The sequence below is a fragment of the Cavia porcellus genome, unplaced genomic scaffold (assembly GCF_034190915.1).
Source record: "Cavia porcellus strain 051 isolate PalLab524CR breed Dunkin Hartley unplaced genomic scaffold, mCavPor4.1 scaffold_23, whole genome shotgun sequence".
Classification (NCBI taxonomy): domain Eukaryota; kingdom Metazoa; phylum Chordata; class Mammalia; order Rodentia; family Caviidae; genus Cavia; species Cavia porcellus.
In genome coordinates this window covers 28743144-28887322 of record NW_026947506.1, presented here as the reverse complement: position 1 = coordinate 28887322, position 144179 = coordinate 28743144, and the positions used below count along the sequence as shown (strand labels likewise).

At 39.0% G+C, this 144179-nt stretch overlaps 1 protein-coding gene across 3 annotated transcripts; it reads left to right on the top strand.

Moving 5' to 3' along the window:
• The first annotated feature begins 52286 nt into the window (after window positions 1-52286).
• Window positions 52287-115922, top strand: Septin7 (septin 7). 3 transcript variants are annotated; one of them, XM_013152658.3, is made up of 13 exons: window positions 52287-52305; window positions 53915-54017; window positions 80591-80697; window positions 90179-90279; window positions 91240-91374; window positions 96592-96709; window positions 99299-99391; window positions 100944-101040; window positions 102720-102771; window positions 104051-104176; window positions 110319-110454; window positions 113665-113804; window positions 114850-115922. In XM_013152658.3, exons 2-13 carry the CDS (start codon window positions 54008-54010, stop codon window positions 114887-114889), a joined length of 1155 nt encoding a protein of 384 aa, XP_013008112.1. In that variant the 5' UTR covers window positions 52287-52305; window positions 53915-54007; the 3' UTR covers window positions 114890-115922. The 3 variants fall into 3 exon arrangements, with proteins under 3 accessions (XP_013008112.1, XP_063090038.1, XP_063090037.1); XM_063233968.1 differs by lacking the exon at window positions 52287-52305 and adding an exon at window positions 53493-53540; XM_063233967.1 differs by lacking the exon at window positions 52287-52305 and adding an exon at window positions 53493-53555.
• The last annotated feature ends 28257 nt before the right edge of the window (window positions 115923-144179 follow it).

Below are 144179 nucleotides of genomic sequence, written 5' to 3'. Positions count from 1 at the left end.
AAATTTGTTCTGTGGCTTACTGACCTTATCTGTGTCCATTTATAGTGGAAGTGAAAAAATTCCTGGCAAATCGCACTATTAATAACCAAAGTCCAAGTGTCTTTTCTAGGCCTGACTTCAATCTCCTCTTGCCCCCTTTTTAATCGCTCTGTCTCTAAATTGAATTATGAAACTAGGAAGAAGAGTCATCAGAACATTATTTACCCCAAATCTTTTACTTATGAAAATGTAATATAAGGGCCAGGGGTTTAGCTCAGCGGCACAAGTGCCTGTCTGGCAAGCACAAGATCATGAGTTCAATCTCCAGTACCACCACCAAAAAAAACCCAAAAAGAAAACGTAATGTAATAACTTCATACATGTATGTTATATTTCATATGAAACATTGCATACATGCACACATTTTTTCATATATATGTATCCACACAACTCAGAATTATCAAACCAGTTAATAGCTGTAAGCAGCCAAGCCACATATTGTAAACAAACAAAAACCAACCTACTGAATCTCACCACTAATAAAAAAGCAAGTCATTTCTCAAGCTACTCCCCACAACCCTAGATTAGGTCATAGATACATGTCGAACTTCTGCTTTTCTTGGTTACAAAAGGTGTATCTTTTAATGCAAAAAAAAGATTATTATATTTTTGTTAATTTTTCAGGTTAGCTTCCCCCCTCTCTCTCCATTGAACAATGAATGTACACCAGGCGCGCGGCATGCACCTATAACCTTGGCGTTCTGGAAGGCTGAAGCAGGAGGGTTACAAGTTCCAGCTCAGTCTGGGCAACTTAGTGACCGAGCAAGACCCTATCTCAAAATCAAAAATTTTTAAAAATTAAGAAATGGACTGGGAATATAGTTCAGTGTGACACCCCTGATTTCAATCTCCAGTACCACAAAGAACAAAATGTAATTTACACTGTCCCATAGCTTTTTCTCGGCATCCACAGAAACTTGTGGCATACTTCACTTACTAAATAAACTTCCCAGCAAGATTGGAAGGTTTATTTGTCTCCAGAAGGGTGTTAGCTTAAAGATTTTTGTGTGTGTTAGCCACACAAATAGTGTAAAATAGCACCTTTGAAGAGAAAGCGGGAGTACAGTCACGGTTCTAACAGGCAGCCAGACTGCGGCTGCATTTTAAAAATAGCCCAGCAGCTATGATTATAATTTAGCTCCCCAGCACGTAAGCTTGAGATGAACAGGAAATAGGAGTACATCTCCCAGGCCTGATAAGAGACTCTAATGCAAGACATATGTGCCGTTGCTTAACGGACAAGCAAGGCCTGGCCAGAAAGGAAAAAAAAACCATATTTATCTTTAACCTAAAGATCAAACTTAGAACTCTTATAGGAATTTTTTTTGAGTTTCTATTGAGTCAAGTGATGAAGTTGAGAATGTGCGGCATAGATTCAATTGCTAAAAAATATTCTTTCGAAAAATAAAGATTTGAAATAACTTCCAGAGGAAAATGTGTGAAGTTGGCTCTGTGTCCCATCTCTGGGTTTTCTCAGGCAGTGGTACTTGGGCAGCACCGGACCTTAGAGAAGTCCGGTGAGCAAGGGGACATTCCCAGGAGAAGGATCCCCTTTGTCTATAAAAGGCCCTGCTAGAGCTTACTAAGGACATTGTTTTAAGAAAATTTTTCCAGTATCAATAATTATTTGTAGAGAAATATGACAGAATGCCCTGAGACTAATCTTCAATTCTAGGAAGGAACTGATGGCTTATATGTTTTCAGATACATATTTTAGGCAAGGCGCTAGATAGAGTAACACAGTTTAGCATGGATATGTGACAGCATATTGATGTACAGACAGACAGCCCCAATTAAAAGACAGTAAGATAGAGCTGACACCCAGGCTTGACATTAAATTACAGGGTGGAGTTAATAGCTTGTTAATAGACCATGGTAAGGAAGACATGAACCACCTGGAAAACAAAAACATAACAAGTTTTTTTTTTAAATTTGTAACTTCTATTCCTTTACAGACAGAGATCTAGGAAAATTCCTGGTTATTCAGAATAAGAATAAGAAGAAATTTGTTCACAGTGATGCATGCCCATAATTTCAGCTATTGGAGGGGCTGAGGCAAAGTTTGCAAATTCAGCCTGAGCAGTTTAATGAGATTCCATCTCAAAACAATAAGGGTTGGAGTTGTAGCTCAGTGTGAAGGCCCTGAGTTCAATTCTTAGTATCACAAAAACTGACCAACCAAACAACAATAATACTACACCCCGAAGAAACAAAATATACCCATTGGGCCGGGGGATGTAGCTCAAGGGTAGAATGCTTATCTAGCATGTAGGAAGTCCTAGTTTTAATCCCCAGTATCATAAAAAAAATTTTTCCATTCAGCAGATATTTGTTGTGTCCTATCCATACAGTGCTCTTGTAATTGCAGGAGATGCAGCAATAGGATAGATTGGTAGGGTGCTTACATTCTAGGAGGAGTCAGAAATAAGTGAGCAAGGTTATTTCAAAGGAAATCGTCCCTATGTATACAGAGAGAGAGATGAGGTGGTGTATCAGTCAGCTTTTCATTGGTGGGCCTGAATATCTGACATATACAGTTTAAAAGAGGAAAGGATTGTTTTGGCTGACAGTTTCGGATTTTTTAGTCCACGGTCATCAGCTGGCTCCAAGGTAGAAATAGCCCCCATTAAATGAAAGGGGAAGAACCTTATAGCAGCCAGCAAATAGAGAGAAAGAGGAAGAACCCAAGGAGAGGCATACCCCTCCAAGGTGCACCTCCAGGGACTTCCCTTCTCCAACCAGGGCCCACCTTCCTCCACCAGCCCACTCTCACTCCACTAGTGAGCTCATCAGTGGGTTATCTGTGCCCAAGGTCAGCATCCTCATGATCCCAACACCTGTCAAACTCCCACCTCTGACTGTTTCTGCATGGACGATTGAACTCTCAATTCATGACTCTTAGAGGGACATTCTTTAGTTGAACCATAATAGGTGAGGCTATTTTAAATAGAGTAGTCAAGGAATGCTTTGTTTGAGGTGACTAACAAGAGGCCAGATGAATGAACCTAGAGGAATATTCAAACAGTAGAGGCCAAGCACTAGTGCAAAGGTCCTGAGACTGAAGCAACCTTGATTCCTTCAAAGAACAGAAAAAAAGTCAGCTAAAGTTATAACATAGTAATTGATGGGGAGAAAGGAAAAAATGAAGTAGGAGGGGAAGGCAGGGGCAACGTTATTCAGGAGCCATTTTTCCTCTTGCTATGGCTTGCATAACTATGCTCCCCACAAGGACCACGAGTTAAAGGCTTGGTCCCCAGCACATGGCACCAGGGGGAGAAGGTGGAACTTTAAAGAGTTGGGGCCCAGCAGAGGCTGAGTCACTGGGGGTGTGCTCTTGGACTGGATCCCAGGCCTTGTCATGATTGCTTTTACGTCCAGGTGTCACAAAGCAAGCAGCTTCCTTGGCACATGTACTCATGTGAGGTGCTGCCTCACCACAGGCCAGAAAGCAGCAAATCCATTTGTCTGATTGTGGACAGAAACCTCCAAACGGTGAAGCAAGATAAACCTGTCTTCCTCAGACACGCTCAGGTGTCCCCAAGATGAAGCGCTGACTCATACAGGAAGGTCCTGTTCTTTGGGAAAGATGACCTTGTTCCAAAGGGACTAAAATGAGTCAGGACTCACATGAGAATAGAGTTTGGCTCTCACCATCTCCCTCCCTCCCCCTCCAGTACCATCATCTTTAACCTCCTACATCTTTTCTACTCTCTGTTCCTTCCACTGGCCTCTGGAAGAATCCTTTGTTGTCCCTTGGACACTCACTTGTGTATATCTCTTTAATAGCACTTAAAACATAAATTCATGAGTATTTTTTCCAAGTCGGCCTCCTCCACTTAAATTATAATTACACAGGCCATCCAGAAGAGTGTCGTAACACATTTGTATCCAAGCGCATCCCACATTGAACGCAACAAGGGCCCACAATCAACTATTGGATCATTAAAGAAATTAGAGACAAAGAAAGAACTGTGCATGTTTTTTTGTCAACCTTGAAGCCATGGGTTCCTTGTGGCCTACATTTGAAAAGCTTATCCTTGAGTTCATTCATAAAATCTTCCCTAATACACAAGAGGTTTCTCCATGAAAATAAAAAGGAAGAGTGTGATGTTTCCCTGCAAAATATTGTAGGTTAATTTGCTTCTTAGAGCAGTTGAGATATGTATCCTTTGGTAGGATAAACATCCATACCCAATGGGTCCCTCTGTTGTAGAGGCACCTGCTGCCTTTCGGTGACTTGCTGTTAGGATGGGATGGGACACCTGGATCTCTGCTCTTCTATGGAAAGAAGATAAAGATACAGCTCCTAGCTGATGATGGGTAAGAAAAGTACAGGAGGCAAAGGAAATGCACCACAGGACGTTCTTCATACAAACCAGAAGTATAACCTTCCTTGGGAGTCACCTGAGCTGGTCAACAATAGCTCTTCAAGAGGATGTAACTGTGTCTAGGTAAAAATCAACCTTTTCATACACCCTGCATTTGAAATCAGAGTTCAGGAAATGAGCAGAAGCCCCAGTGTTGAGATGTATGGCAAGCATCCCAAAGGTACTGAGCTGAAATAATCTCTACCATATGGAATTATTACACAGAAATCAATAACTTTCATATACACAAAATGGATTAGAAAACATAATGGCAGAAAAAATTATAATAACCAATAATAAAACACATCCTCTTTTATTCTAAGCAAAATGTCAGTAAAACTTTGAAACCACACAGATGTTGCTTTTATCAGATAGGCAAATACCTAAAAGTTTTAAAAGACACTGTCCTGGAAATAGTGTAGACGGACACCATCTTTATGAAAGGCCATGGGACAATTGTGTCAAAATTATAATACATTTACATTTTAACCTGCCAGTGTCATTTCTGGGAATTTGTCCTTTGTTGCCTGCATTATGGGAAATGACCAACACACACTGTTATTCATTGTCACATGATACGTAACAGCAAATGAGAAGGGCAGGGGACAAACATCCATCAGAAGGCGTTTTAATATAAAATAATGTGCTAAAATAAATCATATAGGGCCTGGGGTGAAGTTCAGAGGTAAAGCATTGTGCTTAGCATGCAGGAAGTCCTGGGGTCCATCGCTGGCACCAAATGAATGAACAATGCAAGTCTTAACTAAGGGGTATTTAAAAAAAATACCTGATAAGTATTCCTCAAAAGTGTCAAGGTCACCAAAAACAAAGTCTAAGAAACTATCTCAGCTAAGAGGAACCTCGAGGGACGTGAAGCCTAAACATGGTGTGATAATGTCTTGGAACAGGAAAACAACATCCAAATAAAGTATTAACTCTAGTTAATAACCATGTGTCAATATTGCGTCAATCGTCACAGCAACCATAGGAATCCAAACGGAGGTGTTCACAATAGGGGAGACGAGAGACTGACATATGAGAATTTTCTATAATATTTCCACATTTTTCAAAAATATTGTTATTCTTTAAAAATGAAGACTATTAATACAAATAAATAAATTGTAAGTGAGCCATAAAGCAGAATCATTCTATAAAATGCTTAAGAAGGGACAAGGAAGCTGTCTCAGAACTGATAAGGAAAGAGCCTCAATGTTATTAACTTTAAAAAGTAATTGTACAAGAACTTGTATTTGCCTAGAGAAACCCTGAATGCATATCCAAGTAAGTAGTAAAAGCGGCCATCTATCTAGGGTACAGTGGGGAGATCAGAATGCATGAAAAACTGCGTGAGAACTCACGCATGCATCCACACACACAAAAAGTCCATGAACGAAATACCTATTTAACAAAGTAGGTCAGTACCTCCCTATAGGACTCTTAATAAGTAAGCAGTAAAATGAACCCCTGGGTAAACCAAGGCCATAGTTGAAAAGCAATTTCCTTTCTCAGGAATCTTCTACCTCTGGGATCTCTATCAGTGAATTTAAAAAATAAGTAGAAAATGAAATGGCAACTGATTTGAGCCTACCAAAACTATAGGCTACGGCCACAATTCCTGAATGACTTGGCCTAAAAGACCACCCTATCTTTCCATAACATTGTTTCCTTCTCTGTCAAGTGAGGGTTGGCCTAAATAAAATTTACTGTTCTAAAGAACTCTTATTGTCAACTGAAAGAGATAATTTGTGGGTAAAAAAAAAAAAAAGAGCACAGGATGGCAGATCCATAAAACATTATTTGAAATGAAAGGCAAGCTATGAAAATTTGTTATTTTCAAGAAAGAGTAGGGCCGGGGATATAGCTGAGTGGCACAGAGCCTGCCTGGCAAGGGCAATGTATTTATCATAATAAAATACACTGAGTTTGATTCCAGGTACCAAAAAAATAAAAATAAATAAATAAATAACAAGATCAAGCTTTGTCTAGCTCTAGAATGAAGTCCTTTCACCAAATATTTCCACAGTACCTGTATAAAAGGGATGGAATCTGACATCAGAAATCAACTCATTAATAAAAGACTATATAGTGATTTAAATAGGTTCAGTTTGCCTGTATCCCAAAGAGCTAGAAGAAGTAGAAACACAATTCAGATGGAAAGACATTTATTTATTCATATGAGTTTCACAGGGATATTATCATCAAATCAGATCTACGCCCTAACATTTGGGAGACCTGGATCCAAAGTCACCATTCCATGTGTATAAATATATTAACGTTATGAATTAAGCAAAAAATTATTAAATGCATATTTATATCCTTCTGCCTTGACACCTTCAAAATGACCTGAAAACTCAGGTTTGAATTTAGATTTTTCTGACTCCTTACAGTTCATATCCATCATAGTAGGGGTGAGGGGGAGAGCTGGCCTTCTGTCCCGAGCCTGAGGCCTTGGGAGGGCAGAGGAGGAGAAGGCATGAAGGTTGCCTGAGTGACAGGAACTGAAAACTTCTCTGTCCTGGCTGCCCTATGTGTGGCCTGATGGGGACACACAGTGTGAGCGGCACATCCGCTTGGCAACACAGTCACCTCACACCATGAGGAGGAGCAGCACCAAAAGGAGGTTGGAGTGTGGGCCTCAAATCTTCAGGACTCAGAGTGGGGACCTTTCTTGCCCTCTTCTAAGGGTGAAATTGCTTCAGAGGCTTCTCAGTGATTAATCCTCAATAAAGGAATAGGGAGTAAAGCTTTCTGGATTCTTTGGAATATTGCTTTGGATTTCTGTTCTGTTTTTGAGTTGCTGGGGGTTGAACTCAGAGCCTTGTGCATGGTAAGCAAGCACAGTGCCACTGAGTCTTTCTCTTCAAGTCCTGGAATATTGCTTTGAAATGAAAAATTGATTTAAATTTTAATTGAAAATGGTACAAATTATAAAGTGTAGTGAGTTGCCTTTTGACTATATTGGGATTTTCTGAAATTCTATCGCCTATGAAAAATGGAGTTAAATGGAGTTGTTGATGATGATTATTATTTTATATAGGTTTTACGAAGTGTATGATTCAAAAGATCATCTCTAACGAAGGGGAATGAAGGCAGGAAAAATAGAAAAAGAAGCTCACTCATCAGTTGACACCACTCTGAACTTTGGATTGGATTTTTTTTTACTGTATACATATTGCATTTATATTAATATACACATTCAAAATTAAAGACCTTATAATAAACCTTAAGCTAACAGAGAAGTTTAAAAGCTGAATTAAAATTATTGGGCATAGTCTTCTGGTCCCCAGAGGAAACACTGCCAACACGACATACTAGGTAATGTGATAAATACAGAAACTATTTTTCCTTAATGGCAACATTCACATTTGAAGCAAGCTGTCAGTAGCAAACAGCTTTGCTTGAGTTGCCTGGCTTAGCAGATGTCTTTGTCAGGAATGTGACAATTATCACCATTATTTATTTTGCTGAATATCAAGTGGTACAGAGGGAGGCCAAGTCCTCATCAATAGTGTACGTGGTTCATTACATCATGCTGGCTCCTCACATGCCTTTCTCTTTGTTGCTTGCTCTTGAGATTATCACAGAAAGACATGTACCACTCAAAGAGAGAACGCAGTCCCAAGTTAATATCACCTGCCGCTCAAAACTATGTAGACTACGTGGAAAAAAGTGGAAATATTTTTCCTAGCTGTGTTACTTGTTATATGGTAATATAAAGTGCCTTATTCTGTAGCAGGTAATGAGTAAGCACTTTGCATACATTGTCTTTTAATTATCAGAAATTCTCGGGGGCTGGGGATTTAGCTCAGCGGCATAAGTACCAGCTTTGCAAGCAGGCAGTCGTGAGTTCGATCCCCGGTACCGGTAAAAATGAAAAAAAGACAAAAAAAATTAAAAAAAAAAAAAAAAGAAATTCTCCTGGTAACTACATATATTCTTCCATTTTTACTCTGTCTTCCTTTTACTGTATTATTATTTGTTATATTAGACAATGGCTTGTTTTGGTATGATATGATGAATCTTGTAAATTTTTTCCCCACAAAATAATTCCTATTATAGGAATTCTATTTGGAGTAAAACATTAATGACAGAGACTGAATTACTGACAAAAATGATAAAAATCTTGCTGCCCCAAATAAATTAAAGTTGACTCTTAGTTCTACAGATAAGGGAAGGAAACCTTTTATGTAGAATTCAATAGTTCTATAAGCAATGAAGAAATCACCATGGGGGTCCTCCACATCCGTTGGGCTATGGATTAGACTCTGACCTTCCATTCTAAGTCTGCATGCTCTGGTGGAGAAGATAAACAGACATTTGTGTACAGAGAGAGAGTGGAGTATCACTGGTATTCAGGATGGTATTGATTATGCTTCTGATAATGTAGGGAGGCTCATGATCTGACTATGATGATGGGAAGGGAACATCGTGGGGAAGAATGATTTGAATATGATTTCGAAGATTCTCGGTGCTGAAGACTGAAAGCTAAGGGCTCCTTTTTGTTTTAATCTTTGGGCCCTATAAACACTAATCTGGGAGGAAGGCCACAGAGAGGCAGGAGTTTGAGAAAAGATAACTGAGTATGGTAGAGGGTTCTGTTTGGGAAATTTGTCCCAGGCTAGGATATGAGAATGGAATGAAAGGATAATACTAGAGAGATGGACTGGGCTCAAAGGACTTTGAGGACTTTGAAAGACTTTGACTAACAAGGACAAATGGGTAGAAAATGAGAATCTTTGAGCTGGATGTATGACATGGTCCTATCTAAACCTCAGCAAGAAGATTCAGTAGTAGTGTTTTTAAAAGCAGCATAGAGGACACTAGTGGAGAAAGACAACTAAATAAACTAAAATTGGGAATGTGTTTTTTAAAATGCAAAATCACTTAACATGAGGTGTTTTATAAACTAGAAGAAAGACAAGCTGAAAACAGGTGAGAAAGGCTATTGCAATCATCTATGAAAGAGTTTAACAATTTTGGGAGAGCAGTGAACAGAGGAGCATTGATTTGAAACATAATGGGACAAGGGTACTGTTGGGTTGATAAACTAATATAGAAAAAACACAGCAGTGAAAAGTGACACACTGAATTTAGATATAAATCAGTATGAGTTGTTCAACATTTAGTTAGAAATAAAGGTCAGATTAGGGAAAAATAGATGAGGACTAAAAGAAGACCTGGGAGTCATTCTAAACAAAAGCATTAAGTAGATAGATTGAACCCTGGATAGGATGAGATTATTGGGGAACTGTTGATAATTACGGTGAGGATGGTGTATCAAATGTTCAGGAAGCTTTTGAAGGACTTTTGTTAAACTGATGGTAGAGGGTATAGAAAGTGGGGTGGTATCCCAGAAGATGACTAAACAAGAAGCAGCTCCCAAAGCAGGAGAGCCAGAATGTAACACAGGTGCAATGGAGATAAGGGTTCTAGCAAGCAGCAGTCACTGTTCCCAAATTCTACTGAGGACAGAATTTGAGCAGGTTGAAGAAGTTATTGGCTTTAGAACTTTCCATAGGTCAATGATGCTGAGGATCAAAGGGGGAAAGATACAAAAGTAAAGGGAATTATGAATGAAGAAGACAGGAAAACTGTGAATGGAAACTAAAGTCAAAGAAGTGTCTCCTTAGGGCACTACAGAAAAGGGCTGTAAGTGTTAAGGAAGGGTTTGAGGGGATAAAGGCCCAGAAAATATATGAGGAGGAGACTGATGGACCAAAGTCAGTGTCATGAGAAAAAACAAGAATAAAAAATAGAGAGAAACTGGTTTTAGGAGGAAATCACGAAAATTCTTCAAACACTAGGAAGATAAAGAAGATGGCTGATACTTTGGACAAAATGAAATTTGTTAAATGTTCACATCAAATGACCTTGAGCTTCTCTTAAAATATGTCAAAAGAGGGCAGAAGTAGGTGTAAGAATTAATGAGAGAACAAAGAACTGAAATAATCAGTAAAAGTAGTTTAAATAAGATACAGATGGATGCCTTAACCAAGGCCAGAAATGGGCACAACATGGAAGACAGGACAGTGAGTTGAGCCATCAGGATGCAGGTGTGAACACACTGGGACGATTGTTCTGGAGAGTTGGGAGAGACATTGCGAATGTCCTTGGTGGCTGGAGATTTGGTGGGTAGAAAAACAGCAGAAGGTCTGGATTTAAGAGCATGCAGGCTGGATAAGGAGTAATTGCTAGAAATGGAAAACGAGGAAGTGGCCAGGGGAAACTTAAACACACAATGAATTCATACAAAACAAAATAGTATTAAACTGATCAGAACAGAATGATGAAGGCATTTTAGGTCTTCAAGACCAGACAATATGGGGCTGGAGATTTAGCTCAGCAGCATAAGCGTCTGCCTTGCAAGCAGCCAGTCATGAGTTCAATCCTTGGTACCGATAAAAATGAAAAAGACCAAAAAAAAAAAAAAAAAAAAAAAAAAAGACCAGACAATAGGGAAGTCAACAGTGGCTATCATAGTGTCTCTCGTTGTCTTCAAAATAGCTATCCACACCTTCATATATGTTGAAATTAAACAATACAAAATAGACTAAATTTAATCACTCTAAACAAAGAATAATAGTATTGCTGGATTTTACAGCACTGGGAAATCATGCTATGGAATCAGCACTGGGTACCTTAGTGTGTCTTTTTCTTCAAAGTAGCTATTTATTTCATCATGCATTATATGATCGATTCTCATAAACTGTTTAGGAGAAATTCTATCCATGACATGAATTTTGAATCCCCAAAAGAATATTCTGGTTATAGTTGACCTTTTTCAACCTGGCAGAAAGCACATTAAATTAAGTATCACAACGTGCTTAAATTGAGTAGTACTACAACGTGCTTAGTGTGAAACTACTACATTTGCTAATCATGATATGATGGGTTTCTTTTTAAGTGGTAGTTTGATTAATATGAACATTTAGCTCCTACTATCAGAGTACAAATTAGCACTTGAAGGATGACCTTGCACTGGAAGTAGAAAATTGTAACCTGTTAACTCTACTTTGAAGAAAGAAAAAGATAGGAATGCTAAACCCAGTAATTATGAAACATCACTCTATATTGAAATGTATGGCTGAATCAAGTAAATAATAGTGATTCCCTGGAAATTACTCATATTCCTTGTGGAACTGCTAATTATTCCCTAATGATTTGCCCTAAAGTAAAAACTTCCAAACCCAGAGACTTTCTACAGTCAATGAAGCCAGAAATGTGGCCTGCTTCTCACCAGGACTCCCTCTCAGCTGTCATAAGACCAGTGTGCTATTGGCACATCTGGAACCATTGAATGCAGGGACCACAACAAACTGGTTTCACTGGTTCTTTGTCCCCAGATGGGGACACAGTCACAGTTTTCTAAAGTTTGCATAAGTTGTTTTTTTTTTAGGGACAAGTACAGTGACTCTATTATATACACTCATTAGGAGATTGTGCAGAGTTTGGGATGTTGTAATCATCCAACTCAAAGAGGAATTGTTAGCCAGATGTTGAAAAATATATGTAAATAGGCTCTGGGAGTACATGCTATCTCTAAATCTTCCCAAAGAATGTTGACCTAGTCCTGACGCTTCTATTTACACATTCTTTTCAAATGGGCCTTTAAAGTAAACGTAAGAAGCCCTATTTTGCATGGTCATCTCATATAGTCAAGACGTTGAGCATTGCTGAAGTCATGTGACAGGTGTGAAGGTTTATTATACTTCTCTCTCTTCCTTGTGTATATTTGAAATTTTCTATAATAAAAAATTTTTTTAAAAAAAGGAAATAGTCTTTTTTGTGCTTGTAGCTGGAAGCATCATTTGAGAATTTGCTCATCCTGACTCCTTTCTTCCAGAACAAATTAGAATGCAAGATTTGGATGGCATAGCATCATGCTTATACCTCAGGCTTCATAAAGCTCTTCCATGTGGAACTACTGCACTCAGGGATATTCTCCCAAAAAACTGCTCTCCCAGCATCAACCCTGGGTGAAAGAGGTTTTAACTTTTCATGAACTAGTCTTTTTTGAGTGCTTAGTATATGCCAACATGTTAATGTTATGTTATAGATGTCATGGTTACGTGTCTGTGCCAGGAAAAAAGCACATTCAACAGTACACTTTTAATCACTCAACACACAACCACGAAGCACCTACTATCTGCAAAGGTCTCGGTTATACAGCTGGGGACTTCTTCAAGGAAGCAAGACTGAGAGAAAAGCAGTGAGGCAGAACTTCTAAGTGGAAAAGAGGTTTAAAAATGCAAGTTTCAAGGCCCTGCCCACAGGGGGGTTTCTGTCTGAGATGGCTCAGGGCAGGTGAGAAGTGCTCGCTCCAAGCTGACCTCAGCGGGCGCAGACTTCAACTGGAGTGTAGCTGGCAGGTGAAAGGCAGGATGTGTTTGAAACTGCATCCTGGTGCCAGAAAGGAATGAAAACAGGGTCAAAGTCTAGAGATGGGAGTCAGCAGGATGTGGGCAAGGTATCAGGACTTAGAGCTGACAGGGCTTTAGTTCAAGCCTGGACTCTGATGCTGGTGGAGCAAAGAGGGGAAATGATCAGCTTCCTGTCTTGTCCCTCTTGTGTAGCAGGCACTGTTCGAGCTCTTTACTCACAGAAACACATTTTACCTTCATGACCTTCATCAGGCCAGACCTGCTGCTATCAACGTCAGATAGCCTGGAAGTGAAGTGCTGGGATGGGAGCTTGACTCCATTCTAACCTGGAAGTCCTTTCTCTGTGTGCCTCTCTGTGGTGCCCATGAAGCATGGGGCAAAGGCTCAGCAGGCTCACCCAGGGTAACACTCAGGGAGACCATTCAAGCCTAATTGCTCTTCTTGAAGAAGGCATGGAGCAGCTGGCTGTCTCCACATTCCACTTGCTGGAAATTAAAAAAACAAAAAAACTCCCAGTGGCTCCAGACTGTCAGGATTTTGTCACCTCCAGCACTATGTTCCAGACAATAGAGGGGAAATGGGCAAGTTTGTCTTTTGAGTCCACAGCCTCTGAAATTTTACCGTGTCTTCTCCCAGCGTTGAGGAGGGGCCCACTGTCCTAGGAATATGTATCTGATGACAGACAGAAGCACCACGCTTGAAGGGACCTACTGCTTTTGAATAAAGATCAGGTGCTTAGAAGAATGAGGTGCTATCAGAAGCAGGGGACAGGAGGATTCGGTAGATGTGCTGAATTCCCTGAATTCACACTTGCTGACAAGCAGGAGCCCATTCCAAAACAGATCTCAGACTCTTTGGAGGGAAGTGATAAAGTTTCAGGAGATGGGGTGGCCAAGAGTTCTGCTGCTTCAGAGATTCTCTCGAAGTACTTTTCATACCGCTGTATAAGCCCATTTGGACAAAGTCCTCTTTTTGCACAGGGAACAATAAGTATGTGTATGCATCTCACAAAGATGGTCATCAGTGGTTGTAAGCCATCAAAGACCCTTTCTTCTGATAACTGAAGTTATGGACCTGAACACTGATTTATTAATATTCCAAGCACCAGTGCTACCCTATCCTTCAATAAACGGAGTAAACAAGAGTGACTCTCCTGGTACCCCCCACTTGCCTACTACCATGTCCAAGGAGAGCTTAAGACATAGAATTTTCTCTGCTGACCAATACGACTTGTGAGTTCCACATTGTTCATAGATACTTTGGACTTACGGCAATGGGAATCAAATATATGTTGCCTATTTTTCTTTTTAGATGGAGGTAGTAGTTTGCTTGGTAAGGGAATACCGTACATCCCTGAATGACAAAAGCCAGACAATGATTTTCTGTACCCCATATATACAGTAGGAGAAAGTAATTTTACAGAACAGCATGATAAAGCAGACCAAAGACAGGGTTTTGTTGCTGATTAACTGTAACATTTGCAAATTACGTGACTTCTCTGAGACTTGATCTTTCCCATAAGTCAAAAATATAAATAATTGTCTTGAGATTGTTCTTGTGAGAATTGAATATAATATACATGAAGAGGCTCAAGAATAATCGTTGAATAAATGTTCTGAATAAAGGTGGCTTTAATTATTTATTCTAGAATTTGTCATACTCATGTTCCTCAGGGAATAATTTAAGAATTGTCGGTTTCATTTTGAATCAATAGACATAAGTGTTACAAAAATTCAAATTATGTAAGTGGAAAATGAAAGGCCCCACTCCACAGGCCATATTTTGATACATTTCAATTCAGACCTTTTCCTAGCCAGGTATGAATATATACTTTTTAAATGAGTTTGGACTATACACACTGTTCTGTCTGCAACTTGAGATTTTGATTTAACACCTGAACTCTTTTTTTTTTTTTCTTTCAGTCCTGGGGATTGAATCCTCATCCTTCTCACTGAGCTACATACCCAGCCCATTTTTCATTTTGAGACAAGGTTTCACTAAGTTGCCCAGCCTGGGCTCAAACTTACTATCCTCCTGCTTCATTCTCCCAAAGCTCTGTGATTATGGGTGTGCATTACGACCCCTGGCTGGAACCTGAGGTCTTGACTTAACACTGTAACATAGTTGGGCCTAGTATTCTATTTACATATTTGCATAGTTGGACTCTAATTTATAACAAAAATTTCCCATTTATGGACAATTAGTAGTTGAGTATTTTTATATATATATCTTTTGTCTCATGGATTAGTTTTTCTAGACTACATTTCCCAAGGAGGCAAAGAGTATAACTATTACCCAATCCTCGCCAATTTACAGGGAAAATATAATAGGGTGGATTGTGCCCTTCAAAACTCTATATGGTGAAGCCCTTAACCCCAATGTCCCAGGATGGGGCTGTATTTTAAAATAAGGCCTTCAAAAGGATGATCTGGAGTGGACCCTAATATAGTTGGATTGGTAGTTTAATAACAAGAGGAAATTGGATGCACAAAGACACAGCAAAATTGTACATACACAGAAGAGGTCATGGGAACACATGTGAGAAGATGATATCTACCAGCCAAGCAGGGAGGCCCCAGAGAAACCATACTAACGTCTTGCTTTTGGACCTTTGGCCTCTAGAACTAGAAAGTGGATATCTATGGGTTTAAGTTGGTGCCACTTAGCAATGGCGGCCCTGGAAGACAAGTACAGCAATCACTGTTCCAGCCCTGGTGGCCTTCCTGTTGTGATGCAAAGCCCCTGTGGCATGAGCCAGCTGCTCTAGTTGTCTTTTCTCCCTTCTCTTATGTCCTTTGCTTGTTGAGTTTATTATTGTGATCCGTGGAAAATGTCAAATATTTTTGGAAATTCATGAACAACTCACTGTTCACTGCACTTCAGCCACACATTAGATTACAAGAAGGCACTGTTAACACATTTTCCCTATTAACTCAACCCCCTTTTTTAATATATAACTACAAAACAGATGAAAATCTCTCCCACACAATTTCTTCCATATTTCTTCCTCTGATGGGCACAAGTAAAAATCTCACCTGTATTAGATCATTCTTAGTTCATTAGGTAAGTCTTTTGATTTACATAATTAAATCATCCTAGATCAATCTAGTTCAGATAAAATTAATGCGTTCTTTAAAACTGAATTTGACTCTGGCATGGTAGTGCACACTTATAATCCCAGCACTGTGCAAGGCTGATGCAGGAAGATCACAAATTTGAGCCTAGTCTGGGCAATTTAGTGAGACACTGTCTGAAAATAAAAACTACTGGAAAAATATTGGGGTTGTAGCTCAGTGTGAAAGTTTAGGTTCAATTTCCAGTACAAAAAACAAAAAACAAATAACCCCCACTCCAAGTTGGAACATATTTACTCCCTTTGGCCACCTCTCTTCCCTCACCCTCATTAAATCTGGTGTGTGTACTTCCTCAAGAGGTAAGAAGGAAACTTGAAATTATTAGAGGATCTACATTCTGCTCTACAACCATCCCCAGTAACCGCTACATATTTGACATTCTTTTGATTTCCTGAAGAAGTGACTCACCCAGAATTACATAGCCACACCAGCTGGAATAATTGGTCTCACGGTCTCCTAATTTTTTTTCCTTCAGCGATTCATTTTACTCATAAAGTTAAAGATTGGTTTGCTGGAGATTGTTCCATATTGGTGACAAAAGGAGAGAAAGATGGAGAGGACCTGCCAGTAGTTAAAAAGAGGGTTTTACTTATGTGACCTATCTTAACATTTCTGTTCAGAGTTCATTTTGGCTGCTAAGCACCCTGGGACTGGGAAGGTTTGTGCTTATTCATGCCTACTTTTCACTAATGGTTTAGTATATTGTTATGGCTGGTGTCTAGATGTCTCCCCAAAGCCTCATAGAGTTATAGGTGTGGCTTTTTTAGAGGTGGTTGGATCTAGAATGTGTGATGCTAGAATTGATTCATGGTGTAATGCTAGGATCAAGAAGGCTACGATTCAGAGTGCTACCCACACTAAAGAGCCGGGGTACAATATAAGGGATACAAAAAGCTATGGTCGTCCCTTGCTTGCTTTGCTACCTTCTGCCTGCCATGAGCTGTTTCTCCTCTGCAGTACCCATCTGCCTTTGAGCTAGTTAATTATAGACTAAAACCTCTACAAAGTATGAGTTAAATAAACCTTTCCTCTTTTAATTCTAGGTGTCAAGTATTTCATCTCAGCACTGACAGAAAAGTAACTATGACATGTATCTTGGGAAGTTGAGCCAGGCCTGTCTTACTGAGAACCTAGCATGAAAGAACAAGAGTAGAAACCACTAGGTTGAAAGAAAGAGAAGCGGGGCTGGGGATTTAGCTCAGCGGCATAAGTGCCTGCCTTGCAAGCAGGCAGTCTTGAGTTCGATCCCTGGTACCGATAAAAATGAAAAAGACAAAAAAAAAAAAAAGAAAGAGAAGCAAGGATGGACACGATCTTTTGGCCAGGGTTGCAAATACGGAGTGTGCAAAGTCTTTCATTGGACTGCCATGAAAATACCAAAAAAAGGGAGAAGTCTCTGCCATCTGAAATCTGGGGGAGATTACTTATGAAAATTTTGGGGTTTTTTTTCCTTTGACGTCAATGTGCTTGCAGGTGCATGCAGTGGAAGCTGCAGAAAGATAAAAGAGCAAATACAAAGATAGTATAATAATCTCTCCCTGTTTATAATCTTCAAGTTCTTCTCCGTCTCTCTCTCCCTTCTTCTCCGCCATCGCCCAGTGGTGTTTTCTCTATTCAGTTTCCTAAGCTGCACATGAACCTCCTGCAAATTTTTCCAATACACATGAGTGCCTACAACATCCAAGGCATCGTGCCAGGTTCTGTACCAGACAGCTAGGCTTTAGTCTACCTAGGGATCTTCAGACTCATAGTGAAGGTAATTTATGGTCTGGTTTGTTCACGGATTTGCAGGAACAGCTAGATTTTTTGAAGAGGAAACATGTTAGTTATCTAGTGCTCACTGACAGCATCTAAGTGTCACACTTAGCACCAACTAAGAATTTATTTTGAAAAAAATGAACAATTAAATGAGAACTTTTTTCAGAAACAAAGACTTCAGAAGAGTTTGCTCATTTGTGTGTCATAAATCATGAAAGAGAAAGGGAGTTACGCCCATGCCATATGTGAACTACAGAGCTACATGGTAATATCATATCATCTGCAACACAGCTGCTTCTTTAAATTCAAATTCTTCAATAGTGGGCTGCATACATGACCTGAAAAACATATCTGAGGAAGCCTAGAATTTGGTAGGTAGCTGGTTTAGTTATGAAATGTCATCTAGCTCTAAGATATTAGATTCTCTTTCACTGTTTTTTGATACACGGTCTTGCCATGTAGCTTAGACTGGCCTTGAACTCATTACGAAGCCCAGGCTGGCCTCAAACTTGTGGCGATCCTCCAGCCTCAGCCTCCTGAGTGCTGAGGATTAATGTGCAGCACTAAGACCAGTTAGATATTAGATTCTAGGAGGACACAATTGCATCCTTTTGGAATAAGAATTTGAGTAGTAAATATCTACAACTGAACATTAGTTTCTAATGTTGCATTGTGCCATCTTGGATGATAAAGATGGGCATTATTTTGGTTTCATAAAATTTGTTACAAGTTTGACTGGTAAGATATTATTATTGACTGCCAAATTTCTGGAAGTAAATAAAGGAAATAGAGAGTATCAAGCAAAAAACATAAAGAAGTCACAATCGTGATGCTTTCCATGGGATGAATCACATCACAGGCAATAAATAACATTATTTTTTTATTAGATATTCAAAGAACTTCCTTATATAGGATTCAGTCAATATCAAATGATTAGAAGTATAAGAGTCTCAGTTTTGGAGAACTTCACCAAGGAGAGGAATAGCATAGTATTTTTACTATTTCTAAGCATTTGTCTTCTGCTGTTCACTCTCCATGTTAATCCAATGAAACTGCTTCTCTTTAAAAAAATAGATTAGTCAGTCACTTGCATTTGCTTCCTCTTTGAATTTCCTGCTTTCCTGGATGTGAGATCTCTGAGGTGCATCTTTAGAAAATGTTTACTCATCAAAGTCTACTAGAAAAGGACAATTTGCAGAGGGTTGGGTCCTATTGCCTGCTAAAATGATTAGCCATGTTCTAACCTATTTCATCTACATAAACTGAAGTTCAATTCAATTCTCTTCACTTTCAGGAACTTCTTACACAGCAGGAGGTATTCAATCATTGCCAAAGTCAATATATTAAGTGGGGTTGTTGAAGGCAGCTAGTTTCCCATAGAACCATGTGTCCCTGTTTCCTATTGCAGTCAGTTTCTGATTCAGTGGTAGGAAATGCCAAGAGGGTTGGCAGCAATAGCCTTTTCCACTTATAATAAAATTTCTTTGATTTACTTTCGATTTTGCTCTAGTATTGTATTCAGGGTGGTGTTTCTACTGTGTAATCAGATTGGCTGTTACATCAAGGTACTGATTGGCACAACAGAAGTGCTTTCCTCTTTTCCCTGGGCTCCAGGGGCAGCTGTGCTGCCAGTCTATTCCCAGGGACACAAACCCCTGAGGGAAGTGTGGCTTCCATCTGCAAGAGAACTAAGCCTCCAGGAGAGCCCTGGAACTTGAAAATTCCTGGAGATTCCAGTGATAGGTTGAGATAAGCCTAGCCTTGTGGGGATGTCTGAATTCAAGCATCAGATTTCTGTGCTTTCCTCCCCCACTCCCTTCTCGGCTGGTGGGAAAAAGTAAAGTCCTTCCTGTAGAAAAGAATTTAAGAATGGGAGCTATTCTGATTATTTCCTTTTTTTTTCCCCCTTAAGTCTCTGGGCTTCCAGTTGCATAGTTCTATCGCTTTATTTTCTTTTGTGCTGTTAACATTGTGTATTTTGGCCTTTTTTCTTTCTCTGTCAAGATTGATGTTTACGAAGATGAAGTATGAAGCTGTATTTCTTTTTAAACTTTTGCACTAATTATATGAGTGTTGCTTTGTAGTACCTATAGATTCTTAACCTATGAAAGGGCCAATGTCTGTGCCATCCATCTGCAGAACACTAACACTGTCAATTATCTTAGATGTTTTGATCTCAACAGAACTTAGAACACCTAATAAGTATGTAAGCTCTTTAATTATGAATTTAACATTAGAATGCACTACTAATTTTCAAATACTTAAAAGTTAAAAGATGTTGCAGATGGCAGAATGTTTCTCTTGTGTAATTTCTCACTCCCTATTTTTCTCTCTCTCATCAGTGACATGAATGGAGCCCAAGGCCTCATGCATGCTAAGCACATACTCTACTGTCAGGTTGCATCTCCAGCCCTTGTGTAATATCTTGAAATACGAGTTTTCACACTTTACATTTTACTCAAAAAATTAATTGGTATGAAACTAAATTAGTTTTCACTGTGGTGAACACATTATATATTTTTAATATTCACAAGAAAAAGTTTTTAGTTATTTAACTGTTTTCTGTTCCATATCATTTCTCAATCATCTTCTGTAGTTCTTCAAAGGCAGAATAAAAACCACTCAAGGGCTTTCTGTGTATTTGGATATCACTGATAATAGGAAAATATTGCAGATTGCCTAACCCACAACATGAAACGTACATCTGAGATCTATCCCCTGCAATCACAACCCAACCTGACAATGTCTGTTAATCTTGGACAATGCAGAAAGGGGGACAGATCTATCCCATAAGAAATGCCACCTCATTTGTGCTGTCAAATTCTGAGTTGGGTTTCATAGAGAACCATTATATAAGCCTTAATACCACTCACAGGTTCTTGTACAAAAGGTGAGAGAACCTGAAAAATATAGCAAACATTTCAATAGACTCAATGTCTAACAAGTGAAAGACAGGATTCAGGACCACAGGAGAGCAAAACTCTTCATTTAAAGTTTTGTTGTCCACTAGAAAATCACAAGTTCTCTGAACTATGTCTCAGGCCCATATAAAAATTTAAAACCTAATAAAGTCACTTAATTTTTTTGAGCCATGGTTTATTCATCTAAAAAATGAAAGCAATACTTCACAATAGGTACTTCTCAGACTTTATATGGATTAAAAAGATTGAAAATTCCCATTTTCAGGTCAATTATAGATTATTATAGGTAGTTCTGATTTTACATCCCAAACTGTATTCTGGTCCATTTCATGATAAGTAACTACCAAAACAAGACTATCACTGTAACATCTGGGTGTGGTGGTGCCTGGTTGTAATCCCAGCACTCAGGAAGCTAAGGCAGGGGGGCTGTTGCAAGTTCAAGACCAGCCTGGGTTACAAAGTGAGCTCAAGGCCACCCTGAACTGCATAGCAACAAGACCCTGTCTCAAACACACACACACACACACACACACACACACACACACGAACATAGAGAACATTTCTATAGTACTCCACAGTTTATAATAGAACACTAATGAATACTCTCACTTATGCAATCCCAGACACTAAGCCTGAGTTTAGCTTTTTGTTTTTAATTGTTCAGAAACAAAGTCTGGGGACTTGGGAAGAAACATGTGAACTAAGACATTTTAGTAGTTGGGCTCAGTAGCGCACATCTGTAATCCCAATCTACTTGGGAGGCAGACGGAGAAGGATAGCAAGTATGAGGCCAGCCTGGGATACTAAACAAAACCCTACCTGTAAACAGGCAGACAGGTAGATAGGCTGGGGAGGTAGCTCAGTAGCACATAGTGCTTTTAAACATCTCTGCATTCACTCCTCCTTCTCACAAAAAGAAAAGAAACATTAAGCAAGCTAGAAGTGTAAATGAGACCCTGGTTTCACACCTAAAACCACTAAAATAATCAGGGCTAGTATATTTGGAGACTTCCAGTCTCTGGACTTTTTTTCATTCTAAAAAATTACTGAGGACTCTAGAGTTTTTAAAAAATGTATCTATAGATATTTAATATAGAAATTAAAATTGAGGTTTAAAATGTTATTTACTCATTAAAATATAACAATGTTAGCATAAAGATCACATTTTATAAAAGAACTGTACTTTCCAAGACAAAAAAACCCAATAAGTTTAAAAATGCTATTGTTTGATGGTTTTGCAATTCCCTTTAGTGCCTAAATATGTAACAAGTGGAGTGTTTTGTTTTTGTACTCAGTGTACTGCAATGTAATCTCTTGAATATGCCAGAATATGTTCCTAAGAGAATGGGAATAAAAAGATGAAAAGAAGTCTGGTACTGCAATTAAAACTGACCTTAAACTATGGTTAACAATGGATTAAATTATGGAACCCCATATACCTCAGAGATTTCTCCAGGGTTCCCAATTCCATACCTGTGCTAGTGGCCCTTGCCCAGTTACCACCTGAGAAATAGGTGCTGAGGAAGGACTGCTGGGGCTACACAGGTGAGCAAGACAAGGGTCCCACTAGGAGTTTAGACTCTGCTGGAAGAGAGGTAAGTGCAGTACATACAAAACCACCACAGGAGTAAACACAGAATGCTGTGGCAGGTGAGAGGTACCCAGCCCCAATCTTGGGATATCAAAGGAGGCTCTTACAGAACATGATGGTCAAAAGAAGCCAGCTAAGCATCATGAAACCAACAGAGTACTGTCACTTTACTTCCTCCACATATAATTTACAACACACACACTTTACTTAAACATTGGCTATTAAACTTCCACAGGATATCATCATCTCATTTCGTGTAATCCTCCCTGTAATTTTCGTCAGATAGAATAAAGTTATTTTGTGTGGTAGAGTTTATATGAGACCATGAACAAACCTCAGGCAAGGTACTTAATATTTATATTAAAAATTTATTCATTCCAGAGTCCAAAAGGACATATGCATTGTCATATCTATTAAGAGATCTTCCTCAAAGAAATGTATCAGTGGATATGGGAGGCAAAGATTTTCTTTCACACAGAGAAATAGATTCTATTAATCATAGTATTTCACTTACATTTATATTCTGAATTGATCTATAAATAATACTAAGCATTTACAATGTATTGGGCATATGTATTAAGTCTACTGAACTCTCACAAAAATCACATGTGAATATTATATCCATTTATAGATTAGCAAACTGGGTCAGAGAAGGTTAAGTAACTTGTCCCTGGAGCCTTCTACCCTCTTCCACCCACTACAGTGTTCCTTTTTTTCCTCAAAATTTGTATTAGTATGCAGCTGTTATACACAGTAAATACATTCATTGGGGGAAACTGGTACAGCCATCACCAGATTACCTTCCCATTCTTTCAAAGACCCAACTCTTTGCTTCATCAACAGTGCCTTTTTCAGCCAGGTGATTCAATGAATTTCCCAAAGTAAAAGGCTCATCTAAAGTTTTAGAAATTTAACACAATCTTGGTTGGACGGGTACATATTAAGACTTTAGGAAAATTCAGTAAAAGTGCAGATTTATGAAATTACATACACATATCAAGGCATAAAATAAGTTGTCCCTTTATATAAAATTTTCCTTCCTTAAAAAAATTACTTGGCAATCAAGTGCACAGAAATGTACAGAAAATAATAAAAATGGAACATCCATATACCCTCCACATTTAGTAGCTTTAACCAATCTTAATGTCTTGTCTGCCACACTTTCTGTACATTACTTTTGATAGAAAATAAAATATAAATACAAACTGAACTCTTCCTGTTACACTCCCTGCTCTTTCCCTGTGGAACCATTTATTCTGAATTTGATATGTGTCATTTCTTTATATAATTTAGTTTGATCTTAAAACTTTTTAAAACTGTAGTTTATGATATACTATATACAGGGCATATACATCATTGTGCAACTTGCCTCTCCACACTAGTACCTTTCTTTCATTGATTTTCATTGTTTGGCTTCCTGGCACTTTTTTCAGTAGTGTAACTTAGCCAGTGGACATTTACTACTTTACTAATAGGAACTGTGCTGCCATGAACGTGCTTGTGGTGAGCTCGGTAACTTTTTATGTGTATGTACATAAAATTCCTTAGCACGTAGTTTAACAGGAGAGGTCACACATGTGCATGATCTTTGCAACAAGGACAGCCATCAGGCTGCCGAAGGGCACACGGGACAAGGCTGGTCTGCGCATCACCGAGGCCTGGGATTCAGGGGATACAGGGCTGCTGCAGCACAGGCTCCCCTGCCCCTGCCCCCTCGCAGGCGTCCATTCATTTCCAGGATACCAGGCAATTGCCTCCAGAAGGACTAGGGGCTGCTGCAGCTCACCAATGACAGCCACAGGAGACCTGGGGCATCCGGGACCCAATTTCACTTTATAACCCCAAGTCAAGGAAGTCGGAACGGACAGTGGAGCAGACACTTGCCTCGAAGTGCCTCATCACTTTCACCCACAATGTCACCAAGTCAGTCGCTAAGAACGGAGGGGCGGATGCGGCCCCAGGCAGGGCGCAGCTTCCCAGCCAGGTTCTTTCCACCGCGCCTTTTTGCTTTACGCTAATTCCGTAGGGAGAGCTGAGGCCAACAGGGCGGGTCTCCAGGTCCGAAACTTGACGCTAGCGGCGCGCTGCCCGACGGCGGCCATCTTTACTGCGGGAGGCCCAGGCAGCGGCCATCTTTAGTGCAGGCAAGACAGCATCCTGAACCCCTCGGAACGCTACTTCCCAGCGCCGCTGAGCTTCACCCACAAATCTAATGCGTTTTGATCCTAGAGGCATTAGCTGAAGAAGGCTACAAAGAGGCCGTATTGTCCACGACCGTAGAAGTGCCAAAGGCTGCCAATTTAAACATGGCGGAAAATCGCGAGCGGCAAAACGGCGCCGACGCCGATGAAGTCATGCTTGTGCTGGAGCGACGCGGCGCGGCTCGGAGGGGGAAATCTCGCGAGATCTCGGCTACCGCGCTCCATCCGGAAGCCCTGTCGGAGTCGGGGGAGAGCCAGCGCAGGCGTCGGCCTGCCGTCGCGTGCGTAAGCGGGCCAGCGACGCCGGGCGGCTACGCCGCGGAATCGGCGTAGGCGGCTTTGGAGAATCGGCGGGCTGCGCTGCGCCGGGGCTGGTCGGGCGGGGGGAGGGGATGTCGGTCAGTGCGAGATCCGCCGCCGCTGAGGAGAGAAGCGTCCACGGCGGCACCATGGGTGAGCTTCAGCTCGGGGCCGCGGCGGCTGGGGATGGCGGGGCGGCGGCCCCGGGGGCTTGGCGGGTACGGGAGGGGACCGCGCGGGGGTGGCAGTCGTGGGCTACACCGGCCGGGCGCGGCGGCGGCGGCAGTGGCGGGGGAGGGGAGGCGCGGTGACAGTTTGAGCCCGGCATGCTGGGGGCCGAGGCGGCAGCGCTTCCTGTGCTGCGCGGGCCCGGGTGCGGCCCCCAGGTCCCTCACGAGTCCCCTCGCCCGCGGCGCGGCGTCCTGAAGCCGAGCCGGGAGAGGGTGGGGATGGAGCTGGGCGGCTGGGCGGCCCTGGAGCAGGAGCAGGACGTGGAGCTGGAGAGGGAGGAGGAAGGATGCCTGGCCCGGCTGCGGCCCCGCCACCGCGCCGCCCGCGTCCCCTCCCGCCTTTCCCGGCGCAGCCCAGCGGGCGGTGCTGGCGGGGGAGGCTCCGGTGGCGACGATCCGGGCTGGGGCTGGGGTTTGGATTTAGGGTATATTTCTAGGAAAAGGGCAGAGAGAATGTCTGGGAAGGGCGCCCTCCGGAGGGGGTAGAAAGGGTCTCTGCAAAAGAGAAAGAGTGTAGATACGGACTGGTGAAATTCGGAGAAACCAATTTTCGAAAAATAATTTCAGTATTTCCAGTTGTTCTCTCAAGAAACCCTCTCATTTCCTTTCCTCCCCCACATATTGGACGAAGAACAGGCCATTTCATTCACATTTTCCACTCCTGCGTTCCATTTCATACCGTGTGTGTAGCGTGAAATAAGCAGCTGAGATTTTTATTTCTAACACGTTTCCATTAGTTACTTCTTCAGAGTACACTGTTTCAAATCTGCACTTTTTAATACTTGTAGGGAAAGAATCTGTGACGTCTGGTGTTTGCATAGTTACTGCAGTAATAACTTACTACTTAAATTCTTGCAAGTTTATTACTAAATAGATTAACTTTAGGAATTATTTCTTTTGGCTTTGTTATTTTGACGAAGCGGGAGAATATCTTCCTGAGTGTCCTTGAAAATCCAAATGAACAGATAATCTAGATTCATAAGCATTTCCCTTCTGTTGCGTGTTTATGTACGTGCAGGTGATGCATATAATTTTTCCCCTAAAGTTTATAAGCAGGTTGAGGAAGAAACACTTTTAGGGTTTGATTGTGCAGGTAGGAACGAAATTTGTAGAATCCTGATAGACTGAAGGGTGGATGTAAACAATTACTAAGCTACTTAAGGCTACCTGGATTTCTTGTTTCTCCGAACAGCTAGGGATGGCAATGGTGGCAGCAGGGAATGATCTTTCATTCCACCCAGCTGTTCAGTGGGTGGGGCTAGAGGATGGCTAGATTGAGTGGAGCTCTGAAGTGGTTGTGGAGGAGCCCCCAAGTAGCTGGTTTGCCTGGTGACATCGTCAGTCCGTGATGGGACAATGATGCAGCTGCATTCTCTTAATCCACATAGTAAAAACATGTTCATAGGCTTGCAGAATTGAAGCTCATAATTGAATAACGTATTTATTTTGTGTTGATGGTAATTTACAGAGAAGATACCATGTTTTTTCTTATTTCGTGTAACACGTTTTGGTTATTGATTTTTGGTTTAGAGACAGCGTTTTGTACAGAATTCCATGAACGATTGTCATAGTTTCAAAAATTTCTTATAAGCTCAGTTGTTTTGATTTTGTGCATTGCGCATAAAAATAACTTGTGAGAACCTCTGAGACAAGGTAGGACCCTAACTTAGGGAAGTTTTAAGGAGTTATGCTGTACAGCAGTGAAGTTTGGAGAGAAAAGAAGGAGGAAGAAGCAGGGTGAGATCTGTGGCTTTTCCCCTCCGTCGGTGCTGGAGATTGAACTCAAGAGTCGCACACTGAGCTTTAGCCCCTTTCAGTGCACCCACACTCCAAAAAAAAAAAAAAAAAAAAAATCGAAAGGTGTTCTAAGATGCCCAAGCTGGCCTCACTCTTTTTGTCCTCCTGCGTCAGCTTCCCAAATAGCTGGAATTATAGGTTTATGGCCCTGTGTCCAGCTAGATCTGAGCTTTTAAAGTCCCAGTAATGGGAAATGCTCAAATGAAAGATGGGTAATCAGATCATCAGAATGAAGACAGTGGTAGGGTATGTTGGTTTCAGACATATAATTTGATAGTATGCCTCTTCACTGTCCGGTGTATACTGGGAGTTGTCAGAATTGCTACCTCACCAGATTGTTGGCAGAGAATCATATTTCACATTTTGATTGAATAAGTTAACTTCAGGTTTTTTTCTTTTTTGGTATTGGGAGTTGAACTCAGGACCTTGTGCTTGCCAGGCAGGCACTTGTGCTGCTGAGCTACATCCCCAGCTCTGTCCGCAGTTTTTTGATTAGAAGTTGAAATTTTTTTATTTTAGCTTTAATGATGCATTAAATTAATGCTTTATGCATTTTACTAAGTTTTGAGCCAAAAGTTTTTGTTTTTCTGTACTATTCTGACTGCGCGTAACATAAGATTTATTGTACCATGGAAGCTGATGTAGAAGATTAGTGTTTCTATGGGGTAGAGTGGGAATATAGTGTGATTATGTGTTTGCTTATCAGAAGAGAGTGTACTATTAATGAAGACAGTTGGATCCTACAGTAGTGTTTTACAGACTAGGTTTTTGACCCATCAGTGGAATCTGGAATCAAATTTGTTAATTTCTACTGATACTTTTCTAAGAAATGAAATGGAAAATTGCAAGCCATTGTACTTTGTATGGATTATTTTTACAGGAGTTAAATTTTGTTTTACGCTGTTGTGTACTGAGTTGAATTGTATGTGCGTTTTTTGTTTTTTTAAGTATAAGGATTGTGGTTGAAAAGTACAGTATGGAATGGGTCAAATCTAAGGTCTTCGCAACATATAATATGGTTTGGTGGTGGTGTGCAGAAGGAAGACTTCCTGATAAAGGCTACTAAGTTTATGAGACTTTTTCTTAGTTTGGATTCATTTATTCTGTAAACTATGTCGTTGTGGTTAGAGAGATCTGAGATCTGTTCCTGCTTGAAAGGAGGTTATTCCCCAATCAAGCTAGGTAAAAACTAGGGTGGCTCCTGAAAGAAAATAGTAGTATGTATCAGTGATATTTCAAGCCTTAAGGCTTAAGGAGAAATGGTCTTTCGTCTTCTCTTGTCCTATTGCATCATCAGCTTTCTAGACCCAAAATTTAAGCATGAGCCTGGGGAAAAGGGACCAAAGAGATAACCTGACATTTTCAGGTATTTAGGCCAGACACACAGAAGAGTCCTTTTGACTCACGTTTGAACAGTCCAGCTTGCCAGAGGTGGATTTTACACATTGGGGATTGAGTTCAAAATCTTAATGTGTGGTGTAATAGTTCAGAACATGGACCTTGTTACACGTGGGGGTCCAAGCTTGACCTAGCACCTACTAGAAATATCAGTCAAGATAGGTTAGTGCTTCTCATACAGATGAAGGACCTTTCCTCTCCTCTCCTCCCTTTCTTTTCCAAGTCCATTTTGAGCTGATACCACTGTAAAACATAACAAAGGAGTGTACAGTTTTCTTTAAAGCTGAAGATGGAAAAAGGATAACAAAAATCCCCAATTTTTATTATTAGGTGCAATGGGCGTAAAATTATACTGCTATAAAATGTCCATTTCAGGCTGGGGATTTAGCTCAGCAGCATAAACACCTGCCTTGCAAGCAGGCGGTCATGAGTTCGATCCCCGGTACCGATAAAAATGAAAAAGATAATAAATAAAATAAAATAAAATAAAATGTCCATTTCTGGGGCTAAGAATGTAGGATTGTTGTGGCTCAGTGGTAGAAAGTTTGCCTAGCATGTGCAAGCCATAGATTGGATCCTCAGCCCTGCCAACAGAGCAGAAGCCCATTGCCATGCTTGTATTTTTTATACTTCTCTGACATAAACTGATACAAAATTCAAACACTGGTTCACTGGTCTACAGACTACACTTTAAATAGCTCTGGATTAGACTATTCTGCAGTAACCAGTATTTTTAAAAATCTCAGTGGAGGCCTCTAAAGATGAGGTTTTTAATCTCTTATGCTAAAGGTTATGTAACTTTATTTTGGCCAGTGTTTAACTTCCAGAGTACTTTGAAGGTGAAGAAGAATGAGTAAATATTCCCTGGGTTGAGAGTATAGCATAAGCCTGCTCCTGTATACCGTATTCTGATGTTTTTGGAATCTTGGGCCATCATAAGACATTTGTATTTCTCTCGGTTTGCTTTATGTGGAATACAGTGATGATACTGCTCCTCCTTTTCTGTTAGTCCAGAAGCGAACATGAAAATTTAACTTGTTAATTCTATTGTCTTGTTTACTCAGGGGCCATAACAGTACTTTTTTTGTTAGCTTCATTTGAGGAGAGTTTCCGGGTTAGTTTCTCAGTCCAGCAATATTGACATTTGGGGTTTTGTAATTCTCTGTTGTTGGTGGGGTGCTGTCCTGTAAATATTGTAGGTTGTTTACCAGCATCCTTGGTCTCTGTCCATTAAGATGCCAGAAACACACGTTCCTGGTAGTGACAGTGAAAAAATGAGTGCAAGCATTGTCAGCTGTCATGTTGGGGGGTGGGCAAAATTATCTCAGAAGAGAATCACTGTGCTAGGTAATGGCAGCCACTGAAGAACTGTAGGAAATGGGAAGAAATCTTCCTTAACCCCCTCAATCCATAAGAGTTTCCTTCTGGCACTCCTGTTGTTTAGTGTTAGAGGATTGATCATTAAGTCATGTATGTTTGCAAAGTGTGATTGGTAGTTACTCGGCTTACAACATAATACTAGCTCAGATGCCTTCCATAGGATGCCCTGCATGCCTGAAGAGTCAACCATGGCCTCTGTTAAAAATTCATATTAACCGGTTCTCCTTACAGACTTACCAGTTCACACTGTCTGGGAGAGGGGTCAAGCATCTGCATTTCCAAATGTTCCTCAATAAGAAACTTTATTGAGGTATAGTTTTCATGCAATAAAATGTATAGATTTTAAGTATTAGTCAGTGAACTTTTGCAACCTTTACTCCAGTCAGCATTTAAGGGAAAACTGTACAAGAGAAAGTTTGTAACTTTTTATAACATTTTTTTGGAAACTGTGTAGCTCTTCTAACTACTCATGGCTTTGTGGTTACTTCCTTAATCCTGATAACCTTGAGAGCCAAACCAAACATAGGAGATGTCTGATGGTGCCGCTGTACCAAGCTCCATAAATTATTGAATAATCTTCCCTTGTAGCCAATGACCTTACCTTGCTAACTAATCAAAACTGTGCCTGACTGTTCTGTCTGACATCTTTGTACCTCCTGCTTGTGCATCATGTAAAAACTCTTCGACTACCAGAGATCAGGGCTAGATATTCTGGGAATGATCCTGATCAGTGCCTATCAATGTAAACAAACCTGCTTCTAAATCCTGGGTGTTGTTTCAGTGTTTCTGCTTGCCATTGCAAACATGCAGAGCCCTTCTAGCCATCCTCGAGTTTCTGTGTTCCTTCCAGTTACCCCTCTGGTGCTGGAAGTATCACTAATAGCTGTATTGTAATACTTGTAAGTTGTTTTTTTTTTTTTAATAGCTTTCTTGAAATACATACATTTACTGACCAAATATATTGAGTATATACATTTGAGTCATTCAGTAGTTTTTCTAGGTTGGGTTTTAACTTTTTTCTCTTGTTTTAATTATGTAAGGTTTCAAATGCTTAGGAAAGTTCAATAAGAACATCAATTCTAGTATTCCAGAATTTGATGAACAGTAAAGTTGGGATGGACCTCTGAAATATTTGACTGAGATTGTTTTTCAGCAACAGTGGAACTTTTTTTCCCCTCAGTTTTACTGTTCTTGTAAAATATATTGGAAATATTCCTGTAGTGACATTCAGAGATTTTTGTAAACCTTGTCAATTGATTTAACAAATATTTGGTGTTTGGCTTTCAAAAGTGTCAAATATTGAAATAAAGACAGTTGTGATCCATGCCCTCATGGATATGTTTTTATTTCTGGAATTACTTCTTATTTGGTAGGGCTTTAGATTTTTAAAAATTTTATTAATACATGTGCAATGTATAATGAATACATTCATTATAGCAAAGCTATAAGTTTAGTTTTTAATAATGACATGATTCAAAATTGAAAGGATTTTAAAGAGATTAGTGAAATCACCTTCCTACTGCTTTTCCTCCAGTCACCCAATTTTCTAGTACTCAGACAACTTATGTTAATAGTTTGTGTGTGTTCTTCCAAAGTGTGTGCACATGTGTGTTAGCGTGTGAATAAAAAGTATGTATCTTTCTTACCTCTGCCCTTGGTAGCATAAGGCATACATTCTCCCTCACCTCATTTTTTCCTGTTAGTATAGCTTAGATTATTTCTTACTAGTACATAAAAAAATTCTTTATTTTATACAGTTGTATAAATCCATTATGTAATGTCATAGTCTGTGCTGTTATAACAAAATACATCAGATTGATAATGTATGCACCAGTTTGTTTTTTGAGATAAGGTCTTGCCATGTAGCTCAGGCTAGCCTCCAACTCACTGTTATCCTCTTGTCTCAAGCTTCTGAGGGAGTGTGCCACCACACCCAGCTTCACTTGGGTAATTTATAAAGAACAGAAATTTATATCTCAAAATTCTGGCAGCTGCAGAGTTCAAGATCAGGGCATTTGCAGGGTTGATATCTGGTCATGGCCAAGTCTTCCATGTGTTGTCTCGCTCTCTCTGGAGGGGTGAATACTGTGTCCTCATTTGGCGAAAGGTAAAAGTGGTAGATGGCTTCCTTGTGGATCTTCTGTGAGGTCGTTAATTCCACAGATAGTGTCACACATGTAAGAGTGTGGATTATGGAGCTAGGCCTGGATTTAAAACTCCAATTCTGGGTCAATTAAACTTTGGGCAAATAAGAGCTTCTTTTCTTTCTCCCTAAAGTGAGAATCATAAGGTTATTGGAGAATTAAGTGAAAAAAGACTTTGGCATGATGACTGGCATGTGACGGGTACTCAAGTATTAGCTTAAAGATACTTACCAGATTATATTGTAATTGACTGTTGATTTTTCTGCTTTCTGTGAGTTTATAACAGTGTTATGTTCACTTTTGTATCTTCACACCTAAAGCATATACTCAATAAAAACTTCATGATGATTTAAAGGTATGTAGAGTATATGATGAGGCCAGGATACAGAACCAGAGTAACTTTTCCAAATCGAAGAAGGGCAAATCCTTAATGATTGGTGGTTGAAGTGAGGTAGAGGAAGAAGAGAAAGATTACTCTAGGCTGAGAAACTGTTAATATCAGGTTTTAAAGGTAGAAATAAGGAAGTAGAGAGCTCTTGTGCTGTGCTGAGACTTTTTTTTTTAAAGTCTTAAAAAGAGATGAGTGATAACCATGAGGCTTATCATGGTAATTGTTGCTGGAGAGTTGGACAGGACACCACAGTGGTGCTGTAGAGTTGAATGAGGATCTAGAGCAGTTCTTGGACTAAAAGATGGACAGAACTAGAATTAGGACAGTTGCAAAGCATGGTGTGAGATACTAGGCAGGATACAGGTGGTGAGTGATGAATGCAGAATATGTGAGCTTTTTGGCTGAGTGAAGAGGTGGATGAATAGGCACCAGGGAATTTGTGAGAACTTTTCTCAAGAAGGGAAGGGAATATTACTCAGTAGTGAAGGCCTTGGGTGCAGTCCCCAGTACTGCAGTCAGTCAGTCGGCCAATTAATGAGAGGCTGTCATCTAAGCTGACGTGTCTTCCAGAGTCCTAATCTAGAAAAGATAGGATGGGGGGAAAATTCATATTATTGCAGAGAGTTAGAAAAAGTTTCGTGTGAAACTTCCTGTCCTTCAAAGTCAGACTAAGGTCACCAGTTTCTTGGGTAGTGCTAAAAATTTATTTAGAATCTTAGCTGATATATTTCACAGTAGCAGTTGTTGCAAACTAAGGGTTAGGCCAGTGTTTCTTTGCATGATTGACATTTTGTGTCCTTGTGTATACAGATTGTCTTCATAATTGTAATCAGTTCTTTTTGAGGAGGATTTTAGTGTGTCCAGTCAGTTTTAGAAAATATTTAGAAATATTTTGAGTGAGATTATTTGTGTAAAAGGAGACAAACTCCTTTTAGTGATTTTATTTTAGTGTTTTTGGTTTATATTATTTTTAAAAATAACCTTAGTACTATCTCATTTGCGCATACAAGGTCATCTGTACAAAGAAAAACTCTCCAATACAACTTTCAGACATCAGTATTTTGAACCAGCTTAAATAAAAATTTTAGAAATCTAATAAATGTCTTTATTTTTTATGAGGCATTCAAATTCACCAGGGAGAGGGAAGCTCATTGAATTATTTCAGCCATTGCAGGTTGATCTGTGTTCTTTCTTAATTGCATACACTTTTTTCATGGTTATCATTAGTGGTGTATTAGTGGTTAGTGGTTTTAAACTCTGGTTGGACATTGGAAACATTTCCAGTGCTTAATAGAGTTGGAAGATTATTAATTCCCTAGTTGAGAGGTGGGGGCCAGATATTTACATTTTAAGAATTTGGAGTAAGTTGACAACTAGAGGTGAGAATTTCTCATGTGTACTATCATATGAAACAATACATTTAAAATTATTCTGTAAACTCTAAATTTTTTTTTTTTTTTACAGAAAAGCAAGGAAGTCACAATATTTCACGTGACTTCTGGTATATTCCGGTTATTTTTAAAATTGTATATTATTATATTATTATTTAGTCTTTTTGAGATAGGGACTTGCTATGCAGTTTGGGCTGGTCTTTGAACTCACTTAGTGACCCAGGCTGGCCTTGAACTTGGAGCAATCCTCCTGCCTCAGCCTCTGAGTGCTGGGATTAGAGGCATGTGCCACCACACCTGGTTATGCAGGTTATTTTAATTATTTATATACTATTCCATTATTGTAACTTGTTTAGCCATTGTATTTCTAGGCACTTCCTAATTTAAATATTTCAGAATTAGAAATAGCATTGTAAAGTGTGTCTCTAACAAACCTCTCCCCCTTCCCTACTTCCCTGTGATGTTCATTAATTTAATACTTTAAACTTGTTTTAATTTATATTTCTTACATTATTGGGGAGAAGTGTTTTTATGTATAAATCTACTGAAAGCCTTTCATGCTTTCAGTAGAATATGCTGAACTTTTAAAAATCACAGGAATATTTGATTTTGGGTGACATAAGATGGGGTCATTGTAAGCAGTATTTTTTAAAAAAATTTATATATAGCTTTTCACATTTTTCTGTCCTTGTGGATGTATCTTTCTCCGTCTATTCTTAAAGTTTGTAATTACCTAGATTGCTGTTGCAAGTCTGTGTTTTAGTTGCTCCGTTTTAATACCTGGTGTATGTCTTTGATGATGGCTGTGATCTGCTAAGGATTGAGCTAGATTTGAATGTCTGGTTCCCAGCTGTGTTCTATCATTTGCTGAGTAAAAGAGAGGTCAATTTCAGTAAGAAAGTTACTGTTCTGTGGATGTATAAAGTGATGTGTAAATAAAAATACCCAAAACATGGAGGTCATTACATAGTTTACAAAGGTTTGGATTCTCAGAGGATAAGTTGTAATGTAGTAGCTTTCTTACGGCTTAGGAGAGGCAAATTGAGTTCGGTTCTTGACATTGTACGTTTAGAGAAGTGGGAACTTGGCAAAAGTGAATGCAGTTAGTGATACTGTAAAGAACTGCAGTCAGTCCTGTCTTGAGGTTTGTGTTAGAATGTGGAAGTCTAATACAGAACAATGAGAGATTACTTTAGGGACATGGGCTGACTTACTGGCAAGCAGACCCACAGAAAGCACTTACTTTTGTGTTAGAGGGTGGTGTGTGTAGTTTGAAAGATAATTACATAGTTGCAGTAGCCTCTTTTTTTGAAATTGTGTTTTGTTTTGTTTTGAGAGAGGATCTAGCTATGTCTTGAGTTTACTATGTAGCTCAGCAATCTTCCTGCCTCAATCTCCCAAGTGCTGAGATTATGGGTAAGGACTACTTCCTCCACTTGGCTGGAATAGATTTGCTGAAAAGTTGCAGCCTGTCTTTTTAGGAGTTAAGTGTTTGGTGAACATGGAAGAAATGCAGAAATAATCTCAAACATGAGATAAAAGCACTGTTCATAGTAATATTGGCCAAGGTTAAGGGCCAAATAAGGGTCAAATCAGGAATTCCATGCTTGATAAGAGCTTTCTTATTTGTGTCTATACTGCAGGTTTTTGAGTAGGGCTGGGAGATTATAATGCTTTTTCATTGAAGGGTGGGAATTCTAAGTATAGCTGGTCAGTAGTAGGTTCCATAACAACCTAGCCAAGATGAATAAAGAAAGGGCTGTCTTTCCCTGTTTGCTTACTGATCTTATTGTATCCAGTCTCTTCTTCATGTAATAAAAACAGCCTTTCTTGGGCTTTACCAGTAAGTTTTTTTTGTTGTTGCTGTTGTTGTTTGGTTGCTTTTTGAGTCGGAGTCTTGCTCTGTAATTCAGGCTGGCCTTGAACTTCCTGTGTAGCCCAGGCTAGCCTCTGACTCACAGTGATAACTCCTGCCTCAGCCTCCTAAGAGCTGGGATTACAAGCATGCGCCACCACTCCTGGCTTCAGCAAGATTTTAATTTCCTGCATCTAGGGTAGGGTCCATATATGTGTTTTTATCAAAACAAGTGAGAGAAACTTATTTGTAAGATAAAAGTCTAGTGGCCTTAACAGTAGCTATGATCTTTTGCATGGCCACTATTAACAATTGTCGTTTATAACATACTTACAGGATATGGATGGTACTGTTACTTCATATATTATTATTACCTATTATTTCATAATAACTGCATAAGGACATTGTCCCAGTCTAAGGCTCAGAAAGGTTCATTTACCTATCAAAGCACAGCTCTTTGTTTTAGCAGATACTGAAATTTGCCTTTTTACCTATGCTTATATAGTACCTTCTTTTATATATTCTTTAAAAACTTAACAGGCTAGTCTTCCTAGGCCTCCTTGGTTTAGCCCTTTCTTCTTACTTTGATTGAATAATGTTTAGTATTCTTGCTTTGCCTCTGACGTTCTTACCTACTTGTCATCCTGTAAGGAAGGCCCATTTGAAAACAACCCATTTTGGGAAACTTCTAACCATTTAAGCCTTTGATCATCCTTTGTCACTTTGAACTCCCTGTAAGATAATTCTTTTAGCAGAAAATGGCATAGATGCATTCAATTTTACGTGTAGTACGAGTTATTAATGCGGGTATTGGTTGGTAGGATAGTATTGTAAGAGGTGATTGCTTTTTTGAGCTCCTATTACTTTCTAACTTCATTGTATATACTACTGATTGTGTACACATTTTCTTTCTATAATAAAATAATAAGTGAAATACCTGTGTAAAATTAGAATTTACCATTTTGAAGTATCAGTATTTTGATTGCCTCAGTAGCTTAGCAAAGCAAGCTTTTCAAATCTTTGATTATAAATTTATAATTAAAACATCATAGTTTATTAAAATTTGAATAGTAACATTATATGGTTTGCTCCATTTTCTTTTCTTTTGATGCTACTGGGGATTGAACTCAGGGCTTTTGCATTGATTTGTATTCCAGCTAACTTTTTATTTTTGAGATAGAGTCTTGGTAATTTGCCTACCCTGGGCTTGAATTTGCAGTCCTTCTGCTTCAGCCTCCCAGTGGGTGCTGCTATACCTGGCTCTCCTACTACTCTTATGAGGATGTCAGTTTTATTGGCTTAGAGCCCCACCCTATGAGCTCATTTGCCTCTGTTTACCTCCTGAAAAGTCCTGTCTCCTATCCTGGCCAGTCACATTAAGAATAAGGGTTGATATATAAACTTTGAGAAGATACAATTCCAATCCGTACCAGCAATTCATGTCTATTTTTCCATAAAGCATTATAATATAGGGAAACTATACAAATTTTGAAAGAGTAATAATATTTTATATTGATTTTTATTAGACAGGCCCTAAGATGATACCAGTGAAATGATTTACGGGCTATGGGATTTGATATCTTTAAGAAGCTAGCTTGAGAGAGCTATTAGGTACTGGAAATAACTTGAATTTTCTTTCAAAGTTGCTGTGTTCTGTTCAGAATACTGCAGTAAAATGCAAAGTATGTATGTCATGAGGGCACAGCATATAATAGTGACTGATTAAATTGGAATAAAGTTAATTTTCAGAGTTTTGAGTGTATAGTTGATATTTCCTTTCTTCTGATAGTTCTCTGAGATCTCAGGATTGGGAGATGTGTTAAGCCACTTGGTCTAATCATGCTTCACTTCCTGCTATACTCTACTGTACCTGCCAAGTAGTGCTGACTTTCCAGTGTTTGTAGTCATCAGCGTCTGTGGCACTTGAATATTTTGCATGAGGCTCACGTGAATTGAGACGCGGGTCATCATTTGAATATTTTCCACTTTATATTGATTGCATGTTGAAATAATATTTTGAAATATTAAAATACAAAGAAAGACATTATGGTAGCTACTGTTAATATTGGATTGTCTTGTGAAATACTGTGTTGCTTACATTGTTTTTTTCTGACATGCTTTGTTCTGTCCTCTTTTGTCTTAATCTCTTTAAAACGTTTTTTTTAAAAATTGGGTTAAAGAAGAAATATGATTAATTTTATTTAGCTGTTTTATTTTGCTTTTTAAGAGAGGTTGCTGGAAAAATTTAAATCCCTTATGTGTCTTGAATTATATTTCTGATGGATATTGCTGCTGTGGCCTGTAATAGAACTCTTACCTTCTCAGGAAGCACAATTCACTTTTGAGTATTTTGTCACTGTTACTTTTTTTGCTCCTTATTTACTGCTTGAAACCAACATACTGTTACAGTCTTCCCTTTTACTATTTAATAGTTTGGAGACAGCTCTCAGATCTGAATCTTTGGAAGATTAACCTTTTTCATCTCCTTTAATAATATATGTTAGAGACTAATATCCCTTCAATAATTGTTGTTATTCCCTTCTGGACGAACTTTATTTTGTACATATTTCCACTGACATCAGAAACTTGAGTATTTTGTGGCCTTAAAATTACAGGTCTGTCTTTTGTCTGGTTCTACATGGTGTGCAAATCAGCTAATAGGGAAAGACTTTATTTTCTTTTAGATCTGTCAAACATATTGTTAAGTAAGTTGTTTTCACCTTTTCCTTTTATGTGGCTATTGTTTTGTTTTGCTTATTATAAACTTTTTAAATTTGAGGAACATATTGATGGTGAAATATGACCCACTACCACTTTATTTTTGCAATTCCAGTGTTACAGTTCTGACTCTTACTAAAATTTTCGTCCATATTCCAGTTTGGGATAAGAGTGGGGTTTGGGAAAAACATTGTCTGGATATGCATATTTCCAGATAAAGTTTTACTTGGATTCTGAGCATGTCTTAAAAAGCATTTGTTACCTTAGTTAGCTTTTAGCATTTGCAGGTTTGACATGTGTACCTTCTATGTTTTCATCAAATTATTAAGTTATGTTATTTTGTCTTAATTGAGGAAATAAGATCCTGGGATCCTTATGGTATAGTGTGTAATTCTGCTGGTGTTGATATACAGCTCAGCAGCTGTTAAGTTCATCTTAATTTATGTGTTAATATTCCAACATTTATTTTTCTGTTTTGGCCAAACTCACATCATAATTGAGGTCTTGTTAGAATTGTCTTCCACAGTTTATTCCTTTGCATCCTAATGAACTTACCAAAAATAAAAAATAGAGTGTGAAGCTGACCTGTTGAAAAGTAAATCTATACTGATTTTTGATGTACAAGGCTTCATTTTCTTTCTGCATCTTTTTTTAAATAATGGAAATACTTCAAATTCTTTAATAACTTGAGAAATGGAAGATAGAACAAATCTGACTTATTGTAACGCAGTTAGCAAAACAGCCATTGTTAAAAGTTGGGCAGTATTTTCTTTCAAACTTTTAAAAAAGTGTAAAACTAGTGGTTTGTGATTTTATTTCTGTTGGGTAAATATTTGGGCTAAGTCCTAAGATACACACATGTACATGTATAACTTTGTTTTAAAAATTGCAGTAGTTTTCGATGTAGTAGTAACATTTACATTCTCAGTAGTGGAATTCCAGTTGTTCCACATACTCACTAACACTTGGAAATGACTTCGTTTCTTTAGCCACTCTGGTATATTTGTAGAGGTTACCCGTTTTGGTTTTAGTATATGTGCTACTGAAGTGAGCACTACTCATTTTGATTTTAATTTGTATTTTCCTTGTGACAAATAATGTTGAGAGTCTTCTTGCCATCCATGGCTCTTCTTTGGTGGTCTTTTGAAATTTTGATCCATTTTTAAAATTGGGTTGTTTTTCTTATTGCGTTGTAAGAGCTCTATTTTAGATTATTAGTCCTTTGATGAGCCATAGAAATGCTTTATTTCTTTTTATACTTTTACCCTCTTAATTTTAATGTCAGTCAATGATTCTCACTTCTGACAATTGTCTTAAAGTGATTTTCTGTTTATGTCATGCATGTACATTCTCCCCACCAAATGTAGCACTGGAAATTTAATTCTGGCCTGAGCTACATCCACAGCCTTTTAAAAAATTTTTTTGAGATAGGGTCTTGCTAAGTTACCGAGCTTATGAACCTCTACCTTAGCCTGGGTTTGTGGGATTTTTTTTTTCTTTTTTCTTTTTTATCGGTACCAGGGATCAAACTCACGACTGCCTGCTTACAAGGCAGGCACTTATGCCACTGAGCTAAACCCCCAGCCCCTAAAGCTTGGTGGGATTTTTTTTTTTTTTTTTTTGGTCTTTTTAGCCTGGGTTTGTGGACATGTGCCACCACATTTCATCGTCCTTCATTTTCTTTCTTTCTTTCTATCTTTCTATCTTTCTTTCTTTCTTTCTTCCTTCCTTCCTTCCTTCCTTCCTTCCTTCCTTCCTTCCTGCCTTCCTTCCTTCCTTCCTTTTTTTTTGAGTCAGGGTTTTGCAATGTAGTTTAGGCTGGCCTTGAACTTACTATGTAGTGTAAGCGTGCTTCAAACTTGCTGAATGCTAGGATCATAGGGATAAGCCACCACGTCCAGCCTTTCATTCTGTAATGTGGTTATCCAGAGTCCCAGCACTTTTTGTTGAAAAGACGTGTGTGTGTGTGGTGTGGTGTCTTGGTAATCATGGGAAAACAATTGATCATAAACGTAAGGGTTTATTTCTGAATTCTTAGTTGCGTCTCTATTTTGTTGGTTGTAAATTTGTTAAGTTTTGTAAATTCAACCAAAAACATTTTAATAGCTTAAGAAAACCTTGTTGCTTTAGACATAGAAAACCTTTAGATTCTTAATTATAGTTCATTGTAAGTTTTGAAATTAGGAAGTATGAATTCCCCAACTCTGCTCTGTTTCATATTTTTTTAAGCTGTTCTGAGTTTCTGGCATTTCCCAGTAATTGTAGGCTTAGATGATCAGTTTCTGCAATGAAACCAATTGAGATTTTGTTAGAAATAGTGTTACATTTGTAGGTCAGTATGGAGTATATTGCCATTTTAGCAATATTAAATCTTCTAGTTCATGAACATGGGGTATCCCTTATTTAGTTCTTCAGTTTCTTCTACCTGTCTCTGTCTGCCTCTGTCTGTCTCTCTGTCTCTTTTCCTTGTGGGGGTACTGGGATTGACTGAGGAGCTCACATACGCCTTCCAAGTGCTCTGCCACTGAACTGCATCCCTAGCCCTCTTCCTTTTAAATTATTTTTCTTTTTTAATTTGAAGCTAGGGTCTTACCAAGTTTCCCCAGGCTATTCTTGAACTTGAGGTCTTTCTGCCTTAGCCTTCAGAGCAGCTGGAATTATCAGTGTGTGCCATGATATCGGACTGTGTCTTCAATATCATTGAACAGTGTTTTATTATTTTCAGTGTACAAGACTTACACTTATTTTTGTTGAGTCTATCCCTAAGTATTTTTGTTCTTCCTGATGTGATTGCAAGTGGAATTGTTTTCCAAATTTTGTTGGGGTTCTGTTGTTCTTTCTTTCTCTTTCCCTTTCTCTTTCTCTTTCTCTTTTTGTTTCTTTCTTGCTAATGTATAAAACTAATGACTTTTTATATCATGCAACTTTGTTAGTTGTATTTTTTTAGTGGGTCTGTTAGGGATTTCTATTTATAAGATCTTGCCATCTGTTGCGAGAGATAATTTTACTCTGTATGTTACTTGAAAGTCTGAATATCATAGATGTCTTTTCTTTTATCTTGCCAAATGCATCCTCTAGAACTTCCAGAACAGTGTCATTTGAAAGAGCTGAAAGTGAACGTCTTTGAGTTATTCTAGATTTTATGGAGGAAAAACATTTATTCTTTTACCATTATAAGATTCAGGAAGTTCCTTTCTGTTCTGTTTGTTTTTCATGAGAGAATGTTGGATGTTTGTCAAATGCATTTTATTTTTATTGACTAAGTCATGTGGTTGTTGTGTTTGCTTAGTTAATTTAGTGTTTTGCATTGGCTAACTTTAATGTGTAAATCCAACATACTCCTTCAGGGCTAATCCCCACTGATCATGGTGTGTAATTCCTGCCATTTTACTGGGATCTATTTTTGTTGATGGTTTTGTTTCTGGATAATGGATATTGGTTTGGATATTTGTTTTCACTCTGTGCGTTTATTTGGTTTTGGTAGTAGGGTAAACTGGTCTCAAAATAAGCTGGGAAGTGTTGGCTCCTCTACTTAGTTTGTGTAGGATTGGGCAAACTTTAAGCAGTTGGTAGAATTTACCATTGTAGACCACTGGGCTTGGGTTTTCTGGGCAGTTTTATGCCTTTTTACAAACTCTGTGTGTGGGTGGGGGGATTTGATTACTGATTTAATCTCTCTACCCCTCACCCCCACCTTAAGGCAAGGGCTGAGGTGTTGCAGGCGCTACTTGGAATCAAAGCCAGGGCCTTGCATACACTGTGTGAGTCTGTCACTGGAATCACTTTTGGTAATTTGTGTGTTTCTAAGGTGTTTTTACGTTTTTTTCAAGGTTGTGTAATTTGTTGGCATACATTCATTCAAAGGCTTTCTTTTAACTTTGTTTTTGTAAGGCTGATAGTGACTTTCATTACTGATTTTAGTAATTTGGTCTCTTTTTTTCCGGTAGCCCAGGTAAGTTTGTCAGTTTTGTCGATGTTTACAATGAACCAGCTTACAGTTTTGCTGTTGTGTTTGTTATATATTTCATTTATTTCGGATTAAATCTTAATTACTTATTTTTTGTTTGCGTTGGGTTTAATTTGTTCTGCCAATTTCTTGAGAAGGAAGCAATTGTTCATGGCCAGTTACTTCATACTGGTTTCAGTATTCTCGCTTCAATTTTTGGTGGATTACAATGAATAGGCCTCTTTGGTTTTATTTAGTTATTTTGTTTTTAATGTTTTTCTAACAAATTTGGAAAGTTTTCTTTGTTTCATTGTTTCTTCAGACTATTTGCACCTTCCTCTTCCTCCCCTTGACTGTTCTGTCTTCTTGCCCTGCTTCATGGATTCCAGTTATTCTTATATTGGTATGATTGATTTGTATCATAGATTTCTGTGGCTCTATTCACTTTTCTTATTTTACTTAGCTTATTATTTTACTTGATTGAGGTTTGCTGATTTTTTTTTCTGCCAGCTTTATCTTCTTAATAAATTTTTCATTTTAGCTGTTATTCTTTTTAACTCCAGAATTTCTACATGATTACCTTTCTATAATTTTTAGATATGGTTCTCTCCGTTCTTTAAATATTTAAAATAGAAAATTTAATGTCTGTTTAATGCCTAAGGGATAATTTCTATGGATTAGTCCCCTGTCCTGTGCACCGCACCCCCATGTGAACCATCATTTTTGAGTTTTTGATTGTTTTTTGTTTGCATTATTAAAATTTTGGAAGGAGGTTGAATACTGATCTTTTAAAATAGTACAGTATGGCAGCTCTGGAAATTAGACTGTCCCCATGAAGATTTATTGTTGTGGATGGTGTCTTTTGGTTGTATATTGGTGTTTTTGTTTTGTTTACCATAGTGTCTTTTGTTTTCTTCTAAATAGTTGTCTGTATCTTCACACACAATGAATTCATACAAAACAAAATAGTATAAAACTGATCAAAACAGAATAATAGGGGCTGGGGATTTAGCTCAGCGGCATAAGCACCTGCCTTGCAAGCAGGCGGTTGCGAGTTCGATCCCTGGTACCGATAAAAAGTTAAAAAACAAAACAAAACAAAAAACGGAATAATAAAGGCATTACAGGCCTTCAAAACCAGACAGTAGGAAAATGAACAATGGCTACCGTAATGTCTCTTGTGCTCTTCAAAATTGCTGTCCATACCTTCATGTATGTTGAAATTCAATAATACTAAACAGACTAAAACCACTCTGAACAAACAATAAAAGCGTTACGGAATTTCACAGCATGAAGACAGGAAATCAGCCATGGATACCATAATGTCTCTTTTTCTTCAAAGTAGCTGTTGATTTCATTACACGTAATACAGTTGATTCTCATAAAGTGTTTAGGAGAAGTTGTAGGCCTCTACATATACACCTATTCTGCATTATAGGGGGAAAAAAAAACCCCAAATTACTAGAGAAAGAACAAACAGAAAAGAGAAATACGAAGAACCCAAAAACAGTGATAATATAGGCCTTCAAAACAAGGTGGTAGGAACATAACTAAGGTTGTTACTTTACATAGTGATCTTCAAAAGAGTTCCTCAGATCACCAGACACTAACATGCAAGATTGTTCCAGTTCTATGAATGTTAACTGTTTTGTTCCAAGAACTAATAGAATTTGTAGCACAATCATCTTAGCTTTCTTAAGTGTATTTATACAAATTTAGATATTTTTTCTTTTCCCCTTGTTTTTCTCCTTTTCCCTGACATATTCTTTTCCCCTTTGAGTAGATTCTTATCCTCTGTTTATTGAGGATTTTGTATCTTATGCAGTCTTTACCATTTCTTACACAAGGGAGACAATATGGTATTTTACACGTGAGTGTGATTTATTTCACTTATGAGTATGGTTTCGAGTTGCATCCATTTACTTATAAATATCTCAATATGATTGTTCTTTATAGCAGAGTAGTACTCCATTGTATAAAAATACCACACTTTTTTTTATCCATTCCTCAGTTGATGGGCATTTAGGTTGTTTCCAAGATCTGGCTATTACAAATTGTGCTGCTGTAAACATGGGTGCACATATATCATTGTGATGTGATGTTTTCAGTTCTTCTGGGAATATGCCCAGAAGTGGGATAGCTGGGTCAAATGGGACTTCCAAACCCAGCTTTTTGAGGAACCTCCAGACTAACACCCACAGTAGTTGCACCAGTCTACACTTCTACCAACAGTGCAGAAGAGTTCCTTTTTCCCCACAGCCTCTCCAGCATTTGCTGTTGGTGGTTTCCTTGATCTTGGCTATTCTTTCTGGAGTGAGATGGAATCTCATTGTGGTTTTAATTTGCATTTCTCTGTTGACCAATGATGAGCATTTTTTCATGAATTTATTTGCAATTTGTAGTTCTTCATCTGAGAACTGTATATTCATTTCAGATGCCCATTCTTGGATTGGGTCTTTGAATTTCAGGGGTCTGATTTTTGTTTTTGTACCACGGATGGAACTCAGGACCTCAAGCTTGCCAGGCAGGTGCTTATCCCACTGAGCTAAATCTGCCCCCTCCTTTGTTTCTATTTTTGAGGCAGGATCTAGCTGTGTAATTTAGACTGGCTTTGAACTCAGAAGTGATCCTTCTCCTTCAACCTCCCTAGTGCTAGAATCACAGGCAGGCTGTATCGTGTCCAGCAGATTGGGTACTTTTTGGAACTAATTCTGTGAAGTCTGTGGGTTTTGCCATGTGTTGTCACTGAAGTCTCTGCTTGATTATCTTAGTCGTCATTTGTAAGCAGAATTTTCTAGGCAACTACATTCAAGTTAAATAGTGATAGTTCTTTGGGAGTGGGCTTTGGCGGAGCTCCATGCTCATTCTGGCTCCTCTAAATGCTGCTAGACTGCTAATTTCTGCAGTGATAATGTTCTCTCGGTTTTCAGGGTTATTGGGAGCTGGCAGAGAGAGATGGGAATGGGCAAGTTGAAGTGCAGTGAGCTGCTCCTTTTTACAAAGGTTCAGCAGTTTCTTGTTTTTGTCTTTAATAAGTGTTCACTCAGTTGCTACAAGCACTTGGTTAATTTCCAGAGTTCTGAAAAAAAATTGATTTTGACCATTATTACTCATTTTCTCATTGCTTTTAATGGAGGAATATTTGGAGGTTATGCTCTAATTTCTTTGATGTCACTGTGTGCCAACTGTCTGATAATTTTTTTGTTCAGTATATCATTAACTGTTATGTCATGTAGGAGAGTGTCTGTTTTCCCATATCCTCCTGCAATACTTTTATCCATTTCAGTTTGTCTAATAGATACTTTGGCAGCAATGGAAAAGTTGTATATCTGTGCTTTCTGTTAAGTTAGCCACTGACCATACTGTGCCTGTGTGTACCTGAAATGTGGCTGATGCTGAGTGTTAAGTTGTGCGTCTGATTTCAAAAGTTTGTTAATGAATGCAAAATTATCAATGTAAAAAGTCATAATATTTACATTTATTACATGTAAAAGTAATAGTAATATTGATACATTAAGTAAAATAAAGTTTCTACTAAAGTTAATTTTACCTTTCATTTTCTTAATGTATCTACTAGAATATAGAGATATAGGTGATTTGCCTTATATTTCTATTGGACAGTGCTGTTCTAGATACTTGAGACCTTTCTCCCTTAGAAAGAAATTTTTCTTTTTAAAACTTCTGTTTAGCATTAGCATTTTATATCACTTACCACCGCAGTCCTGTTTTCTCTTGTAAAAAATGGCATTAGACTTCCAGTTAGAAACTTCATCATCCCCATGAGGGAGTTGTAGTGCATGAGGGTCAGCATCTTTCAGCAAGTTGGCCTCAGTTTCTTCCTTGTGCTCAAGCCATCGATCATTATTTATATCTTGCTATTTTGAGAAATAACATACTGGAGTTGGCTTCCACCAGCTAATGAGAATGAGTGTCAGCTGCATGCTAGTCTTGTCCACTCTACGCGAGACCATTCACACTAGTGGGGTCGCCCCTCTCGCCCTCCATCCCTACTTCTCTACGTTCCTTTTTCCTTCCTTTCAGCGTGGTGCTGGGGATCAGACATAGGGCTTTGCATGTGGTCTGACACTGAGCTACACTTGCAGCCCAAGCCATTATTTTAATGCCTTATAGCAGTCTCTGTATTTTTGCTGCACTTTTTAAATCTTAATTGGATGACTCCTTCTTTCAGCCGTCTCACTTTACATTCTTTTTTGTACTTCTGTATGCCCTTTTAGGAGTAGAGTCAGAGTGGTCTGAGCCTTGACCAGATGGAAGGAATTGCTTGGCTGTCTGTTCTCTCTTCTTTCCTGGGATTGCTGTCTTAGCACTTAAAATCTTCTCATCCTCCCAGTGTCTTAGAGTTAGCCAGTGTTTTTTATCTCAGGGTTAGAGAAAACTGCCCACTACTCTATAAACAACATATGTGTCCTTTTTTCTTATTTATTATTTTAATTTTTTGTTGCTGTTTGTTTGTAGTACACAATAACTACATTCACCATGGGGTTCTGGCTCGTAGACGTACCACATCTTGGCATCTTGCTTACTTTTCACCACCCTCCTTTCACTCTCCTTTTCCCTCCACCTTCTTCCATCTCCATTTATCTTTCTTTAACCATTTATCTATTTGATCTTTTCAATTAGTATTTAAATCAGTACAACTATCTACTTTTCTTGATACCTGGAAAACTCTCTGACCTAGTGTTACTTTCTTCTTTCTACTTTATTATTCACAGATAGGATTCAAAACTGAATAACTAATTGAAGATAATGACACACAGTGTAATAATTACTGCTGTTTTATTAATTACAAAATTTTATTTTTTATAAAACAAAAATGAAAAAATATAATCTTTTAAAAAGTTGAAATACAGACTAAATTGTTTATACTTGCTGCCTGCAGGTTTTCTCTGCTTTTACATTTCCAAACTCCTATATTTTTGCCTCTTTCTACTAATAGATCTCTAAGAGTGGAAAGAGACAATAAGTACAATAAGTAGGTTTTCTGTTTGCTTAAGTTGACCACTTGAAACTTGTTTGAAATGCTTCTGTGAACTAAGTATCTCAATTTTCCTTTTCTTTTACCTTTCTCTAGGTTTCTTTAGGTAGAGACGGTGGGATGTTGGTATTGGTTCATGGCCTTCTTTCTATCTACTCTGCATTCTGTATTTGGATTGATGACTTTGATAGCCATTTAAATGTTGATGACCTTAAAATACTACTATCTCCATAGCCTAGATGTTTTTCCCATTTCTACTTTTATATATGTCTCTGCCTACTGGACAGCTGTCTTCCCTAAAGTCCAGTTAGCACCTTAAATTTAGATAAATCCTGAGTTTAGCTATTGTTGCTACGATTCATGTAATTGCTGAAACCTAGATTCAGAAATCTGAATTTAGCCAGCCAGTCTTTCACAGGTTAGTTATAGAAACCTGACGTTCATCCCTTTGAAATCTTACCAGTTGTTGTCTAATAGAAATTTAGTGCAAGCCACATTTTAGCTTTTTTAATAACCACATTTAAAACTTTAGTATTCTATTTTATGTAACATATATCTAAAATTTTAACATGCAGTCAGTACAGAATTATTAATAAGATGCTTTTCATTCTTAAAATGTCTTAAGCCCTGGTATTTTATATAGAAGGCATACCTATCTCATTTCAGACTATATTTCAAATGTTCATTTTATGGTAGTTTAAGTGACTACCTTAATGGTCAGTAGATTTAATTTTGGGGGTGGGGGAGTCCTTTTTTTTTGGTCTTTTTGAGATAGGGTCTCACTATGCAGTTCAGGTTAGCCTTGAGCTCACTTTGTAGCCTAGGCTGGACTTGAACTTTTACGATTCTGCCTTAGCTTCTGGAGTGCTGGGATTACAGGCCAAAATTTAAAACACTTAAATGGTAGATGCTGTTCTTCAGCTTTCCCTTGGAGTATGTGAAAGATGGTAGGAATTTGACTAAGCAAGTGCCAGACTATTATATCTGTGTATAGGATATAAAGGTTTTGTTAGGAATATTGTGGAGTAAGCAAAGTTCTGCATCAATATCTTTTCCTTTTGTAAACTGTAGTTATTTTGTAACCTCTGTGACTCAGACTGACCTCAAACTCATAGACTGTAGCATTTCTCCTCCCAAGCCTCCTGAATAGCTGGAATTACGGGGATGTACCCCTATGTCCAATTTGATTTTTATATTTAGAATTGTTGAAACTTTAGGAGAAAAGTTTTTCATCAGTGTATGAAACAGTGCATAATATGGATATATTTTAAAATTCAAAGGGAGGCAGATTGAGCTTTAAGGAATAAGCAAAGACCAAATGTTTATCTTCAAAATGTAGTTATTGCTCTAAACAGCGGCTCTTTGTAGCTTTTTGTTTGTTTGTTTTTAAGAATTGCAGTTACCAATAGAAAAAGTAGAATTCTTGGCTTATTGAAGTAATATGGGGTGTGCCTTATTATTTTTAACCATTTTGTTTTTTACTGGCCATCTCATTTTGTCAGAATGGGAGGAATTGAAGGATTGAGGTAAAGCCTTCTAGGATCATATTTAACTTTTCTCAAATTCAGATTTTTATCCAACTTTCATTCTGTTGCAGTGTCTTTTGCTTAATTTTTTTGTTGATACCATAAAGTGTATTTAGCAGATTTCAAAATTGTTACAATATTTATTATTACTAGTATTGATATTCATATAGCATTTTAAATACTAAGGTTTTAGTAATTTAATTCTTTGAAATAGGAACAGATGGAGAGAATGTAAGGAATATGATTGAATACACCTATTAAGACCTTCTTAAAACATCTCCTTGAATATTTTTTATTTCTAAAACTATTGTCAAATAAGTTCAACACTGATATTACTTGATTTTGTATGTAATTTCCAGCAAACGATGGAGTTGTAGTTTGACTTCTTAAGCATAGAAATTGGATATATTAATGAAGACTTTATATTCTTAAAAAGTATAATATTCTTACATCCTTACATGTTTGAAGTCAAGGAATACTTGATCTAAAGATATTGTGGTAGAAACTTGGGTAAATATGCATTTACTTATATTAATATAAATGTCACAGTCATACCACCCATATCTATAACTGTTTCCTTATCCAGAGATTACATTTCACACTGGCACTGTGAACATTTTATTTATGCAGGAAAAGAATCAGTAGGTGGTTATATCTTCAGAGTTACAGATTGTGGTTATTTTAGAATTCTGAGTAAGAAAAGATTTCTTTTGAGATATGAAAAGTCTGTCTTAAGCAATGTTATATTATTAATATATTCTCTAAATAGTGTCGTGATGCCAGGTAGCTTCAGATTTATAGTTTTCGTATTTGATGGGACAATGTACAAATTCTAGGGTATTTTGTTTTTGCAGAAGTAATAAAACCAATTTGTTTTTCATCTTTTGACAGAATTTCTTCAAAAGTATTCCTGAAAGCTTGGTCGTTCACATTATATCAGCTATGTATTGGCACATTGCTGGGATTCTAAGCTTATACATACAAATATGTCACAGTTCTCTGCCTCTGGGCAGTCAGACATGTGGAGAACTGACAAGTCAAATGTTTTAAATAATTTTTAGATAATTGCAAATACTGTGATAATTATATGTAAAGAATTGTCTGGTTTAAATCAACCTAGTCACTCTTCTTCACAGTGTTACTGAGATGCTCTTGTTAAAAGTTAACAGAGTCTTCATTTCTGCATTTCATAGTCACATTCATTTACTCACCAGCTACTCTTTCTCAGCCCAACCTGTCAGTATCAGTGCCGTCCCAGGTCTCTTTCTGGACCTTTTTTGTATCTGTAATCTCATTAGGAATTCACTTCCCTCCCAGTGATATCTGTGCTCATGAATCACTAATCAGTATTTTCAGCACCAACCAACACAGAGTTTGAGGAGGAATCATGTGTTTAAAATTGCCTACTGAACCTATTTTCTTGACTATATAATACATACCCAACTTAACATGTACAACGATGGTGTGTTGAGTTTTGTTCGTTTGTTTGAGACAGGGCCTCACTATGAGTTCCGGCTGGCCTTGAACTCACTATATAGGCCATATTGGCCTTGAATTCGCAGTGGTTTTCCTGCTTTGGCCTTCCAGATACTGAGATTACAGGTACACACCACCATGCCACGCTCAAGATTTGGGTCTCACCGCCCAATCTTTCCCTTCTTCATTGCTCTCTGTTTTCTTAAGAGATACCATTAGGTGTCACATTGTTGAAACCAACAACCTAATAGTTACCCTTGTTTTCTCTCCTTTACTGGGCGCCCACTCCATTAAAACACCTGTCAACACTGCCTTCAAAGCGTATTTTGAATCCTCAGTCTTTCATTATAGCCTTTCTTTCCTGGATGATGGCAGTAGCCTCTTACTAGTTTTCTTATTTCCACTCCTTCACGTAGCAGTGAGAGTTATCTTTAAAACCCTAATCAGGTCACTTGCCTATGAAAACTCTCTAGTGGCTTCCCATCTCTCCTAAAATAACATCCAGACTTCCTACTGTAGCTGAGTCCCCCATGATCCGGCCCCTGTCCCTTCCCTGGCCTGTTTCTTATTACTCATCTTCTTGTCTACTACTTACCTTTATTGTAATTCACATACCTTCTTTTTGTTCCTGGGAGTACCAAGTTTATTTCCAATGTATGGTCCACTGCTTTTCCTGGAGTGTCCTCCAGCTCCCTTAACTCACCCCTACCTAAGTAGTACTGTGTGCCAGTGGGCTGTTCTGGGGCTAACGCAGCGAATGAGACAGAAGGCACTCTGAAGCATTACCGTTATATTTTTCTCTGGTTCTCTGACTTTCCCCTGGTGGCTGCTGCTTTTTTTATGTCACAATTTATGCAATTCACTTAGTTGCTACCTTGATGGAGCTAATGTTCTAATTGGAGAGACAGGGTCAGGTGGAATGGGGTGGGGTAGAGATTCCAGTCAACCAAATGAGGAAAATGCATGTTAGATGGTGAGAAGTGCTGAGGAGACTCCGTAACCAAGCAGTAAATTATTTGGGGTGAGGAGTGACTTAATTGTAAGTAAGATGGACAGGGAGGCTTCTTTGGGGTAAAGATATTTTAAGTTCAAAGTCCTGAGGTGAAAGCGTCAAGCTGTGTTCAGGAAGTAGCTAGGGGTCCAGTGGCTAGTTGGCCAAGAGAAAAGTGAGCAAGAGGAGGAAGAGTGTCCGGTGTAAGGACAGAGAGGCTGCAGAGCCCTGTCTCGCAGGGCAGGGCAGCTGGTGGCTCTTGCCTGTGACTGCACACTGTGACTCTACTCATAGCTGCTCCCACTCTCACAGAGATACAGTAGGACTAGGGTGCAAACGGGGCTGGGGCTTTGATAGACTCTCCCCAGGAGATCTCTAAGATGCAGTTAATGTTGAGAACTAGATAGAGGCCATTATTAGGACATCAAGTTTTGCTTTTGAGGGAAGTGGGAAGTCGTTGAGGATTTTGTCATGGGAAAATAATTTTGTAATTAATTGACTTTAAAACTGGATTTTCATCTATTAAATTTAATTAACTGTGAACTTACACTAATTGCTCAACTGCCTTAAATTGTTTGAAGTAAGTTGTGATACAACTGACAGATTTGTTATCAACATAAACTTAAAAAGATTATCTGATTGTTTTTTCTTCTCTATGCTTTATTACCTCTCAGTTTTCATAGCCCACATTTACCTCATCATTCCATATGTTGCTGCTGTTTATGGTTCTTTTTTTTTTTTTTCCTTTCTTGTATCCCCAGTCTACCAATTTCAGAACTTATTCCAATTCTGAACTTCAAGAGTAATCAATCAGACTGGAAATACAGCACTGCATGAACAGATGTTAGCTAAAATGTTTACATTTTTCTGATTGTTTTGCAGTTTGTCTCAAATACTAACTGAAATTATGTAAAATGTACCTTTTTTTAATCTTAGAATTTAAAGTTTGGCCTTTGTATATCCTCCTGAAATTTTATACTTTGGCATCTTCCCCACCGTTTCCCATAAGACTTCATGTGCAGGGCCTAATAAGTGGCCTTTATAAAAAAGATAAGAGGTCTTTTGTTCTGTATTTCAGCAGAGAGGTGTTGAAACAGTTTATACTCACTAGAGCTTATTTCTACCTCATCCCGCTGTATTACTTTACATAGAAAAAAGCCTGCTATCAACTTATTTGTAATTTACCTCTAATTACATGTAAGTAACTTTCATTTTTCTGTCTTTTGCTATGTTCCAATGGATTTACCACTCCTGTTTGGACTGAACATGTTTCTACAATTCTTGGAATTCCTCATTTACTGTTCCACTGTCAATTTTGTGCTGTTGGAATCTGGAACACTGAAATGATGGAAATATGTTCTTCACAAAGTAGCTGTAAGTATACTACATAATTTATACAGTTACTTTTTTCAGTTTGAGTTAAATTTAACTTATTGTTGGATAACAATGAGCCAGTAAAACTTTACATCTAATATACAGTTTTAGCTCTATTCATAGTAGACTTTCAAATATTGACTTTGTGATATTCTGATCAGTCTCTTAATGATATTTAAAATTAGTTTTTCAGTTTAATTCACTAACTTGCCTTATTAACATTTGGCTTAAAAGTTAGATCATAGAGGAAAGGAAAAAAGTATAAGTAGAGGGGATGTCTAAGTTACTTTTCTCATTGCTGAGACAAAATACCCAACACCTCAAGTTAAAAGAGAAAAGGTTTATTTAGCTCACCGTTTATGAGGCTTTAATCCATAATCGGCTGGCCCCAAGGAAGGATGGCTTGGTGGACAGGCATTGCAGAGGAGAAATAGTTCATGGCATGCAGAAGGTGGGAAAGCAAGGGCGGACCACAGCGCTTTCTAGCACTTACACCTTATCCAGGCAGCTGAGGGTGGGTAGTATTCACACACTTAATCTTAGTGCCTTTGGTCTTAGTATTGCACCATGTATCAATTCCAGCATCACACACCCTAGATCTAGCTGGCTTCAAAAAAGCCACACCTGTGACACATAAGGATTTGCGGGGACATCTAGACATAAGCCATACAGTGGATGAAATATTTGGCTATATATGTAATGAAAGGCTTGTGTTCTTTTTTAATTCCTGATGTGTCAAATTGATGCTTTTAATTCCTGAATTCTTTTTAAATGAGCATTTAAATGTGGTAGAAACTTTTAAGAGAAATGTATGTCTCTGAGAGCTATTTTGCTATTGTATTTTAATGATGAACAAGATATACATCAATAGTAAAGTTAGGAAAACTGCTCACTCAGAGAGTCTGAACTTTGGACAGTGGTTTCTCGCCAGTGGTAAAGTTAAGCATCAGACTTATGTACTCTACCAATTTAAAGTTAGATTTGTTTGAATTACTTGTGAAACTATTATTTCAAAAACCCACATAGCAAACACTTGCAATTTACTTTAAACCTGATTTTTGATTTTTCTGAAGATGGAGGCAGCAAGCAGGAAGACGTGAAACTTTGTGCTGACATGATTGGATTTGCTGATTGACACTGAGCTTGAGAGCCTTCAAAAATTTATGAAAAAAACTTTTAAATTCAGCATTTGATTTCATCACATGACTCAAGATTTCAAGAAATACAAATCTATGGTAGTGTCAGCAAAGGTGACCGTTTAAAAAGGATTCTTAATGCAATCCTAAAAGCATTTGAATTTTTTCACTGAGGAAAAAATATTTTACTCTTTTGGTTGGTCAGAATCTTATACTAACTTACTCAGTGTTGAAATTTTTGCTCTGAGACAGATTTAACTTTTATTTCCTTGGGTTTTTACAATTACCCATTACACTGTTAATCACAGCATACTTACTTGGTTCATTTTGTCCATTTCGCAGTTAGTACTTCTAATAACAACATAATAGTTTGATTTTTGTATGAATAATACTTTGTATAATTTTCTTAAATAGGTTAATGACAGAAATTTGAATGTGTCATACATAAACAACTTGGCTTTTTACCTTTTTAGCAACCGAAGAATCTTGAGGGCTATGTGGGATTTGCCAATCTCCCAAATCAAGTTTATAGAAAATCAGTGAAGAGAGGGTTTGAATTCACACTTATGGTAGTAGGTAAGATCTGATTTCTCACTAAAATGGATTTTGGTCTAAGTTTTACACTGTTAATTAACTCTAAATAAATTTAAGAAAATAATAGCCCAAATAACTGCAGTGAATGTTTGCTATGTTTGATCTTATAAGAATTCATTTTAAAATTTAATTTAGTAGCATAATGGGATTTATATACCTGCTTCTTTTTTATTTTCTAAGATAGAAAGTAAAAGTTGAGGGCTTGGGCTATAGCTCAATGGTTTAAGCACCTGCCTGGCAAGCCCTAGGTCATGAATTTGATTCCTGATACTACAAAGAAAAAAAAAAAAAAAAAAGTAAAAGTTAAGAAATTATCCTTACTATTCCAGGATAAATTTGTTCCTTGGTTTATTTACTATAGCGAAGTGGAGCACATAAGCATTTAACTTGAGTATGTGCTCAGAATTGTAAAAAAAAGGATGGCGCAATGACTCATTAAAATACAAAGGATTACCCACAGAATTCTGTTCATTAATTGTGAGCCTTAGTGTGAGTGAAGTATCTGTCTGTCTGTTCTTTATTCTCTAATTCATTGTCATTCATTTGCCTGTTGACTTTTATCCTTTGAACACCTGGCCCTGCTTTGTAGTTCATTTGAAGATACTGTTCAGGGTTATTTTGATCATAGGTTGGTAGCATCATCATAACACATAGGAACATGCTGCACCTTTGCCATGCATAAGACAGTCTTACTCTGAAGTGACTATAATGTTTTCACCTCCTTTAGTGTGACTTTAGAACCTTACTCCTGAGTGTGATACAACTTTATGATATCTATTTCTATAAGGTGAAAGGCAGGATAGTAGATTGACTGTCGTTGACTAAGGAAATGTAATTGATGCTGGGTATTTCAGATTGTGGGCATTCCTTTTTGGCCAATCTCTTTCCACTATCTAGTATTTCTATTTGTTATTGAATTGGCTAGGAAGTACTCCTTAATTGAAAGGAAGAATATTTTATCTGCTAAAATATTTTACCTGCTGTTGTCTGTGGCTGTATGGAAGCTGTGTGCTTTGTGATTATTCACATAAGCTAAAATAGAGTTAGCAAATTTTATTTATTTGTTTATTCATTTTTTTGGTGCTGGGGATTGAACTTATGCAAATGTGATTCGTGACAGAGTTGGTTAAGGTACCTGGCTCTGGTTGGATAGTATACCTGGCATGTCGATTGCTGCTGTAGAGCAGAGATGGGTCTAGTAGCTGGATGAAATAAAGGAAAGTGTCCCTTTTCTTCTGTAGGATAGTAACATCATTATATAAGATGAAAAACCATATCTTAATTTTATGTATATAATTTAGTAATCTTAAACAGTAGAATTCAGACAAGTGTAGATGTATTAGAACCATAGCAGTTCCATTTTAGAGGAGTGAGGCATAGAATTTCAGTTTAAAGAATAACTTCCTGAACTTAGTAGAATTTTGTTGGTTAAGTCCAGCAAGTTGATTTAAAATTTTGATGTCATTTTTGTAGACAGAAACCAAGTCCAATAATCATTTGATTTTAGAGGAAATACATGTCTCTAGATAGTAGGATCATCTCCAGTGTCAAATGTTAATAACTGGCTGCTGGTTGAGATGTGGTTTTTAGTGGCTTGTAGAGATGGATATCTGTCAGATGCAACCATGTTATAGGGGGTTTACACTTATTTTAGCTAGTTATTTACACTGTAAATAATATGGCTATAATTGTAGCTTTGTTTCCTTCTTAATTATTTCCTTAGGTTACATTTTGAAAATACCAACTGCTGGTTTTTTTGTTTTTTTTTTTAACTGCTGTTTTTTAAAGGGTTACTTCATTCTTTTAATGAAGTTTTGACTAGCAGTAGAAATTACACTCAGACAAGTTGTGTGCCATTTGCACACTTGCCCAATTTGACAGCATCCCATTCCCTGCATATTGCCGTTAGATAGCACAGTCTTCCTGTGCCAGTTCTGTGCCTAATGTGATGACTTATTTCTCTTTGAACTTGATTGTTGCTGGTTATCTTATTTCTTGTGCTTATTTTATCTTCGGAATTGCTATGCATGTGGGATCAGTCTGGGAAGCCAATTGCAGGGCTTTGCTCACGCTCAGCAACTGCTCTACCACTGGGTGACACCACACTTTATACTCCTTGCATCTTTTGTAAACGCCGTGCCTTTTTGTTTGTTTTGTTGGTTTCTTTTTTTGTTTTTCTAAGACAAGGTCTTGATACGTAGTTCAAACTGAGCTCACTTCTGCAGGCAAGGGTGCTCTCAAACTCAAAACAATCCTTCTGTCTTGGCCTCCTGAGTGCTGGTATTACAAGCGTGTGCTACCACACCCAGCTTTCACTATTTTTAAAACTGTGTTCATTTTTCCAATGATGTATATTCTCTTAAATGTTGTTACTTTTATTGTTACTGTTAGACATTTACCTTTTTCCCCAGAATCCTTGTGTTTTGTTTTGTATTAGTGTGAGTTTTATAGTGTCTACTTAGTCTTTTCTTTGTTTTCCATGCTTTTCCCCCACAGTACTGGGAACTGAACTTAGTCTTGCCAGTGCCAGGCAAGAACTCTACTCCTGAGTTAAATCCCCAGCCTTTTTTATTTTTTGTTTAGTTTCAGGCAGGGTCTCACTAAGTTAATCAGGATATCCTCCAGCTTACGATCCTTCTGCTTCATGTGTGCCATCATACCAGGCTATAGTCTTTTTGTAGATGTTCTTTTTAATGCCCAGCTTGACTGAAGAGTATTAAGTATTCAGCCGTGTTTAAGTAATAGACTAAAAGTTTAATTTTTTAATATCTTTTGAGACAACTTCTCTCCGTGTTGCTTGGAGTGGGCTCACATGATTTACTGCCTCTGCTTCCCAAGTAGCTAGGACTGTAGACATGTGCCACTGAATCTTGCTTGTTTATTTTAAAGACTTAAATTCATTTTTATTTTTAAAATGTAAGTTGTGAGACCAGATTCTGATACTAACTTTACTTTTTAAAAAAATGGTTACATGATTCTCAAATTTTGCTATAATCCTGATTTTTTAAACGCCTGTTGTGCTTGGCTTTGTTCTTTCTTATTTTTGCTTGTAAATACTACATTATTACAGTTATAAATACAGTAGTTTTGTGTTACTTGTAGAGAAGAGTACTGGAGTTTATGTTAATTTAGGGGAGATATGTAAGCAAGTAAACAGTATATAAGATAATTACAGATTATGATGTTTTCTAGAAGGAAGTACACATGGTAGAATCTACTTTGAGTCTTTAGGGAACAACCTGCCTCTGAGAAAGAATGTTTTTTTCATGATAATACCTGAGTTAAATGGTACTTGTAATTTCTGAGAGATTTTTTTTTTAGTAATAAATATATCTATATTTTGTTCACATAATTTATCTGATGTAATTTTAGTCTTAATTATGGAGCAGTGTAATTCAGAAAAATGCTTGTAAAATGTTTAATAAATCAGGAGTCTTGGTTTTGTAATAGCAACTGTGTATATTGACATATGCTATAAGAAATACAATTTTAAAAAAGAAATGTAATTTGGTAATATGCAGTTTCATTTAGGAGACTTTTTTAATGTGTGATTTAAAAGTATATATTTTTTGAGTTCAGATTATAATTTCTAGTACATTTTTGCCATATGCATGTTCTATCCTAATATGATCTTTGGAAGTAGGTAACTGAAGGTACTCTAATGTTGAAAATCCAGGCCCTAAGATATACTTTATACTATGTATAGTAAATCAAAGATTAAAGGTAAATATACTCATGGTTTTGAGACCTGGAGAAACTGTTTTCTTGATACAGCATGTACTCAGGATTAGTATTTGAATGGAAATAAAGTGATGCAAGATTTATTGAGTTTAATTAGGTGGGTCTTTGGGACATAAATGAGAAAGCCACTTAGTCATCAGTACTAAAATTTAGTACTGAATGGAAAGGTGCTAGGATTTTAAGACAAAATTATGAAGAAAACATATATTGTTAACCCAGTTTTTTCTAACAGATGAAAATAAAATTTTTATACAGGAAATTTATCTAGTATGTAGTTTTCTTCTGGTGAAGGAGTGGTAAGTTTTCTTGATCCTTCATGGGCAGTTTCTAGATCTTTCCTACTTTATAGGATGTGGAAGTCAAATACGATGGAGAGTAAAGTGAATCCATCCTTTTCCTGGGTAGATGTGCTACATTTATCCAATTACAGTTTAAGTGTGAGATGATAATACTCATTTCTTCCCTGCTCCGACCACAGATAGCTCAGCACCAAAGGAGGCCAACCTGCTGCTCCTTAGTACTCTTGTCCACCTTTCTAAAGTGTGTTTGTAGCTGAATGATTTTTCTGTATTATGAATCAATTTTATTTGCTCCCAGAGTAAGAGGTTATATGTTCCTACATTCTTTGGTACCTAGCAGGTAGGTGTCCTCGGAAGCATAGGCTTATGCCTGTATATCATACACGTTACAGTTCAGAGCTACAAAACCAGGGCTGGGCGTTTAGCTCAGTGGCTTAAGTCCCTGCTTGGCAAACGCGAGGTTGTGAGTTCAATCTCTAGCAACAACAACAAAAAAAGAACTACAAAACCTCAGAATTATTTTGGACTGGAAAAGTTTAACTTTCCCATGAAGTAATAATAATCAAACTTTGTTTTTAATAAACAACTATATATTTTAAATGTAACTTCCATGTATTTATAACTGGGTTCTTTTGTATGGCAGTGGCAATTTAAAGTGGCGCCAAAGATACTGAAAGATTTTCAGCAAGGAAGGAAGATCACGTACCTTCCAAGCCTCTTAAAAATATAATTAAGATATTTTTGTCATGTGTTTAAGGAGATATTAATTACAATCTCAAAGGGGCTAGTACTTAAAACACTGAGACTCACAGATACAAAGTATTTAAGTTACAAGTATGTGGCATTAATTTACATTGATTACTATGTTGAAATAATATACTATAAATTTTAAAACAATTCTAAACGTAAGTCACAAGTATAATACATAACTTATTTTCCGTGAAATATTTGAGGTGGATGATTCTCCATTATAGCCTTGATAGTGTATTTGCTTCCTCAAGAATGTTTTCCTCCTGGGTGTAGTGCGTATCCCTGTAATACCAGCTGTTCCTGGAGCCTGAGGCAAGAGAATCCCAAGTTCAAAGCCAGCTTGGACAACTAAGTGAGACCCTGTCTGAAAATAAAGTTTAAAAGGCTAGGGATCCAGCTCAGCATGTATGAAGTCATGCATCCCAGTATCTTAAAAAAAAAAAAGTATTCTTCCATATGACCATAATATACCAGTCAATATCTGAAGACAAATGTATGTTTCAGAGTGATTCTTCTGTGTACCAGCCAAAATCAGAACAGATGTGTGTTTACATATACTACATATATGCATTCATTCACATGGCATCTGTATTTGTCTATATGTACAAAAAACCCAAGTTTGTTTTTTTACCTCAGTGATCATTCTGGTCTTCATCTTTTGTGAGAAACAAATGTTCTCCACATGTAGTCTGTCCCACTGTAATCCACTGCCTACCCCTGCTCCTCCTTTCTCAACTCTCAGCAGGCTCCCTATGCAGATGCCCCCTTGACAAAACTCTGTGGACTCACACCTCAAGCCCAGCCGGCCTTTCCCAGACTCTCTGGGAGCTGTCCCCCTACTGGAGGTGCTGATATCCTGCTGTGGGCCATGTGACATACTTCATTATAGGCCACATGTTTGTGTGTTCTGATGACTTGTGGATTAGATTTTCAGGAAGGAAAGTGGAAGAGAGCTAAAATAGTTTTGGAGCACTTAAAAATGAATATTTAGGGGATATATCTCAGCAGCACAGTGCCTGCCTGGCAAGCACAAGTCCTGAGTTTGATTCCCAGTACTAATAAATAAATAAAGTGAATATTTAGTTGTATTCTAGAATTAACTGATATATGAATAGACAAAATAATTTCCCCTTTTGATGCATGAAAAACGTGGAAAATGGGTAAAATTGTGGTAATACTATAGAGTTACTGTTGAATCCACTTAATGTATATTTTGCCAAACTGAGTTTGGAGAACTTTAGGGTGATTTCCAAATTTACCACAGTTGAAACAAGCAGATTATGTAAAGGAAGAAAGTTGTAGAATTTGGGACCTTCTATTTTTACACTGTTCACCACTCTCAAGTAAGCACATGATAGAGACAAGGTAATTGTGCACATCAAGGAAGTGCAGTTTGTGGTTCAACCTTTTTTTAGTGATAGAAGACTTTCAGGTAGAATTATTACCATAATGACTTAAAGAATAGCAAAACATAGAGGATGCTTGTCATAATTCAAAAAATAGATTTTGATTGAATGGCAGTTCAGTGTATATATATGTGTGTGTGTGTATATATATATATATATATATATCTCTCAACAGTAAAATGCTAGGAATTCTAGCTCAAGCTGCTAGTGTAAAAATGGAGATGGTCACTTCTACTTGCAAAAGAATTCTCAGGTAAACACATTACTAATGACAATTTAGTAAATGCTTCACTAATGTATATTTAAAGTGCCTTGTAAACTGTCGGTAGATTTAGTAGTGATAACATCTTACTGCTCTGGCAGTATAGATTAGAATATTGAAACTATAACTCACTTTTTAATGTTTCTTTCAGATACTTACTTAGTCTGTTCTAAGCCAGACACTGCACTGGGATGAAAAATAAATGAGATGTGCTGTTTCCTCTAGGATTCCTGTAGGACCTGGGGATATGGGAAGGCGGTGGAGTGGAGCTCACACTCTGTGCCGTGTGACTATGCCTGTCTCAGGGGCTTGAGATAATCGTGCATGTAGATGATAATTGTGTATGTACAGTGCTTCAGTGAAATCCATAAATGGCATAAATGTTGATTTTCAAGGCACAGAAACCAGTAATGAAAGGGAATGATCAAGGACGATGAAAAGTGGTATGACAGCTAACAGGTCAAACATGTTGTTAATCCTGCCGTTTTAATTGAATTTCTTTTCTCACAAACATAGTTTATACTCCTACTTTGCAGTTCCGTAGATTGTGGAGAAGAGTGCTTTTCTGTGCCAGGTTAACTAATTTGGAAGATGATTGAGAACTTAGTCTTTTCCCCACTAGAAGCAAGATTTATCTGCATAGTATATGTTCTTGTAAATACAGTATGATTTTTCTCCTGCCTATTCTGTATAGATGAGTATTTTCTCAATTACTTACTTGCATGACATTGTCTTTAAGAATGCACTGGTTCTGTACTGGTATTATGCCTTCCCCTGTGAACTTTTTGAGTCTCTTGTGTGCCCTTAATTATGTGAGGAATTTGGTGTTGATGTAAAGACTCCTAAGATTATTATTATCAGAAATTGAAGATTTTAATTTTGAGTTTGATATTTTGTATGATTGTCTGCTGCAAATGAGCAGAAATGCTGTGCTCTTGTCATTGAATTGTGTTTTAATAAGATAAGATTTAATGTCCCATAGTTTGTCTTGGTTCAGGTCATCATGACAGCAAATTTTGGAGTAAATTTCATAAAATTTTAGTCACCTAAAAGAAGAGGCACAAAATGGACTGATCTACATTTTAGCTGCTGTCAGCCAGCTCCCTATAGTCAGCATTCTGGGCTGCCTGGGGGAAAAGCACATCCTGGGCCTCAGGGATCTGCAGGTGGCCAGGAGTCTCCTTACTCACCCTTCCGATGCCATGCAGAGGAAGCAATATTCAGAGTGGGCTTGAGTGCTCAGAGCAGGAATTAAATTACATCTTGGAAATGCAGTTGTAATTCATGGTCTGTGGTACAACCAACCAAGATACTAAGATACATGTTTTAAAATATTATAACTATAAAAGTGACTACTTACAGTGTTTTTGTTTTAGAAATGTAACACAAAGTAGTAGATACCATTTTTTTAAAGTTAAGGAATCATCACACAAATTTTTATGCATTTTGTCTTTTAATACCATATTTATTTTTATATAATTTCTTCATCTAGTGTGATGGCAAAACATTTCCTCATATCAAACTAGTTCTCTAAAATCTAATGTATTGATTGATAATATATTTTTAAGAGGGTATCATGATATGTTTTATTTAGCCCATTGTTGAATTTAAATCCTTCTGCCTCCACTTTTGTATTTTTAAATATATTATTGCATTATTTTTCTCTGTGTTTGATTCCCAGAAGTAGGTGACTTGGCAAAGGATGTGAACTGAAAATACCATACCAATACACAGGTGTGTAAATGCTCATTTGTCTCATCCTTACCTAATTAAAAATGCCAAGTAAAGGAAAATGATGTTACTAATTACTTAACAAAGGTGCTGCATTTTAAATTACAGGCCTTTAGTTACTGATTTGAGAATCTTTTGTCAGACCTAAATTATATTACTATTAAATACTCATATAGTTTCATTTATTGTGAATGTTGTAACTGTGTGTATTCGTGTATTTTTTTTTTAATGTTGATGAGAGATTGAGACAAACACTGGTATAAGTCACACACCCCAACCCTGGCCCATAGGCTCTGTATCTGGTATATAAGGTTTATTAGAAAGCTAAGCGCACAGAATCTATGGGCCATCTAGTCCAAACACAGTACACTTAGAGAGGGCACACCTTACTCTTAAAGTCATCCCATAGCAACACTATATAAGACATGGCTGTTCTGTTCTTCAGTCAGCTAGATAATCCAAGTAGAATAATTTCCTTAGTATTCTCCAACCTCCTTTTCTGGCATTTCTTCTGTAGTTATTCCCTAATTTTTCTAGTGTCTTTAAATCACCTTTTGGCTTTATAGAACCCTCCACTCTGGTATTTCAACAGAATTGCCACATTATCTGGTTCCAGTCATTTAAAACAAGCCATATTTCCCCACACACTAAGACTCTTACTTCCTTTTTAAATTTTTTGGATTTGTTGTTGTTGTTTTGTTTTCGTTTTTTGAAACAGGACTCACTGTGTAGTCCAGGCTTGTGTTGAACTCAAGGCAGTCCTCCGGCCTCAGCCTCCAAAGATATGTGCCATCACACCTGGCAAAACTCTTACTTTCTTAATGAATGCTGATCACAACTGGAACTTACAGGGAGCTCTTACTTTTTCCAACCTGAAAAACTTAACAGTATTCACAAAAACAGTTGATTTTTATGGGAGAGTGTTTGTTGAAGGAACAGTTACAGATAATAATGGAAAGAATTTAGAGGAACATTGAGGGAGAAAGATCCAAGGTCCTGATTGTCCATTTCACCTCTTCTCAACTTAGCGAAAGAACTTACAGAATTGTGTTACATGTTATGAAAGATTATAGGCCTTGGCCTAAGTCAGACATATATTTTACCACAAAATTTTGACAACCCATTTTTGGAGTAATTAACTTGAGAACGGTTTTGAAAGTAGGTAATACTAGATTTTTCTAGTAACACAAGTGTTAAAAATGTAGTCAGTTCACTTGAAGCAGGCTACATAAGCACTTTTATCTCTTGAGTACATACTGGGAAACGTGTAGTAAGTGAAAGGTGTTTTTAGTTGGCCATTCAGGTAATCATTGAGTGGCTGATGGGAATGTTTGCTGCATGCTACATAGCAGAACAGTTATATAGCTCTTAGTACTGGTGGTTACTTACCTGAACTAGATAGAGTGAGTAAACATCTTTTGTATTTTCTGATTTTTTTTTTTTTTATACCAGGGATCAAACTCATGACCTTGAGCTTGCCAGGCAGGCGCCTATGCCACTGAGCTAAATCCCCAGCAGTCATATTTCTTTTTTTTTTTTTTACTGGTACCATGGATCGAACTCATGACCACACGCTTGCAAGGCAGGCGCTTATGCCGCTGAGCTAAATCCCCAGCCCCCATATTTTGTATTTTAAGTTAATTGCAGAGCCAGCTCATAGAGAACCTATTGGGCTTCCTTTTTAGTTTTAGCATGTGTATCAGTCTACATGTTGAAGGATACTTTTATAGATTTTTAAGGAGCTGAAATAACCTTTTAGGAAAGCCCAGGTCACATATGTATGGAATACCTTAAAATCATCAGTGTCTAATTACAGGTTGTTCTTCATAAATTAAATCTTCACCAGATAAGCACATTTAAAAAGGAAACAAAAAGTAGCCTCCCCAGCTGGGCGTGGCAATGCATGCTGTGATCCCATTGCTAGGAGGAGGAGTAAGATCCAAAGTTCTAGCTGCATAGCAGGTTCAAGGACAGCAGGATCTGTCTCAAAAAACAAATCAAAGCCCAAAGAAACAAGGAAGGCACACTCCCTTGGCAACACATCTTTATTATTTTGCAACTATAAGAAGGAAAGATAAATTTCTACTTTCTTTATTTTCCACCTGTTAACTCCTTACCATTTTGTTTCTCTCCTTAATGTGAAATTGCTTTTATTAAAGATTAGTAGAACTTTTGGTAGTACAAGTTGTACAAAAAGTACAACTTTTGGTAGTTGCTTTCTCTGCAGCTTCCTATCTGGCATTGTCAACCAGTTTTCCCTTGAAATTCTTCCTCAATTTTTGTGATAATGTGAACTGGTCTTTTGAAACCTAGCTTATGAGAATCTATTCCAAAGTCTCTACCTTTAAATTTCGATGTAACCTGGTATGTTGCCCTATGTCATCTTTTATTTACTAGAATTTATTAATTTCGTCTACTTTTTGAATCATTTGGGAAGTTTGATGAAAATACTTGCCTAGATATTGCTTTGGCTTTAGGGCATGGGGTGGGGTATAGTCATTTATTCTGAAATAGCTTCTTAGATATTTTATGACTCGAATGTGAGTTCTGGTCAAGAAATAGTTTGGTGCTATCTTGTCTCTACCTTCATTAAAATTAACTATCTTAGTAATAGGTGATATTTGAGGAACTTTTGTTTTTATGTCAAGTACTGTGCTAATTAATAAAATAAGTATCTTAATTGAGGTCACATACTTACATTGTGATTCAGTTAGGATTTGAATTTGGACAAAGCTGTTATCAAAACCCAGGAACAGTGAGGAGAGAATGTGAGGAGCAAGATAGAAGAGCTGCTGGAGGACCTTGGGCTTTCTCCTGCCTTGGTGCCAGCGCAGACAAAGACATTGAAGGACTCAGATACTCTATTTTTAATCATTCTTTGCTTTCTTCCCCACACTGTTGCTGACAAGATGCTAACAGTAACCTCTTTTACTTACAGGTATTCCAGAAAGTTGAAATGCTTACTGAAATATGGTTTACCTCTTTCTAAGCCTCATTGAAATAGGACCTCCTTTCCAGGCTGGTGTGATATCTCAGTTTTCAGTTTTGTTGCTCTTGAGTATTTCATTCATGGTCTTGATCATATTCTACCTTATATTTACATAACTTACTGATCCTAATGTATTTAATATTTTTGAGGGAAAGGGCATCTTATCTTTGTCTTTCCCCTTCATTTATAAGATAAAAATTTAAAGATCACCCATAAGGAACCAGTACTATTCTAGTCCTTCAAAGTCTGAAAATCAGTAGATTTGGCTGCACAGTAAGATACAGTAAAACAAAAATAAATTTGTGTCTTCAGTTGCAGGATTTTTCAGGATGATTTCTCTCATTCTCTAGGATCTTTTTTTAAAAAATTTTATTTGAAGTATCAGAAATCTAATTCAGGACCTCGCGCTTCCCTGGCAGGCAAGCTGTATCTCCAGCCCTCTATAGGATCTTAAAGAATCCCAATTCTAAGAACTGGAAGGAATCTGTTTAGCTATTTTATAGGTACCATGTGACTTTATTCAAGACCTCATATACAAATATTTCATGAATGGTGGAAATTTAATATTCTTGAGTAATGATAGAATGTTTAGCTTTCATGGACTATACCTCAAAGAAAAGAAAGATTATTTTAACATGTTTATTATGTTAAAGTTACATGTGTTACATTACAGACACTTTCTTTCATATTTTTATGAAATATTTAACAAACAGGATGAAATTTAAATCCGTATATTGACCTTTCAATTTCAGTATAGGGGAATAATAATGACTACTGTATTTCAAAGTCAAAATAAATTAAATAGACATTAATTTGAATCAGACAGCAAATTTCCAGAATTTATAAAGTTTATTTGCAGCTGTATTTTACTTTTTATCAATTTTACTAATATTCAAGCATACACTTCATTAAGGAATAGTTCTGATGAGGTCCCATACTCAAAACAACTCTGTAGTGCTGCGGAGATTACCTTTAGCTACATCTCATTGATGACCTTGAGGCACAGAAGTTATGGTTTGTTTAGGTTGTAGGTGTACTTTTGAAAAGACATTCAAGATGACTTGGGTTAAGGGGATGTGATACTGATGGAAGGATGGAGAGGCCTGGGGTGCATCAAATTACATCTTGGAGGTGCTGCTTCAGAAAACTGGGAAAGACTGTTTTTACCAAACTGTTTTCATGGTGAAAGGTGCTGAGTTTCATAGTGAAAAAACTATTCATTCATTACAAAATAGCTTGTGTTTTTGGACTTCCCATATCAGTTTTGTATTGGTTCCCGTGATTTGAGTAAGGTGCCTTTTCTTAGAAAATAAACTTAAGTTTCATCAGGCTAATTGAATGACAGCTTGGTTATCTCTATAACTGGATAATAGAATCATTAAAGCAGTCATTCATAGCTTACCTGTCTCATTTGTATGAATTTAATGTTTAATGTCTTGTACCTTAGAAGCTAGTTCACTGAATTGGAATGTTATCCTGAGAGTATTGCTGTGTCTCCCTATGCCTTTTAGCCTGCTAACAAAGAGGTTTTAGTTTGGGTGCAGATCAGATGTGGGAGTAGATGGTAGGAAAGGGAGAATACGCACTTTAAAGAGATCAGAAGTTGTAAATCTTTACTGGGACACACATGTGTGTATCATAATCCCGGTACCCTGTGAGGCTGCAGCAGGAGAATTGCAAGCTCAGACAGGACAGTTTAAAACTCAGCAAGACTATCGCGGCATAAAGAGGACTGGGTTGTAGCTCAGTGTGAAGATCCTGGATTCAATCTCCAGTATCACCAAAACAAACAAAAACTGTAGAACGTCAACTTTCTCTCTTTTTCCTCTTTTTAATTTTGAATTCCTTTGTCCTTTCCTTTTCCCATTTGGGACTCTATATTAGTGCAGTAAAAGCAGTGCCTGTTTTCCTTAGTAACACTAAGTAGAGCAGGCCCGAGAACAAAGGACATGTTCTGTAACCTGCTCTGAGTCCAGAATAGCCTGCTGGTTAAGGCCATGGGCTTTGCCATTCAGCTTGAGAAACAGCTTTGCTATTTGATAGGAACATTTGTCCATGGCAAGTTAACTTCTCAGAGTTTTTATTTGTCTATAAAATTGAGTAGAGAATCTTGGATAGTGTTCTATAGTGATGAAAGTTGTTGAGTGCATGTAAACTGCTTAGTTCAGTGTCTTTCTTGTAATTGTATAAAAAGTGTTATTGAAGGTACTGGTAATTCAACCTAGTTAACCAGAGTAGGAAACTACTTGGAACTTTTGGGAGACTCTTACTGGTTAAATGAGTATTTACAGAGACCATCGGAGTTGAGTTTAGCACTCTGCCTACCAGGTGTCATCTGAGCCTACCCCTGCCACCCATCATCTGTGACTCTGGGCATAACCTTTCCCTTCTGTTAGTCTGAGTTTTTCATTTTCAGCTAGTCACGGTGAAAATAGTATTTGGGGCTGGGGATTTAGCTCCAAGGCATAAGCGCCTGCCTTGCAAGTGTGTGGTCATGAGTTCGATCCTTGATACCAGTAAAAAAAAATTAAAAAGGATAAGAAAATATTATTTGCTTCATGGGGCAATACAGGTTAAATGACTCAATGTTTGTGAAATGCCAGCACACTAAAAACTCGTAATTTAGTAACTGTCTGTCATGCTTCTTGACACAGCATTTCAGTACTGCAGGATTTGATGTTTAAAATTTGAAGAATGTCTTTTGGGAGGTATTTTTGGTTGTCAAACCTTGGAAAGCAGGGTTGTTACTGACATCTAGTGGGTACAGGCCAGCAATACTGTCCTTAAGGGGACAGGAGAATTTCCACGTAAGGAGCTGCTCGGTGTCAAATGCAGTGCCAGGTGGGTGAAAAGACACCTGTGTCCAGCCTTCTTCATCCAGCACTGCAATCCTACATGCACTGCTTCATTTTCATTTACTCTGTCGCCTCTTACTGAACTCAACCGTCATTATCCTCTTTAAAGAATTAAAAGTTAAACTTATATGTCACATTCTTGGTAGAAAAACTGATATACAAAGAGGAAAAAGTAAAATGTTTCATAACCTTTCCCATCTAGAAATAACCACTGTGGGAAATTTGGTATATTTCCTTTCAGTACCTCTCCCTACAAAAACAGGAAAGTTTATAAAAATAAATATTTGTATTTAAAGGACATTCTAAAAACATTCTTTTTCCTCCCTCTTTCAGTTCCAGTTTCTTCTCTAGCAATAAATACTAAGTTGGTAAGAGTCTTGTGGAATTTTTCTGTAATCTTATATGGCATTACCATGCAGATTTTTTAAAAATATATGATACCATGATATAAATACTACTTGTAAATGTTTTCTCCTAAATTTAATATATTGTTCATATATCCATGTCAGTGTATTCTTAGCAGTTATAGACAGACCATAATATGTCTTTATCATGTTTATATAGTCTGTGATTAATGAATATGGGTGTTAACAGTAATAACTAATACTTATTTAAGTTTCTTGGACTTTTAGGCCCACATGTAAATGCCTGAGTAATGCACATTTGTGGAATTCAAATTGGTAGGCTAAAAGATATGAGGTTTAAATTTTGGTAGACTACCAAATTGTTCTTCAGAAAAACTGTACCAGTTCACACATTCACCCTGTAGTTTGACCTGTTTTCTTTAGGCTGGTTTTTAAACGCAATTTTCTCTCCAAATACCACATAAGTTATGCCCCTTACGTTTCATATACAGCACTCATTTTGTTTGTATTTGTTTGTACTTTCACACAAGAGAAGTAAGGAAAAAAATTATTTTATATCAGTATGAGCAAATGGATTGTTATTGTTTTGTTAATTTCTAGTTTCACTCCAGAGAATATGGTCTACAGATTCGTTTTGATTGATTGATTGATTTTCTTTATAGCTTAATATCCAATTAGCTTATGTAAGTATCCCATAGCTATTTAAAATACATTAATTATCTGGATGGGAATTTTTGTCTATATATTTGACAATCAAGGATGTTAATTACTCATAGTACTTAATAATTTGTAATCACTTGATCTGTCTGTGTCTGAGAAACCTGTTATTTGTACTGTGAATATTTAACTTGTTTTTCTAAATTTTTGCCTTACATATTTTTATTCTTGCCTTTATCTTATCAAGTGTTCGTGTATTCTTTATCTCACTAAATATCACAGAAATGATAGAATTTATTGGTTACTTAACTCTGTACCAACCACTGTTTTGCTTTCATGTGGATTATCTAGTTTATTTGGCACAGTGCATACTGTTGTACCAAAGTTCTAATGACACAGAAAATTCAGGTATCTTGTGTACTAGAATCAAGCTTATTATAAAGGGTAAGATTCTCTTCTAGCAAGCCGTGCAAATAACAGTTACATTATTCTCTGTACAGTTGTGTGAATCAGAACGCTGGAAGTCATCCTCAGATCTCCTTCTACTGTACTTCCCTTTGCCCCCTCCACCTCACCGCACCTCAGGCCAGCCCTGTATGTGCCTTCATGTTTTTATTGCAGCACTGGTTTAGATCAGAGTCACTTGTTTCCTAGGGCTGGGCTTGAAGACTGATTATCAGCTCTCCTGTGGAGCCTATGTATTTATTTGTATTTTACCCAAATAAATTACATTGATTCAGAATTCTGTTTTCAAAGTTCAAGATGCAGCTTTGTTGTCACCTTTTACTAGAAATCTTCTTTAACTCCCACCTGATTTAGAAGTTGTTTTTTTCTACTGACCTGAAGATGCATAGAACTTGTGGCACCTCTTTTACCTGTTTGCCCACTAGTCTGTTGGAGTTCTGACCTGTTTGCATTTTTAATCCCCGTGACTGATACACAGGGTAATTAATAAGTATTTACTGTACGATAGTTCACGCAAAGCAGTCTCACAGTGCTCCCTGAGGGTATTTGTTACTAAATTTTGTGTATGTATGTACAGTGTATATATGTATTTTTGTTTCATTTTCTTTCATTTTTGGTTTTTGAAACAGAGTCTCACTGTGTAGTTCAGACTGGCCTTGAACTCACTGTGTAGCCCAGGCTGGCCCCAAACTCATAGCAGTCTTCCGGCCTCAACCTCCTGTGTGCTGGTATGACAGGTGTGTACCACCATGCCTGGCTTCATACAAATTTAGGGTAACAGTCCTTTATCAGATAATATTTTCTCCCAGTCTGTGTCTTTTTATTCTCCTTGAAGTGTCTTTCACTAAGGAGAAGTTTTCTATTTTTAATGAATCCTAGCTTACCAGTAATTTCTTGCATGGATTATGCATTTGGTGCTGAATCTACAGTCAGTGCTATACCCTGTGTCTTGTAGTTTTTCTCTTAGAAAACAACTGCTAGGAGTTTCATACTTTTGCATTTTGCATTTAGAACTACAATCCAATTTGGGTTTTTATGGAGGATATGAGGTCTGTGTCTACATTCACTTTTTGCTATGTATATATTTAGTTGTTCTAGCGCCATTTGTTGAAAAGACTATTTTTGCTGTATTGTGTTACTATCTTTGCTCCTTTAGGAAAGATCATTTGACTTTATTTATGGGACTTTATTTAGGGGCTCTCTGTTCTGTTCCACTGATCTATCTGTCTAACTATTTTGCATGTTTATAATTGAATACATTATTTTGAACAGCTGTTATCTGTTAGACCAATTAAGAATAGGAAAATAAGTTTTTATTTTAATTCCACTTGTTCTACCTTTAGTGCTCTTCCTTTCTTTATGTAGATTTAGGTTTCTGACTTACTTTCCTTCTCTCCAAATGACTTTTAACATTTTTTCCAAAATCTAACCCTCAGTTTTTGTCTTGAGAAAGTATTTTTCCTTCATGTTTGAACTGTAATCTCACAGAATACAAAATTTTAGGTTAGTAGGTGTCTTACTATCTTTGTTGAGACACTAACCAATACCTGCAGATGAAATAAGGGAAAGTTCATTTTGGCGGACAGTTTGTAAAGGTTTCAGTCCATAGTCTGCTGGCTCCAAAGCAGGACAGCATGGCAGAGGGGCATGGCGGAGCAAGAATGTTTATTTCATGGTAGACAGGAAGTAACTAGGAAGGGAAATAGACTGTTCTAGATCACAACCATAATCACCCACCTCTTCAGCGAGGCCCCATCTCCTAACCACAAGCCAGCTGTGGTGTCTTTAGTCCAATCACCTGTCAGAGTCCTTCCTGTGATCACGTGATGCTTTAGGGCAGAGGTGACAAAACTGTGGCACACATTCCACAGTGGGCTGTTTATTGTTGAAAGCTTGCGAAGGTTCACCATCACTGCTTTAAGGTCAGCATCTGGATATAAACCACAACATAATATGTTCATGCAACGTAATATAGCATAACATAATATAAACCGTGAGGCTTTTTTCTCTTTTGACTGTGTTAAATATTTTACTCCTCCTTTTACTTTAGGTTTCTAAGAAGTCAAATATTCTGTAATAAGTTGTCCCCTCACAGATTACTTTCTTATTTTTGATTTTCTGTTATTTAAAAATGATACCGTTGTTCCTTATTCTATCAGGGATCAGGTGTCTCTGAGTTTCTGATTTTGTGGTTGGAATCTCAATAATTTTTGGAAATTTTTAAGATTTCCATTATTTATACCATTAGAGTTATCTTGGCCCTTAAATAATGCTCATTTGTTTTTATTTTTTTCTTTGCTTTTCAATTTTTTCTTTGCTTTTCAATTTTCTCTTTGCTTTTCAATTTTGGAGGTTTCTATTGCAGTATCCTCTAAGTTCAAAGTTGTGTTTTTTAAATCCATTGTATCCAATCTACTAGTAAGTCCATCAATGTAGTCTTCATTTCTGTTAATAATATTTTTGATCTTTGGCATTTCCTCATGGTCTTTTTTTTTAAACAGGAAATTGTTTCTATTAGTACGTGTTTGTGATATATATTGAATGCATGTTTTGTGGTACATAACTATACTGCATCTTAATCCCTTTTATTTCCCCTTCTCCTTGTTGCCTTGCCCTTTGCCTTTGTCCTTAGAATGCCTCTCCATCTCTGAAATTCTTAGGATTTTCATCTCTGTTTACAGTACCCATCTGAACAGGCAGTGAAACATATAGTCAGATTTTATTTGGGAGAGGTAAGAAACACAGTAATGAACATTTTGATTCTGTAACTTGTTTTTAGAAATGGTGGTGGTATAAAAGTGTATCTTAGAATTGAGGAAATGGGGCAGTTCTAGAAATCTGTTATGATGAACCGTTTACTTTTCCCCAAATCAGTTCAGAAATAAACATAAATAACTTAAAAAAAGGACAAGATAAATGTGGAGATGGGAACTAGAAAAACATCAGTTACAGATGATCAGTACTAAATTTGATTCTGAAATGTTCCTTTTTGGGACCAAATGATAACCTTGTATTATTTGAAATGTTTACTTCAGTATATCACCCAGTTAAGATATAGCATGGTTCATATTGTAAATGTGTCTAAAAAATATGAAATACAGAGATTAAGTTGCTAAAATAGTAAACTTAATTATTTCCTTTTAAATTGCAGACTTTCCACTCTTAACCTTTTTGTTAAACTTCTATAATTATTGATAAAGTTTCATGAAATTATAGTGTAGTTTGATTTTTAAGCAACATAGCTTTCTTGTTCATGATTTAGAGCTTGCCACATGTGAACTGAAGCTTTGGTCTGTGATTTCAGTATGTGTAGTTCAGGAAACCTATGGGACCTTGTTTATGTATCTTGTGATGTGTCAGGAATTGCTCATAGCTTGAATTTAGAGAACTTACATGATACTGTCAAGAATTTAAAAGCTAAGGAAAAAATCCAGTGGAAGAAAATTAATTTTAAGTGAAATTATAGTTAGGTAGTTACTGTTTTTTAAAGAAAAAAAAATATATATGTCCTCCAAATTTATCCATATTTTAATTGTTCAAAGGGTCTCCATACTGCTTTTAATAATGACTGCCCTAATATTTCCACTAATGTATAAGGGTTCACATTTTTCTGTGTTCTGGCCAACACTTTTTTTTTTTTTGTACTGGGGATCAAACTCATGACCTTATGCTTGCCCAGCAGGTGCTTACGCCCCTAGAGCTCCCCTGGTCAATGCTTGTTATTTTTTATCTTTTTAATAGACATTCTGACAAATGTGAGGTAATAGAAATTTTTGGTTTTAATGAGCACTTCCTTATGGTTGATTAGGGAGCTTGGGCATTTTTCGTATACTTGTTAACCATTTATGTGTATGCTTTTAAGAAGTATCAGGCCAGGCATATAGCTCAGCAGCACAAGTGCCTATTTGGTAAGTTCAAGATTCTGAGTTCAATTTCTGGCACCCAGAAAAAAAAAGTCTTACTATTTCCAGGTATGTGGCTTTTTTTTTTTTTTTTTTTTTTTTTTTCCAATAGTATATTGCTATGTAATAGGCTGGCCTCGACCTCACTATAAATAGCACAGACTGGCTTTGAAATTGCAGTAGTCCTCCTGCCTCAGCCTCCTGAGACCTTGGATTAGAAGAATGTGCCTATCTTTGATTTGGTTTATTTGCGTTTTTTTGGCTTTTGAGTTGTTTGAGTCCTTCATATATTTTGGATATTAACCTTTATCAGATGCATAATTTGCAAATTTAGTATAACCCCATTACCTTTGTCTTCGTTGGCTGTGTTTTTTGGAGTCATATTTTTAAAAAAACATGGTAGAACTCAAGTCATGGAACTTTTTCACTGTGTCTTCTGCTAGTAGTTTTACATTTTCAGGTCTTTAAATTTTTAATTCATTTTGAATTTTTGTATACAATGTGAGATGGATCTAATTTCATAATTTTGCACGTGTCTGTTCTGTTTTCCTTATACCATTTATTAAAGGAACTGTCCTTTCCTCGTTGTGTGTTCTTGACATCTTTGGTGAAAGTGAATTGGTCATATAAGTCAGGTAGTGTAATCCCTGGTACTGTATTCATTTTAAGATGGCTTTTGCTACTTTTGGTCTTTTGTGGTTCTATATGAACTTAAAATGTCTGTGAAAAGTGTCATTGGGATTTTGATGGAAATTGAGTTAGGTCTGTAAATCCTTTTGGGTAATTGGGCCCATATTATCAATATTAATTTTTTTTCAGTCCATGAACACGGACTGTCTTTATGCTTTTTTGTGTTACTTTATGTTTCTTTCATAATTGCTATAGTTTTCATTTCTTATGCCTTCCTGGGTGAATTTATTCCCATGTGTTTTAATTTTTATTTAGATCACTATTCTGAAGATCCCCTTTTCTCTTTATTCGTCTTTTGGGTGGTTTATTGTTAGTGTAAGGATTCATCAAAATATGCAGTGAATGTTTTTTAAAGTTTTTGATAACTATATAAATAGGAATAATATCCCTACTTTTATTTCTGATTGTCATAATTTGATTCATTTTATTCTCAACCTGATCGTTTGATTTTTTTGGTCTTTTCTGAAAGCTTTTTTCTTTTTTTGGTACCAGGAATCGAATTTACAATCTTGTGCTTGCCAGGCAGGTGCTATACTGCTGAGCTATATAACCTTGGTTAAAAACATTGGTTTGTTAAAGTTTTTCTGTTGTTTTTTAGCCAGTACACACTCACACTCACACTTCTTTTTGCTGGCATTGTGTTTAATTTTCCCTTTTTCTAGTTCCTTAAGATTGTAAAGGTAGATGATTATTTTTGTGTAAGCATTTACAACTGTAAACTTACTGTCTTAGTACTGCTTTGTTACATTCTGTAATTTTTGGTCTGATATGTTTTCAATTTTATTTGTATCAGGATAATATTTTAATTTCTTTAACTTGGTTATTTGAGTATGTTGATCAATTTCCACATTCTTGTAAATTTTCCTGTCTTTTTGATTATAAGAAAACGTAGTTTGAATTTTGCCTTTTTAGATTTATTAAGACTTGTTTTAGTCATTCTTGAAAAATGTTTTGTGGGTACTTGAGGACAATGTGTGTTCACTGTTGGGTTCAGTGTTTTGTTTAGTTCTTTTAGGGACAATGAACTTACAATACTGTTTGAACCTTTCTTTTCCTTAGCTTCTGTCTGGTTGTTCTATTACTGAAATTGGAGTCCAAATAATTTCCAACTGTTACTGTAGAACCAGTTTCCTTTGTTCTATTATTGTTTATGCCATACATTTTGAAGTTCTGGTGTTTATAGGTAGGTTTGTAATTACTGTATCATTTGGTGAATAAATCCCCCGCCTTTTTTTTTTAACTTTCAGCTTTTTTTAAAAATTTTATTTGAGGAAAAAAAAAAAAAACAGAAAAAGGGTACAAGTTATATAGAATTTGAGAAAGAATAAACAGTAGGAAATCACTAGTTAATAGATTACATATTGTTATCTTAGAAATAGTTGTTCAAGTTACAAAATTAAAGCATATAAAGTGGACATTCAAACAGCGAGACTGCAAACAATTTTGTTCAATGATCCAACAATACTCAGTAATATGGTTATCTATCTTATACACTTAAATATACATGTAGTTATATCCTTTAGAGCACTTTCTTTTCCTTTCTTTTGTACAATGACAAGTACACATTTTGGGTTTTATTACTCCCACAGTTCTTATTACTTTTTTTTGAAGAGAGTAAAACCAAATGTGACATAACAGAACAGAGTCAGTCAAATCAAAAGGATGAACATAATAGATAATGTAAAAACAAAATACAAGGTTCAACAATAGTTACTGTACTGCCTCTTGTTATCTTAAAAAGAATTGCCTATATCATCAGTTATAATAAAATTGAGCAAAACAGTAAAAAATAAAACCAAAACATTGGAGACATTACAGGACTTTCAAAGAAGATAATAGTCAACCAGAATGGGCATCATAATGAATCTTATTGTCTTCACAGTTGTTGCCTATACTTTCGAACTTGGTACTATCAAGCAAAGCAGAATAGGGGAAAATCAGTCAAAACAAGATGGTGAAGTAAATAATTAAAAAAAGGAGATTGAGATAAAAGAAGGCATAACAACAAAACAGCGCAGGTCAAAGCATAACCATTTAAGCAAAATAGTGTTTCACCACAAGATATCCTGACATAAAAGTAGTTACCATAGTGTCTCTTTCCTTGAAATCTTTGAGTATAACTTCATATACTGTAGCATGAAACATACCAAGACAATGTAAATCCATTCAAGAGAATGACAGTATTACAGGGTATTTAGAGCCAACTATGAGAAAACGAACAATGGTTTCTGCATAATCTCCTTGTCTATAAAAGTTTTTGCTTATATTATCACATATAATAAAATCCAATAAGATACAACCTTTTAAGACCGATGGAGACAGAAGAATAAAAGCTTGATGGGACTTCAAAACAAGATGATACTAAATCAGCACTAGCTATTATAATGTCTTGTTTTCTCCAAAATTAGCTGTTCCTACCATCCAATCTTCCCTGCCTCATTTCTGTTGAGATCTTTTTCTGTCGTTTGGTGTCAGTTTGTCTTCTTCATTTCGCTTTCTGCTCTGTTCATTGTGGCCTCTCTGCCACTGTTTCTAGAATCTTGGTATTTTCCTTTTTTTAGAATATCCTGCAGTATTCTCTGTAGAGTTGAATTGGTGGTTGCAAATTCCCCTAGTTCCTCTTTATCCTGGAAGCACCTATTAATCTTGGCTGGAGGTTATTATCTCTTTTTTTTTTTTTTTTTTCTTTTTCCTTTTTATTGGTACCAGGAATCGAACTCAGGACTGCCTGCTTGCAAGGCAGGCGCTTATGCCGCTGAGCTAAACCCCCAGCCCCTGGAGGTTATTATCTTTTAAAGCTTGAATTATTCCCCCCACACTCTTTGTGGTTTGATAGTTTGTGCCGAGAAGTCTGCTGTAATTCTGATGGGTGTTCCCTTATAAGTGATCTGTTTCTTGTCTCTGACGGCTTTTGATATTCTGTTCTTACACTGGATTTCTGGAATTTTGATTATTATATGCCTGGGTGTAACTCTGTTTGGGTTGTAGGTGGCTGGGGTCCTGTATGCCTCATACACCTGAGTATCTTTACCTTTTGCTAAATTAGGGAAATTCTCTTGGATTATTTCTGTGAATAGCTTTTGTAGTCCATTTGTTTGTGTCCCTACTTTTATGTTCTTAATTCTTAAGTTTATAGATCCTCTTATCATCTTCTAGCCTTTGTATTATTGCTATTTGGGTTTTTTTGTTGTTGTTGTTATTTTTAAGAAGTTTTTCATTTCATGTTCCCACATTACAAATCTGCCCTCCAGTTCAGATAATCTATCCTTAGTTTCTTTCAAGCTGTTATGCCAGCTTTCGATAGAGTTTTTAGTTTCCTGGTAACCTCTTTGAACCTGCTTCATGTATTCTATGTTTTCTCTATTTTCTCCATCAAACAATTCTCCCCCTTTTTTCTATTCTTCCATTCCACCATCTGTTTTTTCTTGGGCGGTGCTTAGCATTTCTCTAACTATTCTACTTATATCTTGCTGTATTTCGTTAAATACTTCTCTTTTGAACTCGTCTACGAGGCTCTGGAGATAATCGCTTTATGTCTATTGGTGCTGTGTCTGATACTGCATGTTTTCTGTCTTCATTCTCTTTTGCATTTACCTTTCCTGGATCAGTGTTCTCAGGATTGGGGAGTGAGGACCCTTTCTTGTTGCTTCCTCTTCCCATACTTTTTGTTCCTTCCATACAAGCAAATATAGGAGGCCCAGTTTTTTTTTTTCTTTGTCTGTTACAGTTTGTTTGAATTGTGCAGGCTAGGTGTTCCCGCCTACTGCAGTGTACTAGGGAGACACAGACCGGGGCAGCCTTTGCTGGGCCCGCCCCTCCAGGTCAACCTACCGAAGGCTTCATTGCTAGGTGCACCTCCAGGCGCTGGGACCTGGTTTGGGCTAGCCTACTGGGTCTCGGTCAGCAGCGTCACCCAGGCCAGGCACTCCCCACCAATCCCGCTTGAGAGGGGAATATGCAACTAAAGTTACTACAGCATCCTGTTCTGGCAAGTCTGCCCGATCCCAGTACGTCCTTTGCTGAAGCCTCCTAATCTATGGAAGGGTCCCCGTTCTGCTCACTCCCTGCAGGTCGATGCAGGGCTTCCTGCCAGTCCTGGTCTCAGAGGACATACAAGCAAATATAGGAGGCCCAGTTTTTTTGGCACGTCTCCCACTCTCAGAGTTTTTGCACGACTTTCTCCCTGCTGTGCCGATTTGGATGCAGTAGCGGCAGCAGGAAATTCAAATCGTGGCTTCCAGTGGGATTGCGTTTCCAGTTGGTTTCTCTTAGCTTAGTTCGTTCCTGGGTCGGGAGGGTATATCTCCCCTTGCTTAGGACTGACTTCTCGCACTGTCCCATTCCTGGATTCTAAGCGAGGTATCTAAGAGAGACTCCATAGCTGCTGCTATCTGTCCACCATGTTCTCCCAGAAATCTTTCAGCTTTTAAAAAATTAATTTTATTGATATGCTTTTGGTGTACAAAGTGATCACATTCATCATAAGAAGTTTGTACCTTTATGTAATGTATCTTCATTCGTTTTCCCCATTTTTTTCCCTTCTCTCTAACCCTTCTTCCCTACCTCATTTGCAAAAGATTTGTTTCTCTCTTTTTTCCCTTTTCCCTTCCTTCCATTCCCCCACTCCCTCCTTGTTCTGCTTCCCATTTGAACATTTTCTTCCTGTTTCCTAATAGCTGTCAATCCCTTTATTAATATGTAAAGTTCTTATTTGATTCCTAACAGTTTTTTTCTAAACATCTGTCTTATCTGATACTATCAGGGCCGTCCTACCCCTATCTCTTTGCTTATAATTTACATGGAGTATCTTTTTTCCAGCCTCTCTGCTTTCTACTTATTTTTTTGTCTTTAGCTCCAAAGTGAGTCTTTTAAGGATAGGATGTAGTTATAGTTGAATCATGCTTTTTTTTTTTTTTTTTTGTAACAGGGATGAATCATGCTTTTTAAGCCACTGATAGTAATGAAGAACTAACTTTTGCCAGTTTTAAATTTGCTTTCTGGATATCTTGTAGTTGTGTGATCCCTCCTTTTCCCCATGACAGACCTGGGACAGTCCTCTGTTATTGGCTGGGCTTTCTCTGAGTCAGTGTAAGGTGAAAGCTTAAGGTCTTAGTCTTAGAGCTTTTCTGAACATTCATTTTGTCTGCACCATGTGTGTCTTTGTTTTGCTAGTATGTGTGGTTGCATTTAAATGTTATAATTTGTCAGAGTTTCAACCCTTTTTTCTTGGGACCTTATTGTCTGTTTAACTTTCTACCTGTGGCCCCCAGGCGTGGACTTTAAGTTTCTGTGTAGTTTTCATACTTGGTCCCCACTGCATCTCCTATTAGACAAGACAGCACTAACCTTTCTTGCAGACCCACGAGAGGTTTAAATGTAGTTGAGGGAAGGAATTGGTAACTAGGCTGCTGCTCTCTTGAGGCCCAGGTGAAGCATAGAAGGCATGGTCTTACCGCCTTTGAGAGCTAATATAAAAAGTTAGCTAGGCATGTAACTATCAGTAGGTTAAATATACATATTACTATAAATGAATTAGTAACAGCAAGTACTTTAGCAGGACATGTTGGACACCTGTAGTCCCAGCACTTAGTGGGCTGAAGCAGGAGGATTGCTTAGAATTCAAGGCCAGCCTGCACTATGTAGTAAGACCCTGTCTCAGAAAACAAAAACAAAATAAATTGTTTAACCTATGCTATATTAGTTATTGTGACTTCATTTTGCTTTAACCTTGTATTATTTACATCTTGATACTATTTATTCTTTAGTGACAGTGAACAGTAGTATAGTGATGCTGTGTATAGACTAGACATGGAAGGTGCTTCTTCTGGTGCCTCCTGTGTGAAAGAGAGGTGAATCTGGTTCATAGAAAGGTGTCCTTTTCCTTAAGATGGTTAGTTCATAGGAGAGTAACTGAGAGAGAGAGAGAGAGAGAGAGAGAGAGAGAGAGAGAGAGAGAGAGTGTGTAATTTTAAGTTTTATACTAGAGTGCAAGTTAGCTAATTTCCTATGTAATTACATTTCTTACGTTTTATAGCAGTGTTATTTCTTGCTTTAGTCATCCATTACATTCATTATTGTCTGTAATGATGACTTAAGATTTTTTATTTCACTGAAACAGTAATAATAATTCTTCAGTTAAGATTTTCTCATAATGACTAACTTTGATGTCTAGGAATCCATCACTATTCAAAGTATAAATGATAGTATTAGATTCTTTTAAAGAACACATGGCAAAAGTAAATAAGTTGTAAAATAATTGTACGTGTGAATCTAGTTTAATAAGAAACTGATAGAAGCATACTTACGTTGGTAGGGAGTCTTTGCACTGTATAGTCTAATGTTGTTAGATTAAGGAGTTGAGTGAATCAAATTTGGTTATTGCGTTCATTTGGTGAAGTGGCTGTGTTTGACAGATTTTTTTCCTTGTTTTTTCTTCCTCTTAGGTGAATCTGGATTGGGAAAGTCAACATTAATCAACTCATTATTCCTCACAGATTTGTATTCTCCAGAGTATCCAGGTCCTTCCCATAGAATAAAAAAGACTGTACAGGTATGTATGTTAATTCTGTGAATTTGATGCTAAATTTGAATGGTGCTAACTCATACTCATACAAATAGGGCTATTTGCTTGAGTAGATGTAAGATACAAATTTGACCCTGGCCCCTGTGTTAGGTGATAAATATGACTATTCAAGTATTAAAAATAAAGGCCTTAACCCTCTGTTCCTATTTTAGTAGGTCTGAGGTGGAGCTGAGTTTCTGCATTTTGCAGGTGATGTTGGTGAATCATACTTTGTATAGCAGAAGGCTGAACTCCAAATCTGTACTTCTCAGGATAAAAGCCTGTGAAGTGGCTACTAAAAATTTAAAATTATTTATATGGCTGACATTGTATTTTTGTTAGGTAGCACAGTTCTAGCCTATTGAATGAAACAATTGTTGGTGACTGAAGCAGGAATATACAGCATATGAGAGAGAGGAGAAGGGACCAGCTCTCCATAGAGCTGGATTTAAGGACTAGGAGTGATTGTCATCCTGGTGCACAAGATGGGAAGGAATGCCTGTATATGCTGGGCTGGCACTCACAGAGGGCAAGCTATAAGGGCCCTGAGAAGTAGTTTCATAAATTAAGTATTTTGTTTATTTCTTTTTAAGTATTTGTAATTGTGGTAGGGATTTTTGGTTTTGATTTTTTTTCAGTAACTTTGAATTTAAATTTTTTTGGACTTGCTCTTTAAAATTACTTATACAAGTGTTCTCTAAAAACTTGAATGGCTTGATTTATAATCCGTATTAGAAATTTTAATCCTAAGTAAGAAAGATAAACTTTTAACTTTCTTAGTTTAGGTATTTAAATTCAACAGGAAAATTGGTATGTAAAATTGTAAATGGATTGGCATTATAGAATCCTAAGTTCAGAAATACTTGGTGTAAAAGATCTGTTAGCTACCCTTGCTTTGTTTTCAAAGTAAGGTGATAGGAATTTAATAATGGTTGTTATATAGCATATTGTTATGTTCAAAATAGTTACTCAGGTTTAGATACTATTATTGGTGATTTCTGGTGACGAAATTTTCTGAGTTCTCTATTTTTTTTACTTGCAGAAAAATGTCAGACCTCTATTAATTTTAAAACGTAACACTCAGTTATCTGTTTTACTTGTGAGCTGTCATCATCTTCCAGGTGCCATCCTATGCACTGCAGATGTGTTAGCTTATTTAAATCTTACAACTTTATGTGGCAGGTAATAGTGTTACCCTCATTTTACAAGTGAAGAAAGGAAAGCTGTGACAGAGATGGGATTCAAATCCAGGCAGGCTGGTGCAGTCTGTATTCTTTTAAATTATGTATGTACTTACTGTAGATACTTGTTGAATGTTAACTTGTATAGATAGCCAGTTCTTAACAAGTAGATTAAATTTGTTTTGCTATTTCATTCCCTTGTAGGGAATTATCTATTTTCTTTTGGTTTATTTTCATTTTCCTTTTAAATTCTCTATTTTTTCCAATGAGGCATTCAAGACAAAGTGAAGTCAAAGGATTTGCTCACTAAAGCTGTTTCTTCTTTATGGATATAGGATACATGAAGGTAGTTAAAAGTACATAAGAAAATGCTACAGATGGCTCTACACCAAGCCCAGTAGTCTAGAGATGAACTGCCTTGGGAAGCTAATACATTCCCTCAGGGAAGGGAATAGTTAGCAGTGTTATATCTGGGCCCAGACATCTCAGACCAGTAAAAACATACACTCTTGGGTTTCAGAAGGCAAACATCTACAATTTTATTGACTTGCAAACGCTTTTTGGAACCTGTCCACCTGTAAGAACACACATGTGCACGTACACACACATAGAAAAATCCTCTCCTGTGATGTGGCAAATAGAAAGTACAGTTTAAAGAAAGACCACAATCTCTCAGTCTCCCTCCCTGAGCATTTACCTAGTTAGAAAACACTTTTGTCTTAAAAGAGAAATGTGTTCACTTTCAGTCTTGAAAGGTAGCAAGTGTTCATACTAAACAAAGAGATGATTCTCAGATTCCTATAAATCAGTGGTTCTGATCTGAATGAAGTTTTCTGTCTTAATTCAGAAGGGCTTTCCAGTTAATTCCTAAACTGTATCTTAGACCTAAAGATGCTGCCCTGTGTAGTTTGAGGCACGAGCTGTTGCTGGTTACCTAAGTGGTTCTCCAATTTAAACTGTATCATAGACACTTGCAAGGCCTGTTAACAGGGTGCTGAGTCCTTCCCCAGAATTTACAATACTTTAGGTTTGAGGTAAGACCCAAATAATTTGCATCTGTAGTAATTTGCATCCCAGATTGTGCTACTGTTGAACTAGGTAGTATACTTTGAAACTCTGGGTACTCCTCAGCCCCCCACAGTGTGCTGCCTGCTGTGTTTTCTTCCTGTCTCTTTGGGGAAGTGTTTTTCCTTAGTACTTTGAGAATATTTCCAATTGTATAAAACAGTGCCACACTACTTCTGTTTTCTCCAACACAGGGAAGTCAAAGGAAAAAGATCAGAGATACAAACTCCACTTTATCTTCTAGTCTCCAATACAGATCCCTAGATTGACAAGAATTCTGAGAAAAATACCACAATGTAGCAAATTGTATTTAACAAATTATTGTATTTGAAAATTGGGGGTCTCCGAGAGAACAAAACCACACCAGCAAGCAAACCCAGACAGATCCCACCCAACCCAACGCCCCCTCATCCTTGCTGTAAGTGACAGGCTTATCTGGAGAAACATAGGCTATGATGATAGCTGTGGAGTTGGAATGCAGTTGGATCCTTGTAGTGCTTTGGTGTTTCACTAACATTGCAGGTCTATGGCCAGTGGTCCAATCTTAGGTTCAGAGGATAGTGGTACAGAGTGCCTTCTGAGGGTTGCAGCCATTGTTAATTCCCTGTGGTCTTGTTTTGGAGGTCCTGTATCATTGCCATTGTTTTGTTGTGTTGGGTTTTCTCTTTTGTTTTGTTTTTATTATGTCAAATCCAATGGAAGGAGCAGCTATTTCAAAGATAGTAAAATATAGTATGCTAGCAATTTTGGATTTACTGTAGGCTTGTTTTGAAGTCCCTTATTGCATTTGTTTTGTTGTTTCTATTCTGTTCTGTTTGTTTTTACTACATCTGAAGTTATTGCAGTTATTTTGAAGACATCAAAAGGCATTATGGTAACTATTGTTGATTTTATAATGTTTTGAAGTCCTGTGTCTTTTACACTGGTTTGTTTTGATAGGTTTTATTCTGTTTTGTCCTCTTTTAAAAAAAATGAAAATTATATTTTACTATCTTTTCTTAGGAAAAACTTTTTTTTTAAATTTAAGATTAGATCCATATCAGTTTTATGTATTAGGATGTATTTTGTGAAATGACAATGTTTGGTTTTTCAGTGTTCTTAGTTGACAGTTTTATGTTGCTCCACATAAGAAATTTCTTGGTCTGTGGTTTACTGTAAATCAGTATTTTAGATTAAATGGGTACAAAATTTTTGGAGGTAAGTAAAATTGAAAGCAGTGGATCCTGTACCGACTCTTAGAATAACATGCCTTATAAGCGCCTTGAAACATTTTTGTAGAACCAGTTGGAAAACTTCCCTGTAAATACTGGCCCAGTTTTAATTTTTATGAACCACTGACATAACAGACATTTAAATGCTTTTTATTCCAAGTTTTAGGTCTACCAGATGATAGGCACAACATTCTTAAGGGTCCCAAGTGAAAAATACAGATAAACAATTGTGACTTAGCAAGCAAAGTGCCACTGTTCAGTGCCACAGAAATGACCATGAGACCACCAATTTCAGTGAAATGATGGGAATAGACAGTGAGAGCCTGGGGGCCAGATATGAGCAGCAGGTGCAGCATAGAAGCTGGTGGTAGCTTTGGAGAGGAGAGGAGAATACTTGGAAGTGAATGGAAAGGACTGAAGGAGGGCATGGTTATTCCAAAAGGAGACCTGAGAATGTTTGTATCCTCCGGGCCTGGTTTCTTGGAGACAAGAAATTGAGTATAGAGAGGAAGTGGTTTAAACAGTTGCCAGGATGATTCAAAAATAGAAAGGCAGCAGATCCCTGTCATCCATTGAGAAATGAGCCTTAGCCAGAAAAAAGATCTATGCGATTAAATAGGGAAGTTCAATGGTGCCTTAGTTACTTTTCTCTCATCGTTGAGACAAAAATATCTGATGCCCAAAGTGAACCAAGAGAAGGTTTATTTCTGACAGTTTGGAGGTTTCAGTCCATACTCAGCTGGTTCCAAGGAAGGATGGCATGATGGGGCAGTGGTTCATGGCCACTGCAAACAGCAGTTGGGAACAGAGCCAAAGAGAAAAGACACACCTTCTTCCTGCCCTTATGTTGTTGTATGTTGGCTCTGCCTTGGGCGGGTGCAGCATCACCAATCCTAGTGCTAGACAACAAACCAATCACAATGCTAGATTCAGCCGTGTCCATGATTGCATGAGGTTTGTGAGGGGCATCTGAATACAAACCATAACAAGTGATGATCCAAACAAATTGAGACTCTTATCTCTAAGTGAAGGCAAGGCGAGATTGTTGGGCATAGTGGCAGATGTAGTAGAATGGGGGCTTCAGAAGATCCACATGGGGAAATGAGAGAGACATGAGGCTAAGGAACATGTGAAAGGAGCTTAGATGATGGAGAAACTTCTACTGAGGTTGAAGGCCATGAGCTTTTTGGTGGGAACAGAAGGATGGGTAGACCTTTTTTTTTTTTTGTACCAGGGATTGAACTCATGACCTCCTCGTGCTTGCTAGGCAGGAGCTGTGCCACTGAGCTTATATCCCCAGCCCAATATGGGTAGATGTTTCTGGGTTAGTCTCAAATGGCATATGGGCTGGAAAGGGGAAGAAATGAAAGGTTGGCCATAGATTTGCTACTGGAAAGTGAAAAGAGCAAGGAATTTGAGGTTTTGCTATAAGGAGGTTGGGAAGTGGTGGGAGTGGAACAAGAGTAGAAGGCAAAGCAAGAAACTTCAGATCAGCTTTCTTCTCAGTAAACTAAAATGATTCTAGTGTGGCTGAAAATGAAGTTGAAGTCAGGCATTATTCTTGTGTTGGTCTTTTCTGTTTCATTTTTATTAGTTTAAAGTTGAACATGCTTAGCACTCATGGTTATGAAATTGTACAATGAACATTGGAGGTTTGACTGTTTTACCTAGATTTTGGGGATCTAGGAAGCCAGAAAAGGCCCAATAAATTAGTTATATATAAACAATATAATGAATTTAGTTTTATTTACTTTTCAGGAAGAAATGGTTGAAAAATGACCCAGCTTTCATTCCTTTGGTATTAAATTATGCGTTTAATCTTAGAGAACTGCAAGTGAAATATGTTAGTGTGACCTGCTTAGGAAAGTGCATGGGAAAATGGCCATTTGGAATAGATTTGTTAAGAAAAGTTTGAAATTCCTGGACTTGAACTAATTTGTTTTCCATGGATCCCATGAGAATACTTGAGAAAGCAGATGATGGGGATGCATTGGATCTTTGAATGGCACTAGTTTACAGTTATGTTTTCTGGATCTCTTCCATATGGTACTGACTTCTTTGCATTTGACCATTTATGGGTAACACAGAATTTCATAGACCAGAGAAGAAAAGAAGCCTTATGGTTTATATACAGATTCTTTAAATTTTTCTTATCAAGTCAATAAACGATTAAGTTGTTGAACTATTTTTTTTGTTTTTAGCTGTACTCCTCATCTCTGGCTTTGTTTCAAATAAGAAAACACCTTAAAATTTAAGCTTTAGTAAGGTGTGTGATTAATATATAGTGTGTCATTCATAGTAGAATGGATCTTATAAGGTTTGAAATACAGTTGGAAGAAATACTTTGGACATTTTTGCTGTTGTGACTGTTTCCGTAAATAAATGACCTGTTTTTATGAACGAGGTGGGAATGAACTTGATATATTTTGACATGTTAGATTTGACCAGGTTGTTCTTTGACTAGAGGACCAGAGATAAATAAAATGTTACTTTTCCAAGTGGGATGAAATAATATTTAAATTTTTGTTTTGATAGTTCAGCTGGTAAGTACCACAGTTTATGTATTGGTGTTTAGTTTTTACATTAGTCAGCTTTTCCATTGCTGAGACAAAATACTCAACATATACCACTTACAGGAGAAAAAGTTTATTTTGGCCCATAGTTTCAGAGCTTTCACTCCATGGCAGGCTGGCTCCCAGGCAGAAACATAATGAACAGTGTGGGAGAGGAAAGCTTTTGGTAACCAGGAAGCAGAGAGAGGGAGTATACCTGAGAAGAGCTGTAGTCCTGAGAGGCTGACCCAGGCCCCCCAACTAAGCCCTGCCTCTCCTAGTGGCCCATTCAGTCGAGAGCTTGTTAGTGAGTCAGCCCATTGATGAGGTTAGCGTGATGAGTCTTTGGGAGACATTTCATATTTCAGCTATAACACTTTTTAAATCTATAGAGAAATTAATGCTTATTTAATATTCTATCTGATAGTACACATTTAGTAGATAAGTCACTGGTAGCTTATAAAAAGACCAAAGCAGTTTAAAGAACATTGATCATTCTGCTCTATCAAAAATATTTTTATACATGTGCTAATTTGTTTCGTTTATATTGCTTATTTCTCTAAGTTCATTGTAAAGAAAATGTTGTGGTATTACCTGTTTGTTTCTTTGTAAAATACAATTTTTTGTGTATCTGAATAGCTACTTTGAAGGTGATGATACATACTGTGTTAACTATTGTTCGCTTATTTTGTTATAAATTTTTTTAGTTTTTTAGAAAATAAAAAGTGTATTCCAAAAAAACATTAAAAGCTAGGAAGCCACTGCATAGGCATGCATGTATAAATCTTTGGGAGCTCTTTCCAGTTTTAATAGATTTTGTTCTTGATAATAAACCTCTTTTACCAAAAAGCCGGTGGTGGTTATTTTTTTCTTCTTTTTTTTTTTTTTAATTTTTAAAGAGGGTAAAATTAGAACAAAACAGATCATAAGATAACAATGTAAGACACAGATTTCAAAGCAAGACAACCAGAGATCTTCACTGTCTATCATATTGTCTCTTGTTTTCTTCCACGTAGTTGTCCATATCTTCACATACAATGAATTCATACAAAACAAAATAGTATAGAATTGATCAGAACAGGATGATGAAGGCGTTTTAAGTCTTCAAGACCAGACAATAAGGAGTCAGCAATGGCTGCCATAGTGTCTCTCATTCTCTTCAAAATAGCTGTCCATACTTTCATGTATGTTGAAATTAAACAAAACAAAACAGACTAAAATCACTCTGAACAAAGAATAATAGTATTGCTGGATTTCACATCATGATGCTACGGAATCAGCGCTGGGTACCTCAATGTCTCTTTTTCTTCAAAGTAGCATTATATTCATTTCATCATGCATTATATTATCAGTACTCATACACTTTTTAGAAGTTCTACACATGCATGAGTCTGTACATGTATACCTATCCTTTCTGCATTAGAGGGAAAAACAAAACAAACCAAGACAAAACAAAACAAATTCCTAGAAAAACGCAAAATGAAAAAGACATATAAACAATAATACCAAAGATCCCAGAACACTGACAATATCAAAACAAGGTGGTATGAGCTTAACTAGCGTTGTTATTTTACATAATGATCTTCAAGAGTTCCTCAGATCACTATACAATAATATGCACAATTGTTCCAATCCTATGAATGTTAACTGTTTTGTTCCAAGAACTTAGAGTGTTTGTAGCACAATCATCTTAGCTATTCTAAGTGTGTTTATATAATTTTAGACATTTTTTCCCTTTTCCTCACTTCCCTGAGATATTATTTTTCCCCCTTTAAGCAGATTCTTATTCTTTCACTATATTTATTGATTTTTTTTTTTTGTATCTTTTCTACCCTTACCATTTCTTACACTAGGGAGACTGTGTGGTGTTTACACATGAGTTTGATTTATTTCACTTACAAGTACAGTCTCAAGTTGCATCCGTTTACTTATAAGTATCTCATTGTGGTCATTCTTTACAGCAGAGTAGTACTCAATTGTATAAAAATACCACCTCTTTTTTATTCATTCCTTAGTTGATAGGCATTTAGGTTGTTTCCAAGATCTGGCTATTACAAATAGTGCTGCTATAAACATGGGTGCACATATATCACTATGATGTGATGTTTTCAGTTCTTCTGGGAATATGCCCAGAAGTGAGATAGATAGCTGAGTCAAATGGGACTTCCAAACGCTGGCGGTGCAAATTAAGTAAAACTGAAAATTCAGCTCCTCGATTGTACTGGTCAGCATTTGATGGAGTAAGAAACCACTGGCCAGGTAGCTGCCATATTGGGCTGTGCAGATACAGAGCTGCTCCATCATCTAGAAAGTGCTGCTGAGCAGCATTGTTGCAGACTTCTTGCTTTGCAGCCTTGGTCTAAGCTTCTGAGTTGATGCATCTGCAGACATTGTGAAAACACCAAAGGGTACTAGAAAGACACTGTCCTGTATTTCAAACTTTTGTACCTTGAGATGAGTCACTTTCCCTTTCCAAAGTCTACTAGTCAACATAAATGGCTTGCATTGCTTTTCATTGTATTTGCCCCTGAGGCTGGTAGTCTATTTTGTGCCATTTTATGGCATTTAACACTCAAGTTTGAGTATAGTTTTTATTTCTTAAGTTAGCCTGTCAACATACATGGTGCCTGTAGCCTGTCAGACTCTGGATAACTATAGAATTTATTCCCTTGTTCCACTTAAATCAAGCGTTTGCTTTATTCCAAGTTCCTAAAGGCTGATAGTTTGCCATTAGCCATAGCCAGTGCTCAAGATGAGTGATGTCTACTTTCTGATACAGAGCTTGAGATTACAGAAAATCTTCAGTTGTACCAGGAATTATTGTTAGTGTTTAAGACTTTCTCAAACAAAATTTTTTAAAAAAAGAATATATACTTTCTCGTCCTGGACCTCTGCTCATTGCATTTTCCAGAATGTGGAGTATCACATTTGAGACCTTAGCCATTACATAAATATAATCAGCCATGCTGAGAAAAATTGGGGAATGGTAAAAAGTTAACTTGCGTAATTAGTTTGAACAAAACTACATGGAGATAGTCCAGGAAGACATTTACTATAAGTGGTAGATTTGATGTACAAGTCTAATTAATCATATCTGAACTCTATAAATTACAGAATCATTCAGAAAGATTTATTTGTATTGCTAGATATACATTTGGGTAATACAAGTATTACAAGCTTTTGAAAGCTATTACCATTTAATCAGTTCCAGTTTCCTTCCTTATACCAATTATGAGCCATAAACAAAGTGAATTTACAGAGAGGTCAGCATACTGTTTGTGTGTACTTTTCTTTTAAGTAACTAGAACTCGTGTCCTTAGCCATAGATGCTATAGAATTTGTTCCACATTTAATTTGTTCCAGATAGGTTTTGATAAACTTGAGTATCTCTCTGTCATACTCCTTGTTGGGAAACCACTGGTGTAATGAGTATTAACATCTGCACCAATGACTCTTACAGGTGGAACAATCCAAAGTTTTAGTCAAAGAAGGTGGAGTTCAGTTGCTGCTCACAATAGTTGATACCCCAGGATTTGGAGATGCAGTGGATAATAGTAATTGGTAAGAAGTGTTTATCCTTATGGCTTTTCAGGGCATTTGGGGTACTGGGGAGGTTAGGTATTTTCTGCTTAACATTTTAAAACTTCTTGCCTAGCACAGCTCTTTGAACTTGTCCATGTGCCATCTTTGCCACTTAACTTGGAAATGTTGTAGTATCACTTCTTTTTTTATACAGTGGAGTTAATACCTATTATAAACTTTTAAGATAAATTCTAGAACAGTAAAGTTAGATATAATCTCATAATTTTAATACTTTGCTTTCTGCAGTTTTATCTATTTGTATAAATTATGTCACATCCTAATATACCTAATTTTTAAGTCTTCAGTTTTTTCATAATTTATAAGCATATTATATACCCATGAAATTCTAGTCTGAAGCAATATTGTTAGTATTTTATATACAAATGTTTTGTTTTTGAGTTCTACATTGCTTTTGAGGTAATTTTCTCTCAATTTTAAAACAACTAAAATATTCATGTCATGGGGCTGGGGATTTAGCTCAGCGGCATAAGCGCCTGCCTTCCAAGCAGGCAGTCGTGAGTTCGACCCCTGGTACTGATAAAAACAAAAAAGACAAAAAAAAAATTTTTTTTAAAAATTTCATGTGAGCTTTTTGAGGTTATCTCTTCATTTGAAATTTGAAACAACATTAAGTGTTTTCACATTGTAAAGTATCTTGGCATTGGTAAAGTTATTGCTGCAAATAATATATCAATAATCAGCTGTGTTTTGACAGTAAACAATTCATTTTCTTTGATTTTGAAAGTTTCCAAATAATGAAGATTTATGTAGTATAATTTTTACCTGTTTTGAATCAGTGGAAGAATAATTGGAGATGTCTTCCATTTAGGTAGATTGGCATTTACCTAATAAAAATATTGATTGTTACCCTTTAATTGTGATTAGTTTATTGATTTATAGAATTGTGACTTAATCATCTCATTTGTCTGCATTCTATAGCTGGCAGCCTGTGATCGACTACATTGATAGTAAATTTGAGGATTACCTAAATGCAGAATCGCGAGTGAACAGACGCCAGATGCCTGATAACAGGGTGCAGTGTTGTTTATACTTCATTGCTCCTTCAGGACATGGGTCAGTAGTACCTTGATGCTTCTGGTGCTTTGTTGCTGCTGCTGCTGCTGTTTGTGCATCTTTAGAATCTTGATGACTATAGAGTCATAACTAGTCCAATTGTAAAATACCAAATTCTATGTGGAAATGAGTTGGAATGACCCTTTTAAAAATCCTATGCAAGTTAACAATGATTTTGCTCCTTAGTTCCTCATGCTTGAGGATCTCACCTGTTTCATGATAGGAAAACATCTTTCTAGCATGACTTGAGGTCTCAACCTGACTACTTTCGTGTTGGTTTAACTCTACTTTGTCATTCATTGAACTACCGGATAAGGAGGAACAGCAGTAACTGTGGGGTTAAACATACTTTTAGGGATTTCCAGTGTGTTAGTAGTGATGTGGTTGAGAAGATAATCAGAGCTTAAATGCCAGTGTTCTCTCACACCATTTCTTTCTTCATCAAGTATATTGACTCTTGTTTCCCTGAGTGTTCAACATCACACCATTTAATTTCATGTCATAGTGCCATCCTCTTAAGTAGCTAGATGTAAGCTAGTCTGACAGTTACTTTTGTTAGTAGGTACCCTGTACTCCCTTTGTTGTTACTGCCTGTACCCATTTTCATTTTGACTAGGTACATGTCATTATTAGTTAGAGATGTTTCTCATTATTACTCTTGAATCCTTCTTAGAAGAAATGGCTGTCATAACTCAGTCACCTCGTGTCTCTCCACCAAAAGGAATGGAGTGTGGTCTAGTGTCAGACCAAATAGCATTGTCATCTAACATCCAAATGATAGTGATTAAAACTGGTTCCCTCATAAGCCTAGCTTTTTTTTTTTTCCCCCTTTTTTCTTTTTTGGCTTCTGTCTCCAATTTTTGCCTAGATGGCGAGATGGTCTGGTGCCCGGTATCACTCACTTTATTGGTGCACCATAAAGGGAGTCATTTATATAGTTAACCATTTTTGCAGTGTCAGATTGGAGTGGTGAAAAATGTTTCACCTGTGTCTAATATTCTGTAGTATTCTGAGAAATTTATATATTTATATCACTTGTCTACGTAAAAAGCTCAAAAAACTAATCTCAAAAATATGATACATTGTATGGTCTTTTATGAGTACTTAGATAGCTGCTTCTTGAATTTTAAATCTTTTAATTATTCTATTTTAACTTGTTGATAGTTTTTCCTGGGAGTCATCTGTGAAATCTTCAATCTATAGTTACGTCAATAGAAATTAGTTAGTTTATATCTTTTGGACTCTCTCCAAGTTTTAGTAATTCTCATGAAATCACATTCCTCCTGTCCCCCTGGGGAAAATTTATTTCTTAAAATTGCATGGGAAATAAAAGGATTTTTTGTTGTTTTTAAGAAAAAAATTTTTTCTGTGATTCAAATGATGTGTAGTAGCTTTGAGCCACTTCTTGTTTGTCACAAGGGATGGGCGTTCCCTTGTATAAAAATGTGCATTTGAATAGTTTCTCAGCTTAACTATTTTTAGGAATGGAACAAAGTTTTACCATTGGTATGTGATGCTATAGATTAAGAAAGAATATGACACTGAATTTTATATAGAACTCCCACTTTTATATAACTCTTCAGTTCTCGTACAGACTGAGACTCCATGCAGTCCTGTAAATGACTTTTATCTTGTTTGGGGATTCCTTTTTACCTGTTTTGAATCAGTGGAAGAATAATTGGAGATGTCTTCCATTTAGGTAGATTGGCATTTACCTAATAAAAATATTGATTGTTACCCTTTAATTGTGATTAGTTCATTGATTTATAGAATTGTGACTTAATCAGTGCCCATCAGTGTACTTTCAGTTCCTTCTGCCTCATGCCACGTGCTGTCACTGGGTGCAGGGTGTTTTCACTTGTTTCTGTGGTACCAAAGATGGAACCTAGGGCCTTGACACTGAGCTGCATCCCAGCATCTCCTCCACTGTGCCCCTCCACCCACAGTGGCTTGTAGAGCTGGAACTTTGATCCTCCTTCTCCACATCCTCCCACAGTGCTTAGATAACAGATGTGTGTTAATGTACCCAGTTTAAAATCCTATTTGATAGTTTGATATTGATTGCCACTTGGAAAAAAAATCAGTCATTCAATGAGTTTAAGGCTATTTTTTCCCTTAGAAATAAATATTTGTCATTTATTTTGCAGTAATTTTTCCTTGAATGTGAATTTATCTTTTAAAAATTTTAAAAAGCAATATCTGTTTTTGAAAAACAAGATTTAAACATTGAGTTTGTTGAAAACATGAAACTAAAGGAACTGAAGAAAAATTTTCAACCAGTATCTATAATCAGCATGTGAATTAAATGCTTTCTGCTGTTAACATTATATAAACTTTGGAATGTTTTACTATTTTAAAAAGGCATATATCAAGACTTTACTAGGTTTTTATCCCCACACCCCACCATTTAATTTTTAAACTGATTTAAATGTTCTTTGGCCTTGTGTTTTATACTTCAGAAGTTGTTTTTCTTGATTACCTGTTGTGATTATTTTTAAATGTCTTTCTCTTTAGAAGTTTGAGGTAGTAGAATAAATACTCGGTTTAAATAACAAAACAATTCCTGTTTTGCTTTTAAATATAAGTTTTATTAACTTGGATTTGACCTTTATATTAAATGCTCTTCACTTACTAAAATTTTAAGTGAACTGAATCCTGCTTTTTAAATTTATAAAAACAGATATAAATTTATAAAAGCATATAAATTTATAAAAACATATAAATCTTTGTCTAAGCATATGAGATAATGATTTATTGAGGCATTGATAATTTAAATTTTTCATGAGTGTAAACTGGGAAAAACAACTGTAAATATTTAGAAACCTGAGATTGAATTGGCTATATAATTGACTTCTGTATTTAGTGTATATAGCGATAGATGACAAGAGGTAGAACTTAATTCATAGAGATTAATAGAATTTTTTTTTCTGTTAATACTGGTGAGCTCAGGACATTGTTTAAAGTAATGTAGACAGTGCAGTTATTCTTGCCATAATCTCTCTTCCATAAGTAGCCCTTATTCTCTGAATGCCTGTAACAAATTGCAGGGCATTCAAGACCAGGAGAGTTGGAGTAGGAGTCAGCTATCTATCTGACTTCTCCATATTTGTTTCCTTCCTCTTCCCCTTTTTGTGCTGGTCAGCTGTGCCACTATACGTGGTTTGTATTCTTCAGACTCCGTAAACTCTGTGACCTGTTGTTCCCAATTGTAGCTGTATGTTTATTTCTATTTTTAAAAAAATATTAGGCAACCTAATTACTAAGTCTACTCACCCGTGAAATGCTTTTCATTGTTTTATAAAAGCTGAAGAATGCCACTTTAGCCAGGCTTTGTGATGCATGCCTATAACCTTACTACTCTGGGAGACTGAGATGGAGGATCCCAAATTCAAGCTCAGCCTAGAAAATTTAGTGAGACCCTGCCTGAAAAAATTAAAAGGGGTAGGGGACATGTAGCTCCATGTAAAGACCTGGGTTCAATCCCCAGCAGCCCCCCCCCCACACACACACAAAGGAGTAACACCTTAGAGTGTTGTTCCTATGCAAAATGTTTTTATTACCTTCATGGAGAACCTTAATTTTAGTCCCCTAAATATGCTAAATAGAAGGACTTTGTTTTTCACTTAAACTTCCTAAAGGACATAAAGAAAATGATAACAGTTTAGTTTTTTGTCACCGTATGTTTAAGCCCCCTCACCACCTCTTCAGCATTTTGCTAGGTGCTAAGGATATAGATCATTGAGGTACAAACCTCCCTACTGGGGATGCTTTTTTAGTGAAAAGATGGAAAAAACAAATAGGAGAGTGATTACCGTATCACACATTAAATGTGTGACCGACAAGGAAAACATCGTAGTCTTAGTTAGAGGAGAGTTGGAAACAAAACTGGAGCCAGAGCCAAAAGGGGGAATAGGAATCAGCCTGGTTCAGAAGACAGTGGGATTAGAGAACGTTCTAGGGAGAGGTCTCATCCTGTGGCCAGTTCTTCAAATGTAGCACTTTCAGGGAAGTGTAAGTTCAGAAGAATGTGGCAAAAGATATGCCAACAATGCTAACAAGTGAGCCAGCTGGACAGGCTTCGTCTTCAAGGCTTGTAGGCCATGCTGGCTGAGGAATCTGGCCTTCAGTGTGGTATTCATTCAAGTAATGACTTGATCATGGGCTGCACTGTGGCTGGCTTGTAAAAACGGAAAGACATATACAGTTGTCCATTCCAGAGGTCTTGGTGGCCAGAACTAAAGTAATGGAAATGGATACTGTGGTGTAGGTGCCAGAGTGTACACATACATGTTTCCTTCAATGGGTCTTGGTGAATCTTTGAAAGTAGCAATCCCAGATTTCAGGCTTGAGTCATTGGGTAGATTGTAGTATCATTCACTGAGATGGGATGCATAAAAGAGAGTATGGAGGTTCAGAGCGAGCTTCTGACTTTGTGAATCCCAAGGAATATCCCAATAACACATCCACTGGATAAAAACAACTCCGGAATTTCACAGTAAGATTTGGACTGGATGTAAAGATGGAGGAATTTTACAGAATAATCGAGGTCTGGTGTCGTCATAATCTTACAGAATGTAGTAAGAGAACAGAGCCTACTGGAGGATTCAGGGGAATGCACCTTTTTCAGGGACCAGCTTACAGAGAGGATCCTGAGAAGTGCTCTGAGGCTTCTAGAAGAAAGAGCCTGTGAAGCAGTTATGGCAGACGCAGTGTAATGGGCACGTGAGTGTGGTCAGCACCATAGTCGAAGTGTTTACGACTGGAAGTGCAGGTGGTGGAGCACCAGGCTGAAATGGGCAGAGAGATGTTGGAGATCGTCCTGAGCATTTGTTGAAAAAAATACTTGGTAGCAAGACTGAGTGTATAGTTGATAAAGAAGGACCATTTTTCATGTAAAAAATCTTGCAAAATTTTAGTAGTTAATATAGAGCTAAAATACAAGAAATTGTTAGGACAGTTCTGGTTTTTCCAATTCCTTTCCAAGGCCCAAACTCCCATGACCAGGGAGTTCATTGGCAGGAATCAGAAAGCCTTCTTAGCTATTCTAATGCTTCTTAAAGTCCTGTTCTTCGAAACTGTTGACTGGTCCAGTGCATGTTCCAAGGGAACATTTTTGGTAAGTAAGGTAGTTTACTGCAGTTCATTGATCATTGGGGATTTAAAAAATCTGTCCCCCAATTTGATCATTGTAGTCTTATTCAGCACTATGTATTTCAGGCTTAAACCATTGGATATTGAGTTTATGAAGCGTTTGCATGAGAAAGTGAATATTATCCCACTGATTGCCAAAGCTGACACACTCACACCGGAGGAGTGCCAACAGTTTAAAAAACAGGTGAGCAAAACCAGTTAACTCTGGGACTTTTCCTACTCTTCACATACTTTGTAATTTTTATTCTTTTTACTGTAACATGTTGCAGTTCCTGTCTCTTGAGGCTCCACTGCATTGTTTATATTATATTGCAAATATCTCTTGAAAATGTTTCGTTTTCTTCTGAAAGCTCTTAGTATCATAAGACCTATATACTTTGTCAGTTTTTAAAGAAGCCTATTAACAAGGGTTTCACTGTGTAGCCCAAGCTGACCTCGAAACTCATGGCGATCCAACTGCCTCAGCTTCCCGAGTGTTAGGGTTACAGGTGTGCACCACCATGCCCATCAGCTATCCTGTTTAAAATATATTCTTTTTTATAACCCCATTGCCTCCTCTCCCTCACACCCTGTAGAATTATTTTACTTCTCAGGGATGCTGAACATTTTTAAATGCAAGGGTTTACTGTTCCTTTTTCAAAATTTCTTTTGTGAATATCTTGCTCAAAATGTTTGTCTTTGAGCACTAGTAAGTAATTGGTATTTATTATGTATATTGTCTTATTTTCACAAGTCTATATTCTTTTTTCTCTTTGCTATTTATGTCTTAATTTTTTTCATTGAACTTTATGCAGTATACACACACATGCATGCACACACACTATTAAGCTTTTTCTAAACTAGTGTCTAGTTACCTCAGTGACACTTTGAGTTAAAGATAGATTTTCTTCATTTTGTGTTCAGCTTATTATATCTCACATGTTATAGAATTAGGCACAATTTATGGAACTCTTTTCTGTACCACTATTTTCATTTTGTACCAGTGTTATCTTTTTTAAAACACAGCAGCTTTGTATCATACTTAAAAGTAGACTTTAGCATCCATTCCTTTTTGTAGTAAAATATTTTTTTACCTTTCTTAGTATAAATTTTAGAATACAGTATCTTGAGGTGTGTTGCAGAAAGAAAAAACTTGTTTGCTTTGAAGTTGTGTTACATGCAGATAAATTTGGAGAATGTCTTGTATATTGTTTTTAATATACTTAATATTTCCATCAGGAGTCTGTTTCTCTATTTTACATTTTTATTCCCATTTTTATTTTATAATGTGGTTTCTAAGTTTCAAATACCAATCACATATTGAGAGATATCTTGAGTTGTATCTCCTTTTGGATTTGAACTGATAACTTGAAGATCAAAAAGATGAATAAGTAATGACCTATGCTTCTAAATTGGTCACAGTATAGTGGTTGTAAGGTTTTCTTTTTCCCTTTCTGTCTTTGTTTTATGGGACTGGACTTGTGTTTGCTGGTGCACACTTCTCCAAGGAGTCCGCATGGTTCCTATCCAGGGTACCTATCACAATCACCTAGAAACCGTCTTCAAAATGATTTGTCAGGCCTGATCTCTGTGAATGGCTCTGTAGATAAGAGTCTGTAGCATTTATTTTGGAAGTGCTCACTCAGATCATTGTAATGCACACTGCGACCTAGAACCACTGCTCTCACAGGACAATCTCATAGTTGTCAGTTTGTCACTTCTTTCATGCTGCTTCTATGTAAGTAAAATCCTACTTTGAAACTAAAGATACACAGTGTAATAACTGTTACTGTTCTCTGACTGGTTATAAAACTTTTATTGTTTAATAAAATAAAACAAAGATATGTGGCCCTGTTTTTTTACTTGTTCACTTCTGACTAGTAACCACATAACTCATTTCGTTTAAGGTACCTTTGCTGCCCAAAGAACCACCCCTTGCTGTGAGACTAACATACTCTCTAAAACGTATAGGAAAGGTAGCTAGTAGTAGATATATTGGCCTTAGATTTGTTGTGAGTTCAGACAGCTGGGCAGTCAAAAATTACTTGAATGCCTGTACTTCCATTCAGAATTGAAAGTGATTCCTGAGAAGATAATATGATTTGAATTAGGTCTTTTTGTGGTGTCATTTATAAGTTGTCATCTTTGGTTTTCTGTATTATTAATAATTTTTGAATTTATTACCTACTCTTTTCACATTTTCTCCTTGTGAACTTGTTCAATCATGTCTGAGTCATATGCTCTTTGATTTGTGAGTGTGTGTGTGTGTGTGAGTGTGTGTGTGTGTGTGTGTGTGTGCATATTCAAGGGTATTTTTCTGATTAGAAAGTAAATTTTTCCCCCTGCAGCCAATGTTGTACTTAGTTATAACTACTTTCGCCATGACTTGCTAACATTTTTTAGGTGACTTTAAGCCCTGTTGATTCAGTTAAGTAAAACAGTTGATGAGTTGTGTCCAGAGAAATAATTTTGGATCTAGTAACTAGATAACTTAAGGTCATTGTATTAGAAACAAGCTGGAAAGATCCCTTTGTAGAACCTTAAATGTGTTTTGGAATTCTTGGCATGATAACCATGACTTCAAAACTTCTGAAATAGGTTTTGATATTCATATATCAAGTTTATGGCTTAAAGAATAACTTTATTTAATTTTTAGATCACAGTTCTATATCATTGAAAAACAGTAATGAGTCAGAAACTAAGGTTTTTAAGAATCCAAGGAATATCTGATTAAGAAGAGGGCTAATATACTGGTTATGTGGTACTCTTTTGCTAACTGTGACTTCTGTTTTAGATAATGAAAGAAATCCAAGAACATAAAATTAAAATATATGAATTTCCAGAAACAGATGATGAAGAAGAAAATAAGCTGGTTAAAAAGATAAAGGTAAGTTCATCCTATACATAAACTAAAATGTTTTCTAATCTTAAAAGCATACTTGGCTATCCACAGGAAAAATCAAAAATACCATTGTTTTAAGTAGTTGGCTTTCAAAATAAATGAAGTTATGTAATGCTGAATTCAGCTTTGCAGTTAACTTTGTTGATTAACTGTTAACATACAAGGCATGGAATAGGTTGATGAATAACAGTCAGATGGGTTTCAATTAACTGGCGTTACACACACACACTTTTTTTTTTTCTCCTTAAGAAACCAGATAATAGAGAAGTTTCATTCTGTTACTGTTTTAATTTGTAAGAGTCAGAGATGTATTTTGTTTGTCCTTTTATAAAAATTGAACCACAATTCTACCCCAGAGTGATTTTTCTATTTTAATTCCTATGGTTTCTGAGTATCTTGGATCTAAAAACTCTGTGCGTGCATGTATATATATACATACACATTCACAGAGTCTGCCAAAAACATGTATACGGTAGGAAAGGGAAAACTTTTGTAAATATATTAGTACTAAATTTATTGAGACATAAGAGATTAATACAAGTTATTTTTAGCCTCTTTTAAGAGGTGCTCAAAGTGATGCTGTTAGCTTCTGGATGTTTATTAATATGACAAACTGAAGTACGCATATATATATATTTTTTTTCTTTTTTTTTTTTTTTTTTTTTTTTTTTTTTTTTTTTGGTCTTTTTGATCTTTTTGCTTTTTATCGGTACCAGGGATTGAACTCACAACTGCCTGCCTGCAGGGCAGGCGCTTATGCCACTGAGCTAAATCCCCAGCCCCCAATTATACATATATTTTTTTGGCCAACTCTATGTGGCATTTTGTTGTTTTGTTTTTTGAGACAGACTCTGGCTGTGTAGTTTAGACTGGTCTTAAGCATGTGACAATCCTCTTGCCTCATTCTCAGAATGCCTGGCCCTAAAAACAGTGTATTGAATGATGACATTGTTTAAGTAAATCTAGTTATCTTGGGATTAATGAAGTACTTATATCTGACCAATGAAGAGTTTCTGAGGTTTTATAAAATGACTACATGTATATTTCTGGCAGCGGTTTGAATTCTTAAAGGTTTTACCTTGGTTGAGTATGAACAAATGAGTATCACTTGGTTTTGAAGTTTCCAAAGATAGTTTAGCAAATCTAATATTTTCCTGCTTCCCAGTATTAGTAGAGTTGGTTTATGGTCAGCAGGCCTTTCCCACTCAATGCCACTGTATTTTTTTTATCACTTTCCCCCTAGCTTTTTGGCATGCTTTTTTTATACAAATAATTTGACCAGCACATGTCTTATTCTTTTGAAAATTTCAGAGAAGATATAATTTATCATTGTTTGCTTTAGGTGGTAATAGCATTTCACTGAATACCATGTTTTGGCAGCTTACTAAATACTTATTGACTGGCCTGTAACAATGACTGTAGAAACTTGACAAAGGAGTTTCTCTTGCCATTCTTTTGACCGATGTCCCTTTTCGTGTTATTCCTGAATTGTGAGGACTAGGAGATGTCTGTGAACCTGAATGCTTTTCTTTTCTAGGACCGCTTACCTCTTGCTGTGGTGGGTAGCAACACTATCATTGAAGTTAATGGCAAGAGGGTCAGAGGAAGGCAGTACCCTTGGGGTGTGGCTGAAGGTAAGGTTTTCTTCAGTGAGTGGCTTTTTCTGAGATCACATAGTTGTATTTAAAGGTTTGTGTTTATATTAAAGTGGTGCAGTATGGTGCATACTCTTTGGATTACTCTAGATTTTCAGGGATAGCTCCGATTTCATTTTCCTTTAGTCTCATTTTCCTTATAAGTACAGTCCTGTTCTTCAGACCCCATATTCCACTGATTTGGGCAAGTAGGTATTAAATCCTAAAGTTGTATTTTGGAAGTCAACCTGTCACTGCTTCCTCCTCTGTCCTTACCTCGTCAAATCAGTTTCTGTTTGGGTTTGGTTTAGTTGTTTGAAAACATATTGTAATTCAGGAGTTTTTTTTAACCTGCCTCTTAAAATGCCTTCCAAAGGAGAGAATGAACCTTTTGATACAGAATAGTCTGGAGAAATTTTCATCTGCATCTCAGGTCAGGGGCCCTCAGATGGCAAACATTTGTGTGCCCAGTTAAAATATTCACCATCTTTTTTTCCTCAAGACAGAAGTCATATTTTGGTATCACATTTTTAGAATAAAAATTTTTTGTTTTGGCACACAAGATCTTGCTATGTGGTTTAGGCTGACCTTGAACTCACTGTGTAGTAAGTAGAGGCTAGTATGAACTCATATCAGTCCTCCTGCCTCAGCTTTTAGAATACAAATTGTATTATTAAAGATACTCTTTACTAGTTTTGTAAAGAGTTTTAAATACTAGTTAAATCTTAGGTGTAATACCAACCCTTAGAAGTGCTCTTAGCAACAGATGTGCTTCCTCAGATTTATTGTATTGACTTAACCTGATTAGTCTGGCAAGTTGGACTCATGATTGTTTTAGCTATTTGTTGGTATTATTTTAAACAGTTCTGTAATGTTTAAGATCTTGTTGCTATTCTTCTCAGTGACTTTCCCCTCCACTGACCTGGTGTCCTTTGTGCCCAGCTCTGTCCTACCCAGGAACCTGCCCTTGCTAGCCTTAGGCTTTATAATTTACCTGTCCCTTAGAAGTCTGCCCCTAGATTGATTGTTTTGTGTCTCTAGTTTATTCTGGCCTTATGCTCCCCAGATCCCAAGTAATGTTCCTATTAATGATACAATTTTTAAAATGAAGTAGCTTACAGTTCTTGAGTGCCCTTTTGAAGGGCAGGGGGTTATCGCTTAAGGTTTTTATAAAATGATTTCTCCCCTTACCTCCACTGCTGAATTTTTAAAATGTATTTTGTTATAGAATAAATACATTCGGGCTGGAGAGTTAGCTCAGTGGTAAAAGCACCTGCCTGGCAAGTGTGAGGTTGTGAGTTTGATCCCCAGTACTGCAAAAAAAAAAAAAAAAAAAAAGAATAAATACATTTTCTGCCAATAATGAAAAAATGCATGCTTTCCCCTTCCAAATTTTCAAACTTGTTTCCTTCCACAGAGCTCATTTATTACGTTTATGAAATTATCGCTGAAGATATACTAAGGTGGAAACTAACTATACATTTATAATTATGTAACTATACCTATTGTGCAATTATCTGTCATTCTCTTGAGCACTAAAATAGTATTACACTTAATGAAAAGTTGATCTGAGCAGTTCCACATACTGTCTCGTTGTTTTCACTTCCAAGAACCTGTGAAATTTTCTTTGAAAAGGCTGGGTTTATTTGCAATAATGTATGTGAATTTTTTTCTTACAGTTGAAAATGGTGAACATTGTGATTTTACAATTCTAAGAAATATGTTGATAAGGTAAGTCTGAAATAGCCCAAGGCATTTTTGCCCTAATAAAGTTAGAGTTAGATAGCTTTGGTTTTTGCTTTTACAAATGTAGCTAGTTTAAATTGTCATCTTCACTCTAGCAATGAAGTAAATATTGCATGGAGATAACTTGTGTTCTTTTTTCAAGGTTAAGTCATCAGCAAAAGCACAAAATAGGTTAAATGGCCAGGGGTATAAAGAGACACTGATCTCTGTGTCCTCACACTTTGTGTTATGAATAAATACTGAAATAGGCATGGAAAATGGGCAAGACTCTTCTTGTTATTGTGAAAAGTGAGGGGAAACAACTGAAGGAAAGGCATGTTTGCAAGTCAGAAGTGGGACTGTGAGTTAAATGCTGGGTCACCCCGGACAGAACCAGTCTCCTCTGCTGAGGAAACCTGCCTGCTGACAGAGAAGACAGGCAGTGGGGGCCCTGGGGAGGACCCGGCGTGGCTGGTAATGAAACAGGCGGGAGCCGAGTGAGCTGCCTTGTGCCCATGGGAACACATTGTATGCTGTTACTAGCTCTCGGGCCTCCAGGCGGGGACGCCCGTCTCCAGTCAGCAAGGGTCATTTTCACATTGTACCTTGCTTTCCCACTGCACAGCCCTTTCTTTAGCTGTAGAGGAAGAGAACAGTGTGCTGGTAAAAGGCCAGCTCATGTGCCCTTCAGCATCTCCCGCCACTGAGGAACCATAGTCATCTCACATGCATGTGTAGCTGATACATGTGTACTGATTTTATATATGGAAATGCTGAAAGCATCATTTCATTTAACCACAATAGCACATTTGGTGGACAGTTTGAATAAACATTGACACTAAATTAAGATTTTTCAGGTTGAAAACAGTTGTGTGAGCTTAATTGTCTCTAAATATTAACCTAGTAAAATTTCTGGTATTATTTCCTTAGTAATTGCTTAAGGGAAAGCAATTTCTTAAAGATTTTATGAACCTCAGTAGTAGCTAATCTAGTCTCTTCGCTTTTTTTTTTTTTTCCCCCGTGGTACCAGGAATTGAACTCATGACCTCGTGCTTGCTAGGCAGGTGCTGTGCTGCTGAACTATATCCCAGCTCTAATCTCTTAATAAAATCAAATACAAGTTAATACCATAAAGGAAAACATTCTTCTGCAGAAATTTCATCTTTTAGTAATTATTTTGAGTGATTGATGGCTCCTAAAATATCACATGGAGTGTAAGTTTAAGAATGAACTTTTTATTTTGGTAAAACTTTTAAAAGAAGGAAATTCTTGCTGTTTATGGCAGGACGCACATGCAGGACTTGAAAGATGTCACCAATAATGTGCATTATGAGAACTACAGAAGCAGAAAACTGGCAGCTGTCACTTACAATGGAGTGGACAACAACAAGAACAAAGGGCAGCTTACCAAGTGAGTACACAGGTGCTTTCCTGCAGCACAGGCAGTGTTCCTGCCACAGCCACCGTCCCGTGTCACACTCCTCACTCCTGCTTGTTACCATTAGAACACTTGGATAATGTTCTCCGTGCACACTAGTAGGAAGCGACTTCGGTAAGTTGTTCATTCTTTTCTGGTTTGCTGTTGCCTTTCTAACTCATGCACTGCACACACAATAGAATCCCAGTTAGGAATCAGATGGACCTTTTAGCAATTCCGTTTTTTTTTAAAGGAAAGATGATTGTTATTACCAAGATCCCTTAAACCCCACTTTACATTATGTTTAAGATAAAATTTCCTGTATCCTATTTAATAAAAGTAGACATACAGATTCTACCTGTAGTACAAGCTTTTTTAAGCAAATGATTTTGGAGGTGTTTTTGCCAAAATTATGTAGAAACAAAGGACAGAATCAAACAGAAGGAATAATTGAATAAATGTAGTTTTGTTGCCACTGTGTTCATGCTGTGTGTTTCCAGGGACTGTTTTCAGTACCTGGATTTCTTCTGCTGGTGTGCGAATGGGTGGGCACTGGGCCTGAAACTTTGCCCTACTGAGCTGTATCTCCAGTTGAGGTGCTTTGTGATGGCTGCAAAGATGTGTGAACTGGATGTGGTGGTGCATACTATAACCCTAGCTCTTGAGAGACGGGGGCAGGAGTTTCAAGGTCAGCCTGCACTACACAGCAAGACCCTGTCTCGAAAACCTTTAAACAAAAGATGTGTGAAGTAGTAGGGCTCTTTTGTGCCTGTGCCATTTTTCCTTTATTTGGGATTATTGAAAATGAGAATTATAATGAACACTGTTTTAAATAATGCACATTTGTAATTGGGCATTATATGCCACTGGAAAAAGTCCTAAAGGGCTATGTATAAATACAGAATATTTCTTAAACTAATAATACAGTGTTTTATAGCACTCAGTACTCTGTATACTTGCATAGAAAACCATTTTCCTACTTTAAACACAAGATTTGAGGTTAAGTTCACTGAATGACTTTGACTGTTGGAAAAATTTGTATTGAACAACTTTATGTAACACAAAAAAAGAATATGGTTCATCAAATCCTAATCTTTAAATGCATTTTCCTTAACTTGAGAATTTGTAAGTATTTAAAAGAAAAACATATACAAAGCCATTGATACTATATTTAAAAGCAAATGTACTACCAGAATATATTTTTTATTAAATACACTTATTTGCTCAGTTTTAAAATTTAAACATATGTTGATTTCTAGACATAAATTAGTAATTCCTACATTTCGGACACAAACACTTAAAGTTGTGCTGTTGGGGTGTTCCTGTGATTGGGTACAGGTATAGTAGTTGAGGAAAAAATTAGTAAATTAATTTACTAAAATTAATAAAATTTAGACTATCATTAAAATTTCTTCAGCATATTTTTTATAAAACTTTGCTTTTTGGGTTTAAATTGATTAAACCATCACCCAAGTTTTTAAAAATGTAGAAATAATATAAGAAGAATTCTATAGGAAATATCTCTTTTTTTGGAAATGTGTCTCTAAATGAGATGAATCATGGCTAACTTTGCCTGTGTCAGTAAAGAAGTTTCTACTGTTAAAAGAAATTGCCCCAGGAACTAGCATAGTACTTTATGTTAATAATAAGTAGAAAAATAAATGTTTTTAAAGATTAAAGCAATTGGTGAATGGCTCTGACTGAAATAGGCATTTGCTATGATCTGATAAATTAGCTTTTTATTGTTTCATTAAATGTCATGTCACTTAGAGAAGTTTAACCCTTGGTTAGACCTTCTGTTGTCCTGAAAATGTTAGCAGTTTTAGAAAACATTCTAAATTCTCTTAAAGAATCAGTATCAGCAATTGATGGTGGTTTAACTGATAGAAGATACCTGTATTTACAGCTAGTGACAGACCTGTGAATAATTAAAAAGAGACACTAATGCTTAGTCTCTCCAGTACGTATAACAGTGAGAGTTCAGGCTTCTCCCCATGCTCTCCGTAAGTCTCAGGGGCTTTCCCTTCAGGGCGATGTGTCCCTTGAGAACTGAACCAGGGACAACAGGGTTGACATCGGGAGGATCCTAGAGTGGAAGAAGTAGTCATTTTGATTTAGTTAGTTAGTTAGTTATTTGGTACTAGGAATCGAACTCACTACCTTGTGCTTGCCAGATGGGCACTGTGCCACTGAGTTGTATCCCTGGCCCTGAGGCAGTCATTTTAAAAATGAAAAAAAAAAAAAAAAAAAACTTGCAGTCACTCCACCACCCCACTCTACTGTGTAGCTGAGCTCAGAGGCTCCCTACTGTCCCAAACACCACGCTTCTAAAATCTAAAACTGCATTTTGCCCGTAATACGAGCACTTTGATACTGAGAGGCTGAGCTACCTTCTGGGTGCACAATGCGGCGAGCTCATCACTGAAGGAGATGCCTTGAGTGCGACCAGGAGGAGGGCTGTGTGACCTGGGGATTTACAGGCCATAACTGTAGGCACGAGTCCTTCTGAAAGTTGAGCCTCTAAAAGTTGGTTCTCTCAAAACTCCCTGTGCTTAAGATCTCATGTAGAATCCTCAGTTTTAAAATCACTAGACAGATTCTTTGGTCCCTTTAAAAAATGTAGTGGTACCATTTTTTAAAGAATACTGCTTTTTATGTGGTATCCAAGGGTAGGATGTGCATCTGTGGATAATTTGAGAAAAACAAAATTGATAATTGTCATCTGTTTGCGTATTGATTGCTGATGCACCCGTTTTTTCACTGCCCTCAGTACTTCTGTACATGCATACACATATAATCTGAATATTCATCCATTCACAAATATGTGTGTGAGCTCACTCAAAATTCATATTACAAGTAAATAAACTTTTATAGGGTAATATACAATATAGGTATACATAAAGTACTAATTTCACTTTCATATAAAATACACGCTAAATTTAAAAATAAGTTAAAAAGCAAGTAGATTAATATATTCTGTGTCAATTTTAGGCAAACAGCAAAATGTACTGGCCATAAGGTTTGGATGCCTTTGAAAGGAAAAGATGTCTTGTGCATTTCTGTGTGGAGAATGGCAGTCTGGCTGGAAGTCACAGAAAGTGATCTGTGTCTAAGAGGACTGAGCAGGGGCTGTTAAGGAAAGGGGATCAAGGTGGCTGGGTCCACATGTAGGTCTCGTGACCCCTAGCAAAGGGAGAGCTGCTTGTTCTTGCTAATCTGCTTCTTTCTTCCTTGATCTTCCTGTATCTTTTCCTTAAAATCACATTTGATTGATGACTCTCTAAACTGTTGTCTGTGATTGGCACCACTTAACGCTGTTGACCTTGTGCTCCAGGCCAGGGTACCTCTATTACCCCTTTGGCACAGGTTTGATTTTTCCATTTTCTGTAACCTTTTCCACCTATCATCTTGGGAAAGCTTTTCTAGTAACTGAGTTCTTAGAAATGACTGAAAGTTATGGCTTCCAAAGGCTGATCCTCAGAACTCTTGGTATATGACAAGGTTTATGTCTAAAGAGAAGGACAGTTTTCTGAAAATCACCAGGTACAGACTGGAGCTCAGGAGCTCAAGACCAGCCCAAGGAGCATAGGGAGAACATAACAAACAAAATTTGAAAAAGATTTTTTCCTAAAAATTTTTCCAAAACACTATATTTATTTGGTTATATCTTTTACTCTTTGTTCAAATTCATCTCATTAAAAAACTATAATGTTAGCGGTTGGAATTTTATCTGTGGTTTTAATGCTCTCAGTTGGCAAAATAAAATATTGATAACTATTGTTTCCTAAACTTCTGGAGAAATTTGGGGGGGAAAAAAGCCCTTGAAATCTCTTGAAATAAAATTCCTTTGGAAATTTCTGTATAAAAACTGCAGCTTATGTAAATACCAGTAGCTAAGTGTTGGCACAAATGTGTGTGTAGGTCTGTTTGCTTGGTGTGCACCTTAGAAGGGACTATGAGCACAGGTGAAGGACACATGGGTTGTGTGGAACCTCACAAGGCCTGCCTCGTGGGCCTGTCCTCTGCTTCCGTCACTGGGTGCATGAACAGGGGACTTACGGGTATTTGTAAGAATTCTACTCCGTGAAGAGAACCTACAAGGAATTAAATTACATGTTTGGAGATTTTGTTTGATACTCAGGTTATGTTACAGCCTTTTTCCTTCTTTGCATTTTACCAGACTTTTTTTATTTCATTGATAGGGTTGCTGTTAATTTCTCTGACAAGTTTAGGTTTATAAGCTTTTAGCATATCTGTTGAGCGAAGACTTTCCCAATAAAAAGCATACAGGCAACAGTATAACTTAAATGGTTTTTCCAGCTGTCTCATAAAATTTTTTCTTGGGAGAAAAAAATAGTAAATGTGATGAGAAAATAGTGATCTTTTTTCCTGTATTTTCTGCACTAAAAGCACAGTTTTGTGTTAACATTTTTCTCAATATCACTTTGATAAAGGCACTAAAAGTGGAGTGCTAATGAATTTAAAATTAAAAGAGATTTGAAAAAAAAATTTTTTTTTTTATGAAAGGCTTCCAATAATCCAGTTTAGGTGAATATAAACATTTTCTCCTATTACTTGAATAGCAGTTCATTTGGCCAGGAGTCAGGTATTTTTACAAGGCTAAAAAAGTATCTCAAATGTCAAGTAGTGCAAATTTCTTTTGAAAGTGCACATATTTAATAGGTGTAGAACTTTGGACATACTGTCAGAAGATAATTGCACCTCCTGTTTATTTTTGTGAAGATTTGAAATCATGATTACAAACAGAATATGGGACATTAATTAAATAACTTTAACAGTTTACCATGAACTACTGATGACAGCATATACCTTAATTTGTGAAAGTTACCCATTTCCCTTTTTTGTGGCTTTTAGTGTGGTTTAAGTGTGTTAAATCAAAAAGTCTATAACAGTTTCTTTTCCAAAAAGACATAAGCACTTTGCAGAGATTTTTAATTTTTAAATTTAAAAATAGATTCCAAAACATCATTGCCATGTTTCTCTGCAGTGTCTTATTTTCCCCTGAGAGCTACTTAAATAATAATTCAGGTGATAAGATGTACTCTTAGAAAGCTGATAGGTAGTCTTTTCATGATTAATTACTATGAATTCTTTATATGAATTGCTGGTTCTGTCCCAAGGATAAAATAAAATCAGCTTTATAGATAGGTTATTATAAGTAGGAATACACATTTCATTTTTAAAAGTCACAGTTCTCTCTAAATTCTAATTTTACTTATATTTAGATACATATGTTTTGTTTGTTGTGCTGAGAATTGAATGCAGGTCCTCACACTGAGCTGCATCCCCAGATGTTATTTTTGAACTAACCCAGCTGGTTAGTCTTGCTAAATAATCCAGGTTGGCCTTAACCTTGTGGCTCTCTTACCTAAACCTCTTGCATAGCAGGTTTACGGGAATGCACCACTCCACTGGCTTATTTAGTAAGTGTGTTACCTTGAAATTTTGGGATTTTTTTTTTTCCTTTTTATCGGTACCAGGGATCGAACTCACGACTGCCTGCTTCCAAGGCAGGCGCTTAGAAATTTTGTTTTTAAATCACAGCTGTATTACTTGATAATCAAAATTGCTTAAATGTGTATCTTCAATCATAAGACTATTAATCAAAAATAGTATTCTCTAGAGACTAAGAGGGTATTTTTAGGAGTTTGAGGGGAATCATGGAGTTAGACAACCTTTGAAAACCTTAATCTTTGGGCCCTGTCACTGGAAAAATTAGGTCTTTTTTCATCATAATTCACTACAATTCAAAGTTAGATATGAAACCTGATAGAAGAAAATTCTGAGTTCTAAACATATTTATAAAGTTTCTAAAGAATTTATTACCCATTTTCTATAAAAATTATAATCTCTGTTCTCGTCACTTAAAGTGGTACAGATATTTCAAACTTGGCGATCCCCATGCCTCAGCCTCCCAGAGTGCTAGGGTTATAGGCAAGTGCCACCAGTCCTTGCTCACGCTCAGTGCTTTTATTTCTTATTTTGATAGAGTTTCACTAAGATGCACAACTTTGGCTCAAACTTAGCATTCTCGTACTTCAGCCTCCCAGAGTGGTGGAAATGCAGGCATGCGACACTGTGCCCAGCTAATGATTATTCTTACTGTTCACGCCAGGAGTCCTCTCGCACAGATGGAAGAAGAAAGAAGGGAGCATGTAGCCAAGATGAAAAAAATGGAGATGGAGATGGAGCAGGTGTTTGAGATGAAGGTCAAAGAAAAAGTTCAAAAACTGAAGGACTCGGAAGCTGAGGTAATCATTCTAATATTTCCTCTTATTACATGCTAAGGGCAGCCCCTTGATCACATGTGTAGGTAATTTTCTGCATGCATTTTTTTCAAAGTTAGCGCTCTAATCTAATAAAATGGAGAAATAAAAGCAAGCACTGTTTATTACAAAATATACTTCAGTATGAACAGTGTAATAAAACTAGAGTTCCATGTGACTATACAAATATAAAATAGTGTTAGGTGATGGTAATTGTCCAGCTTTATTTGTAAGTGAAAAAGAAGGAAACAACCGTAACTGAATTCAGGCCCAGGCAAGAGGAGACAAGGGGACTCCCTGCTCTGGGGCAGGGTGGACCCACTGTTCCTAGCAGTGTGGAGTTCAGTTGGTAAGGTCAGCAGCAGGCTCTTGGCGGATGTGCGTGCTGTCCCCAGGCTCTCCTACTAGCAAGGCAGATGAGGATCAGAAAGCCCTGGCATGATCCCCTCATGGAGCAAAGGATGCACTCGGCAGACTCCCTTGGGCAGCTGTTCCCACTGAGGTCTGAGAACCGAAGAAACTGCGGGGAAACCCAAGTAGAAATCAAAGCCCAGTGATCTCAGCGTGTAACTTACTCATCCTAAATATTAACCATCTTTAATGGGATCCCTGTTTTGTGTGACTCTGCTGATACTCAGATACATTAAAAGAAAATTAAGATCTTGTAGTTGAGCTCATTGCTCTCATGATTAGGTATAGAAAATACTAAAACCTTTTGACAAAGGACATAAAAGAATTTACGTTCATTTAGGAGGAAGTGTGTGGTATAAAAATTATTCAATAATTTTGAGGAAATGTTTTTGCTCGAGACAACTTTCTTTCATTATTGGACTCCTATAAGGTCCTTTAAAAACATCATTGTTGTCGCTTTTGCCCTGTACTTAAACAGGGCTGAGGAGTAAGTCCTCTTGGTTTAAAAGCATTGTGCTTTTCAGGAACTCCTTGGCACTGGGCAGACAATGCTAGTAGGCTATGAATAATCACAAGTATTAAAATGATAATTTAAGAGATCAAGTTTATTGTTTTTCTTACCAGCCTGTTACCTAAATCTACTGGGTCTTTACTACTTCACTAATTAAGAGCTGACTTGATTTACTTCCAAAGTTATTATTCCATTGAAAATCTAAAAATGGTTTAACTTACATTTGGCACAGACATAGCTTAGGACCAGTTCCTGAGAGTTCATGGTATGAATAAATAACTGGAACCGTAGCTACAGGGCCCTTCAGGACTGGCCCTGATCATGCAAATGGTGAAGATGGTATGAGAGACAGGGTGGGAAGATGGAGCTCGGAGAGGCCTGGGCCACATCCTGTCTGCTCATCTGGGCCTCTGGCCACAGCCTGCCTCTTCTTTTACCCAACTTCAGCCAGGATGTGCTCGCTAGCAGCCTTGTGGTGATACTTTAGGATGCATCTTAATGTTTATGTGTTACAAATTGAAGAACCGTTTTTATCCTTGTTTAATACAGTTATCTCAAATCCATTCTGTTAGAAATAATTTGAGGGCATAGTGTGTCAGGCATGGTGCTAAGCATCTCGTGTGTGGTAGTCATTCCATCCACACCACCACCCCGCAGAGGTTTCACCACCCTCTGTCCCAGGTAGATCAGAGGAGGATCCATTACCTTGGTCAGTACTGCGTAGTCCTAAGCCAGCAGTTCAGCTCAGCAGTTCACTGTTAAGACAAGACAGGAAGACCGTCCTGCTTTCCAGTTGTAAAACATAAGTGGCTGTGGAAAATGTGACATGAACTCAAAAACTCACCTGACCCCAAGGATTTCTTGAGAATAAGATGATTAGGACCTGTACTTTTAGTTAGATGTTGTTCACAACAAAGCTAATTACACATGCGTGTGTGTGTGTGTGTGTGTGTGTGTGTGTGTGTGTGTGTGAGAGAGAGAGAGAGAGAGAGAGAGAGAGAGAGAGAGAAACAGTGAGTTCTTGGGAGCATGCTTCCCAGGTTCAAAAGTGGAACCACATCCACTCATTTGGAGTCTCTGCTCCCTCACTGTATCTTTCCTTCCTCTGCAAAGGTGACTGCGGCTGTGAACTGGGTCTGTCTGTTTCCTTTGCAGTTTTTCATAACTAGAAGTGTTTTCTTCTGCTCTTACTTCCTTATTTTCTTAGTAGTTTGCTGTGAGGAAGATTTCACCTTTGATTTGACTTCCATCTTTGCATAAATGTATCTTAGGTGATTTTCTTTTGAAGAATTGTTTGAAATGGTAATAAAGATGTGGTCACTTTATATGGACTTACAAAATAAATTATATGAAATTATAACAGAAATTCAAGATGCTAACTCGTTGATAAGTCTTTAGTAGAATATAGTTCCTGGACAACTGAAGAGTTTGAATAAACCTTGGGTATTTGATATAATAGGATTTAATCTTATTTGTTGGCTGGTTTCTTGAGAAATAGATTGACTAGTGTCTTAGCGAAAATAGTGAAATTCGTAGTGTTCGTTTTTTGATACCAGGAATTGCACTCAGGCTCGTGCTGGCCAGGTGGGTTCTGTGCCTTAGTGATATTATTCACCTAATATTCCCTTAGATCTTGTAGTGACCTGTGTGTTTCCCACCTCTCGACTAACAGCTTGTTACTCATTAATTCGCAGAATAGGAAAGATCAGTTGTGTTAGAATCACTGGGGTTTGTTGAAAATCCAGACTTAACACTCAAGATTCTAATTCAGTACCTCTGGATGAGATGCAGGATTGTGCAGTTTCACAGGAAAAGCTTTCTTGCCCTTTCTCCACTTTTTGAGCTCAAATTACGAGACTTAGGTTCAAGTCCTGACATTACCATTTCTTGGCTAGTGATCTTGGATGAGCCACTTAAATTCTACAACTGTTTTCTCCTCGGAATAGTGGAAGAAATGTATATTTTTCTGCTAACTTCCAACATATTTGGAGCAAATAATAATTATCCTTCATAACGTGCTGCACTTACATAAGATTGTTACAAGAAAGATTGATTCTTTCCCTGTTTGTTAGGATGATTGTCTTGGGTCACTGGTCCTTTGGGTGCAGATCCTGCAGCAGGAGAAACCCACCCAAATGCTTTCTAGATGGTACTGTGAACCTGTAGTAGAATGACCCAGCACTGTGCTCTTCACATGCAATCCCCACATGAATCATTCTTCTGCTTCTGGTTTCTTAAAAGAATTTTGTTTTATATATTATGCTGTGATTTAGCTCCAGCGGCGCCATGAGCAAATGAAAAAGAATTTGGAAGCACAGCACAAAGAATTAGAGGAAAAACGTCGTCAGTTTGAGGAAGAGAAAGCAAATTGGGAAGCTCAGCAACGTATTTTAGAACAGCAAAACTCTTCGAGGTAATGAATGTCAGATTCCTAAGTGATGTGTGTTGATGAATTGCTATCCTATTTATTTTAAAAACATAACCATTGAAAAAGCCATCACCTGTTAATGCATCCCTAGTGCAGTGTGTTCATAGGTAGGTGTCGTGTGGATGGATTCGTATAGTGCACTGTGACAGTATTATTTCAGTATATTTTTCATGACCAATCTTTAAAGTTACAGTTTAGCAGCTTCAAGCATTCTCTTTGGTTAGCTCAGCATAATTGATTTCTTTCTTCCTTCCCTCCAGTAATTGAACTTAAAAGCAGTTTTCGGGCTGGGGATTTAGCTCAGCAGCATAAGCGCCTGCCTTGCAAGTGCATGGTCGTGAGTTCAATCCCTGGTACCGATTAAAAAAAAAAAAAAAGCAGTTTTCAGTTTTTAGCATGCAAAATTTGAATGCCACTGCTACAAAGTCTTTTTACATTTAGGGTAGTATTTTAATTGTATTCTTATGTTACAGATACCCTTAAGCTATCTTAAGGAGGAAACTAATCAGGTCTTCCCTGTTAAGTGATACAGAATGCAATACTGTTTGTGCCCTAGTTTTCTTTTTCTTACTATGCCATTTGGATCCCTGTGAAGATTCTATAGTGTCCCCCTTACAGCCCAACACTTTCAAGATGAGCAGCTCTGCTGTAACACTGTCTTTGCGTCCACTCTTCGCCTAAAGAGGAGGAAAGGATGCATGTGAAGGCCAAGGGCAGCAGGGCAGAGCGCACTGTCAGTTGGTCTTTTTCAATTTGTGCTATTTCATTTTGGGAAGAAATAAGAGAATTTTGCTCTGTGTGTGTGTGTGTGTGTAACCTTCTTACCCTTTAATTTTGTCAGATATTTGTCTACGAAAATATTATCATAGGCTAACATTGCCTTATTTTTTCTTTCTAAGTCTCTGTGAATTTTGCAAATGCAGTGTTTGAATGTCAGGCCTGTCAGTGGGCTTAGCTGCTGCTACCACATGTGGTCTTTCATGTTTCTCCTTTGTTGCTCATCTGAATTGTGTTCCTTTCATCATTTTAGAACCTTGGAAAAGAACAAGAAGAAAGGAAAGATCTTTTAAACTCTCTGTTGACCACCAGTTACATATTAGTTGCCAATACGCCAGCTTGGACATCAGTGTTTGTTGGATCCGTTTGACCAATTTGCACCAGTTTTTAAATCCATAATGATGGATTTAACAGCATGACAAAAATTATTTTTTTGTTGTTGTTCTTGATGGAATTAAGATGCCTTGAATTGTCTAGGGTGTTGTGTACTTAGAAAATAACAGCTCTAAGTACCTTTCTACATTTTCTTTTCTTTTTTTATTATTAAACAGATGTCTTCAATTTAATGCAAGAGAACATTTTACTGTTGTACAATCATGTTCTGGTGGTTTGATTGTTTACAGGATATTCCAAAATAAAAGGACTCTGGAAGGTTTTCATTGAGGATAAATTGCCATAATATGATACAAACTATGCTTCTCTATGATAATTATAATACAGAGGTTCCATTCAGTGCAGCCTATACAATAATGTAATTTAGTCTAACACAGTTGACCCTATTTTTTGACACTTCCATTGTTTAAAAGTACACATGGAAAAAAAAAACGTATATGCTTACAGTGCACCTAGAGCTTTTTTATAACAACCTCTTTTTTTGTTTGTTTATTTGTTTGTTTTGGATTCTTTTAAGTATATATTATTCTCATTTAGTGCCCTCTTTAGCCAGAATCTCATTACTGCTTCATTTTTGTAATAACATTTAATTTAGATATTTTCCATATATTGGCCCTGCTAAAATAGAATATAGCATCTTTCATATGGTAGAAACCAACAAGAAAACTTTCTTTTAGCTCCCTTTTTACACTTTATGGTAAGTAGCAGGGGGGAAACGCATTTATAGATCATTTCATTTCTAGGCAAATCGTGACGCTAACAACCAACCTGTTTCTACCTATACACAGTCTCTTTATTTTACTAGAAATGGACATCATGGCCTCCTGAGGAGAAAAAGTCACCATTCTGCATTTAGCTGTATCCATATATTGCATTTCTGTATTTTTGTTTGTATTGTAAAAAATTCACATAATAAACAATGTTGTGATGTAATAGAGTGCAGAGTCCTGAATACTCTACAGTCAATACACCAGACTAGAATATGTTAGAGGAAAAATTTTTCAGCTTGAATTTGCCACCTCCACAGTGGCATCTCTACTATGTAAATCTCATGGAGATTGCGTGAATGCTGCTTTTCCTATCCAGGAGATTGTGCACCTGTAACTGTTACTGTCTCAGTAATACATACATTAAGCTGAGGCTGATTTCCAGCTTCCTCATACTAGGTACACCTTCAAGTTCTGGGGACTGACTTTCTAAACGGGGAAGTGGGCAGTGTAATTTCTTTTTATTGAGGTGAAAATGTTTTATCATATCTGTTTACTTTTTAAATTAATGACCTATGCAGAAGTAAGTAAATATTTTTTCTAATTAGCAGATGCTTTTGTTTATTTCAGAGGCTGAAGGATTTAAAAATCAGAATGTTTGAAAGTATTGCTTCTCAAAGATGTTACTAGAATTTTGAAACATACTAGAAAAATTCTAATAGAATCTTTACATAAAAGTTTTCCCCACATAACTTTTAAAGTAGATCTCTTGGTACATTCAGAAGATCATTAGCCAGGCATGGTGACCCATGCCTTTAATTCCAGCACTCATGAGGCTGAGGCAGGGGGTTCATTGTAAGTTCAAGACCAGCCTAGGCTACAAAGTGAGCTCAAGGCCAGGCTGGACTGCATAGTGAGAGGCTGTCTCAGAAAGAGGGAGAGAAAAAAGATCTTTATCCTTATTTGATGGCCATCACTGGTTAAAAAGTTGCTGTGGGGGTTCTGTTAGTCTTATAATACCTGCTTCTGGAAAACAGCGTGGCTCTTTATAAACAACTTGCAGCAGGAGCCTGTGTTTACTAGAGCAGAGTGTTCTCTGTGACTTACCGGAAGCACAGCTTTTACGCCAAACCAAGGCAGGATCAGGCTTCAAAAATAACAACAGCGAGGATTTTGTTTGATGTTTTCTGGATTTTTTGGCTCCTGTGTTAGAAGAGAATGAGTTAACACCCCCTAGTCAAGAAGGTTCTGTTTCAGGGAGTTAACCGGCTTCTGAATTTGAAGAGAGAAAACGAAAATGTTTATATGGACCACCTGCCTATCTGATGCAGTATTGCTGCTTCTGGGGAAAATTCATTTTATTATTCTGTATATTATGATGTATTGCTAAGAAACCTTTATTTTCCCATCTCAGTGAAGATTCCCCTAACCCTTTATCCACGTCGCACACCCAGCTTTACCAGAATCTGGTGGAAGAATCTATACGATTTCACTACATCTTCTCACTGTTGACTCCAGCATTTCTCTCACACACTGAGGGCCATTTTCCTATGTGGGCTGTGGGTTTCTCTGATTTTCTTATTGCTAATCAACTGGCCTTGACCCCAGTTCACACCAACCCTGTGAACTCTGCTTGGTCACCCGGTAGAGTTTTACTGCCACCTAGTGGCACGGGTTAAGCGATTTCCTGATTAGATGCCCATTTAACAGGTTCTGTCCATAATGAATTGGATACACACTCGTTTCTGTATGGGTCAGATTGTACTCTTCAAAGCTGAAGAGATACAGACTTGCCATCTAGGTTCTTGAGCCAGGAGTCACATTACCACCTGAACATTGTGGCCCACTGCACCTTTCACACATTTTACCCTCTTGGGGAAACTGAGGCAGGAATGGAAATCAGGTGAGAAAGTTGGCAGGATCCCAGCAAGTGCAGCGAGAGACACCTGGGTTAGTCTCCAGACGTGGTCCTGCTTCCTTACTAACTTACCTGCTGGTGTGTGTCGTCGCTGTGTCTTCATAAAGGTTTGTGTAGAAAGGTCCTGCGATGCTGCTGTGAGTACCGGGATAGCTCCGAAGAGGGCGCTTAACGGCTCAGGCCGCAGGCCCCCGGGGTTGGCAGCTCTCCCACTGGGGGCTGCCGGCCCCAGCTGTGTAACCGAGTCAGTACGCAGTTACTGCTGCGTGCCTGAGGAAGGGTCTGCTGAAGAGTGCGATGGTGTCCTGCTGGATTCCCAAGGAAAGTCTGCGTCTCCAGTAAACAAGTTCTTTCTCTTGAGCAGCTTGTGAGCATGCGCAGACCCTGTCCTCCTGGGCGGGTGGGGCGCTGTCGGGATTCTGGTCCCAGTTGCGTCCCTCTTGGGTGTGTGTTCCTCTGCTGTGAGGGGCTCCTCCTCCGCTGGCTCGGGGTCAGTGTTCGGGTTGTGACTGCGCCACGAAGGCGCCGGGCCTCAGGGTCCTCCACCGTCCTCTGCCAAGGCCGTGCATGGTGCGTCTGCTCGCTCAGCTCTCTGGAAGCGTGCTTGGAGCTGCTTTCTCCTTAGAGTTGAGCTGCATTTGGGAGGAATATATGAAGCGCGTTTCCACAATAGGACGCCCCATGGAAATGAGGAGGTGTGTTAGGGAAGGCCGGCTAGAAACACTGCTGCTTACAAAGCAGACTCGATTCCCGTCATTCGGAATTAATCTGTAATATCCACATTTGAGTGTCAGCCACTTTCAGGCTGGGGGGTGGTGGCGGCAATTTCCTGTGTTTCTCAGAAACCTTTCAGGGCTTCATGAGAACAGAGATTCTTGGCCTGCGTATTCACCCTGAGGGGTGCTAGGCCCAGCCGACCGGGGAGGGTCAAATGAAAGGGGACGTTGTTCTGCGCCAGGCTGGGGTGGGCATAGCCTGGAACCGCACTGGCCCTATGGAACCTGCTTCCGGTTCATGGATCTGCTGGACTCTGGGACCGCTTAGGCATCCTGAAGTTTTGGGGATGGGAAGCAGGGTAGTTTCCACTTCTAAGAGCTTGGGTCCATGAAGACGAGGACTGGTGAGGGCTCAGCCACTGCCCACGTACTTGTGTTTTCTTCTTGCCTTTAAGGTAGACCCATGCCACCTGACCCCCAGGGGTGTTGCAAGGATCGGCTGTTTCATGGGACCCTTACACATGAGTACAGGGTGCAGCACCCCTGCGTGGAAGAAAAACTGGCTGTGGCTCACGTTGGGGGTCCCCAAGTGGAGCATTTCACAAAGACAATTTTTTTCAATTCTGTTTAGGCTGTCGCTGGTCTCTTTCATATTTAAATACATATTCACTCCACTGTGGGCACAGAAGAGTTCTGTGTCTTGGCTAGGCCCGCGATTTAAGCAGCTTGGCAAATTGTGGGTGAAGTGACAGGCACCCTGGAATGGGCCCTGAGGGTTAACATGAGCCGCGCCCGGCCCCCATCTGCCACTCTGCTTTCCTGAAGCCTGGGGATATATTTTGTTTGCTTAGAACTAGGGGAGCTGCCACCCATACCACCCCCAGGGTAGACCCCACATTGTGATTATAGGAATCTGTAGCTTATCACATTCTACTAGAAAGTAACTGACGTTGTCATCAGCACTTCGGGAACACTGTTCTTTCATTCTGGCATCAAAATGAAATCCTTGACGTTAGAGTTGGTGGCATTTTCTCTGCCTCCTAGGTACCCACTTAGACCCCACTGCTCACAGGCAGCTGTGTGGAACTCAGAGCAGGGACCATCAAGCAAAGTCACCTTCCGCCTTCTCTGCACAGGAAGGGGGTGGCTTAGCAGTCACATCCTGAAGAGGAGACCCGCATCTGCAGCCTGTACTGCAAGAACCCATGACTTTGTCCTCCAGATGCAATCATTTAGGCCATATTCACCCTTGCAATAACAACAGTTGATCAAGGAAAGGAGAAGAACTCACTTGGAAATCGGAGGGATGCAAACAAAATCAAGAGCGCAGCAATGGATGTCTGGAGTGCGGGCTGTGTGCAAGGTACCTGTAGAGGTCACAGAAACGCTCAGGGTTCATGAGCATTCAGTGACATTTTAACCCCTTAGTAAAAACAAGAGCAAACTAAAATCCTGTGGTTAGCTAATAGTCACCCATTGCATAGCAGATACCACCAACCTAGAAACAGTAATACTTAAAGCTCAATAAAACTGACCGCAATGGTGAACTGTCCTCCAGGACAATCGATCCATGAGGGAGCTGTAGCAACAGCCCTTGAGCCCAGTCTCTGGAAGCATTTCTGGACACATCTTGCCCAAACAGGGGAGAGTTTCTCAGGCTTTTGTATCCACATAGACCATCCCAGCCACAGCTTTTAGGTTCAGCCTTGGCCAAGGCTCCTGGAATGTGACACAGATGCGTTGTCCCCTGCACCCTCTACACAGAGCACCTGTCCCTCAGGCAGGACCCTCTGCTCTTGCCTGCAGGTGTGCACCCTGCAGTCTCTACCTATGAGCCTCTGCACCGGAACAGCCCCAGGGAAGCTCTGCAACAGTCCCAGTGTACAGGTGGCTACAGGCAGGGTCACTGAGACTGCAAGAGCCAGGCTGCATGCCACCCTGCAGGCCACAGTCTGCCCTTTCTCCCAGCCTTGCAGGCATCCGTTGTGTGGCTCTGCCTATCCAGCTTCCACCTGTGCCCCCTTTCCCCAACCTTGGACCTGGGTTCTCTAGAGCTTCCGCCTCTTGGCTCTGCCCACTACCCGCTTTCATGCAGCCCTTCACACCTGCTCTCTGTGGTACCAAACATCTTTCCTGGATCATTTCTTAATTCTTGCAGCCCTCATGCCCCTTATGGTAAATATTTGCCACGTGCATTTCCTAAAAAACAAACTCGTAATGAAATTCAAGTTTTAAAATTTATTTATTTTTGGTACTGAGCTACATCCCTAGCCCTTTCCTTGTTTGAGTTTTTATTTTGTGACAGGATCTTGCCAAGTCACTTAAGTTGCTGGGGCTGGGTGGAAAGCTTAGAATCCTCCTACCTCAGCCTCCCAGAGTGCTGGGATTACAGGGCTGCACCACACCTCTCTGGTGCCTTACCTGTAAATACCATATTCAGGTGTTCATATTTATAGAGCTTGCGTGTTGTATGATGGCCCCCAGTTCGTGCCATTGTGCCCACATTTTCCTTCAAATGAATTTAAAGGGGTCACCTTAGTGTCCCTAGGCCTGGCTATTTGGGAGTTAATAAATTCTGCAGATTGGTTATATGACATCAGTGGCAGGGCTGACACTAAGGCCAGAGGTCACTTCTGCCCATTGTGCAGAGCAGGCCCAAATTCACTCATTCATTCACTCAGCGTTTGTTCATCTCATTGGTCTTTCTCTGCATGCTGGTCATAGTGAGGACTCAGAGAAGGACCTAGGTGCTCATGCCCCTGCCCCTCCAGGAGCCACAGCCTCTGAGTAAGGCAGGCACAGGTGTCCTGGCGCCCGCAGCGCGGCCTCTGGCCTGCAGGCACCTGGACATTGTCAGCACCTGCATGCCTTCCTGACAGCTCAGGAAAGGCCGAGCCTCCAGCTCCATCCCATGCCAGGTCCTCAGTTCCTGCTGCCTTGAGACCCAGTGAGCTAGGTTGTCCCCTGGCCAGCACCCAGATCTCGCACTCTGCTCTCTGACTGCTCACTTGCCCTTTGACTTCATGGCTGGTGGCCTTCAGGACAGGAGGTGGCAGCAGTCCTCACCAGGGCCCAGAGGACCTTCCTGGGCTCTGTGGGTTGGGGACAGTACATCTTGGTATAGCTCAAACACTTCAGGACTTTTTTAGTTTGGTACTGCGATTGAACCCAGGGCCTTCACACTGAGCTACACCCCCAGTCCTTTTTCATTATTTCTTGACAAGTCCTCACCAAGTGACCAAGTGGCCTCATCTGGGCTCACACTTGCTGACCTACTGCCACAGCTCCAGAGTGCCGGGATAACGGCCTGTCACAGCTTTAAACTTACTTAGGGACGAGGTTTAAAAAAGCAAGTAGACTCAAAACAAAATATGAACACAGAAAGACAACAGTTTTGTGGTGCCTCAAAAGATAAACATAGACTCCGTATCACTCAGCAATTCCACCCCCAGGTATTTATCCACATGAGTGACAAGGACCCTGACAGGTGCCATACATACGTGTTCACAGCAGCGCTGTCCACGTTAGCCAGTGGCAGAGTGGACCATGTGCCTATCAAAGGACAAATGACAAACGTGGCGTGGCCATAGGATGGGCTGTCATCCAGTCTGGCGATGGGGTGGGGGAACCGATTACGATCCATCCCAGCCCGGATGGAGCGTGGTTGCAAAAGGGGAGTGTGAGGACTCCCTGTCGGCGCCAGGGGGCAGCACCGCCCCGCGTCGGCCCTTCCTGCCTGCCTGAGAAGGACCGGGTGCCTTGAGCCAGGTTAACAGCTTTGCTAAAAAATCAGAGACGTTTTGAGAGCCATGACCTTCAAGTGGGTCCCTGCAGCAGTCGGCAGAGGGAGAACCCTGGTGCGGGGGAGTAAACAACTGACCGGGTTTGCTCTCCAGCTCTCTGATGAGAAGAAGCGAATCTGTCCTCCTCTTCTTGCCTCACTTTCTGCCTCTGCCAGACTGGAACGGTGTCTTTTACAGCTTAAGGATCTCTTGTGCAAAAAGCAGTAACTGATGTGAGACAAGGTCCCACCTTCAAGCAGTTGGTCCCATTTGGGCTTAGTACGGAGAGTACTTTCCCGGAGTGGAAATCAAGCCCGGCTCACCTGTCTCCCTGTGTGTGTGTGGCTGCCCACTGCCAATGGTCCATGACAGAGCCTCCTCTGAACTAACAACTTCCGCAGCCAAACAGAACCTGTCTCGTGATGGTGAGAGGTGACCCCATACTTGGAGTTTCCTCCAAAGCCTGCTTAAATGCTTACGTAAGAAGCTTACGTAAGAATGCCTTCTCTACGGCAGCCCATGAGGGTCAAAACTAGCCCAGAACAATCCGGAAGAGTAGACGCCCCACAGGCTAGGTAGGGGTAACAGGATCAGCATCCACTCTGGGCTGAGATCAGGCCAGCCAGCACCAGGGATGGCAGCCGGAGCATTTTTCCTTTCTAAGTTTTAGTTTTCTCAGTGTTACACTGATGAGAGGCACGAGGAGTGACAAGCCACCCACACATGACCACCAGTGACACAGTCAGTAAGAGCTGAAGCCCAGTTTTAATTGAAACAATATGCACACAACGAGGTCCTGTTCATAGGGACACTTGGATATTCGGGAACATACTTCAGCTGAGTGTACTAGTGCATGCCTGTTATCCCAGGACTCTGGGAGGCTAAGGCAGGAAGATCGCAAGTTTGAAACCAGCTTGAGCAACTTAGTGAGACCCTGTCTCAAAATAAAAAAGGGCTGCGGATGTAACTCAGTGCAAAGGTACTGGGTTTGATCCCCAATATTGTGATCAATCAATAAAAGAATATATCTCAGACACATTAGGGAGGGAAACGGGAGAAGACAAATGGAAACCCATGGAGAGGAAGCCAAGAGAGAGCCGCCTGTCCCTGCAGTGATGACAATTGTCCAAGACTAGGACAGTGACTAAGGTGTCCCCCAGGGCTGAGAGCCACAAACAGCTGTAGGGCCTGAATGACCATCCCTCGGGGTGCCACCAGTCCCACGCACAATGCCTGAGTTTGCTGGAGGTTGCTGGGGCAGACAGCTCTCCCGCCCTGCCTTGCAAATGTGGGCTCATTTTCTCCTGTTCCCCAAGACACAAGCAGCCTGGTTCTGACAGGAAATCCCTAACTTCAAGATTGACATTAAAAGCAAACCATTCTCAAACTGCTGGATCCTGACACTTCCCTGGGAAGACCTTTTCTTTGAAGGTTGTCAGAGGAAGCAGAGGTGAGGGCCAGGGCTCATCAGGACAGCCTTCCTGCATCCTGGCTACTGCCCCTGCAGGAATTGGCTTGTCTGTGGACATCCTTTCAAAAGGGCAGGCCTGGGGGGACACACAGATGTTTGCATGAGGAACAGCACTGGCATAGGGACACATAGCTCAATGGAATAGAACTGAGAATCCAGAAATAAGTCCTTGAACTTACAGTCAACTGATTTTCACCGAGTGTGTTACACACAGATGTGCAATGCATGCAAAGATGTTCAGCATCATCAACCATCAGGGAAATGCAAGTCAACACCAGGAGCTACAATTTCAGACCCCCTCTGATGGGTTTACCCAAAAACTTAGATGATAACCAGTGTTAGTATGGATACAGAAGAATCAAAACCCTCATGTATTTCTGGGGGGGGGGGGTGAAATGGTGCATCCACTTGAGAAAATTGCCTGACCATTCCTACAAAAGGTAAAAGGAGAGCTACAAGTTCATCCAGCAATTCCACTTGTTAAATGATAAGCTTGTGCATGTTAAAGTGTTATTGTGTTTATTTGTGTATTTAGTGACTCGTGAATGGGCAGAAACGATAATCCACAAATAATTTTGCAAGGAGGTATTTGATTGGCTAAGATGGAAAGAGTAGATGGAGGTTTCTGATTGGTGAAATCTCTAGCTAGAGTTTAGTTGGTGGTTTCTGATTGATTGAATTAAGTTGTGCATTTGAGTTGGGTTTGGGTTTGCTTCTGTAGGAACCCACATTGCTAGAGATGGCTCAGCCTGCTGGTCTCCCAGTTATCTTGGCAAGATTCCTGAGCACACCCAAAAGAACCAAAAATATGTGTCCACACAAAACCTTTCCCACCCTTAAAAAAAAATGATGTTCCTATCAACAGTATTCATAATAAGCAAAAGGTAGAAACCCCCAGTCCATCAACTGATGTCAGCAAAAGCAGTTTATCCATACAATGGAACATTATGTATGATAAGAAAGAATGAAGCAGACATCCATGCTCCAACACAGGTAAACCTTGAAACACCCCACAGGAAAGGAATCATTCACAGAACATCAGGTCTTGCTGATTTCGCGAGTATGCAGTGTCCACCAGAGGTGAGAAATGAAGTATTTGAGGCTCTCGATAAGACCATTGCAAAAATTCAGGCACTAATTACTTTTAAAACAGTCCCTACTTTGAAATAATTCACAGTAGGATGCCTTTAACTATGAAACTTACCAGGTGCATTTAAAAACATGGCTCAATGCCTACATCTGAATTTAGAGCATGAATATTTCAAGAAGTGTGGCTACATGGGGGGACCAGTGTCACTAACCTGCAGCCACGGCAGCTATGAAAAAGATGTCAGTTCTGCAATCAGTCTTCAAAAGATGTTGTCACCTACTCTTCCATAAATGCCATCTTCCCAGGAAAAAGGCCACATCCTCTGTGCAGAGGAAAGATTATCAGAGTGTGTGTGTGGTGTGTGTGTGTGTGTAATAGGATCTCTGTGTAGCAACTTTTTCAATGCAGTTGCTCAAATTGAAGCCAGATCTCAGTGTACTCTAGTTCCCTGCCAATCCTGGAGCAGAATATGGGCTGAGCTGAGCTCAGGGCCACTGAGAGTGGGCTGGGAGACCCCACTCCGGGTGACAGGTCAAGTCAGGCAAAGCATCTGGCTTGAGGATTTCCCAAGAATTCATTCCACTTCTGGACAACTTGACGCCTCTCCCAAGACACGGAGTGGAAGTTGCCAAGTCTAAGTCAGCAATGAGCCAAGTGCATTCCTACACGATGTAGGGAAAAGGTAAGTCACAGGGCCGGGGCTGCCCCCAGAATCTCATGTGACAAATCCATGCCCCGGGAGGGTTTACTAAGGAAAAAAGATGAGATAATGCAAGAGACTCTGAAACTGCAGGGCAGGGGACAAGCCACTCAGACTGTAAATAATCCCCGCTCCCTGCCTGATCAGCAGGGGCCCCACCAAGCACAGGAGCCCTCACAGATGTAGACTTAGTTCCATGTCACAGGGGCCAGAGGCCACACCTTCATGAGAGTAGACAGCAAATGATTATGGAACCTCACACTGACTGGAACTCAGATTCACAACCCAAGTGTTCAGCACCCAGGAGGGTTCTGGAGAACTGGATTCACAGGCACTCCTCTCCCGCTATCATCTCCCAGCAACCAATCACAGCCTCTCCTCTGTAAGATAGGTGACCCCTCACCCCTGCCCGGGTGCCCTCCCAGCACTGTGAGGTCACCGGGTGCCTGTGGGTGACACCGGCAGACCTGGGCTTGGATTTTGTTTCCATCCCTTATGATCTACAAAATTTGCTTAACCCCATTGACCGTTAGGTCTCTATCTGTAAGGCAAGATGCTGGTGGGCGGCCTGCACACAAGCTCTAAGGATTAAGTGGGATTTGGTGTATTTAAACAACATGTGGCAGTATATGGCAGGCGCACTGACACCTTCATCGGTTTTCTCAGCGTCATCCCTTGGCTCCAAAGCTGCGGTCAGAGCGGATGGGAAAGGCAAGTTTAGAAAGCCCACAGGGAAAAGTCAGAGGACACAGCCTTCAGGGAGAGCAGGCTCAAAGCGGTCCCAGAGACAGCAGGAGCTGCGCAGCGAGCCTTGGGCTGGGGCTGGGCTGAGAGCTTTGGTCTCAGTGCTGAGCATGGCCAGCTCGAGGCCGGAAGGACGAGACCCCACCGGTGACCACTGTGGTCTCAGGACTCGGGGCAGTGGGCGGGGCCTGCAGGGGCCTGGAGCCCTAGTTGGGGCTCCTGAATTTGCAGAGGGCTCTTGTGATGGTTGGCCCCAGGGGTTATTGGCTCCCTGGTTTGTTGCTGAGGTGAGCTCCGCTCAGGGCTTGTTCACCAGAGGCCTCACCTCCTGGGGAGCCTGTGATCCTGCTCAGGGTCTGACTCTGGTGGGCATTTAAGTCTGTTTTTTTTTTTTTTTTTAAGCAGTAGTTATTATTGTGGGACATGTAGACATTTTTTCAAATCACAAGAAAATTAAAAACAATAATTCCATATCTTAGTCCTAACTGCTGCCCATTAAATCTACGGTTGGGAAACACAGTTTTGTAACATGCATTTTTCATTCAACCATAGATGATGAACACTTTCTTCAGTCATAAATATCCCAGCACAATCTTTCTGTAAGGATCACACTGCATTTTCCATCTAGATTAAGTGAGTTAACGCCTGCATATAGGTTTTAAAACAGTGAGTAGCACATTAAGTCAAACACTTGCTACATTTTCATAATTATTATAATATGCATATCAGCGCTGTATAATTTCGGCAGCCTGTACCCCTGGCAGCGAAGATGAGAAGCTTTCACTTTTTCACTGACATAAATAACACTCCTGCGTGCACCTTGTGAACAAAGCTGTGCTCTTGTCTTGGATTTCCTCAGGACACATTCCTGGTAGTAGGTGCCAGTCAAAGCCTTGTGGCTGTTTTTGTCTTTATCAAGATAGTTTCCAAGGGCCTCTATCCATGTATATGTTTCTGATGATCAGAAAACATTTTTTTTTCTCTAGAGGAGGCTGCATTTGGAGCTCACTTCTCCCGTGCAGGTGAGGAGATAAAAATACTACTCTCCTGGTCTTTGAACACCTCTGCCTCTGGGAAGCATGATGACGCCCAGAATCCTAAAGCAAAGCTCTGATCAGCTGCAGAGCTCTCAGTTAAGAAGGCTTAGGTGAGTTTCCTGCCTTCTCCGCGGTTCCATTTCTTGACCTTGAAGTGGTTCTGGCAACACCTACCCCTGGTGAGCACTCCCAGCGGATGCTGCGGATTGGATGCAGTTTGAGTGCCTCCCTCTGCCTCCCAAAGGAACCCTGTGTTGCAATTTAAACCCTGCTGTGAGGTCTTATGAGCTGATTGACCCGAGGAGGGAAGGATCTTTAAGAGGTGACTAGGCTGAGAGAAATACTCCAGGGTGGGGGTCCCCATGGTAGCTGAACAAGGGATCCATAGTCTGGAAGATGCACACATTACAGTGCTGCCTGAATTTCTGAAGCCTCCAGCTGTGAACTCCAGAGGGAGGAGAAGAGAGAGCAGGGGAGTTAGTCCTTGGCTGGGGCACTGGGAACTCATCTTGCTGCCTCTGGGGCCTCACTGATGTTCACAGTGACTTCTCTCCCCTGCCAGGTGGCACATAGCAGCATAGGCAAGGGCTGTCCCCATGACCCTGTGGGAGTCCACCCATCACTGGAGGCCGTTCAGCCACAGTTCCTTTGGATATAGAGGAAAATACAACTCCCGACCTGCTAGATGGCAGATCTGCCAGGTCCATGTCCCTTGAAATTAAAGAATGAATTCTAAGAAACAGTGGAGGTAAAGCGTGGGTTGTCACTGAGGCTACTTCTCTAAGAATGTTTTGTAGAGCAAAATTGGGAGGTGGGTACAAAATCTGAAGGTGAGTACAAAATAATCATTAAGATTCTAAGTGTAGCTCATATTAGATCTGGTAGTGACATAAGTCACATAGCAAGGGTACGTGGAAAGAACAAAGGCATTTTGGGGAAGGAATGGGTCTGGATGCTCTGGTCAGCCATCTGAGTGACTGAAGCTTAGCTGGACCAGGTGATACCAAGTGTAGTGTGATTTCACTGTTCCTGAGGGGAATCGTGTAGGCCTGGTCATTGCATCTTTATCTTGAAGCCTGGTCTTCAGATGCCCCTCCAGTGACAATCGTGTTGTCTTTATTTTTCTGCTGACTTCCTTGAGTGTCCAGTCCTTTTCTGACTGCTCACTCCCATCACCTTAGCTGTCCATAACACTTTGACACAGGGTTGGTGGGGGTGGGCTTGCTCTGCCTGATTGGTCATGGCTGCTCTGTATCACTGAGTCCCCCACTTCTCGTTGCCTGTTCCCCTCTCTTGTTTTCTTGGGAATCCAGAATCTGATGAGATCCTGCAGCAGCCCTAGCCCTGGGGGGCTCTGGGGCTCCCTGTCCACAGTTCTGCTTTGTCTTTGCTTCCACACTGGGTGGCCGCACCAGTCCCCAGAGGAGAGCAGTCCCGGTGAGACCTGCCTCTCCCAGAGCAGCAGGCGGGAAGCAGCTGCTGGCTGCTCCAAAGAAAGCATTCTTTAAATTTTCTCCAATTTCCTTTGCCATCAGCCCTTTCTACTCTGATGTTGGAGAATTTAAGGTGATGGAACCAGAGTTGGGGCACGTCCTTTTGCTGTTAGACTGGAACCCCAGGTTAGGAACATCATAACTATTGTGTCTTGTTCATATTTGGGGTGGTTTGGGCCCAAGTTGGTCTTCTTCTGTTTAGAAACCAAGTCAGTGGTTCAGGGGCGGAGGGAGAAAAGCTTGATTGTGTGCTGAAAATCAGCCTGGTAGTGAATATTCCTGTATTGATTTCTAAATAATTCAGCAAAGAAAATAAAAGAGCTTCAGGTTTTAGCAATGTAGTTTCATTCTTTTAAAATGAGTGACTGCCTTGATGGCAAGATTGTAAATTTTAAAAGGTCTTAATTGCTAATTATTTTGAACTAAAATATTATCATATAAGAGATCATCATCCTATTTAAGAAGGAAAGCCGATCTCCCATTACAGGGATAGTGGGAAGTTAATGGTTGTATTAATAATCCCTGCTTGTCTATATCTGTAATTTCATTTATGGTTACAGCTGTGATTCTGTCTTCAAAATATTTTGAACACACAGAGCTGAATTACACAGGAGGTGAAAATCCCTCAGAAATCTCCCTGAGATAATCACCAGAAATGGTGTCATCCATCGCTTCCTATGCTCTTAATGTTATCAATTTAGTATGTTTAATATTTTAATAATGTGGATCATTTTTCAATATCATTCTACTTTGTGGATAAGCCAAAGTTTATTGCTTGACATCTGTTTTACTTCTGGGCCGTCACTGCTGAATAATTTCAGTAAACTGTCCTTGCAGGTACACCTTCATGTTGTCTAAGAATTTTTGTTGCACACATCCTTAGAAGTGGGACTTCTAAAAGACCTTGTTCCAACCTGATAAAAGCCATTTATGACAAACCTGCTGCCAGTGTCACATTAAATGGGAAAAAATAGAAAGCTTTTTCTTTAAGCTTGGGAACAAGACAAGGCAGTCCATTCTCACCACTCTTCCATATAGTTAGTACTTGAAACTTTGGCCAGAGCACTCAGGGAAGAGAAAGAAAAAAGGGACATAGATAGAAAAGGAAGAAGTCAAACTATCCTTATTCACAGATGATGAGATCCTTTACACAGAAGACACAAAAAATTCCGCCAAGATTCCTACAACTGATCAACAAATTCAGCAAGATAGGAGGGTACCAAATCAACACCCCAAAATCAGTAATGTTCTTGGACACTAATAATGAACTCTCTGAGAAATAAGGAAAACAATACCATTCACAATAGCTTCAAAAAAATTATTTAGGAATTAATGACCAAGTCAATGAAAAATGACTATAATGAAAACTACAGTACTCTGAACAGGAGATTGATGAGGACATCAGGAAATGGAAAGATGTATTCCCTATTCCTGGATAGGCAGAACCAATATAGCAAAATGCTCATACTTATAAGACTGATATACAGTTATAACCCAAACCCAATTAAAATACCAGTAGCGTTCTTCACAGAGTTAGAGAAAACATTCTAAAATTCATGCGGAACCACAAAAGGTCCAGAATAAAAGAAGTTATCCTGGACAACAAGAGCAAAGAGGAGGCATCACAATTTCGAATTGAAGTTATATTACAAAGCTATGGTGATAAAAACAGCATGAGACTAGAATGAAAACCAGAATGTGGATTGGCGGGACAGAATAGAAGATGTAGAAACAACTGCAGGTATTACAGCTATCAGATCTTGGACAAAAGGACCTAAAACATATGCTTGCAGAAAGACAGCCTCTTTAACAAATGGTACTGGGAAATTGGCTATCCTCATGTCCTGTCTGAATCTAAACCCTTATCTCTCACCATTACTATACTAAAATCAAACTGGGTCAAAGATCTAAATATTAAAACAAATACCAAATCTTCTGCAGGATAAAATATTTATAATTCTTAAAGACATAGACAAGAATTTCTGAACAGAACGCCCATTGCACAACAAATGGGATCAATATAAAATTAAAGGCCTTTCGTGCAGCAAAGGAAATGACCATCCGCATAAAGAACAACCTGCAGAATATTGCCAGCTACTCCTCAGGCAGAAGACTAATATTTAGAACACACGAATAACTAAAAAATACTAGATTACTGAAAATAAAAACTCTAATTTAAAAAATGGGCCGCTGAAATGAATTGATAGTTCTTAGAAGTACAAATGGTCAATAAACACATGAAAAAGTGTTCCACATCTCTGGCCATTAGAGAAATGCACACTAAAAGAACACTGAGATTCCACCTTACTTCAGAAAGAATGGCTCTCATCAAGAAATCAGGTAGTAACAAATGCTGGCAAGGCTAAGGGGGGGAAAGGAAACCTTCTACATTGTTAGTGGGAATGGAAACTAGTACAACCAGTGTGGAAATCAATATGGAGATTCCTCAAAAACTAAAACTAGAGATTCCTCGACCCAGCTTGGTCCTCTTCTTGGTATCTTCCCAAAGGGGTTAAAGATGTCACATTAGGGGCTGGGGATTTAGCTCAGCAGCATACGCGCCTGCCTTGCAAGCAGGCAGTCGTGAGTTTGATCCCCGGTACTGATAAAAAGGAAAAAGACAAAAAAAAAAAAAGATGTCACATTATAGTGATAATGCATACCCGTGTTTTAATGGCATAATTCATAATATCTAAATCCTGGAAGCAGCCTATTAGTCCATCAACAGGTGAACAGGTAAAGAAAACAGGCTATTTATTCCCAGTGGGGTCCTACTCAGCCATAAAGAAGCTTGATTCACTTGTAGGAAAATAGATTCACCTTGAGACCATAATGTTAAGTGAAATAAATCAGACATACAAGCTTAAATATCACATGGTTTCTCTTTTATGGGGAGGCCAAATCATGAATCAGTTAAAAAGCAAAATAAAAGATAATAAGAAAGATCTTACAGAGATCTTTTGTCAAAAGGATCTTTTATTTTCCACTGATTTATATAATTTTTATTTACTTGGGCTGTTAGGTCTTTGTACTACTAGGTTGCATAAGCGTGTTTTCTCAGGTTGTGGTAATGCTTTTGCCTTTGTTTATGGCATTCTGTTGTTGACAGAGATGTTGAAAATTTTTCTTGTGGCCAGATTTTTTCTTTTTTGGTTTCCAGCTTCTGTGCCATGCTTGAAAAGCTACCCCCATTGACAGAATGTGCAACTATTTTATTTCTTATAATAAAACCTTCTGTCCTTTGGGGACTGGTGAGGAGGCAGGTGGGATCCCAGTTGTATTTCATATCAGTGGCTGTCACAAGCCAGGGACCGTGAGTATGAGGACTTTGAGGCAGCTTCCCATCCTCCCTGTGTTTCTGCTTCCTCTTGGGTGAAGCAGGAAAAATCTCAGGGCTTGCATCTGAAGAAGCCACAGAGGCGCTGAGCAGCCGGGGACAGTGGCTGGGCTGGCACACACCATCCCTCTGGGTCTGCAAGCTGTTACCTTCGCACAGGCCTTTGTTCTAGCACAGTAGTTGGAAGAGCTGATCTCTGCCACAGTTGCGAAATGTTATCTGTAGCCACATCCCCAGGCAGTCCAGGGCTTGCTTCTGAACTCTGCTATGTGTGTGTCCCATGCACCTATGGGTGCCTCTTTTCCCCCTGGAAAGCCCCGACCCCTTCAGTTCCAGAGGCTTCTCTCATGCCTCCGTGGCCAGCCCTGTCTACCCTTAGCCCCTCTTCCTAAGGCCTTCTTGGGATTTACTGTGTTTTCCTACTTTGAAAATGTACAAACTGAAGACCTGGAGAGAGCTCCGGTAGGATGGCAGGGTGAGTCTGGAACTTGCCTTATCTGAACCCAGTTCCCACCTGTAAGCAGGCTCAGTATGGATTGCTAAGAATGGAGATGCACACACTGGCCCACCACGAGCCCTGCTTGTCACAACCTGATTCCAGAGCCAGGGCAGGTACCCTTCATCCTCTGCCTCCTCCCGCCAGAACTTGAATAGGCTGTTCTCTGAGGACTGTGTCTTTTGCAGGTTGTTCCTAGCAGCCAGGAAGGTCGCCCTGCTGAACCCACCTTCAGCCTTTCCCATGGCTCCAGTTAAAGATGTAGGACCCTGTTCTGTGCAGGTGGCAGGTCTCCATCACCATGGTGACAGGGAAGTTTCTGTCTCCAGACACAGCCCTTCTAGGGACCCAAGAGAGGGTGATGCCATTCCCATGCCTTGTTCCTGGAACCCCGCCACCCGGCTCCTCCCTTTGCCTGTGTAAACACAGTTCTTCAGACGCCCACCTGGTCCACAGGAGACTCACAATTTCCATTACCTAAAAGAGATTCAGGGAAAAAAGTGCTAAGAGCAGCTTCGTGCAGAAGACAGCTGCAAGTGTGGGGTAAGTCACAGGGCTCACCCAGGGAGAGTTTTAGGAATATATTCTAGATGTTATTCTGCAGTGAGAGTTGTGATTTGCAAGTATTTCCTCCCACACTGTGGCTCCTTTGAAGAGGGCCTTTGCAGAACATAAATTCAGAGTCCATATCTCTCAGTGAAGCCTTTCTATTGTGGCTGTGTTAAAATCTTGGTCAATCCAACATTTCAGTCCCATGAGTGTGGGGATACATTGTCTTTCTCCACTGAGTTTGAGACCTGCTAGGTCTTACTATGCCAAGTGATTTTTAAAATTGCAAAGTGAATATTTTTCGTGTTGTTTTGAGTGTCTGGTTCTCATTTAAGCCTTTTGTTACATTTTCTGTGACATTCTCCTATGGAGAAAGTATAGAGGCCACTTGACTCCTGCCCACAAGGTGCAAAATCAGGCTCCCTGTGGGACCTGAAACAGGGAGGTTGGGGACATGAAACAGGGAAGTTTGTTGTCACTGAGCCATGTGGGAGTTCTGACCCTGGAGTGGTCTCCACTATCAAATGGCACTGTGCTGTACGGACCCACCAGCCACCCTCGTATTTGCATGGCTGACCAGTGCCTGTGCTAGGTCTCCCCAGCATCAGCAGAGTGGATCACCCATCGTCTGGCCAGCCCAGGAAAAATATCAGCGTTCAAGATTTGAAGTTGGTTTCCACTGAACGTTTCTGTGTTTTCCACCATCATTAAGTCAAAAAGTCTCCAGGGGAGCCGTCACCGAGTGGAGGACAGTCTGCACACCGCTAGACGAAGCCCTGCACACACTGAGCTGCTGGTGCTCAGAGCCTGTGGAGGTGGAGAGCGTGTGGGATGGACCAGGGCGCTTTGTGTTAACTGCCATCCTAGGTGTTCATGAACAGGGACTTCTCCACTGTGACGTGTATGGCAGCTTGCCATGGTGTTTTGAGGTTGAACTACCAGCTGACACTCCAGCTCCCCATTAGTATGGAACTGAGCAAGTCACAAACGGCATCAGCATCCCAGTGCAGGAGGCCCTGTGACCACGCCGTTACACAGAAGTGCAAATTGAGCGTGTGGCACTAACACTCCATGTTCTGCAATGGAGTCCCAGTGAATCCTTTTTGAAACATCCACCATAGCCACAGTGGTCCAAAAATCCTCTCATCTGACCTCTGTTCCTGGGCCAGATTCCATAGTAACCAAAGAAGGTTGTGGAAGCCACAGTGGAGTAATCTCAATTTTCCCTGTTTTGCCATAGCTTCCTCTTTTCTCTCTCCTTTCCTTTTCCGGTACAAAGTTAGTGGATCTGGAAACTTGAGGCCACGTCACAGCCCTCAGGTGTCGCACAGCTGGTTTTCCTGGGTGCCTCCTGGCTAGGGGCTCAGTACTGTTTGCCAGTGTATCTTAGGGGGAACCCCTTTCCTCCAACACCTTGCTTTAGGTGTCTCTATCCTTGTCTTAACTGCATGAGGAAAGCACTTCAGAATTGTTGCCATCTGGCACATATTAGGTGCTTAACAGACACTAATTTCCACATCGAATGTGTTAAGTGAGGTGGACAATGACCCAATATCACCTTGCCAGCTCTCTACGAGGTCCCGCAGAAATTGGCACTTCACTGACTAAACAGAGTTTTGGGAAGACTTCCAAGGAATGGAATCCCTGTATTCTCTGACTGATTTGGCCCAGAAGATCAGCCAGGCTCTGCGAAGCTTCCCCTGGGTCCTTGACCTTCTCAGAGGCTCTCAGAGGAGGCAAGGCCTAGCTGTGCTTCGTGCCTGAGCTGGGTCTCCATGGTGGACTGTTCCTCCACTCACCATCACCTTTCCCTCTGTGCCTATACTTGCTGACCCCAGTTCTTTCCTCCTTATATGCAGCCTGATATGTCACTGTCCACACAGAGTGCCGTCGGGGCAAGCTCGCTGCCATCCTTAAGCTCTAGGACCCTGCCAGAGACATACACGGGACAGAGAGACCAATGGATGTCCCCTGGATGAACCCCAGCATTGCCTCTGGGACCTGGCCTTGCTGTCTTTCTGCCCGATCTCCCCTTCTGGTCCTCAGCGACCAAGGAGGCCATTCTGCCTGCCCCACCTCACCCTCCAATCCCTCTGCATCTTCCCTGTTTGCACTGGGTTTCGCTGTTCCCATTTTAGGGCCCGGTGCCCAGCCCTGGGGAGCTGGAAAACCTCCCTGTTTCCCTCCTGTCGGGTGGGGACAGAGAGAAGTGGCCAGGCTGGGATGAGATGCTTTTCTTGCTCAAGCACGGGATGTACGCCTGCCAACAGTTTTGAAGGCCTTTTTGTCCTTCCGTGCTGTCACAGCCCGGATGCGCTCTGCATGGCGATGTGGGATTTCCTGGAAAGCCTCTGCCTCCTCTCCGCCACGGTGTCTTTTGGCATTCTTAATGCCAGCTTGGTTACAACAGGGTGGTCCATGGCCCCAGGGCCTTTCCTTAATCCTGGCCAGGGTACGGATCACTTGTTCTCCATTGGGTTTTTAGAACAAAGTCTGTGCTTTGAAAGAATTATGTATCCTCATGACAGGAAATCCAGTACAAGATATAAGTGTCATCTGTCAGTGACTTGTGCTAAACTATTAGCGATTTTTTTAAAATCTGACTGCTTTATTGATAATTAGAGAAATACATTCCACATAGCATCATACTAAGTTAACTGTTTTTGACTCTAGAATCATTTTTATGTATTCCATTTAATTGTTTTAAATGTCTATCATAATTTCGGATTTACAGAAAAGTTTAGGAGACATTAGAGAGTTCCCCTCTGCCAGCTTCCTGTGCTGTTAGCATCTTCCAAAGCCATGGCACATTTGTAAAAATTAAGAAACACACATTAGGATAAGACTATTCACTCAAGTGCTGCTTATATTCCAGTGTCACCATGGCTTGTCCATGAATGTCCTATTTCAGACCCAGGGTCACATCTGGGCCCCACATGGCATCTGTTATCTAGCAGACTCCTTGATCTCCTCCCATCTCCTCCTTCCGGTCTTTTCCTGACCACGACATTTCTCAGGGACTTGTCAGGCATTTCCTGGGGTGCCCCACAGTTAGGGTGTGTCTGGTATTTTAGAATACTACTTGGATTTGGGGGAAAGAGCACTGCAGAGGCCAAGTGGCCTTTGTGTCACATTGCGTCCAGCGACCTTTTTGAATATGTGTGTTCATAAACTCTAATTTTATTTGACAAAATACCAGAACATTTTTCTGTGTCATTGCGAGGCCTCTACCACAGAGAAGGAGCAACTCAGCAGCAGTGACGCTGCTCAGCCCAAAAGACCTTGTGAGCTCTCTCTGAAATCAGGATCTTCCCCACTTCTTTTCTCTTTTGTTTTGGAGACAGCTTCTTGCTAAATTGTTAAACTGCCCTTGCCCAGACTAGTCTTGAACTTGCAATCTCCTTGCCTTGACCTCCCAGAGTGCTGGAATTACAGGCATGTGTCATCATGCCCAGCTGTTTCTTGAATCCTTAGCCTCACTTAGAGGCCATTTAACATTATCTCATTACTCTAGTATTTTAAAATTTTGCTATTTAAGCAGGGCACAGTGAGATTACATACCTGTAATCTCAGCTCTTGAGAGGCTGGAGCAGGAGGATCGATGCAAGTTTGAGGCCAACCTGTTGAACCCCAAGCCTTCACTCTAAGCTAAATCCCTAGGCTTTTTCTTTTTCTTTCTTCCTTTCTTTCTTTCTTTCTTTTTTTTTTTTTTTTTTATTTAGATACAGGTATTTGCTAAATCACCCGGTTGGGTGGCATTGCGGGCATGCACCACCATCCCGGCTTGTGTTTAAGCTTTTGATGGTGCTATTTTCCAAAGTGGTTGCACCACTTTATATTCCTTCCCGCAGTGTACAAAGGTTTCTGTTTCTCTGCATTCTTGTCCACACTTACTTCTGTTGCCTTTTTGATTTTAGCCTTTCTAGTGGGTGTGGGGTGGTATCTCCTTGTGGTTTTGACTTCCATTTTCTGTATGGCTAGTTATAGAGCATCTTTTTATAGGATTGTTGAATGTTTGTCCTTTTTGGAGCAATGTTGATCAGATCCTCTGATCACTTTTTAATTTAGAGTTTTTAGTTAATGAGTTATAGGAATTCTTTATATATTGTAAATATGAATCCTTTATCAGAGATATAATTTGCAAATATTCTCTCTTATTCTATGGGTTGGCTTTTCACTATCTTCTGATAGCCTATAAATTATACAGGCACACATTTGCACGTGTTCACACACACACACACACACACACACACACACACCATTCATCTAAAACATTTGGATGAAAGAGAATTAAACACTATGGATTACTGTCAAGTAATGGAAAAATTGATTATAACATTTTATATTTTAAACAAGCTATTTTAAGCTATCAATTTAATTTTGACAGCATACAGAAATTTTGAATTTTTTTGCTCCTCCCACCATATTTTATGTTTCTAATATCACAATTTTCATCATTTTGTGGTTTATTAGACAGCCACTGAGACTAATGGCAACCTTTAAGCACTGTGCACCCCAGGTGCACCTGGGGCCCTGGAAGCTCCTCCCTGGTGCGCACCCAGGGCTTGGATGAATTTCTCCAGCTGGGGAAGCAGGGAACTGTGTGGCCACTACTGTTTACATCATGAAAGACAAGTGAGAAAGAACCAAATAACATATATACAAAGTTTAGGATTCCAAGAAATATTGACATTGGTTCCTTAAGACATAATGGGTGTATGGGGAAATGCAGACAGATGAGACTATTACAAGTCCTGTTAGAGCCTAAAATGCTGCAGGTCACTGTGCCACAAGTTCTTCAGCCTTTGGGGCTCCCTAATTGTTTTATTATCCAAAATAAATCCCAGTCTTTTCCTGCACAATTGTGGTAAACCCAGGACTATCCCTACCATGGCTGGGCAGTCCAGAGCAGAAGGGAACAGGTACTCTTAGCCCAGTTCCTGTCTCCACCTCTCCTGGGCCACCCCTGGGCATCTCCTTGCCTCTTCTCCATCGTGGGTAGCCCCTGGCTCATTCCAGAACATTCTCAGAGCCTGTCAAGCATATGCTTCAGGATTGACACATAAAAGCTCTTCCTGAAGGTGGGGCCACAGTGGAGGGCCCAGCAGGACCCAGGAACTTGAGGATTAGCACCAACTTCAAAGTCTGCCTGTCACTCACAATACAGACACAGCCTGAGGATGCTGCCCGGTGACCCCCATCTCCCTCCCTGCTGAGACCTTAGCCCTGCAGACTCCCCAGTGCCCAAATCAGCTATCCCACCTCATCCTCTCAACAGCTCCTGGAGGAAACAGAAATTCCTGGGTATACGTTTCCTTAAACAAAGAAAACCTCCTCTGAAGCCTCCATCTTTGGACACACCCTGACAGAAGCTTCGGAGTGGCTCTTTGTTTACAGTGCTGTAGAACAAGTTTTTGGTCAGGGCTTCAGGCGGGAGCACCTGGTCTTTCTTTTCAGAGCCACAGTTTCTGTGAGGAAGAGTGGAGAGGAAGGCGAATTGTCCAGCTTGTCAGAGAAGCCTCCCTCGAAACAGTGGCTTTTTCTTTCCACCGCAAGGGACTTGGGACTTGAGAGAACGGTGTGTGTGGACATGACCTGTGGATATGACCGCCTCACAGAGGTGACAATTCCTTCAGGGGCCGGCGGGGGAGCTAAGAGTCCCCAAGCCTCTTCTTAGCAGCAGATCTTTTTATTTCAAGGGAAAAAAGGAAACACCCTAAAAGAGCCCCACAATACAGAAACAGACCAAAAGGGAACTGAAATGGGGGGAGGCCTTCTGAGGAACACTGGCAGTGGTCACTGTAGTCCTGTTAAAATGCCCATGTTGGGAGGAGGCAGGGACCATCATTTCCGAAGCTCTGGGCAGGAGTGCGAGACACAGGCCCAGGGTGTCCAAGGGGGCAGGGGGCGGCCTGGAGCTAACTTCTGGGCCCTCCAGGTTAGGAACAGCCCCATGCCATATGAGAAAATATTCAAATGATTAAGCAGCATTGTATCTTTTATTTCCCTAGTATTTTCTATAGAATGAGTTAATCTATTTAGAATAAAAAATGTAAAATAACTTCAATCACAATTTTTAAAAATCTTTTCTAGAGAACTATGCATCCATGACATCAAGTTTGTGTCAGTCATGGTCCCCTCAAGTTATTCCTGTTGGGAGGGGAGGGGGTCCCTGCTAAGAACTTTGGAATCTTTGCCATAAGGAGACTCTAGGGCATTTATAATGCTAGGATTATTTCCAAAAGATGAAAAATATTTCCAAAAGATGAGAAATATAAAATAAAAAGCGGCCTTTATTCTGAGAACACAGAGAGAGATGACCAGCACCCCCACGGCTGTTGTCCGGCGATCTCTCTGGCGGACACGTGGCGTGGGGGCATGTAAATAGCCTCGGTTTGGGGTGGAACCTAAGGCGGGTATTAGGGATGCACAGGTAGCCCATTGGTCCTAGGTTTGGCACCATGTATAAATTTTCAGGGCCGGGAAGATGGCGTCACAGGTAGCTTCCTAGGGGCAGGGGAGATGGGGCTTCCTGCTTCCGGTTGTGGCTTTCCTGGCTACAGTGTCCTGTCTGGGCCAAAACCCTTTCAATAATGATCACTCCCAGGGGCTTCTGTCCCCTTACTGTGGGCACAGAACTACTCAGACCATAGGTATGTACGGTTACCAATGAGGAGGAGTGGCTTTAATATTAGATAACAATAAAAAAATCAAAAATATCTTTCTCTGTATGGTACAGTGATGCACACCTGTAATCCCAGCACTTGGGAAGCTGAGGCAAGAGGATTGCTACTAATGTGAGGCCAGCCTGGGCTTTATGGTAAGTTCAAGTTTAGCTTGAACTACATAGCTAGACCCTGTCTCCAAACCAAACCAAAGCAAACCAAAACAAAACAAGTTTTCTCAAATTTAACAATGACAATCAGAGAACACTTGTTTCTTTCCTTGATTCCCCAGAAAATCTTCCTCTCTAATTATGTCTCGCGGTCGTGTCTGGTTGCCTTTAATATCCTCAGAAGGTGTTTTCCAGCTTTCTAGCAAAAACTAGTGAGTTGATCTCCCCCTCTGGCTCTGCTGACCGGCTGGCTGTAGAAGAGGCGTTTTTTTCTCCTTTCTGTTTTCCCTGGTGTCAAGGGGGGAACATGGGAGGCTTATCTGTTCCCTGGGCCCGGCTGGAAGGACCAAGCTCCAGAGACCCAGGAGAGGTTTAGCCAGCAGGGAGCCTGCAGAATCCTGGGGCATTTCTCCCACAGCTTCCAGAGCTGCCCAGGCCTTAGGGCCAGGCCGGCAGAATGACAGCAATAGTGCTACAGCCCGGACACCCCTGTCCTCACTGACTGCAAATCAGAGGAAGCCTCCTCCAGCGAGCTGCTGCAAGTTTGAAGCAACCAAGCTCAGCAAAACCCGCCTACAACAAGGCTTCTTTGTCCTGTCTCCCGCCCCCTCGCTTTTCCCTCGCCCTTTGATCTTCTCTTTATGGCTGCCCCATGGTCTAGGACTCCACACACTTGCTGCAGCTTCCCAGCCCCGTCTGAGACGGGCTCACGGAGAGAGACTGTCCCTGTGTAGATGAACTTAACTGGGCTGCCACTGGTATGAGGCACACAGCTTCCGGGGGTTACAGCAAGACCTCCAAACTCATCTGTTACAGCACCACGGTGATGGTGGCCCAGGTGACACAAGTGTAAAGTGTCCCCGTCACCAGTGTCAGGCGGCCTGTCCAGCCCACGGGTGTCTGTCTTAAAAGATGTGAGTAGCCCAGCAGGGGTGCACTGGCACATTTAAAAACACACAGTGCAGAGTAATGGAAACCTGGTTCAAGCCTAATTCTAACTTTTGGTTGCATCTTTTAAGGCCTATTAATAGGATTTTGTAGCCCAAAAACGAGCCCCCTAAAATGGTGTCCAAAAATGGGACAAGAAATGTTTTTGAAGAAAAAGCAGTGCTGTTTTATTTAACCTGGTACTAGGAATACAGTGCAGTTGGAGTTCCCAAAGCTGTGTAACTCGCTTAAAACTTTTCACATTTTGTAGAAAGTCCAATTTACAAAGTAAAGGAGTTTATGGGTGTGGATCAGGAAATGAGAAAATCTTGATCTGCTAAGGAATGTAGAAGACTTTTGTTTCCCTTTGCAGAGGACAGAGAGGTCTCGCGGGAATTTACAATCCTTTGTCAACTAATTTTACCACTTAATTCTAGATAACATCTGTCCTTTGCAGAGGGTAGCAATGGTTAACATATTAATCAGGTCACCCAGGAATATGGCGCATACAGAACAGTATGACGAGGCGCTACAGCTATTAACAATGTGGTCGGTGGCCCTGGGTGTCTGGTTGTAGAAAATAATTGTGTTTGCAAAGGGAATTAACAAGTAATTTGGTCATATAACTTGGGCACTGGCAAAAAATAACACAAACATAACAAAGCTCTTTTTGTTAGTGTATAATATAGGAAACACAATCATAGGCCCTCACACCTTAGCAAATTCTCTCCCGTCTGGTTTCCAGCAGACAGCAGAGGCCTCCGAGTACCTCACTCTCTAGGCTCCCTCTGAACTCCTCCCAGTTCCGGCCTCCTTTCCCCTTCCTCCTGCCCCTGTCCAGGATGTTGTTTGTTATCCTTTTCTTTTATTTGTTCGTTTTTGTTTCCAAGACACACTCTCACAATATAGTTCAGGTTGGTCGTGCATGTAACATACAGCCCAGACTGGCCTCAGATTTGCAGTGATCCTCCTACCTCAGTCTCCTGAAATGCTTAGATTACAGGCATGTCCCACTGTGCCCAGCAATGTGGTATTAATCTTAATATTCAACTTGAATGGATAAAGATTCCTGCAGAGGTGGCTGGGTGGCACTGGGGGGCTAAACTAGTGAATTAATGCACTAATGTTCATAGCTGGCTGCTGCTAGGAGTGGTCACTGGGATGTGCTTTTGGACGGCAGATCTTGCTGGACTCCTGCCCCTGTGCTCTGCTTCCTGGCCACTGTGAACCAAGTGGCTTTACTTCATTATGCCTTCCCACTATGCTGCTCCTGCCTGGACGCCAGCTGACCATGGACTGAATCATCCAAAACCATGAGCCAAATTTAATGTCTTCTTTAAAGTGTGGGTGTCAGGTGTTCTGTTGAGTGACAGGAACACTGACCAATACAGTCAACTGTTATCTCCTTCACACAGAGTGAGAAGTCCTTTCTCACAAGTCCTTTCCAGTGTATAAACACAGATCAAAGCCCACCTCACCTCTTCCAGGATCAGCAGCATCTGAGAAAAGGGTCCTCTCCTGAAGAAGCACTATCACAGGTAGGGTTGTTGTTTCTGATGAGAGAAATGAACTCAAAGGTGAAGTGCAAGGTGCCCATGTGTGATCCCCCACTGGCGAGTGACCTTAGCAGGGATATGACCTGGTCTCATCTGATTTGGAGTCCACACCATTCCTGTCTCCAGCCTGACACAGAAACATCTCTCCTCCAAAGTTCCCTGACCATGTCCAGACCGTGGGTCTATGGAAGCCACTAGGCTTCCCCACAAGTGCAGTGAACATGAGGGCACGTCTAATCCCACTTAGCATCTTTCCTGTGCCACAAGACAAAGTGACAAGGAGCAGGAAGTCTGTTACTCTTCCCTCAACAACCACACTGGGATGTGGAAGCCATCTGTGGTAACGACAAGAAAGTCCGCTCTTTCCTCACAGCTCTGCCTGCACTGTTGCTCAGGAGCTGCAGACATCTGTCCCCGCCATCCCTGCTAGAGGAGCCCTGCAGCCAAGCTGCGGAATGTTTTAGAAGAGGTGGGATCTGACACATGGAGAAAGGGGCAGGGGAGCAGAGCTGGAACCAGGCCACCCATCTGCCCACTTTCTGGAGGATCTACGTGGTAGTGTGGCCCTCAGCATCACCCTGGAGGCTCAGGTGGGTCTTCTAGCCTATAATTAAAAGCATAGATGTTCCCTGTCTGCCCCACCACTGGGACATCAGCCAGGTGTAAATAAATTCACCTCCTAGCTAGGTGTGGTGTAATCCCAGCACTCAGAAGGCTGAGGCAGGAGGATTGCTGCAAATTCAAGGCCAGCCAAGACTACACAGTGAGTTTGAGGCCAATCTAAATTACATAGTGAGACCCTGTCTCAAAAACAAAACCTCCTGAAGCCTACTCAGAGACAGTGAATGGGCAGAGGAAAGGGAGGGGGGAAATGCCCTTCTCTTCTCCAGGAGATTGAGTTGGTTATTATACTAGACACAGACACGCAAATTTCCGTGGATGGAAAAATCTATCTATTCACCTGAGTAAAATTCAGTAGTCTGCACAGCTCTTCTTAGTGTTCTTGGGTTTAGTTTTCAAATTTTTTAGTATCATGCATCTATAAAATGAAAGCCGGGAAAATACTGGCGTGACCTCAGGCGTCTGCACAAGAAGATACAGCCTTGGCCCTTGCTGGGCTCATGTGGAGATCAAAGGGCAGGCTGGACAAGACTCTTGTCGAAAAAGTCCCATGGGAGTCAGAGGAACAAGATCAATCTGGACCATCCACTCACTACTCCTATGGATGGGATGTTAGCGGACATCAAGTTCAAAGATGGATCTGGCCTTCCACTGAGAGGTGGCAGTGTCAGGCCATGGCAGTGCCACTCAGAGTATTACAGGCAGCTAAGTGAGATAGAAATTCATACATGGTCAGAGAGGCGCTGGGCTCTCAAGAAATCAGCACAAAAATAAAGGAGGTGGATTATTAAGATAAGCCATAGCTTAGAATTGTAGTGTAATTAGCACCACCTGGTCCAGTGAGTGAGTCCAGATAGGCATCACTCTCCCAGGGGGCTGATCAGAGCATCCCGACCCACCCCTTCCCCAAAATGCCTTTGTTCTCTCTGTATCCCTTGTTACATGATTGTTTCCCTATTGGGCCAATATAAGCTAAGCATCTAAACCTCTAACCCCAGAGGGTGATTGTAGTTTGGCCCACGTTGTACCAACACTGTGACTTTGCTGTCTAAATTACCCCTGACAAGGGGCCTTGTTGGAAATCTAGGAGCTATTTTTCCTCTCCTTATTTCCATTAAAACTCTCCTAAATTCCTTTGGTTTGCAATTTCATTCCTTGATGTTGTAGAACAAGCTCAGCACATTTGACACCTAACAGGTTCAGACTTTGTA

Coding starts and splice junctions, on each gene's coding strand:
- Septin7 (XM_063233967.1), top strand. CDS start 53,508: ATGACTCAAGATTTCAAGAAATACAAATCTATGGTAGTGTCAGCAAAG. Junction 99,392..100,943: donor AGCTGGTTAAAAAGATAAAG/GTAAGTTCATCC, acceptor TTTCTTTTCTAG/GACCGCTTACCTCTTGCTGT. Junction 110,455..113,664: donor TGAAGGACTCGGAAGCTGAG/GTAATCATTCTA, acceptor GCTGTGATTTAG/CTCCAGCGGCGCCATGAGCA.